Source organism: Cricetulus griseus, chromosome 5 (assembly GCF_003668045.3).
Source record: "Cricetulus griseus strain 17A/GY chromosome 5, alternate assembly CriGri-PICRH-1.0, whole genome shotgun sequence".
Lineage (NCBI taxonomy): Eukaryota > Metazoa > Chordata > Mammalia > Rodentia > Cricetidae > Cricetulus > Cricetulus griseus.
The window spans coordinates 175,916,125-176,060,303 of NC_048598.1; the positions used below are offsets into that span (position 1 = coordinate 175,916,125).

Genomic DNA, 144,179 nt, shown 5'->3' on the forward strand with positions numbered 1-144,179 from the left:
AACAAAACTCCCAGAAATGTTTCATCCTGGTCTCAAATGTCATACTCGAACTCTTGCTGCTCAAAGTGCTTCAGACTATGGGTGGTAACAGTTTCTGTATTTCCCACTGTATATGGTCCATTCATTTATCTTCCAAACACTTGTTGAACAGTTGCTTTATGGTAGATACTGAGCTCGAAAGCAAGGAAGCGAGGCTGAACTTTGAGTCTGCCGGGATTGAAAGACCAGAAGTCCTGGGACTGTCATGGGTCTAGGCTTGGGCTTTTTGAAAAGGGTCCCAGGCTGGTGAGATAGTCTACCAGGTAAAAGCACTTGCTATGTAAGCCTGACAACCTGAGTTTGATCTCTGGGGCCCATGCCAAGGGGGAGGGAGAGAACTGACTCCATAAAGTTATCCTGTGGCCTCCACATGGCTTGTGTGTGTCACTTGCACACCTCTCTCTTTCTCTCTCTCTGTCTCTCGCTGTCTCTCTCTGTCTTTCTCTGTCTCTCTGTGTGTCTTTCTCTCTCTCTGTCTCTCTGTCTCTCTCTCTCTGTCTCTGTCTCACTCTCAATCTCTCTCTCACACACAAAATAAACAAACCAAAGATTGAAAATTATTATGATGACAAGATGACTCAGTAGGTAAAGACTTGGCTGCGTAAGCTTGGTAATATGAGTTCAATTCCTGGAATCCGTGTGGTGAAAGGAGAGAACTGAAGGCAGGGAATTAATGAGTTCACCAGACCCAAGATAAATGATAAATGGGTGTTTTTATTGGGGAACAACTTACACAGATAATAGTAAAGAACCGCCGTGGTGTTCCTGCTCCAGAAGATGCAGTCTCTGCCCTTCGGGTGATGCTATCTGAGGCCACCCAAGAGAGAGAGAGCCCGCACTGTGCTTCTCTACCTTCCATCAAGTCCAAGAGGAAGCCACGCCCAAAGGGGCGTGGCCACTAACACAAATTCACTGGCCAAGGTGAGATGCTACTACAGAGAACTGACTAACTCCACATACACACTGTGGTACAACTTCCCCTCCCTGCTGCCACCAGTAAATAAACAAATTCAAAAAGAAAAAAGTGTCCTGGAAAAACTGATCCTTGAGCAATGTAGACCAAGTGCCCAGCTGCTGGTTCCCACTACCCTCCCCTGAGACTGAGGCAAAGGTATCACCGTTGTAGATGTACCCAGGGCCCAGGAACTGTGCCTGTCTGATGCAGGTTTTCTCTGCCTGTCTCTGCCCCTTCATCACAGGTTGAGGCCCAGTGATTTCAGACTTGTTAAGAGCTAGTCTTACAGATTCAAGATCACTGCCTGGAGAGATTTGAGATTGAGAAAGCTCCCTCTTGGTGTTTCATATTGTAATAGGACTGGATTCAGAGCTAATCTAGTAGGGAGCCACTAAAATACTTTTATCTCTCCTTTGAAAAGTTTCCAATTGATAGACTTGATGGAGCCATGGCAAGTTAATGACCCATGCAGTCCCCTGACCTTCTCAGAGTACTAGAACCTCATCAAAGCTTTTCTGCTTGTTTTCCACACAACAAAGTGGCATGAACTCTTTTCAGGTTGGCAGTGGGTCTGGGAAGCCTGGCTCTGCTGCCCGCTGGCTGTGGTTGTAAGAAAATCCAGGAAACACTCTAGTTACTTTCTGTGGAGTGGAATGTGTGTGCTGGGTGCTGTCCTGAGAGGTCTGCTTTTGGGCATCCTGACCGGGTTCAGTGCTCAGCAAACACAGCTCCCTCTGGCACAGACTTTCTGGCATGCTCATGATGAGACTGTATATCTTATCACGGCCAAATAAGATATGTTTCCATTCTTTCCACACCACCTGCTTCATTTCTGAAAAGGCTGTGTTTCTGTTTTGGAACAGCGGGTGAGTGGGGAGAATGAGCACTTTAATGATGTGTTTTCAGGGGGTTGGCCTAGGCATGCATGATGGTGAGAGATGCCTGCCAGGAGAGCTGCTACATCCAGACTACGGTTTTCATGAGAGGGCCTGCCAGTGCCTATGCCCTCCCATTCCCTTGGTGTCTCTGTGCTTCATCAAGCTTTCTGACTTCCAAGTGGGTGTCGTCACAACTGCTTTTCCCAGGAAGCTTTGGGAAACGCTTGTGGACGTGACTGCCCAGTAGCTTTGTGGGGCTTAGACTATGTGTGCTGAGTCCTGGAGCCTTTTATTTGTCTACGTGCATTTAGGTGTGTGGAGCCTTTTATTTGTCTACGTGCATTTAGGTGTGTGATCTTACTTCTGACTTCATTGGTAGCCATGGCCGGTCGTTGTCCTCACAGCATCTTTTCCACTGTGTAGGGGCGGGGCGGGGGGAGCAGGGGCGGGGCAGGTTTGACTTTCAGAAAGACATTGGCTCACTCCTGGTTCAGACTTCTGAAGAGCAGGAAAATCTTCTGGCCGGAAAGCCCACTCCTGGGAACTTGTCATTTCCTTTATCCCATCATGGTTGGGAGGGAAATAAACAAAGGATTAACAATGATGTGGTGTTTAGTCAGAATTTCCCAAGGTACAAGGCCCATGATAACAAGGACGCTGTCTCTTTGATGATCCCCCATGGGATCCCTCACCCTCCCTGGGCGGGGGGATGGGAAGGTTGGTGGGGGACGGGGGAGGATGGGAGGGAGAGGGAAGTGGGATCAGTATGTAAAATAAGATTGTTTTTAATTTAAATAAAAAAAAACAAGGATGCTGTCTGAATCTGTATCTAATCACACATCTCTGGGTAGACAGCCACCAGTGAGTGGCAGGAAGGTTAGAAAGTGTCTTAATTAGAGTTTCTATTGCTGTGAAGAGACACCATGACCACAGAAACTCTTATAAGGAAAGCATCTAATTGAGGCTTGCTTACAGGTTCAGAGGTTTAGTCCATTATCATCACAGCAGGCTGGCAGGTGTGGTGCTGGAGAAGGAGCCAAGAGTTCTTTAACTGGATCAGTGGGCAGAAGGAAGAAAGAGACTCTGGGCCTGGCTTGAGTACTCAAAACCTCAAAGCCCATCCCCAGTGACACACTTCCTCCAACAAGGCCACCCCTCCCCATCCCTGTCAAGTAGTGCCTCATGACCCAGCATTCGAATCTATGAGCTAAGGGGCCATTCCTATTCAAAACATCACAGAAAGCTGTTTCATCAACCACACGGAGAGAGTCCCCGAGACACCTGATCCTCTGGGCTGACCACACTCAGTTTCAGAGCCTATGCTGTCTGGCTTTGACTGTCTCTTCCATGAGGGAGACTCTCTTCATGAGGAGGCCCACTTCCTCTGCTGGACTCTTTCTCCGCAGGTCCTGACTGGCAGCCGCTGCCTAGCAACCGTTTTGTGTTTTCTGTTCATTTCACTTCTTTCTAGAGAGGCCCTTTGTTTCCTCACCAAACTGTGGTCATTAGTACCACGGTTGCTGGCTCCTGTCCTACTAGGTCTTGGCTGTCTCTGGGTGTTCTCTGAGGGTGTGAATGGTGTCACAGTATACAGTGACACACTCGGAAAGCCGAGAGGACAAAGTGGCAAATGTTGTGCCTCCTCTTCATCCTTCCTCAGAGTCCCAGCTTATGTTTTACTGCTTACAGAAAAACTCAGTCTTCTCAACCTGGTTAAGTGATAAAGCTTCCTCTCAGGGTCAGCAAAGAGAAGCACTGAGGCAGAATTCAGGTGAAATTTTCTATTTACTTCCTGATCCTCACCATGCCCTCCTTTCTCCAGTAAATTGCTACATAACACTCTTGTCTTCAGCTCTTAGATTCATTTTGGTCTATCTGGTGCTGTACCTTGAACCTTAGCGTGTATGTTGGGGGCGTCAGACAGGTAATCTGGTTATTTCCTTCCATTTATGCACAAACGTAGGGCCACCATGCCACAGCACCAATCTTAGTCTTAGGAGCTTAACAAAACAACAGTCATGGCCTGTCCACTGCATCCTATAACCTCACTAGCCGTGGGCTTTTACCCTGGCTTATATATAGTACCAGACGTGAGTTCCCTCCTGTTGAGCCAGCCTTCAATTCGGTTGGAAAGCAGTTGGTTGTACCAATTGTACTCATGGCACTATTATTTCAGTGGGCACATATCGTGTGCAACGTTAGTACTGTAGCCTTTAAGGTTCATGGCTAGCAGAGCTTCCAGCAGCACGGAAAGCAAGGATAGCAGGGAGAAAGGTCTCACAGCTGTCAATTAGGAGTCAAATTCCACCCTCCATCTTAGCTTATTTAAAGGAAAATAACCATGAAAAATGGTGCTTACAGCAAAGACATCATTAACATTTTGATTTAAGATGATTTAGCCATGCTCTAACAATCTTTAACTACTGCCTCAGCATCTCAGGAGAAAAATGAGTCCTAAAATGTCACATCAGCGGGAGCTCCTGGGAGTGCTATTGAATTTGAAGAGTCACAGCCTGTGTCCCAAGCCAGGTTCAGCCACTGGCCCCCTTCCCCCCAAAGCCAATTTTATAGTCAAGTTAAGTGGAAAGTAGAAAAGATTCATTCAGTGTGGTCACATTTTGGGAGAGGGGCAAAGAGACACATTGAACCCCTCAACCCATCTTCAGGAACCCAGTAGAGGGCCTGGAGATACGCGCATGTAAGCGGTCCTAATCAAGGAGGGGTTCCTCCCACCACCGGCCCACCATTGTTAGGGTTGTGTGGAATATCTTTCCCGGAGACAGTTTCATGAGGACTTCTCTTATCAGTGAGCTGCAGCCATCTGGAATGAGTTGGTTCACTTCCACGGATGTACATCACCAACAGGTGTTCCTGCCGCTTCCCCACCATGAGCTGTGAGTGGCAGAGTCACCGCTGTTGGTCTCCTGCTGAAACTAGCCAATTGTTTTATTTCTGGATGCTCGCTTTTCCTCCTCCCCTCCCTCTTTCCCTCCCTCCCCCCTCTCTATTTTGATACAGAATATTGCTCTGTAGTCCAGGCAGACTTGGACTCATCACAACCCTCATGCCTCGGCCTCTTGGGAGTATTCTTACACCACACACATACACCACACATACCAAAAGCCAGCCAACCAGTAACAACAACTGAAAAGCCAAGACAGGAAGGGAGTCCAGCAAACTGGGCTTCACAGAACCTCCATGACTAGCCAGTTCTCTGTTTTTCCAATACGAGCAGGAATAGAGAGAAGCAGGGAAAGGCTTCTTCTGCTGGGCCCCTTTCTGCTGTCATGCACTGGAGCATCTTTGGAGACCCTTAGCACTCTGTAGTTTCCTAGTACAGTGGGATTCATGACTTCATTCCTGTGACATTTTAAATCTCTATCATTTTCTAAAGGTGGCTGTGAGGCTGGCCGAGATCCGGCACCTTGCCAATTCCCGGCACCGTGTCTTTCCTTGCCTCTTTCTGCCAGGAACACTAACTGTAGTCTTCTTGTATTCTATGAATAGCAAGTCATGCTTCTCTTCCCTTCTGCATGTTTGGTATGTTTGGGAGTGTGATCTCTGAGATCTGCCTTCCTTTCAGCAAAGTCCTTGGTCAACGATAGATTCATGGATAGGAGGCATGAGCACCAGACAAGGGCCGGTCTGAAGCTGGCTGGCTGAATATGGTAGATGGTGGTGGTGGTAGTGTGTGTGTGTGTGTGTGTGTGTGTGTGTGTGTGTGTGTGTGTGTGTGTGTGTTTCATATCTCAAGAGGCTACAGTTTACAGGGAGAGTCATAGTATCCTGAAGACCAACCTATCTGGGTACAGGTGGTCTGGACTGGTATATTTATATGTTATCATTTTTTCTTTTTTGGTCCATGATGCAGCTAAAATATTATGAAGATATTTTTTAAATTTTATTTTAATTGATTTTGCATTTTAAAAATTTGGCACAGAGTTTCCAGTTTCCAGACACTTTCAGTGAATGAACAATTGACTTTCTGATGTAATTATAGATGCCTCCCATTTTTGAAAATCAGGGGAACAAAATTTTGGCTCGATAGTGTCTGAGGTGGTGCCTGGCTGCTGCCATGAGGAGAGCCAAGGGAACCAGGAGGAGCTGCTATGGCACCACCCGAAAAGGGAGTCAGGAACACCTGGGCTGATTACAGCCTTGGAAGAGAGAAGCATTCTTTACATATTTCCTTTCTCTTGAGATGTTTCAGAAAGTAACTCCTTCCAGTTACTACCCTTCAGGTTTGGACTTCTGCCTGAAGACTGGGTGGTGATGGTGCTGGGAGTCACAGCAGGGACTGTGAACCAAGCAGGGGAGCAGGTGCTGGGATAAAGACAAGGTTTGCCTTGGACACTCGTACTTTAGATGTGTTCAGATGCCAGCCTGGAAAGCATCAGCATCTGCACCATCTGTTGGTGTCCTCCAAGATGGGGAAGCCTCTGGCTTTCCAGAGCTGGGTTGTTATTTTCAGAAGGATCCTCGAGTCTGCTGTGACTCAGGTGACTGCAGTGACAGCCTGAGTACAGAGTGTCACCATCCAGTCTCCCTCTCTGAGTTCCTGACAATCAGAGTCTTCTGAGTCTCAGCTGCTAAATGGTGAGACCTTATCATCGGCCTTCCTAGGTTGAAGCTCTTCAGGGCAAAGACTACATTTCACTGGAGCCCTGAATATAGAGCTGGGCAAGATGCACTGTTCTCTGGGTACATGTTGTTGATGAGAAGGTCATGGAAGATGAATCCCTGGGTCTCAGAGAGTGGGAAGCCACCTTCTTGGGAAGGCTTGTTGATCCCAGTGCCAGGGCCAGTATGTTTACCTCACACCCGGCTGTCAAGGGAAATGAAGGTAACAGAACACGTAGCTTTTGTGAACTTACTGATCATTCAATAAATTCTGACTTCGTCGAAAGACACGCAAGTATTCACGTGTTTCTAATATACTGTGCTCAAGACAGCAGGGTTTCATAGATCTTCTTTCAGTCAAGCCCTCCAGCTGGAGTGAGCACTGAACCACTTTGGTCTGGGGGTGAGTTGTGATGTGTTGAAGACAAGACGGGGCTATTGCTTCAATAGAAAAAATGGCACATTTGAGTTCCTTACAGTTGTTTGTGGTTGGACTTTATTGCATACTTACCTTCCTTCCTTCCTTCCTTCCTGCTGTTCCCTCATGACTCCCCAAACCCTCAAAAGTCTCTGTCACACAGGAAAGGCCACACACACACTGCTGCTCCCCACTTACTGAGAATTTCTGTCCTCTGTGGCCAGCTGAGTGCTAGAGTGTAAGAAAACAGGACAAACAGTGGGCAGAGGGGATGAGTTTAGGGTGAAAAGTCCTGGAAAGAACCTTGGGTTTACACCCAAGTATGAGAAGCTGATATTTTGAAGACGTCTAGACCAACTCCACAAAAGCATTCTTCTCTGAACACAAATGTCACCAGAGAATTAGAAGGATGTTTTTATGGAGGCCGTCTTGGTCCTGCCCAACTCTGTAAGACTACCTACTTCTCTGAGTTTGTAAGGAGCTCAAACTTTCAGATAAAAAAATGTGAACACTGCAGCATTGAAAATTGTCCCAAACCTTTTCTCCATCCTCATTTAGGAGGCTTGCTCTTTAGGAGTTGTTGCCAGCATAGGAATTCATGTAATTTTATGTAATAAGACTTTGGTGCCTATGCCTTTTGGTATAGAACACTCATTCTCAGGCATCTGGCTGCTGACAGGAGAGTGGGAGACTCTACATGGAAAGTCAAGTTTAGAGGGAGACATCTGTGTGGTGGACATTAGTATAACATTATGTAGGCTTTTGTTGTTGCTGTTTTGTTTTGTTGAGACAGGATCTCACTTTGTAGCTCTGGAATGCAATATGTAGAGCAGGCTGGCCTTGAACTAACAGAGATGCGCCTACCTTTGCCCCCAGAGTGCTGAGATTAACGGTGTGTGCCACCATACTCAGCTTTTGGCAGCAAACATGTAGAAGAAAGCCCCTGACATGAGAGAGTCAAACATACCAGTGCAAACGTGATACCAAGGAAGCCAAGAGGAAACAGGAGGGTTAGTTTGAGAGATTGGTGCACGAACAATGTGAGATCAAGTTCCCACAAAGAACCAGTGGGGAATGGAAAGGGCTCTGGGGAAAAATAAAAAACAAATCATAATCTACATAGTGAAAATTCAGTATTAAATTGGGAAACAACACCAGGAAACACCCTGAAAAGCAGAACTAAGAGACAAATGGACAGTAATGATGACCTGGCAGGACTGGGGCAAGCTCCTTTCTACCAAGACCACGGCATTTTGCTGTGGCCTAAATAAGTTAGAGGCTCTCAGCCAAGGAGAAATTGGGACTTAGCAATGCCATGCTTCCCAGGTTTGGCCAGTTCCTTCTATTTTCTCTTGTTCTTGGGCTTTTTAAGCTGCTTTCTGATTCATATAGCGAGAAACACAGACACAGGAGAGATCCAAATGGGAGTGTCTGAATGGACCAAGACTGCAGCCAATAATCCAACGCCAAGCATCTCTCATCCCTGAGAGCAGGAGGCCTTGCTGAGGACTCAAAGCCTTCGTGTGTTCCCTACAAAGCCTTTGCCCTTGTAGGAAAGAACCTGCAAACACAGGCCCTCGAGTTCTGAGCTGTGAGAGCAAAGCTGCAGAGCGGGTTAATTTTTGTCCTGTGTGTGTCACAGGGAGGGTAGGTTTGCTTTGGGGTCACATGGCTGGTGTACAGGCACGTTCCTCAGAACAGCATCTAGATGGTGCTGTGAAGGCATTTTGTGGATGTGATGTGTTCTGCAGGTTGACTTTAACAAATTATACAGTCTCAGTAAACACAGGGCCTTGATCACTGGCCAGCCTCAGAATGGCAACTGCCGAAGCCAGTTAGTTAATCTGAAGCCAGTCTTGAGTGGCTGTCTCTGTACCTGACGATTCACAGCAGATTATGGAAATGAATTAATATGAAATTATCTTGCAGGTAGTGTCTTGCAGGAAGGATTATGTATGCTTGCTGGCTTGAGTTCTGTGGCTGATGCTAAAGGATCACACGCATCTTGTTGCTTTGCCTTGCTTTATACAGCCAAGACTCAGAGATCTCTGTACATTTTTTTGAGGCCTGTCGCTCTGGAAACTGCTTTTGGGGGTGGGGATCTGAAATCTGTGTTTGGGCCTAGCTTGCTCTCTGCTCAGCGTTTTGCTTCTGACTGCCATTGCCCCAACCTTGAGCATTGGCCTCCACTAGCCTGGTCCCAGTCCAGAGTTATTCTGCAGACATGCCTTAGATAAACTTGATCTGTGGGAGTGAGCCAGCCTCATCATGTTGGCAAACATATGCTCTGCAGACACAAAGAAAGCAGTTGTGGGGAGGGGCCACAGGTCTCATTAGCTGGGCCTCTGGTGTTGGCTTTATAGAGATGTCTGTGTTGAGTGATTTTCCAGCTGTTATTGTGGGCTGAGTTCCACTTTAGTAAATTATTTTATAAACAGCTTATGTATGTTCAAAAGTGATTTACAAGCCTCAAAATAGGACATACTAATCCAAAAACCCACACCACAGAACTCTGGGAAAGTATTCAAATAATATTTGAACAGAGTAGAGAACATTTGCTAAGGCCAGGGTGCTGCCATACGATGAAAAAAGTGGGCTTTGCTTCGATGGACTAGGAACTGCCCTTTCCCCAAGCCTCCTATTAATATTATTATCCCCCTATTACCTGATTTGTAGAACTTCTCTCATGGTGGTCTCTGTGTTCCAGCTGCGCACTCAACAGGCTGAACCACAGCTATGGTACATGTGTGGCCACTGAGCTTTTGGATGCTGGTGACTTTTTGACTCAGCTTTCCCCTGGGTAAAATGAAGGTTTAGAGGATGTGCCCCAGGACCCATCTTTTGAGGTCAAGACAAATTCTTCTGTATTCTCAGCTCCGAGGAGGTATGGCTGATATTACAGATACATCAGAGAGAGTTGACAAACTGTTCTTGGGCTGTGAGCCTGGCGATTAAAAGCCGAAGAGCTAAGTGAGAGAAAGAGATTGACTGTAGGTGATGGAGTTGGAAGCATCTTCTCCACAGGTCCTGTGAAACATTACATCCACATTCTGCTTAGGAAATTGTAACGTGTTCTGTGTGAAGGGTGAGGAGTTTGGACCTGGAGGCTGGTCCTATAGGCCATACCACAGCTCCCTGGAGCCAGATTAACCTTCCTATGCCACCCCCCCATTTTTTTTGGTTTTTCGAGACAGGGTTTCTCTGTGTAGCTTTGGAGCCTATCCTGACATTCGCTCTGGAGACCAGGCTGACCTCGAGCTCACAGAGATCTGCCTGTCTCTGCCTCCCGAGTGCTGGGTTTAAAGGCGTGCGCCACTAATGCCCGGCCCCTATACCCCCTTTTATGGCCTTCCCTCTACCAGCCACAAGTCTCTCAAGACTGCAAGATGAGCTAGGCAAGGGTGCCAGGGCCAGGCAGCCATGGCAGAGCTGCATGGTGCCTAGTGTAGTTTCTGCAGGGCCAGAGGCAGACGTCATTTCAGGGACCTCTGGATTTCTACTTGTCTGCATGCCCGCTGGGGCGGGGAACCCCTTGGTCCAGTGGTTGGTTCGAGGAATCAATGGTTTTCTTGAGGCCAAGTTCCCTGGGTTCCACTTGTGGATTCTGTCATGGAAACGGCACACAAGGCATGTCCAGCGGCTTCCATGCTTTAGAGTTGTAGAAAACCTCATTGCCTTTCATGGTAGAGCGATCACCCCCAAGCACAGAGTAAAGGGCAGTCCTTTTTGAGCTGGATCCAGGTTAGGAGCCTGGAGAGCTGATTCCCAGCAGAACAGATGTACGGGGAGGTTGCCCTTATCTTCCTCTATGCCCAACACTTCCTTTCAAAGCTGGCCACGCTTGGTTGCTATTTTCACTAAAATATTCTGGGCCTCAGATCTTTAAATATATAGTTAAACAAATACCAGGGGTGCTCGGGGGCGATGGATGTCTACCATCTGCCAGATACTCATAAAACCAAGACAGCTATAGTCCAGCTCTCAGAACTCACACGGTGGTGGGCACAGGGGCACCAAGAGAGCCTCATCTAACATCCTGAGCAGGGTTGCTTTAAACTAAACCACGTTTCCTTTCCCCAACCCTCTCCTCTTCTCCGTTTTTTGTCCTTCTGTTGCTGACCGATTCAACTCTTATCAACTCAGCCTTCAGAGAGGCTCCTCCGTTACTTAGTCCTGTAAAGGAGTGTGAACACATCACCTAACTTTATTTCAAGGCAACCTGTGGTACTTGCACCCTTTGGAAGTTTTGTTTTGTTTTGTTTTGTTTTGTTTTCTAGGGCCTTTTGCTACCTTGAGAGCACTGGTTTTCTGATGTATGAGGTTTTCGTCCTTAAGGGATGGCTTACTGAAATTCTCCTTTCTGGAACCATTCCAAGGGAGCCACATTCATATGGATGGGCTTGCTTTGTTTTAAAGGAGTCTTTAGAGGAAGAGTGGGACCCCTCCCCCAAGGAGGGGGAACCTGTAGTGCAGTGACCCTACACAGTCATTGGGATTAATCTCCCTGTGCTTGCTAGAGCAGTCACACTGCTATTCACAGTGATTTGCATACCAGACACTTGGATTAAACCGAATGTTGTTCTTTTTATCCCACCCCACTGGCTCCGATGGCCTTTGTGTTCTTTCTTCTGCCTCCTCAGAGACACTTGGAATCGTCCCATGGGGGAAGTCAACATCCCTCGACTGATGACTGCTCACTTTTCAAACTTCCCACTGCTCTCAACTTGGACAAAGTCCTTGGCCCTCCAGCTGTAAGAGAAGCTGGAATGTATATATTTCCAACGAAGATTAATAATTCATTAGACGCTTAAGTGGAAAAAGCAAAGTACCGATTAATCAGGCCTCCAGTCGGACACACCTCCCAACCACCGGTCTGTGGGGATTGGCCACGTGCTTTTACACTGTCATCCCAGGAAGTAGGTCAGCACCGTAGGAACATAGCCTCTCATGGACTAGCATCTGTTCTCTCTAATCGCCGTATGGATGCAGCTCTGGGTCTTACTATCGTCTTTATTAGTTGTCCCAGATGGGATTTACATTGCTGGAAATAAAGGACCAAGAGTGGGAGTTATCCACGAAAGATCCAGGTCATGCACTTCAGGACACGGGATCTGGTTGACACAACCTCCTTGCCCGTAGAGCCTCAGGGTACCAGATCTTAGGAAGGAGTCTTAAGGAGTGCATGACTTAGAACTCTCTCCAGGGCTTGTTGCCTAGGAACTGTACCCCCCATTCATGACTCCCTTGATGCCAGGTATAGCCCAACACCAAGAGTCTGAACCAGGGGAGCTCATAGCTCAGACCAGGTCCTATGTGACAAGGTCCTTGTATTTGGGTGAGGACAGGTTTAATTCTGGGAATGGAAAGATAGTTGGGCTAGGCAGGACCTGCCCAGGACTTGTAAATCAAGGCTCTTCTACTCAGTCTTGACTTTCAGAAAGGGACCACCAAATGCTCACCCACTTTCTCCAAAGAGAGATTTCTTTCTTTCCTTCCTTCCTCCCTCCCTCCCTCCCTTCCTCCCTCCTCCCTCCCTCCCTCCTCCCTCCCTCCCTCCCTCCTCCCTCTCTCTCTCTCTTTCTTTCTTTCTTTCTTTCTTTCTGGGTTTTTGAGACAGGGTTTCTCTCTGGCTGATCTTGAACTCACAGGGATCCACCTGCCTCTGCCTCCTGAATGCTGGGATTAAAGGCATGCGCCACCACCACGCAGCCGAGAGATTTGTTTCTTATTAGACCCACTAGGTGAAGGTGGAGACTCTGATGTCTACTAAGGACATCACTTTGTGATGACTGGTTAGAAGACAGGACTAGCCCAGCCGCAGTATCCCAACTCCTATGGCTGTTATAAACCTTGTGCTCCTGAAGCCTGAACTGGTTACTCTCTGCCTATTCGCAGTTTGCTGACCCCTGGTGACAGGGTGCCAACTGATGCTGATGTGTCACATGACAATGGTGGCATGTATCTGGGGGCGTGTGTCCTGTCTCAGAGATGCCATATGACCAAGGCGCTACAGAACACAGGGATTTCCCGACTTGTTTCTGTTTCTCGCAGGACCTGCTGGCTACACTCCCAATGCCTTGCGTTTCCCTTTCTGCATTTCCCACCTGGGGTTTGCTGGGTCCTTCACTTGCATGCTTGCTGGCCTCGCTTTGCTTGACTGAGTGAGGGGTCACTTTGCTCTCTCATTCGGTCCTGGATGCTTCGGTCTGGTCTGACTTTTCCCATGTAGGGTAGGGACACCTGGGCATAGGAGTCCCACTGGAAAGACCTGGTGGCTCTGCTCTAGTGATTTCATATCGTCACATGTTCTCCTGAAAGAGGAGCTAAAAGACACTCAAAGGTGCCTGGGAAACAACCAAGTGAGCCCTCATGTTACTTCCCTGCCCCAGATACCTCTCTAGGCCAGACATCTTCCCCCAGGAGCTTCCTTGGTATTGCACTTTGCTAATCAGATTCCTGCAAAGTGAGGATTGGGACTCCATGGCAGGTAGCCTAAACCCTAACCCTAATCCTAACCCTAACCCTAATCCTAACCCTAATCCTAACCCTAACCTTGAGAACTCAGGCCAGGCAGGGGTGGCCTGGAGCAACTCACTTTGTTGTTGTTTGCTCTCAGAGCTTGCAGAAAGTCCACTTTTCTGAGTGGTGGCAACCCATTTCACACCCATTCACACCACGTCTGAACAGTTACACTAAAAATCAGCCTTGGTCCCTGCCTTCCTTGGTGTCCCATTTGACTCTGCTGGGAAAAGTTAAGGAACTATCTGTCAATCACTGTTGGTGGGAATGAAAACTGGTGCAGCACTCTGGAAATCAGTACTGGGAATCCTCAAAAAGCTAAAAATAAACCTATCATGTGCTCCAACTGTATCACTCCTAGGCATGTGCACAAAGGACTCAACATCGTACTCTACAGATAGTTGCTTAGCCATGTTCACTGCTGCTTTATTCATAATAGCCAGAAAATGGAAACAACTTCAATGTTCATCAGCAGATGAATAGAAAGTGAAAATGTGGTCATACTATTAATCACCAAACTAACAAAAAAATGAAATCATGAAATTTGCCCAACTGTGACACCTAAGAACCACAAAAGTGGTGGGTGGTGGCGGCACACGCCTTTAATCCCAGCTCTCGGGAGGCAGAGGCAGGCAGATTTCTGTGAGTTCAAGGCCAGCCTGGTCTCCAGAAGGAGTTTCCAGGACAACCAAGGCTACACAGAGAAAAAGAAATCTATGATCTAACTACAGGCTGTTTAGAGGATACTTGCTTTAGGTCAAGAGACACAAATGGGTCCAAAAGAAAAAGTATAGTAGAGATGTGCTATACCAATTGAAAGCCAAGGACATTATATGAATGAAGCATGATAGACTTTAAATCAGAAAAATATACAGAGACAAAATATAAACTCATTATGGGCTGGAGAGATGACTCAGCCATTAAAGGATAGGCTCACAACCATAAATATAAATGTATATAAAACATGTAAATACAAAAATATAAACCAATCACATACATTTATGACTCAATGGCATACCATAAAAGTAAGGGAAAATCTTCACAAAATTAAAGGCATAGACAGCCAGACAGTAATAATTGGAGATCTCAATGCCTCACTCAAACTTGTTCTAAAATTCATGCGGCATACCAAGGGACCCTGGTGAAACAGAGCAATCTTGAAAAAGAAAGAAGCTGAGCTTCAAACCTATCTCAAGAACCAATAACCAACAGCGCAGTTCTGACAGATGGACAGACACAAGGACCAGTGTCAGAACGGAACCCTGCAGACATGGCTAGTGATGAGATGCTCTTCAGACAGGATGCCGAGACCATCCCATGAGAGATGGTGCAGGGACAACTGGGTGTCCACATGCAAAAGAATGATGCTGGACCCTACTGAGATTATTGTACCCAGTGACTTCTGAAAGATCCTGCTCTAGACACAGCCTCATTCTGCATCCTGGGCCAAAGGCTCATGGAACAAGTTCTTGATGGACAAGATGGCCAAAGCAACTATTGGCTCTTAGTTTAAATGCAGGTTCATAAAGACCTGAAATGTGCAAACATTTATTCTCAGAGGTAAACAAAGAGCATGCTCTTCCCCAACCACTGTTCCCTTAGGGTGTAGCTCCCTTGATGCTAAAGGGATTCATGTTACTCTGAGGAAAGTGAGAGGTAGACAGACCATAACCTGGGTCATGTACATGTAAGCTCTGTGAGCACACTTAGCATTATGTTATCTCTCTGAAAGGGAGAAGATGCCAAGCCCAGGAATGGCTGCCAGTGCCAGGAAGGTGTTTATATTGCAGAGAGATGCCATACTGGTTAGTGGCATGGTCTCTGGGCACGAAGATGACAACCCTCTGTGCAGAATACACCGTGCTCTCCCTTTCTGCAGTTTATTTGATCACGAGTGTCTGTCCTCCATTGAGTTACATAATATCATTACTAGGTGAGTAACTGGATCATGTAATTGGTGCTGATTATTCACGGTTTTCTTGGCAGAGTTAATTACTGTGAGGAATGCAGTGGTGGAAGTCTCAGGCTTCGGGCTGAGCGAGCAGTTTCCATGCTGGTAGATGATCCCAGGTGACACACGTATAGCAAGCTGGTACTTCTGTATGGATGGCTCGTCCTGTGGTTCTGACCTCATTTCTGAGGGTGCGGCGGTGTACACTGCTGAGGGCATGTGGTCGTCAGTGGTGGCGCATAGGACACAGTGCTTGGAATCACCTTCGAGTGGGCTCCAATGCCAGAGTCTTTATTCTATGTTCTCAATAACTATCTATTCATTCTTCAATGATTGGAGTTTTTCAGTTCTTACGTATCATTGCAATGGCTATGTTTAAACTGGAATATTAAATTAGGAAAGATTTGTAGAAATAAAATTACTGGGTTGTGTAACGTACGCTTTGAAGTTTGTTTTAAGAATTCAAAATAAATAAACTTGGGAACTAATATGTTGTGTGATACAATGGATATTATTATTATTATTATGTTGTATTATATTATGATAATTCATTATACTAAAACCACCATGGTTTTTTCATCATAGAGTACATAGCTTGAACTTAATCTCACTGCCACTGTGTACATGTTATTTTTATAGGTCAACAGAGCATCCAGGCTTAATTTTCTTTTACTTTTTTGGAGTGTGCATCCTTTTCCTCATCCTTCCTGCCCTTTTCCAGTTTTTGGTAAAGTGCCTGATGGGGAATGTACTGTGTATGTTTATCTTATTGATTGTTAAATAAAATACTGTTTGGCCAATGAGACAGGAAGTTAGACAGGACTAGGAGTCAAAGAGGATTCTGGGAAATGTAGTAGAGAAGTGCTGATCCAGGCAGGAAGTGACATAGCAAGGAGACTCATATTTAAGTGAAGGAGAAACAGGAAGGGCTCTCTTTTTTCCCCTTCCTCCTTCAGCAGCAGGATGTGAGCCACCGGCAAGGAGGGACGCCAATAAGGCGTCTGATAAGATAAGTCTTATAAAAGACTGAGCTAACAGATGAGGAATCCTAGTCATTGGCCAAGCAGCTTTGTACCTAATACAAGTTTCTGTGTATTCATTTGGGCCTAACTTGGGCTGGTGTAAAGCTCACACGTGGCAGTGGGGCTCAGGCGGCTTTTGGCAGAAAGATTTATAGTAGCAAGTGCCCATCAACAACTCCACTCTAGGGCACATGGTGGCTCTAGAGCTGCAAGGCAGGTCCTCATGGTGACTAAGTACAGGGCACATTTGCAAGATGCCTGGGTGAAGGTTTCTCATCTGCTCTGGAACGCAAGTCACTTTTGCCTCTGTACCGGAGTTATCAGAATGAGCTCCTGTAGGGAGGCCAGGGAGCACAGCTTGGTTCACCGCACGCAGAGTCTTGCAGAGGAGTCTGGGTCATCCCTGGTGATCATCCCTGGCGCCAATGACTTGATCCAGCTGCCATACTGCCCTGGAAGTGCAGCCGTGACTCGCTTGTGGCTTGCACATTCAAGTGCAGCTGCTTTGCCCTGGAGTACTGGCAGTCACAAGGGTCACATGCGCTGAAACTGGATGGGGCCTCTGAGAAGCCAGGGCTGGTTTGGGATTGAACTCCTGACACACACACACCACCCCATGCTTGGTGCTGCTCTGTAGAGGTCCTGCTTACTGTTTGTGATTGTGCTTTCTCTTCTGCCTTAGGGCCCAGTATCTTGGGCTCTGCTTTGTGCTACTGAGCTTGTGTGGCAATGACTCTTAACCTTTTGGGGGCCCCATGTGACCCCTCACCTCTAACCATTCAGTGTCACCTGAACTGCTCAGCCCTCCAGCCTTGCCCGTTGCTGCTGCCTTTGCTCCCTCCCCAAGACTCTCAGTCTCACAGCTCATCCACCTCACTGACAAAGCAGAGCCCCAGAGAGAGGGAGGAGGCAGAAGCGGGGACTGAGGGCCAAGGGATAATGAACTGGAGGCTCTAGGGTGAGCAGGCCTCACCAGGAGTCAGGTACCTGTGTTCAGAATCCACTGGACCTCAGCGAACCTTCCACTCCTGCAGATGCAGGAGCACTTACTCTCGTGTCACAAAAAGACCGGCCTTATAAGCTAAAAAAAATTAAAAATTAAAAAAAAAAGACCGGCCTGCTCTTGCAATACAGAAGTCAGCAGATAACAAGCACAACACGGGGGCTTTATCGTGCTGAAAGGAGGGTAATAATTTATTTTATGATTAAAAAAATCCACAGTTTACATATTTTACTTACAACTACATTATTTGAGCCACAATTGCTAGGGTTTTGCAGGGGTGTTTTTATTTCTGTGCCTTGTTGAAATTTTTACATAAAACTTCACACGTGAGGATATGAAAACCCTGGCTTTTAAAAAGGAGAGCTGTCTCTGTCTCTGCTTTGTAATTACCCTCCAGTGTGTTATCTTCAGCTCCAGCTGTTCAATAAAGCTTTTGAAAAGGTCCTGAACAGCCTTGGGGAGCAAAGTGTCCTCCCCACAGGGTCCAGTAGAGATATTGTCTCCGGCAGCCAGGTGACCAGGGCTGACGTGGCCACCGCTCTACTTCCCCTGTTTAATTCTCCGAAGAACACAAAGGAAGGGTGTGTCCCCGTTCTTTTCATCTAAAAAGAACACATTTCTATATAAAAGATGCCCCAAATCCTTTGTGTGGTCCAAGTTCCCGCATAGCATACTCTGAGGTGCCTGCTGGCAGTGATGGTGACTGTGTGAAGAGCTGTGACCTCAACTGAGCTGCCTCTCCCATCCTTGTCCCCATTTCCCAGTAGTAGAGGGAGGCTGTCCACTCACCCAGGCTAAGGTTCTACCTGAAACCAGAATTAGAGGAGAAATCTGTAGAGATAATGTCCAGTGTCCCTCTCAATTAGAGGTATGGATGTTCTGGTGACATTATCCAAGCAGCCCTAGGGAAAAATGACTTTTTTCCAACAGGGCTGACTTTTCCAAACTCCTCTAAGTGTGGCAGGGGGCAGTCTTCTGCCAACCCAGGCCCCAGGCCCCAGGCCCCAGGCCCCAGGCCCAGGCCCCAGGCTCCAGGCCCCAGACCCCAGGCCCGGACCCCAGCCCCAGGCCCCAGGCCCCAGGCCCAGGCCCCAGGCCCCAGACCCCAGGCCCTAGCCCCAGCCCCACCCCAGGCCCTAGCCCCAGGCCCCAGACTCCAGGCCCTAGCCCCAGGCCCCAGGACCCAGACCTCAGACCCAAGCCCAGGCCCCAGGTCCCAGACCCCAGGCCCAGCCCCAGGCCCCAGACCCCAGGCCCTAGCCCCAGGCCCTAGCCCCAGGCCCAGATCCCAGGCCCCAGGCCCCAGGCCCTAGACCCCAGACCCCAGGGACCCCAGACCCAGACTGTAGACTCTACCCCAGACCCCAGACCCCAGACCCCAGGCCCAGACCCCAGCCCCAGACCCCAGGCTCCAGACCCGAGGCCCCAGACTCAGACCCCAGGCCCCGGGCCCAGGCCCCAGGCCCCAGGCCCCAGACCCCAGACCCCAGACCCCAGGTCCTAGACCCCAGGTCCCAGACCCCAGGTCCCAGACCCCAGGTCCCAGACTCCAGGCTTCAGGCCCTGGGCCCAAGTTTGCCCAAGGATGAGTGCCCTCTGTTGTATGTTCCACGTGTAGCTCACTGTGGGCAAATACTCAGGTAAACTTAAACACAGTTGTTGAGAACATTGTAGCTCTGAGCCAGGCAGTGGAGGGCACACCTCTGATCCCAGATACTCTGGAGGCTGAGGCAGGAGAATGGACACTTGAAAACCAACCTGGTGTACATGATGAGACTTGGACCTGAAAAAGTAAAACTAAAAGTTCCCTATGTTCACAAGGGGAAGGCCTTCACTCTAGCTTGCCTGGACAACGCTGGCTGGCTAAGAACCTGTATGCAGCTTGACTTGATTTCCCTTAGTGAAGAGGGGGAAGGAGGGAGGAATTGTCTTGAGACATAGAAAGGCTGGGACCAGCGTCTAGTTCCCAGTGGCTACCTCTGGGGTCAGAGGCCAGTCTCAGAGCGTATCAGTTTTTGCATGGCCATTGCCCACGAATCTGAAGCTCCTCATCTCTCTTGTAAAGTTCCTATTGTCTGAAGCAGCTGATTACAAATGGCCGGTATCCAGCGAGAAAGGAAAGTGTGTGTATTCTCACAGATGGCAAAGCTTCTTCTGGCTGTGGTTCCCAGCTGTCCCAGTGGGCTGACTCCCTTGGGCCTATCCACAGAGCTGCCCTGCTGTGAGCACCTCATCCCAAGCATCCTTAATCGGACAGGACAGCTGTGATCCTAGAGGGCCTCACAGAGCACTCTGCCCTCTTCCTGCGCTTCCTCTGAGCAAATTCCCCCAGAAGCTGCCTGGATCACTTCTATGTTCATGCTCTTGAGGATTTGATAGCAGCGAACAATGTTCGTGACTACACAGCCACAGTGCAGTGAGTGTGCCACTGAAACATTTCATCTGCGTAGTGGGCTAAGGGACAGATTACATAAACACACACGTGCACAGACATATACATACACGCACAAGCACACATATGTGACCCCTACATATGTTCATGAACAACCACCTACAAGTGAGCATGCACACTTGTGCAGACAACATGTGCTTTAAGTACACTAAGCACACATATAACTGTGTGCACAACTAACACACACACCAAACACACACACACACACCATACACTCACACACACACTCTCACACACTCACACACTCTCTCTCACACACTCTCTCTCACACACACAAACTCTCACACTCACACACACACTCACACACTCAAACACACACACCACACACACACCACACACACACACTCTCACACACTCACACACACTCACACACACAACACACATTCACACACACACTCACACACACACACACTCACACATACACACTCACACACACTCACACATATACTCTCACACACACACTACACACACTCTCACACACTCACACACACACACACAACACACTCACACACACTCACACACACAACACACATTCACACACACACTCACACACACTCACACACACTCACACATATACTCTCACACGCACACACTACACACATTCACACACACACCACACACTCTCTCACACACACACACTCACACACACACTCACACACACACCACACACATATACACCACACACACTCTCTCTCACACACACACACACACTCTCACACACTCAAACACACACACCACACATTCACACACACACACACACACTCATACACACACACATATACACTCACACGCACACACTACACACACTCACACACACACCACACACTCTCGAACACACACACACACACACACACACACACACACACACACACACACAGCCTGATCTGTTGACAGGGCTCAGGTTCTATAGCGCTGAGGGAGGAGATTAGGACTAGGAATAGCCAGGCATGCTGGGAACATCCTCATGGCTGCCACTTTGGCATCCTGGCGACCTCAGAGCCACCTCTTACACGAGCGATTGTAGGCACGATGGTCTGGAGAGTCAGGGTGTACACTCAAGGAGTGTAGCAGCACACACAGCTGTGTTCTAGGCCCTCACCATCGTTCATAGCAAACCCTCATGCAGAATGGAATTAGGTTTATTGCAGTCTATATACAGATCAGTTCCACCCTGCGGTGCCCTTGGTAGACATTCCACAGATAACACGGAAGATCACGTGCTGGGCCTTGTGGTTACTACACCTCTGCTACTGGTCAGTTCCAGCTGTGGCCAGTCTCTGACCAGCTGCCCATCTCTTCACCAGGGAGAAGACCTAGGCCCCAGTCCTGCCTAGTGTTAGCACGTGCTGGGCTGAGGTGATGGTGTCGCTGCGTCAGAATACTCCATGTGCGACCAGTGACTGTTGATTGGATGACAGCTGCTTGTGTTCTCACAGGTCCTACGTGTCTCTTCGGGGTCATGGCAGGGTGACCATACCTGGTTGTTGTTAGGACACTTTCAGATATGAAAAAAACCCAACAACTTTGTTTTCCTTAGAACTGCTGTATTAAGCGGTGATGACTCTGGATGAAGAGAAGCAAGGCTCACACCAGGGCTGGTAACACCCACCCACTGCCACTGCCAGGGGTCCTTTTTGGGGTGCCTGACCTGCTCTCTACCTTATAGCTCTGGGAGGTAGCAGGTGAGTGGCGTTTTCCACATTATCTCAGCTGTCCATCCAAGCACAGCATCAGTCAAAGTGGGGGCTTGCTAAGAGCCGATGGAATCAAAACTCCAGGGGCAGTCCTGTGGGACAGACATTCAGGCCAGAAAGTCTGTCCACTGAGCCTCTGCCACTCTCTAGATACTCACTTCTCTGCTGTCCTGAAGTCACCAAGTATTGGTTTTATTTCTAGAGAACCGGGAGCTGGGGCCATACTTTTGTGGTTTCCTGACCCTGAGACCTCTGGCTCTGACACAGCTGTTGAGATCATTGGCATTCATGTTGGCTGGGGTCTACATGCCACAGAAATCACAGGAAAAACACTTTGCAGCTCTTGTCCTTGGTGCGTGTGTGTGTGTGTGTGTGTGTGTGTGTGTGTGTGTGTGTGTGTGTGTGTGTGTGTGGGGGGGCAGGTTACATAGACTGTGCCAGAACACCAGGTCCGAAACTATAGCCCTTGCACTGGGCTAGGGCATGGTCCCAGGGTTTCTGGGCACAGCAGGGACAGACATTCTCACTCTCCAGCTGCTTCTTCATCATGTCATGTCCCCAGGCCCTGCCTGTCCACAGCTGCAAATAATAGGAACAGTAAGGATTATTTTTTGGCAAATACTTGGTAGGAGTACTTGATGCCATCTTATATTTTGATAAAATATGTCTCTCTTTAAACAATTTTAAGGGGATGTCCCCCCCCCAAAAAAAAAGAGTACATTTTTCTGTTGCCCAGAGAACACCCCTGGGCTGTATGGGCAAGTCACCAGGGCCTTCATCTTGATGGGCCAGCCTGGAACCCAGAGCTGCTCTCCACTCCTAGGAAGCGGCAGATGCTAAGCGACCAGGAGGATGTGAGCTCCTGGCTTGGCCACTGAACCATGAACATTGTCCTTGACTTGTCTTTGGTCACTACCAAATGGTCCAGGGAGTGGCAAGGCTGTGGCTGTCCAGATGCAGAGGCTCATCCCACAGGACAGGACTCAAGACCATGGGGACCAGGAAGCTTCTAAGATGAGATGGCTGCTGTCAGCTGTTTTCCCTGGTCTGTCATAGATTGAGGAGGAATTTCACAGACATCCACAGGTGTGCAATGATGCTCAGCTGGTCCTGGACCTGGTTCCCCCTGACAGGAGGCAGGGAGCCAGAAACGTCCTCCTTGTCTTCTTCAGAGGTACCACACTCCAGTTTTGATGTCCAGGGCCACCTGGCTTTCTTGCTGTCTTGGAAAGTAGACCTACCTATGTGGCCAAGCCATGTTATGAAGAGGACACCTTAAAGGCTGGAGTTTGACCATAATAATCAGTGTTCCGATCAGGTTACACGCGAGGATCAGAGTAAGGACCAGGGCTGACCCAAATGACGCGGTATCAGACGCTGGGGCAGCTGAGGAAGCCAGCAAACACATGTGTCAAACCCAGCAGCGCAGTCGGTTCCATTGCGAGGCAGGCACCCTGCTAAATGACCGAGGTCTCTGTCTGCAGGAAGGACTGGGTGCGGGAGCCGCGGTGTATCTGTAGGGCACTTTCTGAGCCATTCCGGGACATGGACCAGCTATGTAACCGGTAGTCCCGGCTCCCAGGTTGGGTCAGGCACAGGCCTCGCCACCTTCTCTTCAGTTCACACTGTACCTGGGGACGAGGGTGTTAATGAAGGATGGGTCAGCTTGGGGTGCAGGAAGGCAAGTATCCTCTCAAGAGACAAGCAGCACGGATTCACCCACTAGACAGCAAACCGCTGGTTTGGTGTTTGAACGCTTCTCTAGTAGGCATATGATGGGTGCCCTGCTCCCTCCCCACTCAGGAAGGCGTTGGGTGAGCGAGGAGGGGCAGGCGGAAGAGAGAGCTGTAGGAGGCGGGCCCAGCTTCGGTGAGTATGGATAGCAGGAGGCTATACTGATACAGCATGGGACCGGAAGTGTGGGGGCGGGGGTGCACAGAGAAGAAGGGTATAGACTTAGGGGCGCTGGGGAGTCTGATGTAGCATGGCCCCATGGCTCCGATAGGACCTTCATCAACGTCTTTCCCCTTTTAAGGACTCTGAAGAAAGTGCTAGAAGGATGGATGCCGGCTCTGTAAAACCTTCCTTAGTGAGTAGACTTAGTGAGTAGAAGAAGGGCTGATTGGTCATAAGTGAGGTCACACACAGGAACAGTCAGCAATACCCAGGGTGGGTGGATTCTGGGGACCAGAGGGTGAATGGCAGGGAGCGGTCACATAAGAAGCGCCGGGCCACTTTGTCTTGGGACAAAGTGATGCATCTCTCGATGAGGCCCAGCCCTTCCCCCCAACACCACGACTTCTGGGACTCAGTTGTGGGTTGAAGAATAAGATGCTGATTATGGAAGGGGACATTGGTGGAAGGCAGAGGCTAAGTTTTGCGGGGAGGGGTGGAAGCCTTCCCAAGTGGGGCTTTGGGGACAGCAGGCTGGGCCTTGGTTGTGCGGGGGCACAGCTGGGCAGAGGTAGGCGATGGGGCCAGTTCCCCAGCCGATGTCAGCTCTCAGTTCCAATTGAGGAAGGACTCACCTCATTGTTCAGGAAGCAGTACAGCACCGCCACCACCAGGCCCTGCAAAGAGACAGAGCATCAGGACCGCCCCACGGTTTGCAGTGCCCACAGTGCCTCCCACACTTACCTGGAAGGAACCGACGCACAGCTCAAACAGGATCTGGTATGTGGAGGAGATACCAATGGGGAAGGCGGCAAACACCATGTAGTGGACACCAAACAGTGGGATCAGCAGCAGTGTGGACTTGGCGAGCCTCCTGGTAGAAGGAGAAGAACGTGATGCTTTGTGTTCTCCACTTCTCTCACTCTGGACCGTGGGAGCCCCCAGAGGCTGAATCGGGCAGGGAACACTCGGATGCTTCCTCTTCTAGTACCCAGTGAACCCTCCTCTTTGCACATTTGGGCAGAATCTACAGATTCTGTGGCCATGTGATTTCACTCATGAAGACACGGTTCTTACAGGGCATGTTTACGGCTCACCAGCTTTTAGGGGACTCACTATCTTTTATCACCAGTGCCAACCAGCAGGGCACACTAGTCTTGAACAGGTAAATTCTGATAGGGCTGGACTACTGTTCAGTGACATGTGAGGGACCAGGTTTCTAGCTTAACACCCCCAGGGGCCTCGAAGTGCTCAGGAGTGAGTACTCAATGGTGTAGCAGCCTGGAGGGTACGAAGCCCATCTCCTCTTGATTCAGGGAGGGGAGGCAGGAGAGTCCTCCTGCTTCCTGTCCCCCTCGATCCTTCCACCCCTTCCTAACACAGGGGAGGAAATCTGTAATGGGAGCTTTCTGTCCCCACTGGTCCCACTTCCCTTAAGCCCCCAAATAAACACATAAAGACTTAATTACAAAATTGTTGGCCAATGACTAAGGCTTCTTATTGGCTAACTCTGTCTTAATTATTAATCCGTTTCTATTAATCTAAGTGTTTCTACGTGGTCTTATCTTACCTGAGAAGGGTTTGGCTTGTCCTACCTTCCTGGTCTCACACAGCGTCTGCTTTCTGCCTACACTTCCCAGAATTCTCCTCTTCTCTTAGTCCCACCTATCTTTCTGCTTCTATTGGCCACAGTGTTTTATTCATCAACCAATAAGAGAAACATATACACAGAACAACAACTCCCATCAGAAATCAATTTCCTCTAACTGATTTTAAAGGTATCCTCTTCAAGTCTGACTAAATCGAACATCACCTCCACACAAAGCTAGGATCATCTGGAAGGATGTAGCCCCCCTTGAGAAGATGTCTCCATAAGATCCTGCTGTGCAGCATTTTGTTAATTAGTGACTGATGGGGAGGGCCCAGCTGGGCTCCTGGTTCTGGGTTCTATAAGAAAGCAGGCAGAACAAACCATGAGAGCAAGCCAGGAAGCAGCTCCCTTCTATGGCTTCTGCCTCAGCTCCTGCCTCCAGGGTCTTGCCCTGTCTGAGTTCCTGTCCTGACTTCTTTCAGTGATGAACAAGTGCAAGTAGAATAAACTCTTTCCTACTCAACTTGCTTTTGGTCATGATGTTTCCTTTTAGCAATAGTAACTTTAAATAGGATGTGCAAGTTCTAGAATTGTGTGCCTGCTTTTCTCCACATATTGTGTCTAAGGGCAGGATTCACCCCTCCCCCCATTTTATAACCTGCACAGAAGCCTGGTCCTTTCTGTGGTGGTCATGGATGCAAGTGGCAGGTACCTCTACTAACAGGATGTCACTGCAGCTGCCCCAGCCTTGCAAATGTACACCCTCAAGACTCTGTGCCCAAGTCCTCCAGCACCGGCATGGCTCCTGCAACCCATTCCTTTAGCTGAGGATATAAGGGAGCTGCTGGGTCCTGACATTTGCATGGCCCATCTACCCATCCGTCACCAGGGAAGTGCTGTGGGAGCAGAAGGCCTTTAGTCCTTTGCTACAGCCCAAGGGGTGGAGCACAGCCCTCTGCCCTTCTCGTCACCCTGGAAGGCACAGACTTCATTACCCCCTATAATTCCGTTCCCAAAATAAAAGCATCCATCTCAAGACCTTCTTAACAAACACTCCCCAGAAACCCAGAGAAAAGGTCAGCACAGACACGAAACAAGGTTTGCCAAGAGACCAAATTCAATTGAAGGGCAACTAAGAATGCCCACCCTGCTTTTCAGGGCTTCAGAGCAGGGCTGGCGGGGTGGGGGAGAGAGCGATGCATGAGGACCAGTGTCTCTTATCAGGCACCCCGGGGGCAGCCTACACCTGGTGTTATGTGTAGACCGTTTCTTCCACAAGTAGAAACGTAGTCCTCGTATTCTGCTCACGGCATGGCACAACTAAGACTTAAATGCCCACCACACCCCTTCTTGCTTATCCTCTGCTAGGCACTGAATGTCTTTCAAGGATTAATGTAATTGTCTCTCGAACCAAACAGCCAAATGTCCATTCTGTTTTGCAGGGGAGGAGACAGAATATAGGGACTGTCCCTTGCTGCTCAGCCATACTGCTGGCTCAGCATCCATGTGGATGTTGCATTTTTTTTTTTTTTTTGGTGGGTGAGGTGGGGATAGGAAGGAACCTGGATGCAGTAGGTCACTTCCAACTGCCTGGGACATGGCCAGGGAGATGCAGCTCTTAGCCAGTACAACCTCATATAAGCCGAGGCTCCTGAGCTGCACCAAATACATCGGCACTGAACTTATCAAGTTCACATCATACCTGAGCTGGGGTGGGGGTGAGGTGGGGTGGGGTGGGGATTCTATGTTTTCTTTGTGCATTACAAATGATTAATGGATTCTTTTGATACTCATAAATTAGCTGGGGACATTCCTGACCTCTGCCCTTCACACGGCACACAGCTTGTTAGATAATTACTAAGGCACAAGGTGCCAGCCATGGTTGTGCAGCTCAGCCCCAGGGTCTGGTAGGGAAGACAGACAATAAGAAGATTAATGTGTGGTCAAAGGGAGATGACAAGCTGTGATATCAGAGCCAGGATACACATTGAAGGGACACCCTCTTTACAAGGCTCTAGATTGCTGTCACACTTCAGAGAAGGTTCCCATTTTTTTATTTTTTATTTTTATTTTCTAGCACCATCATCACACCAGTGTGGCTTCTTGGCCTCTCTGAGTGCTGGGCTGCCAGATTCTAGTGTCAGTGTAAGCTGTGCCTCACACCACCTAGGCACCCCATGGACCTTCTGCAGCCCAGCACTGGGTTCTCCTCTCCGTGTACTTCGGTGTTATGTTTTCCATTCTGGACTGGCAGATACTCACTTGTACTGTGACTGATCGTTGCCACCGACATCTGGGGAGGTTAGCTTCTGAAGTAAGATCCTTATAATGCTGATGAAGAGGGCAAAGTTGACCTGCGAAGAGACAACAAAGGATGCCTTCAATCTTATCCCTGACAACCTATGTACAGGATTAGGTTGGGCCACTGTACCAAAGAAGAGCTCATACGGGCATTAAGGACACTACTGCATAAAGTTGTGGTTATCTGAGCAGCTGGAGACATGCAACATACTGTTACACTCTCCTTCGTGTCTAGATTCTGGTCTTCACCACACAGACTCCACCCCCCCACCCCACCCCACCCCACCCCACCCCACCCCACCCCACAACTGCCCTGGAGGTGATGGAGCCCTTTTCAGGAAAGTGGTAGCCATTTGTACACAGTGAAGTATGGCGGCTGTGCTCTGCACGGAGCAGGTGTAAGCAAGAAGAGCAGAGCATTGGTTCCCCACAGGGGGCTACTTACTACGATGGAAATTAGAATAGGCATCCGAATGACCCACCACGGGATGCTCTGGTCATTTGTGTCCCAACAACTGTTAGAGAGAAAGAAACTGGTGTCACACTGGATGAAGCTACCAACCAGGCTCTGTGCAGAACTGTTTAGCTGAGGGCCGACCTCTCACAAGGAGCTTGCAGAACCAACCTTGCCCCTTCCTGGGCCTCTCATTCCATCTATCAATCAGACTCAGATTGCCCAGTCACCAAGAACTAGATCTAACTGTTCTGTGCAAAGAGCAGAGCAACCCTCCCCAGTGAGTCAACATGACAGTCTGCTAATGGAGTGGTGGGGCGTCGTGCAGCTCCAGGGTTGTTAAGCTGCGATTTTAATTCAAGGCATGGGCTCTTGCTTCACCTGATGTCATGAAGGATTTCTCTATGCTGCAAACGTGTTCTCTCTGGTTGTTTGTATCTGTGTCTTAAAGAAGGAACTAGAAATATGCCTTGAGAGTGGTTGAGGGGGGCCTGATTTTCATCAAGGTTTATCTGCAGCAGAAACGTGGTTATGTAAGGCTTCCGGCTTTGGTGTCTACAGCCCACAGTGGATGGTAACTGTTCCAGCAAGGGCAGAGTTCCACGGCCTTGGGCCCCAGTTTGGCAATGTGATGTGAGCCATTGAACTGGCTCTGAGAACTCAAACTCACGTTCATCCTCTCAGGAACCCACAGAGCATGGAGAGCCTTCTACCTGACACTGTCTCAGCTGTCGGTCCCATTTACCCAAGGGTGACTGGGCCAGCTAACCCAGCTGAGGAAAAACCGCTGGGGTGGGGCAAAGTCACAGGTTCAAGAAGTGGATTGGGTTAGACTGTCCACTCACAGAGCACTATGTTCTTCAGTGGACAGCTGATACCCCGGGGTCTTTTGGGGGAATACATCTAGACTAGGAATGCACATGTCACTACCCCTGGCCTCAAAGTTCTCAAAAGAGATGGTGCTCACAGAGGCCATCCAGGCAGCCATGTAGCCTGATCTCAATGTTTTAATTGTTGTTGTTTGTTTTGCTTTTTTTCCAGCAAACCTGCTCATACCTGCTTGGCTCTTTTGGTGACACCAAGGAGTTATGTAAACTGTCAATCATTCTGCCTGGTTTGTCCCCAGTTTTAGCTAAATTGCAGGCCTGACTTGAGCCCCACCACTCACAAGGACCATCTTCTGAGTACTGAAATGTGTGGTGAGTCTTGCCCACGACTGTTCATGGATGTTCTAACTGCAGGGTGGTAAATGCTGCTTAGAAATGCAAGCGTTTCCCCGTTTCTAATCATGCAAGCTTCTTTAGTTCCTAGATATTCAACCAGCACTGGCGGGCCTTGTTTCGGGTGTGGATGCACACACAGCACTCACCCTGTGTCTTCTAAAGAGAGGCGGGTTGCTGTCCAGGCGCCTATGCACACACTGGGGATGCCTGTGGAGAGACCCCCATCAGATCGGCCCAAACGAATTAAGGGAGAGCAGTATTCCCATAGAGCTGGTACTCAAGAGCCCAGAACTTCCAAAGGAGAATTTGCAACCAAAGGGCCACTTGGAAAGCTCTTGCATCTTGTCTTCATCAACACGTGAAGGTTTTGTACCTTATTAGGCAGCAAAGATGAATGTGTCTGAACGTTGAGGATCTCAAGAGGGCTGACACCTGTCTACTGAAGACAGGGAGCTCACAGGCTCCATGATGCCCAAGTGGCTGAGCATTTGCCCCTGCAAGCCATGCAAGCTTCCACCCCTCCCCCCAATGCTGTTCCGGGAGGGAAGGGCTGGACCCCTGCCAGCAGGTAGATGTGTTCATCAGCCTGTTCCTCCCCAGATTTCATTGTCTGTAAGAGCTGACTGGGAAATGGACAGCTCCTTGTCAGCAGCTCAGTTTCATTGAAGGTAAAGGGGGTGGGTGGGTGCAAATGGAGACGGAATGCTACAGCAGTTTAAGCCGGGTCCTCGGCTGACACCAGTGGAACCCTCAGTGCAGCACACTACTCCCCCAAGAGTAGAGTTCTGAGCCGAGGCGAAGCCTGCACAGTTTGGCCGAAATGAGACAGGAATCAAGATGGGGAGTATGAAGCCCTTACCCCATCCAATCAGAAGGTAGGCCAGGAAGCACCTGCTGGGAGGAAGGACAGCCACCAGGAGGGTGTGCAGGTAGAGACCCTCCACCAGGAGCCAGTAGAAGTTCGCCATGATACAGTACTGGAAGAACACCAGGCTGAGCTTGCAGCCGACCTGGAACCAGGGACAGCGAGAGAATGTGCCAGTCGGGTAAAAATAGTTATGGTAGGTGGAGCTGCTCTCTGTTTGGATAACTTGTAAAGCAAACCCAGAGTGCTGACTTGTAGGGACGTTGTGAATTTCTCATCCTGGCAGAGGCCAAAAATGTGTTATACGGAGGAGGCAGAGCCCGCTGTGTACACAATGCCAGGGACCATCTGCAGGGAGCCTCTGATTGTCAGAGAAGTACAGGCAGAGTTCCTGGGAACCAGCGGCTGGACACCAGGCTCAGACATACCTCCTCCAACTCCACCTCCTTCCTGCTGCCTTACTCTGTCCCCTTACCTTAGTGCTCCCTCCACTGCCCATTCAAGAGGCTCAGCCTCTCCAGGACATGCTGGCTGAAGTGATGGGTGGGATGCTTGTCTTAGGGTTTCTATTGCTGTGATAAAACACCATGACCAAAAGCAACCCCACGGAAGGAGGCAATGGTTTATTTTATCTTACAACTCTCAAGAGGTACTTCGTTGCTGAGACAAGCCAGGGAAGGAACTCAAGGCAGGGGCCTGGAGGCAGGAACTAAAGCAGAAGCCAGGAGGAGTGCCCGCTTACGGGCTTGCTCCTCACGGTTTGCTCAGCCAGTGAGCTGGAGCGGTTCACACCAATCATCAATCAAGGGAATGTCCACAGGCCAATCCGGTGGAGGTATGCTACGTGCTAAAAGACTCCAGCTTGTTGTCAAGTTGACATAAAACTACTGAGAACAATGCTGTGCACGCTTGAGGTATGTACAGGGGGAAGGGCCAGGACACTTGAGGCTGACAGTGGCTGGATGCTGGGGAAAGGGTAGCCTCTGGGCCAGTGAACATGCAGCCCCTTGGCCTCAGCCCCACATCTGAACAAAGGACCAACACTGAGAAAGGCTGACAGACTGTGCTCATGTCCTTAATAGATAATAGAAGTTTGGGAGGAGAAAACAATGGGCCGTGGTTAGGTTCCTAGACTTAAAAAAATGTGACAACCTTTAATTTGATATGTTGCCCCCTCACCTCAAGTGAAGAACAACCATTTTAAAACTCCTAGGAAAAATAGTCCATTTGCTATATATTTGTCTTACAGGTTATTTCCAACTCTAATTAATTTCTCAAGATTTAAGTACCAACTCTTTCACAATCCTTTTCATGTACATGTGTGTGTTGTAGCCATACCCACCCTGCACACAGATACAAATTTGTGCTTACCCATACGTGAGCACAGCATATCACATATATGAAAATATATCCTGTGCATTTGAATATATACCACTCTACACATAGAATACACCCATCCTGCATATACCTACCCATAATACAAGAGTGTCTACATATAGGTATTTCTACTTGTGTATATCTGCTGATATATATCTTTTTAAAAATTTTTTATTTATTATGTATACAACATTCTGCTTCCATGTATATCTGCACACCAGAAGAGGGCACCAGATCTCATTACAGATGGTTGTGAGCCACCATGTGGTTGCTGGGAATTGAACTCAGGACCTCTGGAAGATCAGTCAGTGCTCTTAACCTCTGAGCCATCTCTCCAGCCCACTGATATATATCTTTACAGATAGAAGAGAATGGAGTTGAAAGTGATATTCTTTTTCCTATAGAAGCAGCAATTTCCCATTTTTTTTAACAAAGTTGAAATCCCTGGTTCATGAAATTGCTGCTTATATGAAGGGAGTGCAAAGGTTGAAATATACTGATTATATATAATTAATACATAAGTGTATATTATTAAATATACTGAGGGCCTTGACCTCAACAAGGTGAACCCTACTCATGCTCTACCCTGTTACACATTGCTATAATAGCCTATACTTCACTACCTCTCTTTTCTTCAAATGAAAGTAAGGCACAGAAAAACTCCTCTGGATACCAGACACCAGAGACTTCTTACTGTCCGTCTTCACCACCAGGGAAGATTCCAGCAGCTTCTGGTCCCAACTTGGGATCCTGAGCACAAATGTCACAACCACCCAGCCATGAAAATTAAAAACAAAGACCCATAGTTTTGTATCTTGTTATCATTCACTAGGTAGTGGGTGAAACAAATTAAAATCTTTTGAGTGAGGAATCTGGTAGGTGATGACCTGTTTACCTGTATCTTGCTTTTCTTGACATTTGATAAAACCTACCCCACCTTTAAAACACAAAATGAGCAAATTACAAGTGTATTAAAAACATTAAATGGACAAAATTGAAAACAAATAGCTCTAAATCAAGATAGGAAATCCAAAACCCACCCATAAACATAATGCTAAAAGGCTAGTAGTCAATTTTGAACTTACAAAAGCACTGAAAACTTCTAGGAGTCAAAATACCATTAAAATGCAACTGACAAATGGTGAGCCTGGAAAACCTTTTGCAACAGGAACATAAAAGGGCTCATTTCAGTAAACAATGATAATGAAGGGACCAGCTCCCCATTTCGGCAGCCATAACAGCCAAACACCTGCTTGCCTGACCTTGCCTTGGTCACTAGGAGGTCAGATACCTGCCTCATGGCAAGGAACCAATCAAAAGTTAGCTGGTAGTGCTATGCTTTACGGCTCTGGGTGTGCTTTACGGACAAGTGCACAGCAATGACGTGCTGAGCATAGCAACCACCCTGGGAGGGCGTATGGGCCATAACAACCAGTTGACCAATCAACACGGGGCAAACCCTCCAAGCTTGGAGGCACACCAACCCTGAGCCTGTGAGTACCCCTAGACACTCCCCTTACGCTGCCCTATAAGATCTCTATGCAGTGGCTTCGAAGCATCTTTCCTAGCCATCAGCCATGGTGGATGGATGAAAGGCCCGAGCTAACATGGGGTTAGCTCGTTAAACAACTTCAATAAAGCCTCTTGCGTGTTGCATCAACTGGACTGGACATTGAGTTCTTGGGTGACCGTGCAGGTTGGAGATTCCTCAATCTGAGGATCTTTCAATAATAGGCAAACTTGTCATGGAAAGAAAGCACCAGCCTACAACCCACAGACTAGAGAGGCTAGAAAGCAAGGAGGGCCCAAGGAGATGCATAGATTTCCCTGGGAAGGGGAAATAGAAGGGATCTCCTGGGTAAACTGGAGGCCGGGTAGAGGGGATGGGGGATGGGAACTTGAGGGATCGGGTTGGGGAGACTGGGTGAGGGAGTAATGTTGGAGGAGGGATGGAGGGGTAGAGTAAGGAAAGAGATATCTTGATGGGGGTTAGAGAGAAACCTGGAGCCAGGGAAACCCCCAGGAATTCACAAGAAAAACAGACTCGTAGCAATAGTGGAGAGGGTGCCTGAACTGGCCATCTCCTGCAATCTGATTGGTGACTACCCTAATGTCTGAGATCCTCTATCCAGTAAATGATGGAAGCAGCTACAGAGATCCACAGAAAACACTGGGCTGAGCTCTGAGGTGGCGGCGGGGGGGGGGGGGGAGTCTTGCTGAAGAAAGGGAGGGGGGATTCTATGAGCTGGGGTGGTCATGATGGGAGAACCCACAGGGAGAGGTGGCCTGAGCTTGAGGGAGCTCATGGACTCTGGACCAACAGTTAGGGAGTCTCCACAGAGTCTCCTAGTCTCTGACCTAGGCCCTGCATGTATGTGACAGTCCTGTCGCTTGGTCTCTTTGTGAGGCTCCTAGCAGTGAGGTCAGGACCTGTCCCTGGCACTTAGCTGACTTTTGGAAACCTGTTCCCCATGCTGGATGCAGGGGGAGGAGCTCGTCTTGCCTCAGCTTGACGTTCCATGCTGTGTTCAGTCCGTGGGAGGCCTGCCCCTTTCTGAATGGAGATGGAGGGGGAGTGGAAGGGGAGGGGAGGGAGGACTGAGAGTAGAAGAGGGAGGGGAAATTGTAGTCGGTATGTAAAATAAATGAAAAATGTTATGTAAATAAAATAAAGAAAGCACCGTGTTTGGTTCGGGCAAGGGGTGGGGAGTTGGGGGTAGAGCTGAGAGAGAACCAGAAGGATGGCTGCTCTCCGCAGTGTCTTTGAAAGGAACACCGGGCACCAAGGAGGGAACATCATGTTATAGTTCTCCTGGTGCATTTCAAAAAAGCCATCAATTAATTTGCTTACAATTTAGGACGCATCCATCTTTTGCAAGTGTGGTGGTTTGAAAGAAAATGGCCCCCACAGGGAGTGACACACTACCAGGAGGTGTGATTCTGTTGAAGTGTGTCACAGTGGGGGTGGGGTGGGCTTTGTCACAGTTCACTCCTGTTGCCTTCTGATCAACATGTAGCCAGCACCATGTCTGCCTGCACACCACCCACCATACTTCCACCTGCCATGTTGTCCGCCACGGTGATAATGGACTAAACCTCTGAAACTGTGAGCTGCCACCTCGAAGAAATGTTTTCACTTATAAGAGTCGCCGAGGTCATGGTGTCTCTTCACAGCAATAGAGAAACTAAGACAGCCAGGTACTAGCCCCCAGGTGATGGCATGAACAGGTGCTCTGGTTGGTGGTAAGGATGTGGTTGAGAAGTGGCTTTGTTATCTGTGACCCTTATGAGATACCAAATTGGCAATGCTTTGGTGCTGGACCTTTGCTTCCCAGAACAGTAAGAGACGATTGTCTGCTCTGTCATGTGACTGCCCAGGCTGCTGAGATACTCCACTCTGAGCTGACTGCTCCACTCCACCTGTGAGCTGCACCTCACCGAAACACTAACACATCGATGTGTGTGTGCAAAAGCATGCCTGGAGACACCACAGAAGAAACATGCAAAACCAAGACTGTGTCCACGCTGGGGAACCAATCAGATGAATTATGCCACACCATGTGATGGCCGTGACGTGACCTAGATGGCAGAGAACAGGGCACAGCTGACTTGAGGGCGTCTGTATAGGAGAAGGCGCAGGGGTATGCTTGCAGTGATCCCATGTTCTTGCTAAATGTGTCAGGAACAGTGCTTCTCATCTCCTTCCCTTTGCTCATCGCTAACAAGTGTGATCTGTGAAGACGAGATGCCTGAGGGCCGTGGAATCCTCTTGCTGGAGTTAATGGGGGGTCTGCTGCGGCCCTGCTAGGTCAGTACAAGGACAGCAGGGAAGAATTAAAGGGTCAGGCAAATCAGTAGCAGGCTCCTGAGAGAACAAAGCTTTGTCTGGGAGCTCCTGTTTGTGTGTGCATGTGCATATTGCACACAGACATACTTGTGTTGCACGTAGGCATGCATTTGAACAATATCTTGAATGTGTAATCAATTTACAATACCTTTTGTAAATGTGTTCATGCACAGGCTTTTGTATGTGCTCTGCACATGTATGGGTGATATCGCTCACTGATTTCTTCCCATTTCCTGCCTTCTCAACCCCTTTTCATTCTGACATTAGTTGTGTGGGGTGAGGATCCCCAGCCAAGCTTCCAGCCTTTCTGTCCAGATGGCTGTCTTGGAGTTCTTGCTGTAGTGTTTAGGGCTGTGACCTATCCACTCCCGTCATCCAGGCAGGCAGGACTCAGGCTGGACTTGGGCTTCTTAGGATCTGCAGACCCCAAGAGAAACCTGTTCTGATTCCCAGCGTTAACCGGTTCTGCCTCGTGCAAGCTGCCCAGAGGTTGTGGGACCTGTGTAGCCTCCAGCCACAGGGAAGAGCTACTCTGCCAGCCTGCCCTGGCCAGGAAGAGGCCTCTTCATGCGTGGACTTGTTCTGCTGCCTGGAAAAAGCAATTTGTCACATTGTGGGGAGCATTCCTGGTGGGTTGCTTGGGAGAATTACGTTGGTTTAGTGAAATACAGCCAGGAATAAAATGGGAAAAAAAGGGATTGGAAGGAAAACTGTTCCCTACTGCTCATTCTGCAATCTGACTCTATTTTGCTAATGTGTTCAGTACTTTATCATTCTTCAGACAGCCCTGTCCATTTCCTCTGTTCTCCCCTTCCATGCTGTATTTTGCCTTCTTTCCTTGGCTCCCTCTTTGCTCCTTTGTCCCTACTCCCTCTCATCCCCAGCTCTTGGCACTGGCCTGGGTATGCTAAGTGTCTGACCTTGGGTGACTAGCAGGTTCTCAGGTTGGATCCTCAACACCTGTGGAAAACTGCAGGATTACCTCAGCCCACTCTCCTCTTTTGTGATGCAGGCAAATCCTGGTTTAGCAAGCACTTACAAACAGTGCAGGGAAACAGACCAGCTAGAAGAGAAACTCCCCTGTAGGAGCTGGCCATGTGAGGAAGGCAGAGCAGGGTGGTGGCACTGGGCTGCCCAACTCTACTGCAGGGGTGCTGCCACCTTCTCTCAGCCACATGAAGGACTCAGGTTTTGGGGGGTAAAGTTGAGCATGGCTGCTTCAGACAGAGGTGGGTATTGGGTTGTCTCTGAGGATCAATTTCTTTTTATTTTGTTTTATAACATTTTTAAAATTTATTTTCCATACCGACCAGAGTTTGCCCTCCCTCCTCTCCTCCAGTTGCCTCCCCCCACCTCCAACCTACCTCCATCTCCCCCTCCCCCTCCCTCCCCCTTCTCCCCTCCCCATCCACTCCCTCTCAGCTCCATTAAGAGGGGGCTAAAGAATGAACGCAGCACAGAGCAGCTCTGGGCACTGCAGTGAATGGATTTGCAGCTACCTGGTCTTCACTACCGGTTCGCATGTGGCAAGACCCCCATCTCAGGACACAACCTTTAGAGAGGCAAGGCATGCCTGGGGACAGACCTTTCCTGTTTTTGATTTGCTATTCTCACAGATTCCTTTGCAGCCTGTCTCTGGAGAATGAATGCCCTTCCCTTCAGGAAGATGGTCATGGCTAGACACAGCTGAAGAGCTATGCAGCTACAAGGCACTTCACTGCTGGGTCAAAACCAAACTAATTAATGGCTGCTCAGGACCCAAAGAGTGTTAGCCGATGTGTCTACTCACATGCAGAGGCGGGAGGCAGTTCAGTGTCCTGGCTTTTTAAGTTACGGGGGCCATAGATCAGGAACGACACACCCGATTCCCAAACGTGGAACATTACATGCTAGCAGAGAAAAACGTGGGAGACTTGCACGCAGGGGGCTCTCAGATACCTATCCAATCGATTTGAGTAGGTTGCATGTTATCACTACTACCCCACAGGCAGAGCCAAGACAGAATGGCCAGGCATGAGAGAGAAGCCCCGCCGAATTGCAGAAACTGTCATCAGCATTGTCTGGCCTTGTATCAAAGATGTAGACAGAGTGTGTTTCCCATTGGCACTGGCCAGGGTTTACACATGCCACGTGATCTGAGCTGATCCAGAAAATGAGTGCAAGTTTTTATCTCTTGGAATCTGGGTGATTTGGGCAAACGTTCGCTAATCTGCAAGAGGACTTGTTACCTAACACTGCTTCACACATCTGAGAATTGGTGACCAGGGCCTGGTGTCTTTTAATTTCCCAGCCCCACGGTGGCTAGACACCACCCACCCAGTGTTCTCGTGAACCCTTCTGGTCTTGGCTCCGCAGCAAGCACGGGCTTGAAACCACCCCTCCTTCCAATGCTCAGGTCTGAGAAGGCCCATGCCACTGCCATGCTTTTGAGAGGAAAGGCTTTGGTAGGCGCTAGAGTCTGACCCATACTCGTGGATCTTGCCCTTTACGAAAGTCTTACCCAGGAGGCCGGCTGGTCGTGACAGCGCAGTGTACCTGAGCTGGAGTAGAGTACACTGTCCTTAACCAGCACTGAGATGGCTCTTAGCATGAACGAGAGGAACAGATTCAGGTGGATGTAGTTCCTGGTGCAGTGCAGCTTCCTGAAGAGGGAGAAGACAGAAACTGATGTTCAAATGATCATCTACGGCCCTCCCCCTTTTCATGGAGTTGGTTAACCATTTACAAAACTTTAATTGTCATGATATATATATATATATATATATATATATATATATATATTCCCAGTTTTGCATCATGATAAGTATTTTTTTTTTTGCATATGAACTCTCCATTTATTTCAGATTATTTCCTTAGGTTGGAGTTCAGTATGAATACATAATGCAAAAGCCACGCAGGAGCTGCCTTAAGTCTGCAGCCAAGTGTGCTCTGTCTGATACATGGTTCGGGTCACAGGATGGGTAGCTAAGTGTGGCTGTCTCATTATCTCTCCTCTCCTTGTGGTATTAATGTCTGATGCTCCCACTTTGAGACAGAGGCGCAGCTGTGACTTTACCCACTCCTCAGGTGATACTTGGCCTCCAGGCTTCAACTCTGATGCATAACTTTTTGTGTTAGGTGGAAACTGACCTCTGTAAGAATTGGCTTTCTGGCACTAGGAAAATGTTCAAGGATCCACAGGATGACCCCCAACTAAGAATCTAAGCAACAGTAGAGAGGCTACTTTAAATGTCCTTCCCCTCCCATGAGATGGATGACTGCCTTAAATGCCATCCTAGTGTCCTCATTTAGTAGCTGATGGAAGCAGAAGCAGACACCCACAGCTAAACACTGAACTGAACTCCTGGAATCCAGTTGCAGAGAGGGAGGAGTGATGAGCAAAGGGGTCAAACCAGGCTGGAGAAACCCACAGAAATAGCTTACCTGAACAAGGGGGGGCTCAGGGGCCCCAGACTGATATCTGAGAAACCGGCAGAGGACCCACCCAGATCCCCTGAACGTGGGGGTCAGTTAGGAGGCCTGGACAATTTACGGGGCCTCTAGTAGTGGAACCAGCATTTATCCCTAGTGCACGAATGGACTTTGGGAGCCCATTCCCTATGGAGGGTTACTGTCTCAGCCTAGACACCTGGGGAGGGACCTAGGCCCTGCTCCAAATGATATGACAGATTTTGATGATCCCTCATGGGAGGCCTCACCATCCTTGGGGAGTGGGATAGGGGGTTGGGGGGCTGGGAGGAAAGAAAAATAAAATAAATAAAAATTGACTTTCTCCTCTTTATATTGACACTAAAGATGGTCCACCCAACGCCTGGGGAGTTCCAGCTTGGGTTAGGAGCTGCAGTTGGTCTCCTTGTTACACAGCAGCCTGTCCTCTCCCTCATTCCCTTCCTGAGTGTCCCTTGACAGAAGCTCACTGTCAGCTGAAGGCACAGGCCTTCCCATTGACCCCTTTTCCTGGTTGCACAGGCATTGACTTCCATTTGTCTCCCTCATGGCCCTGGACACGCTCTGACTGATCAGCCATGAGCTACCAGAACAAATGAGACTGAAATATGGCCAACAGGGGCCAATTTTAAATTTTATGTAGTTTTAAGTAATCTAGAATTAAAAACCAGAAGGATCATGACCTGACTTTTATTTGTACACAGTGTCCTTGTCATGGCAGGGCTGCGCTTCACTTAAAAGATGCATCATGTATGTATCTACTGGTGTGTGTGTGTGTGTGTGTGTGTGTGTATGTGTGTGTGTGTGTGTGTGTGTGCACGCACGCATGTACACTATGGCAGTGTCAGGTGTGTGTACCCGCTAGTATTACACACAAGTGAGACACCGATGTAGCCGAGGTTAATAGATTAATTCAGTTGGAGTTATTTTCTTTTCTATGTACAAATGGGACAATGGGATATGTGTTTTTTTCTGGAGGGGAGGCAGAATCAGCTTATAGTAATAACCATGAAAACTCCTATGCAATTATTTGTGAAAATATGTTATTTTCGTTGCAATTTTGTTTTACTTTATAAAACCAGCATAGACAAACCATAGAATTTAAAGCCAAGGCATGATGCTGACACAGGAGCACATGAGGACAATAACATTTGGATGAGGATATGTCATGAACTTCATGAACAGCAGATGCTGTTTTATGTGGTCAAAGAAGATGAAAAAAACATTCCTCGGGTTGAAAACGTGGAGTTAATAGGGTAGAGGGATACTTTGAGGTGATTTATTGAATTTAACAAGAATTTTCCAAAAGTTAGTCACCTGAAATCAGAATTTAAGTTCCAACAGAGGAGTCCAGTGAAAACAGTGAGAGAGGGGCCTCTGTCCAGCCCTTCCAAGAAACTCTGAAACCTTGGCAAAATGACTCACATTAATCCTGTTGAACTCTGGAAAATACTCAAGAGTTGATAGCAATGTGATCCCCCACCCCGGCTGAGCACACTGTAGTCAGCCTTGCCTTGTCCTATGGCACATGTTTCTCTTAGTGCTACCCTGAAGACCATAGCCAATGGTATCTGTGTGGTCTCAGGAATTACACACAAGTGGAAGATGCTGGCCTAATAACTGGTGCAACTTCCAGAACCCACTCAGACAGAACAGCAGCTATAATGAAAGTCAAATAGATTCTGGTAGCCGCCTAAGGCCAACATTAACAGTTGAGGCAAATGACAGACATTTTGGAGCCTGAGAAGAAAGGTTGGGGAGTGAGGTTCTTGGGGAAACTAGAATTTCTGAAAGGCTGTCGTATATGCAGAGGGATTTTGAAACCTGCATATGTGCTCTGGACAGGTCATATGCTCCCAAAAAGCGTTCACTTAAGGTAATCTTTAGTCTTAGCTTAAGCAAAAAGTGAAGTTAAGGCAGAGTTGTAAACAACCTGGCCAAGTATTAAAGGAGTGCTTCCAACACAGCCAAAACTCCCAGATGGGGAATTTTCTTTTCTTCCTATTTCCCCCACCCCTTGACTGTGGATGTCTAAAAAACCCTCTATCAGTAAGTAATTGACTGATAACTAACAGTATATAGGCTTCAGAGACTAACAGGGCCAATATAAACTCTACAAAATAGAAATGTTTAGAAAAGTCACTAAATAAATCATTATGAGCCTGGCCTGGTGGCACAGAGCTGTAGTACCAGCTAACAGAGGCATGAGACACGAGGCTTCCAAGACTTGTCTGGGACCACGGGGGACTTCAAGGATGGTCTGAGCATTTCATAGAGACTGTCTCAAAATAAAAAGTAAACAAAAGCGTTGGTTTATACCTCTGTGGTAGACTGTGTGTCCAGCATTTGAAAGGACCCAAGTTCAATCTCAAGTACCACAAAAATGATAAAATAGAATAAGTAATATAGAAACACCTACAACTTATAACAAAGGACAAAAAATGAGAGACAAAATTTGATTTCCTGAGTTATCACATCATTTTATTAAAAACGTCCAGTTTCAACAAAAAGATTATAAAGCATTAAAAGAAGCAAGAAAGCTGGATTACTGCTAGGAAAAAGAAAATAAATAAAACCTTTCTTTTAAAAAATCACATGAAACAGCCTTACTAGACAGAATCTTAAAGCCAAATGCTTGAATGTGTTCAAAGAACAGAATGAAATAAAAGAGAACCATCCTTCAACAAACACAGAATTTCAATAAAGAAATGAAATTTGAAGAAGTAACTAAATAAAAAAAATTTGGGTTTGAAATTTGCAACTGGCATTACAAATCCCCTAGAGACAGCCAAGGAAAATCTAGGCAGGGAAAAGAGAGATTCGCTAAATTTAAAGATCAAAGAAAATTACCCAGTCTTAGAAGTTGTTGTGTAGCAATTTGCTCAAAATGGAATAGTTTCATCTTGGAGGAGGCTCTTTAAAACCATACAAGTAGACAAAACTTACTGGGCTCAGACAATAAGCGCCTGACAAGTCTTAGGAAGTTCCTGAAACCTATAATATTCACAAGGACCTGCCCTCAAGCAGTAACAATTTCTGTGCAGGGAAGATGCTCCAACCTGATTATCAGTCTGCACATTGAGGAAGGGAACTCTAGGGACACAGCTCTTGTGAGTTACCATTTGTTCTTGAGTGGGCTTCCCAGTGAAGCAGTTGCTTTTGAGTCATCTATGTTACTGTGGTAACCTGTTGTCCAAACTGCTGTAATTAGCCCCAATAAACTCCCAGGTTCACTAAACTCAAGTGGAATTGTTAACTTGGTCAGTTGTAGGTTCATATATGTGGTAAATAGATGTTTGTTCATGTCTCCACAGAAAAGTTGGACATCAGAAGCAGAAGAAGCAGAAGCAGAAGGAGGAGGAGGAGCAAAAGGAGGAGGAGAAAGAAGACGAGGAGGAGGAGGAGGAGGAGGAGGAGGAGGAGGAGGAGAAGAGAGAAGAAGAAGAAGAAGAAGAAGAAGAAGAAGAAGAAGAAGAAGAAGAAGAAGAAGCCAAAAAGATGTGGAATACTACCCATTGCCTTCTCAGGTTCTTATGTAAAAGAAACATGGTATTACAAAGGACCTCAAATGCCTGGAACAACCTCCCCCCCAAAAAAAAACCAAAGTGGGATGACTCACTTCTGGATCCCACACTTTCTGGAGACTGTGGTGATCTCACTTTATTGGCTCTGCAAAAGGCCCGATGCATTAGACCTAGACCGAGAGGCTTAAAACATACATCATGAAGCCAAGAACATTTAACTGTATTTTCAACTGTTGGTGTTGAGCTGCAGGGTTCGGACTTGAGAAAGGATAAAGCTAGACTCCCATTTCTCAGCATATCAAAAACTAACTGAAAATGAATCTGTGACCAAAATACAAGAGCCAGAAGTATAAAACTATTTTGGGCTGGAAAAACTTGATCTTGGATATGGCAAAGGTCTCTTAAATAGTACACCAGAAAAGTGCAAAAAAAAAAAAAATAGACAAAGTCGACTTCATCAAAACTTAAGACTTTAACATATTAAGTATACACTATCATGCTTAAAGAAAACCTAAATGAAGGTAGAAAACATGTGTAGACTACTAGACTTACAAAAAAGCTAGAGTCTATGAAATATAAAAATTGTAATGAGAAACCAAAAAAACTTGACTTAGAGATTGGGCAAACATGGGACTAGAGAAGACATGGTTAAAAAGCACCATGGACTCTGGGCTGACAGCTGGGGAGCCTGCACGAGACTGAACTAAGCTCTCTGAATGTGGGTGACAGTTATGTGGCTTGATCTGCTGTGTGTGGGGTGCTGGCAGTGGGACCGGACCTATGCTGGGTGCATGAACTGGCTTTTTGGAGCCCATTCTCTATGGTGGGATACCTTGCTCAGCCTTGACACAGCAGAAAGCGGTTTGGTCCTGCCTAAACTTGGTATACCAGACTTTGTTGACTCCCCAAGGAAGGCCTTACCCCCTCTGAGGAGTGGATGGGAGTGAGAAGAGGAGAAGATGGGGAGAGAAAGGGAGGGAGGGGAACTAGGGTTGGTTTGTAATAATAAAAAATAAAAAAAAAAAAAGCCCATGAGGAGGCTGGAACAATGGCTTATTTGGTGAAGCGTTTTCTGCAATCAGTGTTAGGACCCAAGTTAGATCTAGGCCTATGTGAAAATGCCAGGTGCAACACCTGGGAGGTAGAGGCTAGCAGATCCTTGGGACTTGGGGCTTGCTGGCTAGCCAGTCTGGCCAAATCAGTAAGCTCCAGGTTCAGTAAGAGACCGTCTCAAAATGGAGTGGAGAATGATCAAAGAAAACACCAGACACTGACTTCTGGCCTCCACACGCACAAGCTCTTAAGGACTTGCGCCCCCCCCCCCCATGTAGGTGCACACCCCATGCACACGAAATGCATGAGGCCATCAGACGCCACTTCACACTCCGTTGGAGGTCACTCTCTCTCCGCACCCTGCACAGTGGCGGAGTTCCTGTGTTAACCCAGATCCACTGCAAAAAGCAGCTTTTCTGGTAAGGGGCTGAGAACTTTGCTGATCTCTATGAGGACAAAGTCAAGATCTTGCTTGACAAGTGTCCATTTAGCCAAGTAAGAAGCAGTAGGTTCAACCCCCACCCCCCCTCCCTGGGGGCCATGGAAGCTCGGCAACTGTAAGTTCTTGGCCAGGCTCACTGTACCAGGCACGAGTTCCATCTTGTCAAGTGTGTGGTCGTGAGTCTGAGAGGGGTTGGAGGTGGGGAGGGTACTGGATATAATCAAAATGTGTTTTATTTATGAATGAAGTTCTCATAGAATACACTAAAACCATCTTAGAAAAGAAAACTGCCTGAAATACCTCCTCCCACAAGTCCCTCTGACCTTCAGAATGAAAGAGATATCCAACAGTAGATCAAACTCTGCAAAAGAAAGTGCCAAGTGCCATATGAACTGGGTCTGTAGAGCATGTCTAGGTGAAAGTGGGAGGCATGAAATCACGGAAAAGACAGAAGAATGGCAAGGAAACCTATGAGAACAGGCCAAGACAGCAAATACAAGGGAGGGTGGTGCTCCAGGAGAAGAGATTGGTATGGAAGCAAATTTTTCAGGAAGCACTAGCCAGGAATTCCTGAAACTTATCAAAGAGAGTAGCAGATTAGACACTTCACAACCATGAGACAGAAGGCTACAAAAGTAATGACACTACAGGTGTCACAGGAAGAGATGTTTGAGGGGAAAAAAAGACCAGGTTTTTAGGAGCAAGATTGAGCCACAGGCAACTTCTCAAGAGACACAACCTTATCTTCAGTATTCAGAAATAGCCTCCTAAAAAGCAAAGCAAAATTTTTCATTTTAGGCAATCAAAGGGCTTGAGAATTTACTGGCATGAGAATGTGACCAGCGGCAGCTAGGGAGGAAGCAGGGGGATGGCAGGAAAGAAAGTGTGGGGGGAAACGGCGAGCAATATGTAGGCATGCTAAATAAATGCCAACCTAAGATAATAACGTCCGTGGGATCTCAGAATTAAAATTTACAAAACCAAGAGGGCATGAATGGTACATGTAGTTAACCCTTGAATTGATTGGTAAGTGGTAAAAAGCACTTAAGAGCTTAATTGCTATAAATAAGTGATGCATTGTGAGTGGTGGTGAGAGAGGGAGAAAGAGACAGAGAAAATGTGTTCTAAATGTCAGATTATAATTGAATGAAAATAGAATCTATAATTAAAAGTATAAAAGAGGGGGAACCGGCATAAAGAACATTGAGTGACAGACAAAAAGAAAATAAAGAAAAAGATTAAAACTCAAAGTTGGCAATAAATATGCTAAGGGTGAGCTTGACAAAGCTGCCCAAAGTTTGTCACTGTGAGAAACGTCAGTCTAGTTTCAGTCTTCTACATGTTGGTAGCCAGTGCGTATCAGTGCCATTGGATGAAGAAGCTGTCTTTGCTCCGATGCATGCTTTGGTAACTTTGTCAGAAATTAGGCGGTATAGCTGTGTGGATCTACCATTGTCCTATTCACTTCAACTATGCGTCTGTTTTTGTGCCAATACCGTTAGTATTCGTGTTATTGTGTTTATATGTGCAGGGGGTTGGGGGGGTAATCAATCAGTGTGGGGCTTTCTCGGAAATGAAAATTAGCATAACTAGGTGATCCAGCAATACCATTCCTAGGTAAATACCTCTCTGGGTTAGCTTTAGTTGTCAACTTGACACAAGCTAGACTTTCTTAAGGAGAAACCTCGCCTGAGGAATTACCTAGATCAGACTGGCATGTGGGCGTGGCTGTAAAGAATTGCCCTGACTGATGATCCACAGGTTGGCATGTGGGCGTGGCTGTGAAGGACTGCTCTGCCTGATGATTGATGTGGAATGGCCCCAACCACAGTTATTTCAGAGCATGACCCAGGGAGCAAGGCCCCAAATGTGTTCTTCCATGGTTTCTGCTTCAGGGTACTGGTTGAGTTCATGCCCTGGCTTCCCTCAATGCTGGGTTGTGTGTAAGCCACACAACCCTCTTCTTCCCTAGCATGATTTGGGTTATGGCTTTTACTACAGTAACAGAAGTCAAACTAGGACAACTTTGCAACTGGAGAGGTGAGGATGTTGGGACAACCTGATGCTTTTTTGGGAGTGTGGGGGGTGGGGAGCAGACAGGGAGGGTTTAACTTTTGAGCTAGAGGAGCTGTTGAGTGTTCAGAGATTTTGGGGCCATTCTGTGAGAGCTTGAGGATGCCGAGTGAAACATAGACAACGGGAGGGGACCTGCAGGGCTTCTGAGGTTTCAGAAGGAAGTAAAGACTTCTTTGGGGCCATTTTTGTGATATTTTACACCACGACTCTATATATAGTTTCTGGTTCAGCTGTGGCTGAAGGATCAGCTGTGATCAACAAGAGACGAGCACCACCGAGGTGACCTCTTCTGTGCTTCCTCGTGTCAATAGGAAGGTATTTCCTCAGGGTTAGCACGTGGAATCTGTAGGTGCTATGGAAGGTGGCTGGGGCTACGTCTCAACTTGACTGTCAAAACAGGCAGCGTGTAAGAAGTTTCTCATATAGAGCTGCTTCTCAAGGTATGAAAGAAGTAAGATGGAGGGGACCATGAGAGCGTCTGAGGCCTGATGCTCCACAGAGGCCATTGGTGAAGGTGTAGTGTCACTTGTATTGGGCGCACAGGGGTTTTGGAGATGCCAGGGCTGTGGTATGTTCATCAAGGTCGGTGGCAGGTATTAAGTGGAGCTGGCTTGAGCTCACCAGAAAAACTGTGTGTGTTGCCAATGGCACCATTGGAGAGTTGGCTGCCCAAACCCCGTAGAGGCCACGAGTGAGTCCCAGATATTGAACACTGAACAACAGACTTTGGATAAACCTTGCTAGACTTTGGATTTTTCTGTGGTACCATTGTTCCTGTTTCCTGGTTCTTCCCATTAAGAACTAGAAGAGAGTCAACTTGCTTTTGGTTTACAGGAGACTCCAGTTGAGGGACTTTGGATTTTTAAAGAGAATTTGGGCTTTCAGATATCACAGAACAATGTAAAGATGAGATTGTTTTTTAGGTTGGACTTTGTTTTATATTGGGATGTTAACATGGGATACTGGTGGGAAGAAAGGAAAAGATGGATTAACAGGCATGTGTGTGAGCTTCAAGTTGACAAGCAGCAGATTCTTCTGGTTAGCCTTAACTGTCAAGTTGACACAGCTTGAAGCCAGCCAACTTAGAGAAGAGGTCTTTACTGAGGACTTACCTAGATCAGACTGGCCTGTTGTTGGAGGGCCCAACTCCCTACTGGGTAGTATTGTCCTTAGGCAAGGGGACCTGGGCTTTGTGAGACAGTTAGCTAAGGTGTGGGCCAGTGCTGTTCCTCCATGCCCTGATTCAGGTTTCTGCTTAAGTTCTTAACTTTCCTCAGTGACAGACAGTAACCTGGAAGTTCAAACCAAACAAACGGTTTCCTCCCCTAACTTTCTTTTGCTCGGTGCTTTGCCTTGTTTTCCACAGTAACAGAGGTAAACTGGGGCAGTATTTGAAGGACTGTAAGTAAGCATGACACAAGATTACTTGCGCATCTGTGTTTACTGTGACTAGTCACATAGTCACAAGGATGAATCGGTGTAGGTGTCCACCAGCAGGTAGATGGATGAAGAAAATGTGGTTTATGTGTAATGAACCATGCTCACCTTTGGGGAAAAGGGAGCTGGGGGAAAGATGGTGATGGGGAGGGCTTCTGGTTCAGGCAGTGCCCTGAGTCTCCAGCCAGGTATTATGTTTACCCCTGTTCCAAGTCGAGCGAGGATGTATCCTCCTTACAGGATGTCCCTGTTACGGAGTAGTGTTTGCCTCAGCACATGCGATACACGGCTGGTCTACAGTATTGCCTGTGGTATCCTAGTAAGCTGTCGGGTTTCAGGGACCTCTGTGCAACAGCACAGTGATTCCTGACTGCCTGGTCAGGTGTATGAACACAGCAGGATCTCTTCAGCATTGCCTCCTCCTGTGATGCTATTCTGTGCCCACCCCTGGCCCATGGCTTCTCATGTCTCCAAATCCTCATTCCCTTCCTTATTATTTTCTGTTCCTTGCTCCTTGTTCACTCCAGTTTCCATAGAGTGGGGCTGCAGGGTGATGGGGGATGACCTTCTGTATGCTGTGAATTTATGTTTCTCTTACTGGTTGATGAATAAACGCTGATTGGCCAGTGGCCAGGCAGGAAGTAAAGGCAGGACTACCAGACTAGGAGAATTCTGGGAGTAGGAACTCAGAGAGCGAGGCTCGAGGAAGATGCCGTGTAGCTGCTGAGGGAGCAAGAGGGTTTCAGGCATCACCGGCAAGCCGAACCCACATGGATATACATAGATTAATAGAAATGGGTTAATATTTAAGAGAGAGCTAGCCAATGAGAAGCCCAAACCATCAGCCAAACAGTTTATAATTAATAGAAGCCTCTGTGTCTTTATTTGGGACTAAATAGCTACAGGACTGCCAGAAACTTCTGCCAAGAGCAGGGTTGGACCATCACTGAGAGATCATTGTCAAATGTTACTCCAAGTGTAGACCTGATAGATAGCAACCAGTGTGTGGCTTCTGACTAAGCAGGGCTGTGGGGGCCAGAGTAGACGTGGTGCACATTGGCAATGCAGATAACATGTCTGCGCAGGCTCTGCCATCACCAGCTCTGTGGGGCTTAGGTGTCTAGTAACTGATGGCCTTTGTTCTGCTGGATAAAACTCAGGACGGTAAAACTCACTCATTGGATGAAGGCGTGGGATGGAACGAAATGCCCACGAGACACAGTGTAGCAATTTCTGTTGGTAGGATCTGTCTGTTGTGTTTTTAGATCACAGCTACCCTTCTGTGGTGATTCTAAAACCCATTGAGGCCCCTGAATGTGCGGTGAGAGTCTAGGCTGCAGTTTTGGAACCGATCTAGGACATGAGCTGCTCTATTTCTCTGTGTCAGTTAAGAATTTGCTTGCCCAGTGTTTCTGTTTTGTTTTTTCTAAAGGTATATGAGGGAGAATAAATGTTTGGCAACTACAAATAATCTCATTTCCTCTGGGGTAAATTAGGACAGTGGAACATGCTGTTTTCATACTACAAATCTTAGAATCGACCTATCCTCAGTTTTCCATGGAAGTGCCCTGAGAATCACTTCTGACAGACAAGAGGTTGCAGGAGCCAAAGGTGTGGGATAAAGTAAAATCCCCCAAAAGTGACTGGGCTCTAGATTCTGTACCTGGCATATAGCACTAGGCGCCACCAGCAAGATGATGTCCAGGGAAAATGGTTCTTTCCAACCACAGAGTTCTGAAACGGGCAGGGATTGTGTTCACATCTAAAAGATGGTATGGCCACCCAGGAAACAAACTATTGCAGATTCTCTGGAAGGTCAAGATCACCCGCGCCAAGTTCCAAAGGCCTTTGGCTTGGCTGTCTGTACCACACCGTAAAATGTGAAGGGACTGAGGTTTGAGAGCGGCTTGTCCAATATGGGGAAATAAACAGAAACCCTCCAGTCCATCCCACAGCACCTTGTTTCTCTCGGTTTCCTTTCTTTACACTTTTCTCTTTTAAAAAATGTAAAAACGCAGAGGTAATTTAACAAATAGTAATATGCCGGTCATGTTAACACCCCTGAAGGAGGAAAAGTGTAACTCGTCTATGGTTGCTGAGCTTCTAGGCTGTATCTTTCACCATGCCCGACTCCTTCACTGATTGTGGACAGAAATGTCCCCTTTGCCGTCAGTGATTCTATCTCATATAGTGGCAACACTTGAGCTTGTCCTCAGCAGAGAGAAGAAGACAGTGGTGACAGGAGCTCACCCCAAATGCTCGCAATGCTCAGTGTGATCATCCTATAGGGCTATCTGTGTTTCCCATCCAGGGATTCCCCTGTGGACTGAGGTTCTCAGCTCTCACCCTGAACAACCACTGGTCACGGCAGAGACCTGAGGAGGGCTCAGGTGGGGACGGGGCAGCATCTGACCTCACTACCAGAAAAAAGGCAGGCAGGCAGTTTGCAAGGCTCCTATCTTAGGCTTGTGTCACCCAGGCCCTTCCAGTCTACGGCACTCCAACTTCAGGGGCCCCTCTGGAGTGCTTCTGTTCATGTCCACATACTATAGATGCTTGTAGGGGTTGTACGATTTGTTCAAGGTCACACTGCTACAAAGAGGCTACACAGGATTTGAACCCATTCAGTGCGATTTCTGTCTTCAAGCGCTTAGATTCAATACATCTTCATGGAGCACCCAGCGGCTTCTGAGGGGCAAGGACAACGACATCCTGTATTCATAGTACCATGGCTTTGCATAACACCTCATTGTTTAACAGGTTGTAGCTGAGCTAAAAGGGTAGCACTACCTGCTTACATAAGAAATGCCAAGTGTGTTCACAAAAAGTAAATGTCACTTCAAGGGTGCTCTATTTATTATCTGTCTGTCTGTCCGTATGTATGTACGACTGTCTTTCTGTTTATCCTCATCTATCTATCTGTCTGTCTGCCTGTCTTTCAATCTTCATCGATCTATCTATGTATCCATCTATATAAGTATGTATCTATCAATTTTTTGTGCATATGTGTAACTGAGTGACTTTATGTGTACCATGCATGTATGGGAGTCCTCAGAGGCCAGAAGAAGGCAACAGATTCCTTGTAACTGGAGTTACAGATGGTTGTGTGACACAATACAGGTGCTGGGAACTGAATCCCAGCCCTTTGCAAGAGCAAGTGCTTTTAACTGCTGACCCGCCTCTCTAGGCCCTGAAGGTGCTCTATCACTTGGCACATGGAAGGGCTCCAGATCAGGAGCCTAACCCTCTGAGGTACCAAAAAAGTGTACAGGTAAAATGTTTGCTGGTCTCTTATTGTTTGCAGAGTTGTTCAGTTTTGCTCCTTACCTGAAGAGGCAGATAATTATGCTTCCTGTTGTAAGAGACATCAGGGAAACACTGTAGCCCAAGGTATAAATGGCCTTCACCAGAATATAAAACGTGATCTACAAAGAGATAAAAAAAAAACACACCTGTAAGCTGCTAGTCACATTCATGGTGCAACAGGACATTCTGAGGTCCTCTCTCTCATGCATGCCAAGTGGTGGAAGACAGGAGGCAGGGTCATTTGTATGATCCTACCTCCATCTGGAGTCCAGAAGGATCTCCAGTTTTTTATCATCTATCTTTTCTTACAAATCATTATGAAGATGGTTTTTGTAAAGCAATGTTTCAAAGGGAAATTTATTGGCTACCATTCAGGCCAAGAAAAAGGAGGGTCAATAAGAGTGGGACTTGTAGGGATCCTTCAGTGGTGCAGGAATATAACAGTCTTCTGGGAATGCATTTCCAAACAAGACCAGGTGGACACAAGCATTGGAACTCATGGAAATTAACATGGTGTCAAAGGTACATGACTGGTTACACAGAGGGTCTCTCATTACAGAGTTCCTGCATCTTGCAATTTTTATTTCTGACACTTAGGTTAGTAGGCTTCATGGTTGGAATCTAACATCCGTGCAATCATCAGACATTGGACAGAAGGCTCATAGTTACTGCTAGAGAACCAGTGGGGGCACTATAAAAACAGGGTGTGTGTGTGTGTGTGTGTGTGTGTGTGTGTGTGTGTGTGTGTGTGTGTGTCATCAGAGAGAAAACCAGGCACTCATAGGACAACCTAATAGGCTATACCACCCTACATGCTGGAGTCCACACCTGCTTTGCATTTTCTGCTAAAACTAATTCTTGTATGAAAATGGAGAATATACCTGTTCTTACAGGGTGAATTTTATTTTTGTCAAAAAGTCCTAAAATAGACATAGCTACTGCTACCAAACCTCAGGCTGCTACCAAACCTCATAGTTATGGTACAATGAAGACTTCCATCAGGTACGGTGGCGCGTGCCTGCAATCCCAGGACTTAGGAGGTAGAAGCTAGATGACCAGGAGTTCAAGGCAGTCTTCACTGCACAGAGTCCGAAGCAAGCTTGGACTACATGAGGCCCCAATTAAAAGTCTTTATAGCAAAACATAAAAAGTTTGCATCTTGCTACAATACCAATCTGCTAGGCAAGATGTATCCACTAATACAACAGCAGCACGGCCATTATAGGGGAACCAACTACTTTCTTACTGGATTTGAGGTCTTCTCCACTGGAGGGAATTTGGACTGGTACTTTGGACTTTGTCAAGAGCCTATGACTGGGGGGACCATAAGCCATATAGTGAGGAACCTACTGGTGTTTCACTAAATGGTCATGTTGTCAAACTGCCTTCTACATACGCGTATTGCCATAGGTTACTGCTGCTGTCAAGATTTTTCGGAGATGCTTCTTTTTGCAGTGGGTAGTGTGGTCAGTGCAGAGACTCCTAAGTGTCAGAGCACTTGGAATAAGGAAATACGAGCATTCAGCTGTAGATGGGTCATCTCTACCTATTGCCATCCATCCCAGGCTCAGGGGACATTGAAAAAAATGACAGGTCAGAAAGAATGTAATAGCCAGAGGATGAGTAGGAAAGTTGTGAAATACTGACTTCTGGAAATGGCGTAGCCATTGAACACATCAACTCACAGCAGCTGTGGTGGCTTGCACAAGTCTTCGAAAAAAATTGAACCAGCCAAAATTCCTGCACGGATTGGAGAGGGCTCCTAAGGCCCCACCCTAGTAGTGAAGTTATTGGTAGCTGATGGCTGAGGACAGAGGGAGTCACTTTTCTTTGGGAATATGGATGCTGTCCATGCCCAGTGCAAGGTAACACACCCATTCACATGCGGTCAGTGGTAATTTGACCCAGGGACTGATGATGATGACAATGATGGTGGTGATGATGATGATGATGAACAGAAAACATGAATTTGTAGGGGAGATGTGCCAGGGTATCCTGGAAAAGCTGGGGAGAGGTTAGCAGTATTTTATCATGTGGGAAATTCGTAAAGAATAAAAACACAGTGTAGAAAGCTATACCAGGGTCTGTTAGATTTGCTCATGGCAATGCTACAGTCTAATCACGTTTGAAAGCATCGCCCTATTAACGCTGAGCTGCAGGGATTCTCCTCGTGGGTACTAGGGCATACCTAGTATGCAGAGAAAAAGGGGGTCCGTGTTACCCTCCTCCATCGGCAGGGTGGCCATCACTGCCTCCTCTCTTCCGTCTTCCTCCTCACAACCCCCTCATGCTTGCTTCATTTTCCCGCCTCATCTTCACCCTCATCTTCCCTTCTGTTACATCACAGAGGTCTCCTCACTTTATCCTCCCCGCTCCCCCGTCTCCCTATGTTATCGCACCCCCATTCCTCATAATCCTCATCTCACCCCTTCTCCTTACGTCCCCACTCATCTCCTTATTTCACCCTGTTACCCCCTCCCTGTCCCCTCGTTCCCACCTCTTTTTGTCTTCTTAGTTACTTCTCTATTGCTATGAAGGGACCATGACCAAAACAATTTGTAACAGAAAGCATTTAATTGGGAGCTTGCCTACAATTTCAGAGGGGTGCGTTATAACCACTGTAGACAGTAGCATGGGGCAGGCAGGCAGGCAGGCAGGCAGGCATAGTGTTGGAGCAGTAGATGGGAGCTTATATCTTATCTACAAGCAGTAGACAGAGAGAGGGGGCTGGCATGGCCTTTTGAAATCTCAAAGGCCACCCCTAGTGACATACTTCCTCCAACAAGGCCGTACCTCCTAATCCTTCCTCAATCACCTGGGACCCAAACATTCAAATATCTGAGCCTATCGGGGCTTTTTGAACTCAAACCACCACCTATATGTTTCATGGTCATCTCCCTGTAGCACCCCGTTTTGCTCAGTGTATTACTACCTTGAATTGTTGTGATGAAACATCATGACCAAGCAATTTCTAGAAGGAAGAGTTTATTTGGGCTTATGGCTTCAGAGGGATATGAGTCCATCCATGATGGAGAATTATGGAAGCAAGCATCAGACATGGTAGATGGAACAGAAGCTCACATCTTTAATGGCAAGCACGAGGCAGAGAGAGCAAACCGGGAATGGCGCATGGCTTTTGAAACCTCAAAGCCAGCTCCCAGGGACATTCTTCTTCCAGTAAGGCCATGCCTACAGAATAGTGCCCCCTGTATAGTGCCATCAACCGGGGACAATGGGGCTACCTCAATCAAAGCACCATGGTCAGGTTCCCTCCAGTCTGTGAATTCTTTTGGCGCCAGCATACTTGATTGTATTTGTAGTGTCTCTAGAAAGCCAGCTCTGATTAAGCAGCCTTTACCTCACCTGTGCCTCCTTACCCTCGTCTGGCCCATGGTAGTTGGCAAAGCAGGACTCTGGAGTGCTGTTACCAGTGTGGCCTCTTAGCCTCTCATGGTGTCCTGTCCGGGAGATCTGGAGAGGCCATCAGGTCAGCTTAGTGTGGGCTTGGGAGGGTTGAGCTTGGAGCCCTGTTATCAGGCAAACACTACAACACTGGTGTTGTACAGCCTCCCACAGCACTTCGGTCTTCCCTGTTGGTGTGGGAATGCACGGATGTCTTACTAACTGAAGGAGCTGATGCGATAGCAAGGCCTCCGTCTAGAGAAGCATGACAATGGCAAGGAAAACAAATGTACAAATGTACAAGTTTCTTCTGCCTAGCCAGTAAAAACAACCCATTTTGGTGACGAGGGCATTTCAGCATAGCACACATATCACAAACATGATGTCAGCAAGCCAGAAACCTGTGAACGTTGTCATCACTTCTGTACTGAGCTTCCAAAATCCACTCCAGGGTAACAAATGAACACCATTTCAAGAAATCAAGCCATTTATTCAGGATGTAAAGGTGGAATCACACACACACACACACACACACACACACACACACACACACACACACACACACGGCTAATCGACTATGGCTTTAAAACCAATATATCCATTCCTTGTATTCACCTAACTCATATCACCAAGAGCCCGCTAGATCACGGATGTCAGTGATGCAAGCAGACAGGAACCACAGCTTTCAAGGGACCTGTGCTTGGGAAAGAGACCAAATCCAACATCCAGAGTGGCTAGAGGAGCTGCATGGTGTGTTACAGGCTATTATGGAAAGCGAGAGTGTAGGACAGGCCTCTACATACCAGCTGCACTGGCTGAGGCTGGTTACAGTCATGACACTGGTTGGGGTCAGCCTTGGGAAAGAGGGGAGGAGTCTGGTAGAAGCAATGGCCAGTGCAAAGGCACCTTGGCAGGAGGGTGCAGGTGACACAGGCCGTGAGGTCATGAGGCTGCAGGAACAATAATCTCACTGCATCCCTGTGGAGTGGGGCAGACACACATGGAGGGCAGACGTGCTGGGGCATGCTCCACTAAAACACCCTGGGCAGTTTCAGGCTGCGATGGTAACACGAAGGCAAGGCCAACAAGACTTCCCAACAGAGAGTGAGAGACGGAGGAATCCAAGAGATTTGGTGGAACAGTTAGACCACCAAAGGCATGGGCCAAGAGGGGGAGGGCCATGGCTATGTTTTCTTTCCTCGTGTAGTCATCAGGTCTCTGTAGCATCTGTGGAGGTGTCTAGAGTCAGAGAGAGACCTGGATCGGAGGATTGTGAGGAGTTCTCAGCCGGAGATGGAACTAAAAGCTCTGAGTCTGCATGTTTATTTACACCCAGAAATGCAATGAGAAATAGCAGTACTGGTGATGAGATGGTGGAGTAGAGAGTCAGTGAGCCCATCCCCTGGTGAGTGAGTTTGCAAACATACAGACAGGATCCTGCAGAGGGTGGGAGACTCTCTTCAGCCTGATATGGGTAAGAGGTGGCTTCTATCTCACTGGTGGGTAGCATCTCCATGGGTGTAGATCTGGGCCACTGGCTAGGCTGAGAGTTCTCTCTGACCTTACATAATGAGTTCACAGAGGACTGTTTGAGCCAGAACAGATGCAGGTTACTAGGGGCTGAGGGTCAGGATCCCTGCTCTGTCCCTAGAGTGTAATGGATAGGAAAGATGGATGCTGTAGAGCTCTCTTCAGAGCTCTGTCTATGCCTACTTGAGTTCATCCTGTGTGCACAGGAATTGACAGCAGTCCTTGTGCATACAGTGTGATTTCTGATGAACTGAAATCCACACAGAAAGGACACCAGATGAGAAACTTCCATGGTGAGACGCTAACAGCAGAGCCCTTGCTCAGTATGATTAAGTCCCCGTGTTCCATACTCAACACTGTCAACACCACACACACACATACACAGACACACACACCAAATAAAACAAAGCAAACAAGTAAAATAACTCCACTAATTAGAGGACACAGGGCAGCACAGAAAGAAGCACCGAGTATTCCCGATGACCCTGTGACACCTGCATCTAGAAGCGATCTCTTCTGCTGAGGCCCCCAAAGCCTTGGCTGAAGTCCCATTTGCCCTGCTGGTCCATTGGAACTTTTGGCTCTGGTTACCTGGGTTTCTCTGGAGCCTCATCCCTTCTGTTATTCTCATCACAGCCACATTGTCCCTACAGAGTTGCTAAGGCCCTGGGTGCTCAGTGGGTCCCTGGACATGTTGTTTAGCCAGTGAATGAAACATGAACCATGGATTTGGGAGCTGTGAGGTTCAGACAATTAGTGCTGCAATCATTTGGCCCAAGGAGCTGAGATGGAACAGCTGTGTAGGCAAGCAGGCTCTCTTTCAAGGCTTTGGCTCTTGTCTGGGCTCAGTCTGGAGGCCACAGGAATGGACAGCCTTGCCTGACAATGCCATGGACCAGGCTGACTTGCTGGTGTTTTGTCTACCTCATCTCTCTCTCTAAAACCCGACTGAGACCTTGGTCTCCAAAGGAATTTTCTCATGTACACGTGGAAGGACTCAGGTCAGGGCTGGAAGGATCATTCTGGTTAATGATTTGTGAGAAAATTAAGTAGGCTAGCCCAACTCTGACTTAGCTTAGGTGGTCAAGGTGGACATACATTTTGGTGTGGCAAATCAGGGCATTAGGTGAGATATTAGAATAATTTTTTTATTTCTGCCTTATTAAATCTTAACAGTAAATCTTGATTCCACGGCAAGAAACATTCGACGCTTTCAGCCTGCCTTTTGCTGGGTGAGGCCATTTAAATGAAATTAATTAAAGTTAAATGAAGTTTAAACTTCAGTTACTTGGTTACACTGGCCACATTTCAAGGCTCCAAGCTACAGTTGCCAGTGGCCTAAACCCTGGACCAACATGGGAAGGGCTTTCCCATTCTGGCAGAAGGCCGGAGGCACAGCACCCCGGACAGTGCATGCTGGATACCCATCCTAAGTTGTTACTGGGTTCTCACCAAAGTGCCACACCTGCACCTCAATGGCATTAGACCACCTGAGGCGGCTGACTCTCTGTCTTGTGTGTCTTCATGTTCCTTCCTGATCTGTCATCTTAGAAGTCACACCGGTTGCAGAGCCATCCCTTCTCAGATACAGTCATAATGCCACAACAGGACACTGGTCTCATTGCTTCCTCCCCTTCCTCCACAGGTCCTTCCAGTGAGGAAGTGTGAGCCAGTGTGAGTGTCGACATCTCCAGAGAAGACAATAACCCCGGAAGGGTTGGCCCTTGGTAGGAATTGTGGAAAAGGGCCACACAAGTTGCTCCCAAATGTACAAGTGAGAGCAGTATTGGGAATTAAAAAGAAGGCTCAAGGTTAAGGCATTAAGACTTGGACCACTGAGAAAAGTAAGAGGACTTGGACCCTCGTGTGAGATAAGAAAGCTAGACAGATATGAGGATGGCAGTGCAGGCAAGCTACCCGGACCCCTGAGGCCCTTGAAGGACATATGAAAGGCACCATTGTTCCTTCTTACAGTCTGGTTTCTGGTGCGGCTAATTGTTACAGGCTAAACTGTCAGTAAAGCTGGCTTCTAACAAGGGGCCTCCCACCTAGTTTAGGAAAGACAACTCAGACTGTCCCACAGACAAGGGGTTAACTAAACAAATGCAGACACTTCCTAGTGGCTGTGAAAATAAAGGGATTTAATTCAATAATATTTTAGACGTCTGCCAGTTCTTGGGGTGGGGGTGGGAAGTGGGGGGGGTTAGGTACCAATACCAGTTAGTGACTTACAGCTAGCAGACAGCAGTCAAGGTCAACAGCTAACAAAGCACAAGTCAGAAATGGACGAGCAGGTGTGCCTGAACCCTAACTGGGTGGCGGGACATGAGCAGAGCGTGATCCTCTCTTGGCTGGATCAAGAGAACACGCGTGGGGTATGGGTCCCCCCACTGCTGATCCATGATAACCCAGATAACGTTTTGCCCGACCCCATAAAAAAATACACAAAGAAGTTCTAAACCTTTTCCCTCTCTTGGAAACGAAACCTCCCTAACATGGGAGTGTCTCTCAATTTTCCTTAATTTATCACTTTTCTGTAATTTTCATTGATAAAGCTTGCTTCAGCTTTGAATATTCCCAGCAGCACCCAAAATTTAAATTTTCATTGGCGTGAGACCATAAACTCAGAACCACTGTATCAGGTTGACCTTTGGTGACTGTTGCCTGTCTGGTACCTTAGGACCCTGGATCAGGCACAACTAACAGGGCTGGGGAAGTCCCACTGTACTAAAAAAACCATGTGTCATGGTTACAGCCATGGAGGTCTGAAAATGCCCGATTTCCTGCTAGATTTCCTTCTAGAACCTGGCAGGACAAATGGCGAGATCAAGCTGGGAGAGCGCATGAACAGCAGCTAAGCCCCTGGAGCAAATTCTGGCCTAGACTTTGGGAGGCAACAATTTTCAGAGCCCTGGAGTTAGGTCTTTTTGTAGCTCTGAAATCCTGAAGCAGCAAAAAAAAAAAAAAAAAAATGGCTTTGGGAGTTTAACATTATATTTGACCTTCTTAAGAAGAGGCAAGCGTTCTGATGGTGCCACGAGGCAGTCAGTGGCTTTTGGCTAAGTAGAGTGTTGTGATGGGGATGTCCTCTGTACATATGTTTCTCTTATTGGTTGATGAATAAAGCACTGTGGCCAATGAGGCAGGAAGATAGGCGGGACTAGGAGACAAGGAGGTTTCTGGGAAATGTAGGCAGAGTCAGTTCACATATAGAGGAGTAACACCATGCCAGGCATTACTGGGTAAGCCACAGCCTCATGGCAATACATAGATTGATAGAAACGGGTTAGTAATTAAGGCAGAGCTAGCCAGTAAGGAGCCCAAGCCAACGGCCAACAGTATTATAACTAACACAGCGTCTGTGTGCTTCTTTGGGGCTGATACAGCACTGGGACCAGGCTGGTGGGAAGAATCCTCCTAACAAAACGGCAGCTGGCAGCGTGGTTGGCACCAGTGTTGTCAGACACAGGTAAGGAAGTGGCTTCCTCTTTCAGAGGCTTGACTCAGAAGGCCCAGGGTGACACTTTACACAGGATAGGTGACCATCTATGGGCTCCCAAGCAGAGACCTCTGTGAGAGATCCAGTATGTCTGTATCTGACTTGAGAATGTGTCGATATCCCATCCATGGTTATGAACAGTACTAAGTATGCCACAGTCACTGAAGTGAAGGTTGAACCCAGGTTCTGTAAAAACACAGTTACTCTCTTTCATATGATTTGTTTTTACTGCAGGGAACTAAACCCGATTAAAAAAAAATTAACGTCTATGCTAACAGAACCACTGGTCTGGGACCCAAATTCTTTCTTTGAGATCTCCAGCCCTTCCAAACAGTGGACTTCTGATACATGTTCTTGCAGCAAGAGAGACTCGCCGTGTCCAGTGGCTAGTGTTTTTTTGAGATTCCTCCCAGGAGCGACAAGGCATTGAATAACAGCCAGAAGAAGGGAACAATGATAAAAACAGGAATGGGAGGACCAGAAAGTCAGCTCTTTCCTGGAAGCTACATCCAGCAGGCTTTTGTTTTCATTTATTGACATGTGGAAATATCTACAACAGGGCTGGTGCAGAGCAATACTCAACAGATGCTCCCAAAAGGCCAGAAAGCAGTCACATTTGTAAGCAGTCTACAGCAGCATCATTTCTGTATAGGGCAACGCAGTGGAAGTATTCATGGGTACTCAGACAAGAAAACTAATGAGAAATGAATACCCCATGTGGCCTGCACATGTTCACACATCCTAATTAGAGATTTTGTCATGTATAGCTCTGTGCTAATAACACCAACACCTCAAAGAACTGGGTGAGACACCCCCAGGTTAGGTTTGAATTAAGCTCCAAATACCAACAACCACAGCCTATCTAAAACCTGGTGAAACAATCTATAAAAATGTGACTGAGTCTGACTGTTTCCACAGACGGTTCCTGTACTATGTCCCAAGGAGCATATCACTCCTGGTATGCAGAAGTTACTCCAGCACAAGCCAACTAGTAGAGGAAGCACATGGCATTTCATTCACGGTGCTATCCAAGCCTGACAGAAAAGACACTAAGCACAGAAACAGGCAAGAAGGGCAAAATAAGCATAACCGAAAAACCAAGGCTAATTCCATTCCTAAATACAGAAGGACAAAAATCTCAAAATGCCTGGTTGGATGTTTAGACAAGTAAAATGGCAGACATGTATGACTCAGTCAATGACTTTCCCCCAGTGCACAGGGTCACGGCACACAGGACACTCCTTGTGACATGGCAAAAAGACAGTGCCCGCCCCAGAAGCTAACCCGTGCTTGTATAGCTGGACAAAGTTCCGATTCGTTAGAGCCCCACAGTCAAGGAGATGAATCCTAGGCACAGGCAGAAAGAACTCCCAGGTGACAAGGACAGCACTCAGAGCCTCGTTCGTCACGGAGGGCTGTCTGATCGTCTTAGGAAAAGGTTGGTGTTTTCCCATGAGCCCCTCTTTTAGAATCCCCCATCAGAGTTAGGGTTGTGCCCTGCTGCTTCTAAGAAAATGTGTCTCAGTTTTTACCCATAAAATAAGATATAAAGAATATCAGCTCTTCACTCACTGGAAAGAGAGCAGCTCAACCGCTGCTTGGGGTGGCTGAGTACACAACCAGAAAGCCCCAAAGCAACAGCAGAAATAATAAAACCATCAGCTACACGTGTGGCAAAATGTCTATAAATAAATTTTCAAAAAATGCCTCAAAGGAAGGAACTGGCAGAGTACAAGGTGGATATCATGTCAGTATGAGGATTCTGCTGTAGGACGATGACACTACTCCTCATCCCAGGTAAGGCTTGTATTACAACCAACAAGTCCCACTTGGGGCAGAAAATCCTGGGTTTCTAGGGAACAGACACTAAGACATGGAGAAAGTCCAGTTGAGGGTGGGACTCTGCTGTGATGGCTTAGAGCAAGGATGACCTTCCAGATCCCAGGGTGGGCTTCCACGGGATGGGAAGAGCAGGGAAATGGACACAATTCTGTGAGAACGATGGATTTCTCACTGAGAAATCATATCTGATTTATCAGAGTTTCCATAAATACTTTCCAAGTATTTGAAACATCGCTAAGAGGAAACACAGTGTGTGGACGGCCAATGGACAGAGGGCAGGAGGAATCCATAAGGTAAAAGGCAATCAGAGTGTGATTTGTACTGCCAAATTTATCTTATACAGACTACGGAGACCCGTGTGGGGAAGTATGTTGAGGAAAATATGACAAGGTTCCTAGTGAATGAAGTACTGAGTGAGTGAGAAGGGAAAAAAAAAAACTGCCTACAGGAAACCTGACAAAGGAAAGAAACTAACTCCAAGTAAGAAAGCAAATGAAGAGTAATGGAGGAACATCTTCCAGCCCCACCAGTGATCAGCAAAATGTAATCAGACTTAGTATCTTTTTTCTCATAAATGGAAATAAATGGAATTCTGTGTTGGTGGGCACTTTGGCCTCAGTACCTGTGTCTCCTACCCCCAAATCCACAGGCTGGGTCCTAAGGGATGAGCTCATGAGGGAGGGATGGGTCCTTTGTTAGAGCAACCCCAAAGGGATCTCATCACACCTGATACAGTACCAAATTAGCTCTCTGGAGGGGGGGTTCCCATCAGACCCAGCATCTGCCAGTGCCCTGACCTTGGACTTGAGCTTCTAGAACAGTGTCTGCCGATGACAAGACACTCCAGCTGCAATGTTTTATTATAGTAGCCTAGACCAAAACAAAGTCCTCTTAAGTCAGAATCATACAGGAACTTGTCTTATTCAAACCAACAAAAAGGAGGTCAAAAGATAAAGGAAAAACTACTGCTCAAATTTCTGCCCATTTTAAATAGCATTTATGGAGACTGTGGCTGAAATACTGGAAGGCAGGTGATGGCAGAGGTCACAGCACAAAGCTAACTCCAGGGATGCATCAATTAGCTGACTCCTAGTAGCTTGAATTTTGGAGCAAAATGGGCTACAATCCAACCGGGGCCATACTAACAAATGGCTTATTTCATGTTAGCCTGATTTCTGGTTTCCACACATGGCCTTTGCAGATCCCTATTAAAGTACTATGGTTAGCCTGTTAAATAGCAGTCTGCACCAACAGTCCAACAGAAGTAGGGAAAGTATCTAATTCCCTTAGCTTTTGATCAGGGGCTGGGCTAGGGTGTCTCAGAGCTTTAAGGCACTGATGGTTCTCTCTTGGCCCTGAGCCTACAATACACCAGAGTTTTGTGTCTTCTTGGAAAAATGGGTGAATTCTGAACCTGGACATGTCCTGGCTCTGAGGACTGTCAGCTTAAGCCTGTAACTGGGAAGGCTTGAAAGAGGGTCCCAGTTTCATGGGGACAGAGCTCCTAAAAAATAAAGTCTATGAAAGAATCCCTGTGATGCAGAAATGAAAAAAATCCATGGTGAAGGGTGTTGCTCATCTGAGTGATTTGTATATTTCAGCTTTCAGAAGCACAGCCTGGATCCAGCTACTCTGGATGAACCACTGAATTCTTCGTTATAGTACTCTCACACGCCAGATATTTCAAATGGAAAGCTACGAGATCTCTGTTTCTGTCTATATGTCTATATGTAAGGTTCTTTTTACCCTTAGAAGACAGGGGTGAAATTAATTTTCAAAAGAGTTCTATTCAGTTAGCTTAAAGAAAATACTTATTTAAATAAGTATTTTAAAAAGTAGAAATTAGAAATGAAAAATTATAAATTAGCTCAGAAATCTTTAAGTCTCTCTGATTTGGATAATCTTGAGTAAATAAGAATACTGGTTTTCAGTTTTAAAAACACATATTCACAATAATCAGTATCACATGTTGCAGGCTCACAACTTTTTTCAACTAGTCAAACTGAGTTTGTGTTGCAAAATTTCTAAGCAGTAAAATGAAAAACAAACTGATTAAGTCAGTGTAATCCCAGACAACAGGAAGTGTGGATACATTAGTTGTCAAGCTTATGTTTATCTACTTTTTTTTGACAGAGAACGGAAGAGAATTGAATTGCTAGTCAACAGTCCCATGTCACATGAATCAGACAAACAACCAAACAACCTGAAACCCAAAGCTGTGTTCACAGGCCAGACTATCCAGAGTGAGTGCTTGTGTGACAATTGACCAGCCCCTGTGTACAGCTGGAGGGAAAGATGGGAGCAGGAACAGAAGAGGGCAGGAGGACCTTCTGTGGTAAGGCTGCAAAGGAGCTATTAGTGTTTTTAAAAATGAGCATTAGTATAAAATACATTGGTGTAAAATCTGTAATTTGTTCATTGAAAAGGTATAATACAGATCAGTCTTTCCCTCTTCTCCTCCCTCTCCTCCTGTTCTTGAGTTTCTTGAGACAGTGACTTCCTACATAGCCCAAGGTGGCCTTGAACTCAGAATCCTCCTGCTGTCCAGTCCTGGCATTGTTAACGTGCTATACCATTTCTGAATCCTAGTTATTTTTGTGTTCAAGTGTTGATGGAATCCATGATCTTGAGTACATAGGTTTATGTGGCCAGCACTACACCAGGGAGGATCATCTCCAGGGGAGACATCAACTCGTGAGGGGAGATTCTGAAGGCTTTTCTTTACCTTTTGAATATTCTGATTAGGAAAGATTCTTTTTCTTTAAAATGATTTCTTATGGTTCACTATTAAAGGGTTACATTTTGTTTTTTAATGTAATTTTCTGTTTTGAAATCTGTCACTGTTTTAGGCAGATGACTGCCCTTGATCCTATTTAAACAATGCTTTTACATTTTTGATGTTGTTTTTGACCAACCTATCAAAATTGAATCTTATATAAAGCCTTTTGATTTCAAATTAACTTGGGTTTTCCCAGAGGGATCTTAGCAAGCTCAAAAGAATTTGTTCTTTCTGTTTAGAAACACACAGAAAGATTGAATTAATTAGTTTTTTTTTTTTTTTTTTTGCATGGGAAGTATATGATATCCAACTTTCTTCACCTTATGTCTGTGTGGATGGATGTCATTAGCTTAGGCCTGCCAAAAAGTGTATGAGACTTGGAAGCCCAGTGTGTCCTGAGACCACGATGTCAGGCCAGTTCTAGTTACACACTGTTTATACTGAGCCCCCACCAGTCCTTACGACAGCCCTTCTACAGCTGTTCTCTTTGTGTTTCCAAAAGGTTCTGCAAGGAGCTACCATACACATTTCAAGAGGCTCCATGGGAGATGGGGAGGAGCAATGTTTGGGCAGCTACAAGGCCATGAATTCAGTTGGACGGGGATTTTCAGAGCAGTGAAACTGACCAATCAGGGAAATAACTTTTAGGATTTTTTTGTTTGAAACTGCTTCTTTGATGTCCCGTTTCCTAGATTGGAAGAACGCATGTTGTCTTTTCACTGGAGCGCTCCGAAACTTTAGCCAAGTGTGCTTTTGTAAACAAAATGAACCGAGAGGCCTTTACTGCATATTGTAACTTTTGTGGAATGCTGTGACTTGTGCAAGTTGATGGTGATTCTGTTCTCCACTAATGGGACACATTCGGGTGGGTCCTTGGCCCAGATGAGCTTTTAAAAGTCTAATGTGAGGTTCCTTGTTTCCAGACAGTTCTAATACACTACAGCTGACCTTCCAGAGCCAGTGAGCCTCTTTGGATGTCACTGATGCTGACTTGAAGTTCCTTTGTGGGAATGGGCAAAGGCTTTGGCTGTGTGAACCATGAGCCCAAGTTCAATGAGATTTGCTCTCAAACTGCTTAGTCATCGTGACTGTCTCTGGCAGGAGCAGGTGATTTCAGAAAGACAACTGCCCTTAGAGAACTCCAACATTCCCCCAACAGTGACTCCCAATGTTTTCCTTTTTATCTCTAAACCAGTTTTTATTTCAACATCGTACTATGACTTTTCAAGCTAATGTTTCCATTTTTATCCCACTCTTCTTATTTGCAATCGCTGAGAACTGGGGCTGCCCCTTTACTTGAGGGCCTCAAGTTGCATTTAGAAAAGCTACTACAAACTTTAGTGAAATCACCACACCCTCATTAGCTGACAATTGTCACACGGTGCTGCAGCACAGCCACTGTCCTGGGACACTTGAAGATACCACCAAGGATATTCTAGCTGAAAGTTCAAGAGGCTGAGGCTAATATTGCCTCCACAACGTAGAGGTGGCAGGAGCTGGAAGCCAAAAGCCTTTTCCGTGGTCCTTCCCGGTATGCCATTTGTTCCGACTATTGACTTTTGTTTTTCTTTTGTTTCCATAGAAACATTTGTTAAGTCTCTGTTTGCACTATGCAGAAGTCTAACTTGGGTGCAAATCCAGCAGTTAGGGCTGCCTCTTGAAATGACACCTGTACCAAGTGAATGTGGCTTCCTTGTTAGTATTCAGGCATCTGTGCTGGCCTGTCCTTGGAGTCTGACAGGATACACCCTCAGCTGCAGCCACTAAGAGCACCACCTGTGCACATTCACTACATTTCCTTTTAAAGTGGCCCTGCCCACCTCCCATCCCTCTCCCTCCCCCCTCTCTTTCTTTCTCTTTCTCCCTCCCTCTCTTTCTCTCTTTCTCTCCCTCTCTCTCTCTCTTCCTTCCTGCTCCTGTCTCCAGAGGTCCGTCTCCCCGATTCCCTTTTCCCTCTTTATGATCCCTTTCCCTAATAAAAAAACCCTCTGCCTGAACCCTGTTGCATGGCATCTTTTTCTCTTGCGCAGCTTTTCTTAAGTTACAACATTCCTCAACTAAGGCAATGTGCACGGTCTGTTTCTACTGATACCAATATTTTCTGGAAGAAAGTGGTGTTGCCCAAATATCAAAACTTATTGAAGGAGACAGCAACAAGATAACCCACTTGTGCCTGGTAGGAAGAGACCTTATGTACTCTAACAGCTAGATAGGTTTGACACAACCATTGGGCCACAGGCTGATTCCTGGACAAATGGGAGGGAGTGTGTCCCACTGCCCAACACTCGTGCAGTCTGGGGAAAATCGGAACCCCAACTACATTCTGGGAAGATGAAGCCTGGCTGGAGAAGCATGTCCTGGCCCAGTGGTATTCCTTTTAATGACATTTAGGCAGTAGACACTCAGAACAGCAGCAATCCTGTGATGCTGTCTGGTTAATTCCTTAATTAATATTCACTGGATTACTTAATGACCTTGGGAACCAGACAACCAAACCACATGACCACAGTCACTCTGAGAATCTTCTGGGATCCTGGTTTTTGACGTGCCGGGTACATAGGAAAGGAATGTGATGTGACCATCGGTAATACTAACAGCTGGAGCATTCTTAATTCACTGAGAGAATGGCCAGAGGAGAGTGATGACTGTTAAATGAAAATAAAGTTAAATATTGAGGCCAGGACTGACCTATGCCTGAGTTGGCAGCTGCATCAGCCGAGACACTCACAGAGGCTGTTTTCATAGCAGCTGTGGCAGCTCTAGCCTCAAGACATGGATGACAGCTTGGTATACTGTAGCCAGTGAGCAACAGCTATGTAGACAACCGTCCTAACCAGGGAGAAAAGCATCTCCATCGACGTGCCCAGCATTGTGGAAGCCTACTGACTGCTCTTGTGAGATTGTGTCGTCTTTGTCTCCTTGTTCAGCAACAGATGGCTTTCCACTTAACAAAATTTTCACATCAAGAATATCTCTCTGGATTTCTTTTGACATTGCTGGCCTATTTCCTCATGTGCTGTTACTAGTTACTGTTATGGGTTGGTTCTATTTTCTCCTGAAGCCTTGTAATTTGTCTATTGCTTTTGACAGAAAGCTGACATTTATACCTCTATATCCACCATGCCCAGTGTGCTCCTTAGCCTTGTCAATTTAGCACAAACTTGAGTCACTAAAAAAAAGAGAACCTCGGCAGGGCAGCGATGGTGGTGCACGCCTTTAATTCCAGCACTTGGGAGGCAGAGGCAAGTGGGTCTCTGTAGTTTGAGGCCAGCCTGGTCTACAGAGCGAGTTCAAGGACAGCCAGAACTATTACACAAAGAAATCCTGTCTTGACCCCCACACACACAAAAAAAAGAAAGAAAAAAAAAAGAAAAGAGTATCTCAACTGAGGAATTATCTCTACCAGACTGTCCTTTGGGCATATCTGTGGGGGCATTTTGATTATTGATCAGTGTAGGAAGGCTTAGCTCACTGTGAGCAGTACCACCTCTGGGCAAGTCCTAGGTGGTATAAGAAAGTAATATGAGCAAGCCAGTAAGCTGCATCCATCCATGGTCTCTGCTTCAGTTTCTGCCTATGGGCTTTAAAAATAGCACTATGTTTTATATTGTGATAGTAACAATATCATGGGGATAAACGAAAAAGGGAAGGTTATGGTTTAATAGCAATGTGTTTGTATGTCGTGTTGATGAGTCATATGCTGGTTAGGTTTTGTTGACACAAATGAGAGTCATTTGGAAAATGGAACTTCAGCTGAAGAATTGGTTCCATTTGGCTTTTGGGCATGTCTGTGGGGCATTTTCTTGAATAATTATTGATGTGGAAGGGGTAACATCCCTGGGTTGTGTATGAAAGGAAGCTGATCATATAGGTTACTTCACTCAACATAATCTTTCTAGTTTCATCTACTTAACTGCAAATTTCATTTTTCTTTATAGATAAATAGTATTCCATTGTGTATACATACCACATTTTCCTTACTCATTTATCAGTTGAAAGACATTTAGGTTGTTTATGATTCCTGGATAGTGTGAGTAGAGTAGCAATGAACGTGGCTGAGCAACCCCTCCTCCCACATACACACACACTGTGGCGTAGGCTGTTGAGTCCTTGAGGCTCACACACCAAGAAGTGATATATCTGGGTCATATGGAAGATTTATTTTATTTTTTTGAGAATTCTCCATATTGATTTCAGAGTGGCTGCACCAACTTGCATTCTTACCCTTTCTCCACAACCTCACTAGCATTTGTTGTCAGTTATTTTGTTGACCTTAGTCATTTTGAGTGGGTCGAGATGAAATCTCAATCATTTTAATTCATATTTCCCTAATTCTGAGGATTATGAACAATTTTGGGATGTTTATTTGCCACTTTAATTTATTCTGCTGAGAACTCTTTGTTTGGATCCCTAGTCCATTTTTAATTGGGTTATTTATTTCCTTGACTCTTTGTATTTTTTTTGTATATTCTGGATATTAACTCTCTGTCAGATGTCTAGCTGGCAAAGATTCTCTTCCATTCTGTGGGGGTTCTTCATGAAACTGATTGTTTCCTTGGCTGTACAGATGTTGCTTTTAGTTTTATGAGGCTCCTGTTGTAAGTTACTGGTCTTAGTTCCTTGGCAAATAAAGTCCTATTCAGGAAATCTTGCCCTATACCTGTATCTTACAGGGTACTGTCTGTGTGTTACAGTAGATTTAGTGTTTCAGGTTTCAAGGTGAAGTCTTTGGTTCACTTGGATCTAATTTTTGGGCAGGGTGATAGATAAGATCTAATTTCATTCTTCTGCATGTGGAAATACAGTTTTCCTAGCACCATTTTTGAGGATGCTATCTTTTCTCATATATATATATATATATATATATATATATATATATATATATATTATGTCAGGTGGCTGTAGTTATGAGTACTGATTTTTGGGTCTTCTATTTTATTCCATTGGTTTACACATCTGTTTTTTGGGCCAACATCATATTGTCTTTATTACTATAGCTCTATAATCTATCTTGTAGTCTAAAAGGGCAATTCATCCAGCCTTCTTAGCTTTTGCTAAGATTGATTTGGCTATCCAAGTCTTTTCTGGTTTCATGTGAATCTTAGATTTTTTTCTTTCTGTTTTTGTGAAGTATGTTTTGGGTATTTTGATTGGGATTGTGTTGAACCTGTAAATTGCTTTTGGTGGGATGGTCATGTAGCTCTTGTTTGTCTTTCAGGGTTGAGGTTTGGACCTTACTGCTGGAGACACCACACACTTAGGACAAATGGCTTGGATGACTCAAGTTGGACCTGACCTGAAAGCCTACTTCCTGTGGTTCTGCTTCCATGGCTTTGGAAAATACCCTACAAACTTCCAACGGAGGGAAGAAACTAAACTGTTCGACTCAGCTGCAACACCTGTGAACCACAGCAATTACCAGCATGGCGAGATACGCATAAAGGTGCAAGGGTGGCAACCAACAGCTGTATAATTGGACTTATAGCCCACTCAGACAGAGGGAAACCATGCCTGGTGCTGGAATCCTGCCAGCATTAGTGAGGTCATGGCCTTTAGAAAAGAGTCCACTACCACCACTTTGCTAGGTCACCATAATTCCTTATACCCACAGATATGTGCAGCTGCTACCCCTCAATTAAAGAACTTATCTTTACAGCAAATGGAGATCACAGAAAACTCACAACTGGACACAATGCAAGAGGCCAAGAGATACTGGGAGAGTCCAGCTCCACCAGATATATCTACATTACAGCTCCTGCATCTATGACTCAGAAAATACTGTAGAAGAAGGGATAGGAAGGAAGGTTGTAAGAGCCAGAATGCCAGGAAGTCTACAAGAAATGGCTGCACAAATAAGACTGGCACATTAGCAATATCAATGCACACATTCTGGAAGACTCTGTGGTTGTCATCCCTCCACAAAGAACTAAAGTCAACTATTCACTGCTTGGAGAAGGAGAATTGGTCTTTCTTGGTTGTTCAGTGCAGTGGATCAGTCTGGAAACCATATCCACACAAACAACTCAACAGACTCAGTAGGTTGTACTCATTTATATCTGTGCAATAAGCAAGGAAAAAGAGGCCATCAACTTGAGTGCAGAGCGGGCCATGGGAGGGGTTTAAGAGAGGCTTCCTGGGAGGATCTGGAAGAAGAAAAGGGAGATGGAGAAGTGATGCAATTCTATTTCAATTAAAACAACTTAAGAAGAAAAGGAAAGAAAGCTAGCAAGCCGTGAAGAGCAAATCAGAAGGCAGTGTCCCTCCACGGTCTCTGCTCAGTTCCTGCCTCTAGATTCCTGCCTCAAGCTCTTGCCCTGGCTTTCCTAGATGATTGACCCCCCCCCAAGCTATCAGGTGAGATGGACCCTTTATATCCCAAGTTGCTTTTGGTTGGTGTTTTATCGTATCAACAGAAATCAAACAAATAATTTAATTTCCACTTAGCAAGATATCATATTAAGAACAATCTCTCTACATTTCTTTTTGACATCATTAGTTTATTTCCTGCATGCACTGGTTACTGGTTACTGGTTACTGTTGATGCTTACATCTATCATGGGGTTCATGTTTTGCATTTCTCCTGCTGCCCACGTAAACTGTCTGCTGTTTACCCTATTTTCACTATGCCCAGGTTTATAGAATTTCACTTCAGGTATAGTATACCCCTTCCTGAAATAGGGACTCACCTTGTTCTGATGATTTCAGGAACTGCCTTACCCACTTAGGACGTAGTGTTAGAAAGTATCACATAACTTAATTTGAACAATGACTGTCACATGTGAGCATGTGTCTGTGAAAGAAACTACCGATGCATCCTTACCTGACCTGGTCACCCATCTCCTTTGAATTTCAAATAAAAGAGCAGGCTGCCGTGTTAAACACAGAACTGGCAGGCAATAGACATGCAGATAGGGGGACAGACAGAAAGACAAACAGACAGATGGAAAGGCATGTAGGCCTGCAGACAGAATACGGCCTGCCATTAGCATGGGCCAGGCAGACCCTGTGTGGCTTTAGGAGTCACAGACCCTGAGATGGAAGATGACTGAGTGCTTCTTAACCCAGTTGAGGTAAGGCCAACCACCAGCCTCCGGAGCCCCATGGTGCTACACACTGTGCTCTCTGTTTATATAATATGTAATTATATAATAACTAAAGTGTAGATGGTTTAGAAGAGAACAGAGGCAGAGACACAGTGTTGAAAGGCCCTGATTGTCACACTCCCAGCTCACCATCACACACTCATGCCTTATCTATCCTGGATGAGCTCTGCTTCTGGCTCTTACTGTGTCCCAAGTCTCTCCTCTTTGGCTAAGGCCCTGCTCCTCTCTGGTTCTGAGTAAAGAGCCTCTCTTCTTTCTAAACCTGCAGGGAATGCCTCCTTCCTGTCCTACCTGCAGAGGGTCCTCCTCCTCTGACAGTCTTTCTGCCTGCTGGTCTGACTTCTTCCCTGGTCCCACGCCTACTTTCCCAGAATCATCCTCCTTCAAGCAGTACTTGGGGCCAGGAATGTTCACCCAGGACCCTGCTGCTGTCTTTCTTCTGCCCTGCCTTTTACACATCATTCAATGTCTCCACACTGTCCCTTCCCTAATGCACTGCCCTATGCAGGGAATGTTCCACCAAGGGCATGCCATCCCCCAGCCATGGACCATCCCCTTCCTGTTCCCCAGGCATCAGATGTCCCAAACTGGTGTCAGCACCATCCCAATGTTGACTGAAGCATGGGAGCCAGCTGGGAATGCAAGTAGCCGAAAGAATGGGAAGATGGAGGCAATGTACGAAAACCCCCACGCATTTAGTGCTCTGTGGTTCTGTAGATACAAAACGCCATTCGAAATCAACCTACCAACTTGAGAAAGCACAGGAATCAGCACTAGTCTTGTGGGTGTTGCTGGGGATACCACGGCGCTAGAGTCTGTGTGTGGATTCTAAGCGATAGCCTTTACTGTGCAAAGCTGTGTGTGTGTGTGGGGGGGGGGGATAAAACCACCGTGCCATAGTTAGCCAGCGGGATGTAGTCTCAGCACTTGAAGCATCCTGGCCCCTCCAAGTCCAGCCCACAATGTTGGCTTTGCTCACACAACCTCAGGCAAGGCCCAGAGAAGCCCAGCACCACTGTGCCAACATGATGCAAAACACGATACAAAACTCATTTCCAGAGACCCTGTCCCTCTCTCCAATGGCCATTCAGACATGGCCCCAGCTCTCCACTAACAGTAGGTCTAGTGTAGGCCATAAACTCCAGCCACGTCCTCCTAGAAAGTCTGAGAACTCTGAGTGGGTGCCTCCTCTCTGGCTTCTTCAGATCTCTATCCATGGCTCGGTACCATGTTAGGCAGAGTACAGACACAAGACTAGATATCGATTAAGTTCTAGATGATCGTATTAATGAGTGCGAGAGTGTGAGTTTATCTTCAATGATAAGTAAGTTTGGGTATGAGTTACGATGCGGAAGCTGGTCCTCAGATTGTGTCGTAGACACAATCCTAAGAACATGCTCACGTCTCTTTATAGGGATAAACAACTGCATCACAAGTTGCAGAGCAAGGGCATGGATTCTACAGCAAATGAAAAGAAACAAACCTAAAGCCCCATGCACTGTCTCCTGTCTGCTGTGCCTTAGTCCAGACTGCCAGAAGCCACAGAGAAGCACTGGGCAGGGCTCAGCAGCATCAAGAGTGGCATGGTGCCCACCCGCTCCTGCAAACATGACGCCTGGGAAATGGGTTTTCACAGACAGTGGCTCCTTGCCATACTCAAGGAGCCGTGGGTTTTCCCATGAGCTGAGTGAGTGGCTCTTGCTCTGTGTGTTATTGGCTGTTACCCTTCTGTTCTGGACTGTGGTTCTACCCCAACAAGCTACAGGGGAGAGCTGTAGGACAACAGTGACACCCATGGTCCCTCCAGTCTCTTTCTATGTCCTCTCCATGTAATCCCTTGCTCCCAACAAGGACACCTATGAGTCACAACATCTACCTGTGGAGTGTGCTATACTCTTAGGAAAACAGCCCCAGACATACCACAGAATGCAGTCTGCTGATGGGGGATCCTTCTGTATGCTGTGAATATATGTTTCTCTTACTGGCTGATAAATAAATGCTGATGGGCTATTAGCCAGTTAGAAAGTATAGGTGGGGCTACCAGACTAGGAGAATTCTGGGAAGAGGAAAGGCAGAGAGAAGCCACCAGGGAGACGCCATGTAGCTACTGGGAAGGGAGCATGCCCTTCTCTGGTAAGAAAAGCCATGTGGAATTACGTAGATTAGTAGTGATAGGTCAATAATTAAGAGATAGATAGCCAGTAAGAAGCCTAAGCCATTGGGCAAACACTTTATAATTAATGTAAGCCTCTGTGTGTTTATTTGGGACTAAAGGGCTGCGGGACCCGGCGGGACAGATACTCCATCTTCAGTCTGCCAACAGCAATCAGAAGTGAGATCTAGGGTCCCAGTTAAACTGAAGAAGGATATCTGTTGACTTTTTTGTTTTCTAGATGGAGAAACAAACAGTTGCCTACTTTACCTCAGCTTTCCAAACTGAGAAACATAATCTGCACCTAGGATGCACTAGACACCCATCAGGGTAGCAACCATTCTCACAGCTTATTCTGGTGCCTCATATCTTACATTGGTGGTCCAAATTCTCAGTAACTGAGGAGTTTGTGACTCATGCAACTATTGTCTGCTGTCTCCCCCCCCCCCGTCCTCCCCCACACAAACGATAAAATGGAGGTGAGAGCACTTTATCTCCTGGGCTGAGGTTCAAAGGAGATAAGCCACAGGCAGAGCTGGCCATGGTGCTGATGCTTGATACAACAGGATGAAGTCCACCACTGGGTTCATAGCCACTGTTTCAGGTTTAATGAAGCTCCTCAGGGGCTGGTGATTCTCTTCCCCACTGTCTCTGGGGACTGCAGCAGGAAGGGGTGATCAGCCAGGCAGGCACAAACATTGACCTGGAGAAACAGGCTCTATGTCACCCCTTGGTACCCGTGGGGACAACTTCTAGGATCAGCAGGTGATCAAGTGCTTTATGTGAGTGTTGTAGTATTTGTATCATCCTCTCCAGGTGGCTTGCTACCCGGTACCATGGAAGCCCCACATGACAGCTGTTAGGGGGTATGGTTTAGAGGGAAATGGCAAAAAACCATCTGTCTGTGTTCAGCACAGCAGCCACGGGACACTGCTTTGCACTTAGTCTATCTGGATGCAAGGGAAATGAACTCGTGGCTACGAGGACAGAATGTATGTACACCCAGGATGATTAAATCACTCACAGATTAAGGACTCCAGTTACCTTACTCAGGAAAACCTTACTTTCCACAAAAAAAAAACCCAAACCAAAACCAAAAACGACGGCATCTCTCAGCTGAAGGCTCAGCTGACACGTTTTCTAGCACTGGGTGGCTCCAGATGCAGAACCCTGAGACTGAAATGAAATTCTGTTCCTCTACAGATTGCAGGAGACTGAAGTCGGATAGGTGGATCCCAAGCAGCTCTTTCTGGGAGGGTGGAGTGTCATAGCTGCACTGCTTTAGCTTCCTGCAACAGTCCTGATCTCCACTCCATAACGCCTCTTTAGGGTCTTGGTTAAATCTGTCTGGGTGTCTTAGGGTCAGAGGTTGGGGATTCCCTGTGCTTGGGCTTCTATCTGTCAATGAAAGACATTTCCAAAATCTTGGAGAAGTAAGAGGCAGACCATGTGTGGTAGTTTGAATATAATTGGCACCCATAATCCCAAAGGATGTGGTCTTGCTGAAGTAGGTGTGGCCTTGTTGGAGGAAGTATGTTGCTGTAGAGACAAGTTTTGAGGTTTCTTTTGCTCAAGCATAACTCAGTGTGACACACAGACTACTTCCTGTTGCCTTCTGATCAAGATGTAGCTAGCACCATGTCTGCCTGCATGCCGCCATGCTTCCTGCCATGATGCTAGTGACCTGAACCTCTGAAATGGTAAGCAAGCCACGTCAATTAAATGTTTTTGTTATAAGAGTTGTTGTGGTCACTGTGTCTCTTCACAGCAATAGAAATCCTAAGATACCATCTATCCCTAGTCTTTCTTGGAGGAAGCTCTTCCCTGCATAGTGTCTTCAGATTAGGGCTGAATTCATTTCCCTTGCTCTCAGAGTATCAGTGGCTTCTCCTTTTGACTCAGCACAGGAATAAATATATAAGGTGTTTTATATATATAAATAAATAATATAAGGTGTTTTCCTCTAATCATTTACCTATTCATCAGAGGAAGTGGGGCTGCTGGACCCATTTGGGACAGGCTCCAGGCTACATTCAGGTAATGAATGCCAGTAGTCTGATACACAGAAGCAGACCTGTGAATGTTGGCTGCTGCTTGCTGAAGGTTTATAAGGCAAATCCCAGCTCAGCTGCTGCAGGAGCCAAACCTCTCCAAGGGAATCTAACCTTTCACGGGGACATTCTGACTTCCGGTGACTCATTTTCTCATGGGGTCATAGTTTTTCCTGAGGACTAAACATTTCTTGATGACATGGCCTCTCCAGAGGACACAGACCCTCCTGGGGATATACATTATTTTTCTTGAGGATTGCAGAGATACCCAGGGAAAGGAAGAAGCCATGCACCCACCCGAGGGGAAAGCTGATGTCCAGTGGTGAGTCTGTGTTCTCACTGTCCCCATGCCCAGATCAAGGGCAAGTGCAGAATGAACTTCAGCCTGTGTGTACCTCAGAGGGGTTGCTGGGTATACTCAGGAGCTATTGGGAGCAGCTTACAGCCACTGTGGCATCCTTTCTCCTAACTTGTTCATCCTATTTTTAAAAGAAGAACTGAGTGTCTCCTACTGATGGTTGGATGAACAGGGAGAGAATTTTGTTTTAAAAGCCAATATAGACTTTCTGGGGTGCGGAAATAATCACAGCTAGAACTACTAATAATCATATTATCCCACTCTACACATGGGTAGGGTTTGTGATTTCTCAACAGAAAGGACGCTGACACAGAACTGGCAGTCTTTGCTTCATTACAAAATGTTCTGACTTTTGCCTTTAAACTCGTGCCTGACAGACCATCCAGATCTAATTGCTAGAAGACCCTACCAAGTCCTACAGAAACCAATCTATGCAGGGGGTATCTGGTGTCTCCAGACATTGGTGTTCTGACAGGAAAACAGATGAATTTTTTTCAGGATTAGAGCCTGAAGGGCTGCTTGACCTGGCATGACCTAAGGTCTTCTGAGTAGAAGTCTTTTGAACTCTAGGGATATGGGAAAGAGCTGAGAACTTAGCTCACTGGAGGTGCTTGACTGTTTGTTCTCATGAACATGAAGGGTTTGCGACCTTTCTGTGGAGGACCTGCACCCACCACAGAGAGCTGCTGCAGGTGGGGAGGACCAAGAAGGTTAGCAAATGCTGATATCTAGAAGACTGTGTCTACTCTGTGTGGGGCTCTTGCCCTATCTTGGCAAGTAGTTTATCTTAAGATAGATTTTTATTTTTAAAGAAAAATTTATTTCGACTTAAGGGTCCAGAGGGATCAAGATAGGCTCTTAAAAAGGAAAGAGGGGATTCGGAGGCTGAGGCAGAAAGATGAGGTGTTTAGGGTCCTGGACTGCAGAGTGAGGCTCTGTCTCAAACAGATACAAATAAACAAGACAGTGGGGACATAGGGTGCCAATAATTCCCCCGCTGTCCCAACGCAGTACAAGGTTAAAAGACACATGGTACAAATGTTAAGTATTATCTTCCAAGGACCTGAAATTTGATTTTGTTTAAGCACAAAAAATGATTCTTACAACTTGTTTGCCTGGAACCTATCCTGAGGTCACTGGAGTCCCTCATCACAGAACGCTCTAGAGAGCAGCTTTTGTTTTCCAGGGCTTTAATAAAAACCTGGGTCCCATGAGGGAAACCTATTTGCAGACTTGCTTCATTCCTTCTTAGGACCTTGCTAGTCCTGGAATCTGTGCTGTGCATCCCTGAGTAGTGAAAGGGACCCGCGGTTCTCAAATGAGAACCACGATGAGTTCTGACTTTCTCTTTCCTCCTGGCAGCTCACAGTCCACATCTGAGCCCATCATCACCTGCTATCCCCAAAGCCAGAGTTCTGGTTACATTACTCCCATACAGGGCTGCTCACGTACAGAGAAGGGTGTCTTGAGGTCAGACACCCCCAATGGTTCCCAGATAGGACACCTACACAACGAGTTTTGTCACCAGCTGGACCACACAGGCTAATCCAGACTCTGGCATGATCCCAAGGAATCCCCACATTTTAATGGCAAATGTGTTAACCCTTGTAAGTACGTGTGTGTGTGTGTGTGTATGTGTGTGTGTGTGCTTGTGAGTGTGTGTCAGTATGTTTGTGAGTACGAGTGAGTGTGTTTATGTGTGTGTATGAGTGTGCGAGTATGTGTGTGTGTTTGTGAGTGTGTCAGTGTGTTTGTGTAAGTGTGTGTATCAGTGTGTGAGTACATGTATGAGAGTGTTTGTATGTGTGTGCAGGTGTGTTTGTGTGTGTACGTGTGTATGTGTGAGTGTGAGTATATGTGTGAGCTTGCGTTTGTTCTAGTGTGTGTGTATGTCAGTGTGTGTGTGTGTGTGTGTGTGTGTGTGTGTGTGTGTGTGTGTGTGTGTGTCCTTTTGAGCCATGGTGGTTTGCTTGTGCTTTTGCTGGGTGGCTATCTTCATGGGCTCCTCCTCTGTCCTCTCATTTTCTGGTTTGCACTGACTGCCAGCTTTAGGATGGTATTTCCCAAAGAAAGGGCTTTGAGAATCCAGAGAAACACAGCCTGTTCTCGGGCAGCCTTTCCCTGTCTTGTTTCCCCTTTGACCTTGAAGCCCATGTGTGGAGCTTCTGTTGAAATGGGAATGAGCATGACTGACAATTGAGTCTGTCTTCACAAGGCAACTTCAGCTATAGGTCCCGGTGGGCAACTGTAATCCCAGCTCTCTGCCACACCACTGGTGGGGGCAGCTCCTAGCCTAGCCTTTCCAAGTTGCCCTCTTGGCCACACCTAACTTCACCCTACCTTCCCCAAACCTTTTCTCCTCACTACTGGATGGCATTAAGCTTGGCACACAGCGTGCCTTAAACACTACAAAGTGCAAGCCTTCTGATGCAAGCTGAAACAAAGACACTGAAACTTGGAGTGGATATAACCTAGCACGAAACGAGCAAATGTCTATGTCTGCGTGAGCTCCTGCTGGAATCTGTCACCGGGCAAGCGCTGGAACAGATGTCCATCCTGACACATCCCTGGGGGTGGCAATCCTGGGCAGGTCTCATGGAAGGTCTCTGTAGGTTCTTCCTTCCACTCCCAAGACAACAGCGGGACACCAATAGGCCGTTATGGGTCAAGAGCGTTCAGGGGCTGCTGGTGATGGGGCATAAGTCTGAGGAACCCTATCAGGAAGAGTGGCTACTGTGGAGGATGCTGGGAGGAGAGAGGCTATAAGTATTTTTAGGAATATCAAATAATATGGAAGAAATGTGTCTACTTGACAAGAGTGCCAAAAGCTTTCTTCTAAATTTAGCCAAAGTGTTCCTTTATTTGAGAGCCAGGTGGGAAAGGCTTAACAGAGACGGCTCCTTGTTCTCAAATGAGCTATGACCCTAGAGACAGCTCTGGGCGCTAGGCCGAAGCCGCCAGGGCCTCAACATCACCCCTCAAAGAGATTCCCGGCCCTGTAAGTTTATCTTTTGACTCTACCATATGTAGCCAAGCCTGTGGTTTTGGTAAAGTCTATGTATTTTTCTTGAACTTAATGTATTTTGAAATGGGTAATGATCACCCACATAGCCCCCATGGGAGAATCTGACTACACGTTAGTGGGATGCCCCCTGAAACACAAATCTGAAGAAACAAAGCTCAAACTGTGGCAGCCAACAAGAGCTGGGTTTTCCCCAGTCCATGGGTTTTCTTGTTTTAGCTTCTTGGCCACCTGAGCAGTGTCAGGTGTGGGTTCCAGCTTGTGGAGTAGGTCCTAACTCCAATTAGAGAGTGATAAACTCAGTGGCGGTTCTGTAGATTTTTTTTTTTTTGTCTCATATTGCTTTGTTAGGGTTCTATCTTACTGGCCTTTTGCATGTATGTTGTGCTTTCTCTTTCTTCCTTCCTTCCTTTCATTCTTTCTCTCTCTCTTTCTCTCTGTCTTTTCCTTTTCAAGACAGGGTTTCTCTGTGTAGCCTTGGCTGTCCTGGAACTCCCTCTGTAGACCAGGTGGCCTTGAACTCACAGAGATCAACCTGCCTCTGCCTCCGGAGTGCTGCAGTTAAAGGCGTGTGCCACCAACACCTGGCTTTGTATATTGTGGTTTCTCACGTTGTGTTTTTGTGGAGTGTGTGTGTGTGTGTGTGCGTGTGTGTATGTTTCCTGTTCTTTTCCAGTTTTTTATTAAAAAAAAAAACCTCTGGTTCGTTTGCTTTTTTAATTTGCCTGTTTATTTTCTAAAAAGAGAGAGAGGAGGAAGCCGTGGAGTTGGATAGGTGGCAGTGAGGAGAGGTTCTGAGAAGAGACGTGATGGGGAGGAGAACCACTATCAGAATATACCATATGAGTTTTCAATTAAAAAAAAAGACAAAAAAACCCAGCTAGCCTTGACAAGGCTCAGCTTGGACAGTGTGTGCCCTGAGCCCAGCTGGAGTCTGTCCTAGCGTGCAGGGCATCTGTGGGGGCACAACATTTGCCATAGTTTCACATTTCAACAGGTCTGTGAAACAGCCCAGTATCTGAAGTATGTAAAGGGTGGGAACTGCAATTTGGAAGAATTACTCATTTTGACTTTGGTCCATCACCTCCATTGCCTTTGGCATTAAAATATTTTGACATTTTAATCCATTATTATAAATTTATGCTATTTGAAGAATCTCTGAAATGTTTAATTAAGAGCAAAAATAGTTCTTCAAGATAGAACACACGAGGGATCAGGAACGGTGCCTCACACAGGCAGGGTTTAATTATAGCCCCTTCGGAGGCACCAGATGGGGCTGAGGAGTTTCCAGTGTCTCTAGATTCACTTCCTGTGTGTGACCTAGGAGAGATCAAAGCAAAGGAAGGTCTTGTTCTGCCAGGACACACTGGGGCCTCTTGTGTCCCCATCAGTCTCCATAACTGGGGAGAGCTCAGAATGCAGACTCCCAGAGATCTCTGCCCACAGAAGACTTGAGTGAGTGTCTGGTCCATGCCTCCCCCAGGGACCTGCACAGGGGGCTAGGAAGACAGTGCTGACAGGTTTAGGACACAGCTCAGCACCTGCACACCTGGCTGCGTTGAGATATGAAGCAAAGCCCATTCGCCGCAGGCTCACAGGGCAGACAGTCCCACCTAGATGTCGGAATCCTCCCAACTCTCCACCCTCACAGAAGCCTGGAGATGCACGGCTGTTTGACCTGCCCACCCGGCCCCTAAGCAGGTGATGGGACTGTGTTCACCAGCTTCACGAGGATGGAGTCAAAGCCCCCTTCTCCACAACCATCATCCCTGGTCTGGATCAGAACTCGGGACACTCAGGACAGAACCAGCACTTGAGGTGAGAGGAGGCCTCACTCCCAGAAGGCCACAGGGCAGCTTCTTAGAGACAACCCACCAAACTGCTTCAGAACAGCTTGGGACTATCTCAGGAGCCCTAAATGCATTCGTGTCTTCTGTAAAAGACATGTTTCAGATCTTACTCCGCATGTTTGAGTTCTCAGATGGGTTTTTTGCCCATCTCCTTATCCAGACGAGAAAGGGGCTCCTAGTAATATAGAACTCAGGGGTACAGGCCAGGCCACTCAGCTTTGGCTTTTGTGCTCCCTACCAAAGCCTCTTGTGGGATTGGGGTGGGGGAGGCATATTTCTGGGATCCAACTTATAAAAGGGTGAAACACGAAACGCCATTTGGCAGCAAGGTGGCCTCAAGGATGTTGCCACTAGCAAAAGGAGCAGAAACAGCCATTTCAGGGAGTTGGTAAATGGGGAGGAAGCAGGGAAGTCTGAGGATTTGGGCCTCTCGTCACATGAAGGATGCAGGTGACCTAGGTGACGACGCATCTGCTTTAGTAGTCTGTCTGCACCTGCACGTCAACTGCATCCAAAGTAGCTAACATTGTTCTGCCTTCTCTGGGCTCATGAGCCTGACTCAGGTTAGCGAACCCCCACTTGAGGTTGGTCTCCAGGATATGTGGGTGGGGTTCGGTGACACGAAATTCAGAACACTCTGTAATCACCGAGTCCGGATCACACGATTGTCCTGTGTGCTCGGCACCATGTCTTAGTTCTAGCGCACGTGCAGGGGATGGGGTGGGGTACCACCCACAGCTTCTTCAGTAATCATAGCCACAGAGAACATGGGATGCCCTTGTCACAGAGAAGCTAAAGGCAGTGATTACAATAGAATAGGCAGGCAGCGCCACGGTGTCACTGTCCAGAGAAGAAACCCGCTTTCTTAGGGAGTGGCACCAAGGCATGCAGCACAACAGAATCAGGTCAGCAGCCGTGTGCAGCATGGGGGACACGGATTTCCTCTGCCCATATCTGACCAGGGGTTTGTGCATAGGCTTCTGGGTGGGTGGGATAACGGGTCAGAAATGAGCTGGCGTCTGTTCAAATGAGAGGAACCCCGGCCCCCAACACTCTGCTGGTTCTTTCGTCAGCTTTGTTTCACTATGCAGGGTGCAATGTGGAACCCCCTCCCTGGCGTTCTGAGTGCGCTAAATGGCCGGCGTCCCAGCCAGCATGCCACCTCAGAGCCGAGACTTCCAATAACACAGCTGAAGAGGGTAGGAGTCCGGTGGTCCCCTGTCTAGTGGAAACGCTACTAACTATGGCTGGTGTGTAGGGATGCTGCCTTCCCTCCACCAGTGCAGCGTTCACAAAGACATGGCATTTCCTTTCCTTGACTCTCACAGTCTGCTGGTTTTAAATTATAAATCTTAATGAAACAATTACTCTGGGGAAAGGAGCAAGTGGGCCAACTATCCGAAGCCTCACTGCTCACATGGATGGTGGGAGCGCATTCGTGACAGGCATCAGGGACCGTGCTGAGTCTCTATAGCCCCCCTCTATATTCAGTACCTTACTGAGCAGTCAGCATGTCTGTACATACCTGACTGTGGGTTTGCAAGGAGCTGAAGTCCTCCTAGCAGTGAGAAAATGACCCAGGCTAAGGAGGAGACAATGATAAACACACGATGGACAGCGTTGCAGAGATGCCCTAGGCTGCCAGAGTTGAGATGGAGCCAGACAGAGGCTCAGGCCTGAGTGTGGGTACACTCTCATCAACAACAATTACATTCTTACAGAAGATCTAGCCGTGAATGTGGTTCTCTTCATCTCAGAAACAGTTGGGTGAGTGCTGTAAGCTATGACTGGAGAGACTCTCAGTGCTTGGCATACATGACCTGAAATGAGACACCAGCAGCTGCAGACAGACACAGCCTCTGAGCTTATGAAGATGTCTGGCACTGTACTTCTATCTATGAGGTCAGAGTAAGCACTATTGAACCAGCTTCCCAGGAGCCCAGATGGTGGCAAAACTGTAAATGGGATGAAGAGATGCAGATAGCAAGGAGGATGTATTGCTCAGGAGGCCGCAGAAGAGCTCATCTGTGGCAGGTATGGCTCACTTACATGAGCCTTTACCATCCAGACATGCTGACAGGTAAGGAAAGAGACCTTCCTGGGCCTCCAAAATCATGCAGAGCCAGCAAATCCCAAAGGCCACACTGTATCAGAAGCCAAGAGGGAGAGAGAAGCTGCATTACTATAGAAGGAAGGAGGCCTGTGGAGGACATTGTCTGTTTGCAGTGTCAGCGAGTGGAGCTTGTGTGGCCGGCCGGGCACCTACCTTACTCTCATCCTCAGGATCGTTGTAGCCACATGCATCTATGAAATCTGGAAATGTCTCCGACCACCCATCACTAGTGCAGTTTTTGCTTATGTTTCCTGGAAAGTAAATTTCAGATGTTTGGTCCTTGCAAAGCAGCCTCATGATGAAGGGTGATGGGACAGGATGAAGGTGAAGCCCTAATCAGCCAGTGACTGAGACCACCCAGAAGTCCTTCCTCAGTTGCCCTGCATAGCTTCCTCCCTGAGACGTGCCTGCTAGGGCCCCCGAGGAGACAAAGTGGACACAGTGTATCGCAAAACAGTAAAGCCAAAAGCGAGCACTAACTACAATTGTATCACAATAATTATAATCAGCACAGAACTTTTTCTGGAGCTTAACCTAAGGCCCTTAGCAGATTCTGACTTCCGATTCTATTAGAGTGGTGGTGGCCAGGCCCAGGTGCGGTGGAGCTAGCTAGCTCTCTTCTTTAGCTTTCAATCCTTGCGTCCCTTTCCATTTGGCCTGCCCATCCCCTCACCCTTCAATGCCTAAGAAGCAGTGTGGGGTGGTTTTCACTTGGCTATCAGTTGGAGGAAAATATGTGATTAAGGTTTAAATAGCAAGAAAGAGCAATTTTGTTCCTAAATATTCTCAGATTTATGGTAAATTCAGCAACGAAGCATTCACTCTATTTACAAAGAATGCGGCAGGTGACCACTGAAAACAGAAAGAGTTCTGGACAGACCTGGTGGGAAAGGGACAGACAAGGACAACAATGATTTGAACTGACCAGGCCAGATTCTTATTTCAGGCCCCCAGGGTAGGACACATGTCCTCCTCCTCTGTGGAGCTCTTGTCCCTTGCCCAGGCCACTCACAGGACCCACAGGGTCTAGGACATTTCAGTTTAACAAGGATGTTCCTTCACATACCTCTTTATTTTCAGAGAGGACTTGTGAGGCAGGTGTGGTTAACATTGCTGTTCCCATTGTACAGATGGGAGACTAAGGTCCTGGATGATGATTGAGCATGAGCAGGAAATGGGGTTTCTGGCTCCAGGACCCTGCAGTTTTTTCTACATGGTGGTGTCACCCATGCACCGTACTGAGCAGTCGGCAGCCAGTGAGAGCTCATCCCTTATCTAACAATGTGTGCTAGCGGCTCCTTCCAGGCTGGTGAGAGAGGTGCTGGGGGCAGACTCAATTCCACAGTCTCTGGAGGACTCTAGGTCCCAGTCCCCTATCACCTTCCATGGGGTCCCTACTGGTATCCTTCCTACGGACTCTGACTCAGGCCATACCTGACCCACCGATATTCAGGGTAGACTGTCTTTTGTCCCTCATGGCCAAGCCCCTCAGGGAGACGCTGATGTCTGGACTGGGTGAGGGCTTGTAGAGGACAGAATCTTGTGAGTGGCTGATCTCCACTAACCTGATCGTGAATAGCCGAGGAGGTAGGTTAGAGACACAGATTCCCAGAAGGAGAGCAAGTCTCTCCTCTCACTGCCTTTCTCCATTTCAGTCTGTGCTTACTACTCTAAACTTTAACATTATCATTCCTTAAAGGTTTTTTTTCTGCCTCTTAGTATCTGATCAGGTGAAACAAAATTTCCAGTTTTCCAAAACACTGCAATTTACTTTTTTTTCTAGTTGTGTATTCTAATCTGTGTTTTTTTTTCTAGACAGATTCCTCCATGTTGTAAAAACCTGGATCCTGAGCCACTGATGAAAATGACACAATGAAAACCTGGACCTTGAGACATGTGTAAAGAACAATATAACACAGAGGGGCTGGGGTGGCTCCAAATTCTCTGAACCCCAGTAAACAGCAATCTGCTCAGCAGGAACATATGCTGTGCAGTGGCCCAAATTTGCTTTCTACCCCTACAACCTTGTGGGAATCTCTCTCAGGCTAACAGTAACCCCCCTCCCCTAATCTCCTTTATCGTGCATGCACAGTTCCCTGCTTTGACTCCTGAGAGTTTGTCACCCAGCCTTTTCCACCACATCTGCCCTGCTTGCCCATTGAGGCTGCAGTGGGTGAGCTACTCCTGCTTCCTTAAAAGAGAACTCAATCGGCATGGGCCAGACATTCTCCGGCTCCCTTAGGACCAGGGAACACAAAGCTACCAACAAAGCAAGACCCAGCTTTGTGTTACCATAATGGAAAACCTGACCCTCAGACACAAACATCTCTGAGCCCAGGAAGCAATGCAAACGCCATACCTGGTCTGCTGTAGAAGTTGCTGAACACCTTGGGGCAGGGCACTGTGACAGTTTCTCCAATGTCTGCAGGGCGCCAGCAGGTGATGTTGTCCCAGACACCACTGCAGCCTGGAATGAGATGCAAAGGATTAGATGCAGATCACGGACCCTGAGAACACACTGCTTAGAAGGATGGCAGGAGAATGAATGACTCTATGTAAACATTCTGCGAGAAGAAAACTTCCCGTATAGCTGCCAAAGCCATTCTCCATGAGACACGCACATGACACCCTTGAGACAGGAGTATCTTGTGTGTTCATTTTAATACCGCCAAAGAAAGCCACTGGCCTGTGGTAGAAAGCAGATGAATAATTCGGTGTGTACTGTGTAGGTTTGTTTATTTTTTTAAACTGATGACTAATAACTGTATATGCTTATGGGGTAGATGAGAGATGTTTTGATACAATGTGTATTTTGAAGGGATGGATAGATTAGTGTACCTACTGTCTCGTGTCGTTTCTTTGTGGCAAGAACATTGAAAATTAGTCCTCTTATCATTCTGGTTTAAATTAACTATAGTCACCCCTATATGCAACAGATCACTGGAACATGCTTTTATCGTCCAGCTGAAACTTCATGCCATCCAAACAGCACCCAAAGCTGGCCTTTGGTAACACCATTCTTCATTTGCCCCATGAGACAGACTTGGATTCCATGCAAGTGAGTTGTGTGGTGCTTGTCCTTCTGTGTCTTGCTTATTCTCCCATGCATTAAGTCCTCTGGACCCATCTTATTGTGCAAATGACACATGTTTCCCCCTTTACAATGGTGAATAAAGAAGTCATTGTATTTCTTTTTTCTTTTCTTTTTTCTTTTTTTGCTTTTTCGAGACAGGGTTTCTCTGTGGCTTTGGAGACTATCCGGGAACTCACTCTGGAGACCAGGCTGGCCTTGAACTCATAGAGATCCTCCTGCCTCTGCCTCCCGAGTGCTGGGATTAAAGGCGTGCACCACCAACACCAGCTTTCCATTGTATTTCTATACCACATTTTTTTTTTAACAAAAGAGACTGGTTACATTTTTTTCTTGTTGCTTCATACCTTCAACATGGTACACTGGGCTCCTCATGGCATTATGTCTGTGGAGACCTAGGTCTGGGACTACTCCAGGGTAGAGCCAATGGTCTAGTGAGCTGAGCCTTGTAAGAGCAGGGGTCATCGTTCACACACCTTAAGTATTTTCAGTTACTTAAGATATGTAGTGATAGTCTTCTTTGGGTTTGAGCTGGCTGTTGGGTTTGGTGGAGCTGATTCCTCCTGTGTCATCTTCCTGGACATCCACTCGGGAGTTCTACTGTCCCCACGGTTGAGGGGGCCTACAGAGCTGGGGGTGCTAAGTCTCTAGGTCTCCTGTCATTCTCTTAGCTCCCTTTACATCTTTCCAAAGGGATTTTTTAAAAATCACTTTTATAGAGGCTTGTACTTCAGCTTCACTCCCTTCTGCCTATTTTCCTGCTCAGCGAGGTTAGGGGCAGGTTCTGCAAACTCAGCAGGTTACTGTGGGCTCTGTCCATGACAACCTGGAGCTTGTACACACACACACACACACACACACACACACACACACACACACACACACACACAAGCTGGGCTGTGAGCATGGCCTGATGTGCCTGGGCATTATTCCCCTTAGAGTAGATGGCTCTGGAAGGGCTGGGCTCACTAGCATGCAGGAACCCCAGGGAGTTACGTGAGAGCTGTATGGCTGAGAGAGGTTCCTTGGTCCTTTCGTCCTTGGTGTGTCCGCTGTGTGCAGCCAAGAATGACACTAGCCAATGTGAGCAGTGCCACCGGTAGGACAGCAACACTGAGGGACATCTTCCATTCCACATTCTAAAAAAACCCCTAAGTTTAAAAATCATAGAAGCAGAACTTCTTGCAGAAATGAGGCAGGGCAGGCTGGCCTAGACAGTGCTTATGGCAAATTCAAGCTGCACAGCCTTCCCAGTGTCTTATCATCCCACAACTAATGCCGGGGCTGAGGAGTGAATGCTCCCATTCCAACATTGTCCAAAGACCTTCTGACCAGTGACTGGCATGGGATATTTAAACACCTTCCATTCCTGTGCCCTGAGTCTTCAGGGCCCCACAAAGCTGTCCACACAAGCAGCCAGATGTGCCCCCCGCCCCTCACTGAAGATGATGTCTAAAGGATTCTCTACTGCTTAGCATCAACAGAAACACCCCTGGATGTCGTTTTCCTGCCTTGAGGAGGCTAATGTGAAGCCTAGCAGCTGGCTAGGAATGATGCTGATGTAGCAGACAGAGGGCCCCCACACACGTTACTTCAGCGTTCCTGTTGCGAGTGCAGGGGTGCTTTAAAGTGAGAGAATGAGAAGGGTGCAGAAGAGAGGAAGTAAGAAGTCACTGCAACTCACTAATAGGAAGAAACGTGTTGAGGGTTTCAGCTGTGACAGCTCAGCTCAACTGGCTCTTGATGGAGACACAAGATAAGGTCAGTTTTTTTTTTTATTATAGAAAGTGTTTTCTTTTTATTTTCTTGCCTCAGGAGGGACCAGACAAAGTACTTCTTGTACCCTGGCCATCCCTTGCTCAGAATTTTCTCTGGCCAGAACAGTCATCTGGCAGGACACAGAATCAGAGTTCCTCTTGGAGTCTGTGGTTGTGCCAGGCTTCCTAGGGCATGATCCAAGGAGGACAGCCAGGAGCAGAGAAGGTCCTCTGAGAGGACCCCATAAGTCCTATTCGGGTATACCTGTTCTATGGTTCACCTTCCTGGAGCTCAACTGTGTGTCACATACTGATTTAGGGCTCCTCTGTGCAGAGTGCACCTATGCAGAGTGATCCAGTTTGAGGCACACCTGCCTAGGACACACCTTCCCAGGATGACACCTGCTCAGGACACACCTGCCCAGGACACACCTGCCCAGGATGACACCTGCCCAGGACACACACGCTCAGCATGACACCAGTCCAGGACACATCTGCCCAGGATGACACCTGCCCAGGATGACACCAGTCCAGGACACACTGCCCAGGATGACACCTGCCCAGGATGACACCAGTCCAGGACACACATGCCCAGGATGACACCAGTCCAGGACACATCTGCCCAGGACACACCTGCTCAGGACACACCTGCTCAGGACACACCTGCCCAGGATGACACCTGCCCAAGACACACCTGCTCCGGACACACCTGCCCAGGATGACACCTGCCCAGGACACACCTGCTCAGGACACACCTGCCCAGGACACACCTGCCCAGGACACACCTGCTCAGGACACACCTGCTCAGGACACACCTGCTCAGGACACACCTGCCCAGGATGACACCTGCCCAGGATGACACCAGCCCAGGACACACCTGCCCAAGATGCACCTGCCCAGGACACACCTGCTAACCTTCTTGGTAGCTCACTTGTGCAGGGTGTTTACTGGGGGAGAGAGGGTCTCATGCAGGCACACCTGTCCAACGTTCACATGTGTTAGGAGTATCTGCAAAGGACACCTTCCTGGAGCTCACATGTGCAGGATGTGCTTGTGCAGCTCTTGGTCTTTTCTCTGGTAAAGTCCCTGTTGAACAAGGAGGTCCTTGAGATTCCCCTAAGGGCTACAATTTTAAAGCAGCAGAGTTTTGGAAAAACTAATCAACATTTTTGCCATCAGACGTGCCAGTCCTCTATGCCTGTCATCCACTTAAGAGACACAGAGCTGGATGGAATTGGAAATTGAATTGGGAAAGATAATTTTTACAAGTGTTTTTACCTCCTCTGAACTATGCCAATCTATTCTGACCTGAATTGCCTCAGACTTCCTGACTGTTGGCCTCACAAAGATACTACCTTGTCTTGATAAGAGAGGGTGTTGGCTTCTCTGCGTTGTGCTCATGAAACAGTGATACTCAGTGGTCTTCTGAAGGGTCAGGATGGCTTCTTCCGCACTCAACTGCTAGGCCCAAAGACCGTAGGGAAGGCTGCTCACAGTCTAGAGGCCATATTCTAACTGTGTAGAATATTTACCTACAGCCAGCCACAGAGTAAGAGTGAAAGTAAGATATACAGAAGTAAGAAAAGGAAAAAGCCCAGAAAACAAAAGGTATATGGGATAATTTAAGAAAAGCTGGCTAGAAACAAGCCAAGCTAAAGCCGGGCATTTATACGTTTTTTTTTTTTTTTTTGTTTTTGTTTTTGTTTTTTGTTTTGTTTTGTTTTTAAGCCTCCTTATGTGTTTACTTGGGAGCTGGGTAGTGGGTCCCCCAAAGAGTAAAGAGTAAAAAGAGTAAACCAACAACAGCTACCTGTGTTGCCGCCTCGGTCATGCTCCCATAATTAATCCTAATAAACTTAATGGTTCATCCAAGCTAGATTGCAGTGGAATAGCTTTTGGTGCCCTATGCATCAGGGTGGATATGCGTGTTCATCTCCCCTAGCAAAGGTCACAAGAGTCATACAAGACAGTTTGCAGCCAAGGCTTTCTGTCTTAGTGCTCACTGTACAGAAAGCCCCAGAGCAATAAATGAATAGAAACGTGCACAGGAAGCAGGATGTGGACCACCTGGGTCCAGGTTTCACAGCTCCCAGGAATGTGAATTGATGTGCTGGCTTTCTTGCCTGTGGAGGCCTGTGGATGCTGGTTGCTCCAATGGCTACCCAATAATCCTTGCTATCTTGAGTGCTCTAGGGTCCCAGTTAGACACTCTGAGGGTAGAGCGTGCTTATCGGAGTTCTGCAAGCGAGAAGCTCCATCCTTTCCTTTTGTTCTAAGGGCTCTTCGTTTGTTCTTAAAATATTGCCAGTGAGGTCAGACCTCCTTCCGTGCATTAGCTCATCTAGGTATGTTGCCAAATGCCATTTTAGGAAAGCCGCAATTAAGAATAATGACAGTAACTGAACTGGGAGAAGCAGAGCAAAGAAACCCTTTGAGGGAAATACCCAAAGCGATAGCCTGTCAAGGCTAATGAATGGAGCACTCTTCGGAAAGCATGAAGCTTCTCTCAGGAGACAGCTAACGTGGGTATAGGTGATCACATACTGGGGGCTATAAGACATTCAAAAGATGATTAATGGGACAGACTTAGGGTCTGTCAGGACCCTAACCATCCACAGAGACAGATGCTAACCAGCGTACCACTCCTCCCTATTGACCGTGCAGCTTTTTAAATGACTTGTGGCCAGGCTGCTTATATACAGGGAACTATTGAGCTTTCAAAAGAGTGTCTCGGAATAGCTACTGCACTTGGAGACACACTGCAAATGGGGTGACACTGTCTCCCAGGAACTTCTTGACAAAGTTCTTCCTGCCAGAAAGGGTAGCAGAGGCTTAGCGTGTGTGTGCTAGTAAATGAGACCACTCTTGGTATAAGAGACACAGCTAAATCAGGTCAGGCTTGAAGGCCCTACGAGCATCGCATGGCATTGTGCAGGAACCAGGTAAAATGCTCATATCCTAACTAGGGTGTAGCTAGAATCTCATCTGTCTCTAGGGCGGAGGATTGGCTACCAACTGAGGCCTGGGAACATCATTTCCAGGACACTGGTGCCGGATTGCACCAGGAAGTCAGCTCATATCAGGCAGCAGCTCTATTCTGGGGTTCAGATGGGTCCCAAAGGTGGGAACCAGGTTCTGGAACTTGAGCTGATTGGCCAGACAGGAAGTGACATAGCTGGGCAGAATCAGGATATAAGCTGGGACAAACAGGAAATCATTCTCTTCTCTGTGGAGACGCTGAGCAGTCATCGTGTAGAAGGCAAAGGAGTTGCAGGTCTGGCATTCCCTGGGAAGCCAAGGCCACGTGGAAATACTTAGATTAACAGAAATGGGTTGCTAATTAAGACAGAGCTAGTCAATAAGAAACCTTAGCCAATGGCCAACAGCTTTATAACTAACATAGTGTCCATGCATTTATTTGGGGCTCAAGGGCCAGAAACATTGGCATTACACTGTGGCCAGAACATTTCCCTCTCCAGCTAACTCTGAGTGAGCGCTCCTCCCCCACACAGAGGAGTTGTCTCCCACCTCTTCCCACCCCCTGCTGGGCATGGCTCCTGCCAGATCTCCTGCTGTGTAGGAAGAGGCTTAGACATCCCTGCAGAAGGCAGTTTCCCTGAACTTTGAGCAGCCGTCTTCCATGGGACATCGTAGGGTGGCGGTGCACATTCCAGCCGCTGGGCCTCTCTGTTCTTGTCTCCTTGCAGTTTGGCCTCTTGCTTCCTGATCTGTAGAAACGGCTTCTGGGAGCTGCTTTCCCCTACCACTTTCCACAAGGATTATTTTTCATCTCTTCCCTGGAAAGCTATTTGCTTGTCATGTTTCTTCATTTCCAAGGATGCCCAGACCTTCCTAAAACATAGCTCACCCTGAGATCCTGTCTCTCCAAAGCCCTCGGTGTATGTACCCCCACCCTCGCGGCTACACATATCTATCCTTTCCTCTTTTCCCATCTGTGTGTTCTGCTCCTAGCCTGGCACTGCCACCTCCCCCCTCTCCCTCCCTCCATCTGAGATCAGCCTGACACAAGTCTCTCATGGCCAGTACCTAAGCCCCAGGCAGAAATTCCCTCTCTCCTTCCTTGGAACTCCCAGTAGGGTCTTTTGTTTTTTTTTTTTTTTTTTTTTTTTTTTTTTTTGTGTGTGTGTGTGTGCAAGGAAACCATGAGTGCATACTTTTATGTTTCCAGCATGCTTTAAACCACGGATTAACCCCCTGTAGGCTGCCCATGGGGTACAGTGCAACTTCATGGCAGGCATGTATCTCATTCTTATCTTATGTGGCCCACTGCTACTCTCAGGTATTCTCCAAGCAGCTCCTATCCTCCAGAAAGCAGGGCACTCTAGTAAGGCTGGGCCTTTAATCCCAGCACTCGGGAGGCAGAGGCAGGCAGATCTCTGTGAGCCTGGTCTACAAGAACTAGTTCTAGGACAACCTCCAAAACCACAGAGAAACCGTGTCTCTCAAAAAAAAAGGGGGGGGCTGGGCAACACACCATCCCATATCTGAGTGGCACAGACTCTGGCGATCATCGGTACCACCTCACATGGTGTTCCTCCGGTGAGTTGTCTCGCCTATAAAAGCCACAGCTGCTCCCTGAACCCAGGAGCCTTAACTTATACCCAGAGAAGATATCTGGGGCATAACGTGAGAAGCCACATGGAAGAGTGAGCCAGAGACAGGCCTCAGAGAAAAGAAGAACACAGCAAGCTGCCTGGAACCCCAGAAGCCAACATAGGTCTAAGAAAAGGAAACACTAACTTCGTCAGGCAGGTGGCTTGTCCGTCCACGAGGCAGCTTTGACTTAATACACAGATGAAGGTAATAAACAGGACTTCGAATCTGTGAGTGATTAAGCAGTCAAGTGGTGTTCCTGTGTTTAGGCAGACACTGAAGCATGAGGCAACGTCCTTCTAGAAAATGCTGCTCTGTCTCTAACAACCAGTGCATGTGTGCAGAACCAGCAGATGTAGAGGGTCTAGGGCCTAGAAAGCCCTCCTACCTGGATTTATTGTCCTTAATCCAGAGATGCTGGGTTTCTGGTAGCAAGCCCAGGACCCCTCCACTATGACCAATCAGAGATAGTCTCGGGTACCCTGGGAGTGGGCACTCCCATTGTTCTGAACAACAGCATTGCCACCCTGTGGTGCCTATTCATGACACACCCTTCCTGGACCTCAGCACCTAGTGGAATCACACAGGTAGGTTTTCCTTCTAGTTGAAGTTTCTCCTCATGGTTCAATCCTCCCTGACCCAGGAGAGCTACACCATACCAGCCTTGATATTTGCTGGGTCCCGAGATGCTGACTTAATTCATGATTAGTGACTTGAGTTTGCTCACATGCTGGTGAGATACTTTATTACCAAGAACATTAGGGCACCGTTTCTACTAGCAAGAATTGTCACATTCAATAGGTGGAAGGGACCAAAGGAAAGTTATAACATGAAGTTACAGGTTAAGATATCTTTATTCAAGTAATACCGGCCAAGCACAAGCCAGAGCGAGCCCAGAGGCAGCAAGCTAGGGAGGCCAGAGAGAAGGGGCTCCCCATGTGTCTGCTGCCCCTTAAGAATTCTCCACTGCGCGTCATCCTGAACCTCCCCTGACCACGCCCTCATGGGCGTAGCCAGGCACACCTGCAGCGGCTCCTAGGAGGCAGGGCTACAGTGTCTCTCTACAGAAAGTACTAGATATTACATAAATTTGGAAGAGAATGTGGAGTGGACACAGCCTCCAGACGAAAAGAGAGGCAGGAGATCAAGACAGGGACCAGGGCAAAGCACATACATGGTTGGCTCTCAAGGGCACTGTGCAAGGCACTGCCAGTCTCACAGGGCAAGGGAGGACGGGCATGGGCACGCTTCTCATGCCTCCTTAACAATATTACTCTGTGTGCAGAGTGACTAATTGCTAACACTCATTTCTAATGTAAAAATGTTCACCCATTCCTTCAGCAAAAGCTAGTTGAAATATGTTTAAAAGCACGGAGTAAGTTTTTGGAGATACAACAAGACACATATGTTCTCTTTCTCTCTCACTCTCAAGAACAACCAATGAAGCTGGGCGTTGGTGGCGCACAGCTTTAATTCCAGCACTTGGGAGGCAGAGGCAGGCGGATCTCTGTGAGTTTGAGGCCAGCTAGTTCCAGAATAGACTGCATAGCTATACAGAGAAACCCTGTCTCAAAAAACCAAAAACCAACCAAACAACAAGAAACAAACAAACAAGTAATGATCAGTGTGCCGAGGCCACTGGTGACCACGCACTGTGCCTGGATAATAAAAAGAAGATGTCTCAATTTGCCAAGAGTTCCTCAGTGTGGGCTGCTTAGCCAGCCCTGCTACGGTCATCTTCGGAAGAGACGCTGCCTGTTCACATCCCCGTCTTTCCTGAGGATGTCAGATACAAACAGCACTGGGCACTGCAGACTGTGTTCCTCCAGGCAGTCTGGCAATTAAAGCGCAGTCCCTTTGACTCCTCAACTGGCTGTCAGGATTCTAACGACCCACTGTGGACACCGGGGATTCCTAGGGTGAGGTTGTGACCCAGAGACACAGGCCTCGGCTCTGAGGGGCTTCAGAGGCATACAGGAACCCTCGAAAATGTGAAGCTGTGCACTGTTTGACAAGCAGGGATATCTGTGCCTGGCCTGGCATTTCCCATCTTCTGCTCTTACCACGAAGCAGGGAATAACCTCAAGCTCGCCTCCCCCCACCTCCAGTTCCTCCCACGAGTGTAATACTCTTCATTTAAAGCAAACCAAGGCCCACTGTTCAGCACCTTGCTTGACCTGGTTCTAAGCTGACTGTAAACATCACAATTCCTTTGGCAAGTACCACTAATTTTGCAGGAAGGGGGTCACCAAGGCATGCCACTCTTGGCCCTAGAGTGGCCACGGATGAGGACATAAGGCTATATGAAGCCATAGGAAGATTCCTCTACTGACTTCCTGGAGGACATGCCTCAACCCTCACACCCTTAGGCCCCTGTGCACATACTGTCAAATATAAATGTGTCTCAGCGGTGAACTGAAACTAAATTACAGAACTCCAAATACCTCCACAGCTTCCAGAGTCCTGAGTGCAATCCTTTTGAGAACTGACATTGGTTTTGGATGGATTTATCTCATCCTTTTGTTCTGTTTTCTTGATACATCATATGGTAACATGGAAGTGCTCCGTGTCGGGGCTGTGGAAAAAATGTCTCGCTAGTGTTGGAGCTGTTTTATTTCTGATTGTTGATGTTCTTTTACACCAATTCTGCACTGCTACGGAATATGGAAGCAGCTCTCATAGAAGACAGGAACTCAGCGGTGGTGTCACTTCTGACTCCATGAGGCTACGTCCTGTGGGGCCTTGTCCCACCAGAAGTCCTCCCTCAATGCTGGCTCTGTGCAGCCTCTGGCGGCCATTGCCCGCAGCATCTTCATCCTGGTAACCTACCGCTATTTATATTCTTGGCATTGGAACCCTGAATATTTCAGAAAGCAGACACAGAGCTGGGGACACAGGCTGTCTCTTCTGAGAGCTGCACAGTGGCTAAGTCCGATGGTCAGCTCTGCTCTCCTGAGGGTGGCTGGCCAGTGACCAAGAAGGTCTTACAAAATAGAGAGGTGGATGAATCAGACACACACATATTTTTTTTTTCCTGTCAGCTAATACTGAAAATAGAAACCCTCAGCATAAAATGTCCAAGTAGGTATCCGTCCTTGCAAGAAAACCAGTGATTTTTTTTTTCTACACACCAAACAAGGGAGAAATCCTACAGACTTGATCTACCTGACCATGCCAGCCAAGCACCAAGGAAAGACAAGCAGTTTTCACAGACTCCACCTAGGCTGCTCATACAGGTTGCTCTCTGGAAACAACCCAGGAAGCTGTCTCAGGTGTTGTCTTAGAGAGAGCCACCCAGCAGGCGTCTTCAGCCTCGGAGATCAGCCGCCACCAGCATCTCTAGCCATCACTAGCTGCAGAGGTCTGCCCAGCTTCCATTAAAGTCTTACTTTAATTTTATTCTTTAAAAAAGATTTGTTTCTGTTTTTTGTGTATGAGCATTTGCCTGTATATATGTATGTGGAAGCCTATGAATCCTGAAGAGGGCACTGGATCCTTCGGAGATGTAGTTACCAGTGTTGCGATGCCATAGGTGCTGGAAACCCCAAAAGTGCTTTTAACTTGTTGTTATTGCTGTTTAGTGTGGGGGGGGGTGGGAGGGGGCTTTGCCACAGGATGGCTTTCCTGAATTCTGAATTTTTACTGGACAGAGCCAACCTCAGTGGCCACCAAGCTGACTGTTTCGTCTCAGCCGAAGTCAGTTTTCTGGTGCTAGCCCTTCATGGGGGTGGTGGAAAACCATGGACTACATTTGCATCGATGGACTGAGGTTGACCAGACAGACAATCTGGGGGATGTGGCCTTCAGAACCACACGTGCGCTGTAAAATAACAGATCTTCAAGGGAAGCCTGGAGCCAGAGTCTTCACTTTCAAGCGAGGAAACAGTGATCCAAGGCAGGCCGGGGAAAGGTAGCTATTTGCAGACTTTCTGACTAGTGTGGGGGCAACTGGCGGCTTGTGATTCTGGAGGCTTGAGAAGTATCCCAAAAGGCCAGGTGCTAATAACATTAAAAAATGTACTGTGTTATAAGACTTAACACAAATAAAGAGTGAAGAGCCAATCATTTCTCATTGTTTATGAGACAAAATGATAATTAGATAATTTGGGTTAATATAAAGTACACTATGAGAATTAATCTCACTTTTTTTTGCTTGTTTTAATGTGGCTACTAGAAATTTTGCATTAGTGATGTAGTTATAACTGTGTTTTGTTAGGTAAGAGGTTCAGAGTGGAGTCTATAACCTGAGGCTTGCCAGCATACAACACACTATTGTAACAATCACACCTTGAGTTTAATTTCTTTCATGAAGAGGTTGTACACATGACTATGGAGCAGAGACCCAGGACTTTGATGTTGATACCTGAGGATGGGGGGGGGGCATACATCACAGGCCTGGTGTCTCAGAAGACTCTCTCTTCACTCAGAAGCCAAACTTGACAAACACACAGGATTTACAACAGGCTTGTCTTCAGAAAACTGACATCCCATTGACCCGTTGACCCGTTTGCTTCTGACAAGTCTCTATCACCCTTTGTTGAGCCAACATCAAGGGTAGCTAATATCTTAAAACCAAGAATTCTGATGTGGGCTGTGATTCCCTGGGAACCAGAGCTGCCTTTGCAGAGCATGACAAAACCATGACATTACGTTAGTAACAGCTGCCTCGTCAAGCCAGGGAAACTGTTGGTGTTAAGAACTGAGGTTTTCCTTCAAAAGGTTTGGTGGAGTCGCCACTGACACAATGCTACAAGAGCTTTGCTTGTGGCTCACCAGAACTGTGACAAGTGGACCTGTCTTTAAGGTGAAGGTAACCTCCGACCTCCCGGGTAGTGAGGATGCTGAGAAGTGCAGACAGCTTGACCATCCACCCGCAGCCCAGACTTATTCCCCAAACCCACCTCTCTGCTTTTCTGTCTGGCTGCTCAGCAGCTCTTCACATTTTGTCTCCTCTTCCTGTATTTCCAGATGAAAGCGACATTCTGGATGGATGCTGCTCACCTGTCCAAGTTAAAGAAATAGAATAACTAAAAATTACACAAGAGGAGTTAAGCAAAAAAAAAAAAAAAAAATCTTCAAGGAGACCCAAAGCCTCACAGCTCTACACTTGCTTTCAAGATGACATTTGTTTTAAAGTAGCCATCTTCATTTTCCTAGTGTGGCTATTGAAAAAAGAAAGAGAAAAGAAAAACTTGACTATGTATTTTGTGAAACGAACATAAGATCCAGTAGAATGCTATTCCTGAGCAGGGAAGTAAACTGGCAATCTATATTGTATGTTGCTATTACCAACTTAAGAGCAATTGGGCTGTAGAAATTCATACTCTCAGAATTGAAGAGCTCCCATTTCACAGCCTGGGGTTTGCTGAAGTTCAGCAAGTTAACTCTTAGTGTCTGTGGGCTGAGCACAGTTGCTCTGTGATCACCCTAGAGTCACAACAGCCTAAGTGAAGTTTCACAAGCTTCGGGACACATTAGAAACGTAACCCTCTGAGTGCAGAAGACATTGCGAAGTTTGGGAAGCACCTTCTTTTAAAAGTAAGAGGGATTAGAAGGGAGAGGTGAAGCAGAGAGAAACGTATTCATCCCAAGGAGCAATGGGAGGTTTCTGGGAAATCTTTCCTAGGGTCCTTAGACCCTGTAGAAGCGAACCCTGAGGTGGCACACCAAGAAATAGAGAATCGTGAGTTCTCAGCCCCAAAGACAAACTTCTCTGATCTGTGTCCTCCTAGGCTGGGCTGCTTATAGAGCACTTGTTCTCATGACTTGTCCTTTAGTTTCCCCCTTTACGTCTCAGCTCCTGCCTGTCTTCACCAAAACTTGCTTTTATAAGACAGTATTGCATAGGAACCTTGCTCAGTGAGGTGTAGCAGTTACCCTACGTTGATATAGGCTAGGTAGCATCCCAACAAGGAGTACAATTTCCTGATGGAATCAAAGGACAGTACTCAACGTCAGATTTTCCTGCCACATTCATTCACGTAAAGACCACCTGGGATGCCTTAGCTTTGCCACCTCATCACTACAAAAACCACCCCAATGTAGCGATCCCTAATGCCAAGCAACAGCAACTCATGGACCTAAATTTCAGAACTGGTTGATGAAATGATCAATAAAGGTAATAAAAGCAATGAGACCTCTGACATTGCTGGGACAGAGGCAACAAGGAGAAACCTGGGACATTTTTGAGGTTAGAGTGGATGGGAGTCCCAAGGCTTGCTCCGCTCAGCTGCCCGTGGGGGCGGAGAAGATGCGACCCAGAAAACTGAAATTACATCAACAATGATGGATGGATTTCCTTGAACAATCCCTCCCCTCTTTGCTACAAACGCTTCGCTTCGTTGGCTTCCTCACCCCGGAGGCCTACGTGTGGAAACCTTGCACAGGAACACAGTTCTCGGTGCAGGGAAGGAAAAGCAAGAAACGAGGCTCACGCCCGTCTTTTCTTCCTTAAAAAAAAAAAAAAAAAACAAAAAAAAAAAGAGAGAAGGTTCCAAATAAAGGGTAGCGTTCCGAAGAACTGCATAAAACCAATGGAACCCATGTAGCAAACTTCAGGGTTTCCTTCGTCTCTCTTAGGAAAAAAAAAAAAAAAAAAGGAGTATTTCCAAAAGGAAACTTTCTTAGTCACACCACGTTCCCTCTGTCACATACTAAACAAACACAAGGACCAGGAGATGGAAAGAGAAATATTTAACCACACAGCAACTGCAGTTTCCCTCAGGAGCGAAGCCAGAGCAGGTGGCTCCGGCAGCGGCCACTCTTCTTGCAGGGGTGTCCCCAACTCCAAGCGCACTGTCAGACCAGGACCCGGATAGTCCCCCTACCCGCCCGGGAGGAGTCGAGGAGAACCTGGGCCCCACTTGTGGCGAACCCGCGACGGCGGCGGGAGTAGGAAAAGCGCCAACGAGTCCAGCAAGCCAAGGGTTAGGTAAGGCTTCAGTAGGACGCCTGGGGTCCGGTGCATTCTGCTCTGGATCCTCCCCGCTGGCTCCACTCTCCACCCGCTCGCCCGCTCGCTCGCTCGCTCGTGCTGGGACTCGGGAGGTGAGTCCAGCTGTCCACTGCAGGACGCACCTCCTCGGGAAGGGGGCGCGGGTTCACTCACCGGCACCAGCAGCCAGCAGCAGCAGGTCAGCAGCACCGACGCCCTCATCTTGGGCTCAGCGCGCCCGCCTCGGTCCTAAGCGCCCTCAGCAGCACCGGCCCGGCTCGGGGCCTCCGAGCGAGCGAGCGAGCGAGCGAGCGAGCGCAGATTTCCTCCTTCTCGCGCCTAACGCCCTCTCCGCCTTCCAGGCTGCAAGTCCCGGCCCCGCCCCTCGGCCCAGTCCCCGCCTCGCGTCCCCTCTCCTTTCCGCAGAGCCTCTCCCTGACACTCGGGTCCACCAGGTCTCCGTCCAAGCATTCCTCCCTCCACCCTGCAGAGCTGGGCCCTGAGCCTCACCCCAAGCCCCTCTTGGCTGGGTTACTTCCCTTGTCAACCCTGCTCTCTCGCGCCCCTTCCTGCCGGGCTCCCTTTGCTAACTCTGCTGCACCGCCTCCCTCCTCTGCGACCCCACTGTGGGCTGCCTTGCCCACGCCTTCGGAGGGCTGGAGGCTCAGGTAAGCACATGCCCGCGGCATGAAGGGCCTTGCCCAACCTCAGATAAGGGAACGTGAGCGCTGAGGCCGCACTGGGCACTAACTTCCAACGAAAAAAGCGAAGTCTGCATGCAGCTCGAGGAAGAACTCCAGAAAGCAGCTGGACGCCCATTGTAGGGGCCGCACTGGTGTGAGAGAAGAGAAAGAAGAGAACACTTGTATGGTTTCCCCCGGAGCTCAAGGCCGGGTTGAACAAAAAGCAGGAACTTCACCACGACAAAAGTGAGTCTGTGCATTGGTGCCGGAACAGAATTGTCTCCCCAGGCCTTCACGCGCCACGTGGTGCGGTCCACTGGACACCAGGCCTATGGTGACACTGCCACTTGCTCAGCTGCGGTTTGGCTCTCCACGGGCCAGTTCTAGGGAAGAGTAGAAAGTTACCAGCAGACAACAGCACTAGATGAAGTAGAGCAGGCATTTTTAAACTTCTTGTTCTCGTGTTGTTTTAAATCCAAAGCTAGAAGACGCAAAGTAGTAGGAAATGCACCCTTCGAACTTTGGGTGTCTGTCTGGCCACTGGCTTTCTCCTCTTGGAGTTTGTCATGCGCTCTATGACGGCAAAGTCCCATGTACCTGAGGACCTAGGTTTCTATCTGTTGTGTGTCATTCTTCCACCGTCTGTGCGTCTGTCAGTGAATCGGAATGGTCTGGGCACTAGTTTTGCAGGCTGAGGTCTGGAAGCTTGGGCTCCGGTTCAGTCCACAAACATTCGTTATTGCAGCCAGTGAACCTGATAAGTCACAACAATGACCCCTGCCCTTCTCCCCAGAGAGTCACAATAAGAACTAGGAGAACTGATTCACACAAATTGTGAGGGCCTGCACTCCAAAATCACCACTGGATATTCTCAGTCAAAAGTCGGTGAGATGCCAGGGTACTTCCCCACAGTGCTCCACCCACAGCAACAGAGCATGTGACATGTGAAGTGATAGTTCTGACAAAGACTAGATACAGGCAGGGGGAAACAAGAGGGCCCTGTCCTTCCTGGGGAAACCCTGGAAGAGTGAAAGTCCCAAAGAGACTGGTCACCAGTGGCGGTGAAGAAGAGTCCTGTGAAACATGACATCCAGAGGTCAGCACTGCGGCAGTTCAGAACATCAAGACACACAGGGATTAGGTCACTGCTGTCTAGAACCGTTGGCTCGCCCTCAGAAAGGACACTTACAGAGGCACACTAGCCGGCTCTCCTGGCTTTGTCTGAAGTCCTACTATAAATTAGAAACAGGGCTGGGTTGGTCAGTGAGACTTCACTCTGTATTTTAAGGTCTCTCCTTTCCAAGCCATCCCTGTTGGAGTGACGAGAGAGAGAGAGAGAGAGAGAGACAGAGAGAGAGAGAGAGAGAGAGAGAGAGAGAGAGAGAGAGAGAGAGAGAGAGAGGAGAGAGAGAGAGGCGATGTGTTACATTTGTTTTATGCTGCAGAATGTTACTTTAACTGTGTCAAGGCATGTTGCTTTTGTTTATGCTGCATTTGTTAAAATAACGATGTAAGGATGTGTGTTTAATTATGTAAAAATGTGTCGCATCTGTTTCACCTTGCCTGCCTAAGGAACCTGATTGGTCTAATATAGAGCTGAATGTCCAATAGCTAGACAGAGAAAGGATAGTCAAGGCTGTCTGGCAGAGAGAATAAGTAGGAGGAGAAATCTAGGCTTAAGGAAGAAGAAAAGAAGGCAGAAAATAACAGAGAAGAAGGAGAGGATGAGGCAGACACCCAGGGCAAGAAGCCAGGCAGCCACCAGACAGACAGACACAGAGAAGCAGAAGAAACATGATATTCCTGGTGGCAAAAGGTAAATAAAGAGAAACAGGTTAATTTAGAAGAACTGGCCAGAAACATGCCTACGCTAGGCCAAGAATTCAGAACTAAGTCTCTGTGTCATGATTTGGAGCTGGGCGGTCACCCCAAAGAAAAAGCCTGGAACAGAGGTCCCCTTGTGCCTATGGGCGAGTCTGCTTGGATCTATGATGGAACCTCACGCTATTCAGAGCCAGGATCTGAACCTGAGTATCAGACTTGGGCTGTGCCCCTAGCATCCCTCCGAATCCACTCTGACCCCTCCCCTCAGCATCTCCACCTTCTGATGTTTGGCACCTTATCCGTCCCACACTGGCATCCTCTTGAATGCTGGACCATTTCCTGGTCCCTCCTGGTCCCTCAGTGGCTGCTCTGGTTTCCAGACCAATATGCCACAGGCTTTCAGTCCTAATTATCACAGAGGTTTCTTATACCCCAAAGCAGCATTTGGGGCTTTGGGACAGTGCTTTTCATATATCATTTTAATTAATTAATCCCTTTGGTCTCTTAGGATGTGGTCACTGATTTCTTTTCCTTTTTTTTTTTTTTTTTTTTTTTTTTTTTTTTTTTTTTTTTTTGCCTGTGAAGTTTAGCCTCAACTACAAAGGCCAAAGCTGAGGGCTCAGATCTGTAGGGTCAGCTGGCACTCTCCAAGTGCTTCACTACCTGGAGCTGATTCAGTGAGACTTAACAGAAACGTTAGAAGCCTATATGAACACATTAAAAAGCAGATACGCAGGAAATGACAGACGACACCCACTAACATCCGCTGACTCTTGCTCTGTTTTCTTATCTACCTGGGGTTTGTGCTCAACTACGATCTTCAACAACAAGAATGAAAGTGATTGTTTTCGGTGCTATTTGTCTTACTTCTACAAAACGAAACTCTTTCTCCGGTGCTTCTTTCTGACACCACCCTGTAATGAGGGGAGCAATTTCAGGGGAGTACATAAACTGAACCTGTTTGCTGTGCCTGGAGGAATGGTTTTGAGAGACACACGGCCCATTAGGAGATGCAACCTCAGCCGTCTCCAGGTTCTGCACAGCTCAGATGCAGAGAAGGAAAACAACACACTACTGAGTTTTGTAAAGTGCAAACCTCCTCCTTTGCAAAATGTATTATTAGGTGATGGGTTGTCGGCTCATCCCGGCTCCCTTAATATCCTGCAAAGCAAACTAAACTCTTGCTTAAAAATGTCAGATTTATATGATTACATATTAGTTATGGGTCTTGAAATGTAAAATGGGAATGTAAGAGAGTTCTACCTACTCTTCCGTCAGAGCTGGGGGCAAAAAACCACCCTTGTAATTTATTTTATTGCACAAACTTGAAAGGCAAGACTTCACGCCTGTTCTTACGGTGAAAGTCTGTAAACGGAGCGTGTTTTCATGGTCGTCCCACATCACTGTGAGGTTTGATCCACTCAGGGTCAGTTCTAGGAGGGGAGCAGCTCACAGCACTTTCAGAAATGTGTTTTCTTTCATTTTATTTTTTCTTATAATTTCTTTTTATATTAAACTTAATATCAGTCCGTTAATACATCTGTGTTGAGGATAGATGCCGTTCCAGATTCTGCTACCCGCCCTCCCTTTGTGGTCAGAGTTCTTGCGTGGGCGGGGGCAGAATCGAGAAGAGAGAGAAAGAAATTCTCTAGGGTTCACCTCACCGGAGTGTGAAGGCTGTGCAGCCTCACAACCAAGCTGTCTGCATGCTGGAGAAGGGGGAACATCGGTAGCAGAAGGCCTCAGACCCAGAGAAGCCTATGGAGCAAAGGATGAGAGCTGGTGCACCCCAGTGTCTAAATTCTCAAGAACCTGGAGCTCTGATGTCCAAGGCAGGGGCTGCTGCTCCTGAAGAGAAAGCAAGAATTCATCTTTTCTTTGCATTTTTGGCTCATTTGGGCTCCAGTTAACTAACAGTGGGTCTTCCCACTTAGCCCCAGGCTCAAACTCTTATCCCGAACAGCCAATGACAAATCCAGGTGTGATGCTTGTCTGCCAGCCGCCTGTCTTTCCCTTAACCCAACCCAAGTAGTCAGTCTGACTACTGACATTCACCATCACACACGCCCTACACTGAATTAAAATGGGAGAAAGATTTATTCTCTGTCTTTCTACAGCCGTATTTATTAAGACTTGGGGAGGGGGCATTCCATTTTCATTGACATGGAGCACTTCCTGTACACAGAACAAGGAACTCAGAGCACTTCCTGAATAAGGGACTCGGATGCCTCCGTGGAAGAGAGTTAAAATGAGTGTGTGAGGGAACACTAGAAGGAAAAACTCAGTTTTTTTTTTAACTTTCCTGAGCCATTCAGCTCTTACTCATGATGCTTAAAAAAATCAAAAGTACAAATTAATTATTATTGAAGACTAGGATGTACTAACCTAAAATAATTTTCATAGTGTAAGCACATTTGGAGTGAAACTTCTATTTTGACAATTGAAGAACATTTAAATGTAAATTCCCTGATGACTCTAATTTCATCAATTGTGATTTTGCTGTAATCTGTCAATATTTTATCCAAATAAATGAAACTAATTAGTCCTATTGAAAGAAAATAAAAGCAATGAAAACAAACAATATAACTCAGTCATAAGCACAAAAAGCACCTATTATAAGGGGGGTGAGAATTTTCTTTTTCTGAGACAGGGTTTCTTTGTGTATTTTTGGAACATATCCTGGCAGATTCTCCTGCCTCTGCCTCCCGAGCGCTGGGAATAAAGGTGTGCACCACCAACACCTGGCCTGGAAAGAATTTAATACCTGTTATTCACTCTGCAAAACTCAGTTTTTAAGTTCATATAATCCACCAGTGAGAAGTTTTTATTGAAAAAAATATCATGTGGTAAGTTCTCTTCTCAAATCAGTAGAGGGGAAGGCAGCTGGAACTCCAAGAATCGGGGTAGGGGTGGAAGTGTGCCTTGGCCTCGTTCTTCTACAGCCACCTCTTGGAGCCAGATCTGAGCTCATGGGCTTTGGTTCAGGTTCAACTCAATTGTGTAATTGTCTGTACTAAAAAAATAGCATTGCTCTTCAAATCTTGAAGCCGAAGCATACATTATGCAGAATAAATAGCCCAGTTCTTAGTGCTAAGTTTTTCCTACACACACGCCAGAGGAGGCAAATTCTACAGGAAGATTCAGGGCCTTGCAGAATTCAGGGGCTCTTCCTCCTGTCTCTGAGCCATGGCACAATCCCTCCCGTACATCTGTGGGTTATTTTGTTATTGTTAGAGTTGCTTGTTTGTTTTTTTTTTTTTTAAGTGATCTCATGTAGCCTAGTTGGCCTCAAGCTCCATCATTGGCTAAGACAGACCATGAATTTTTCATCTGTCTTCTTCCCCCATCTCCTGAGCACTGGGATTACAAATGTGTGGTGCTATGACTAACCATATAGTTATGTTTTTACACTTGAAAAATCACTGCACCCCAGCATATCAAGAGGCCAGTATGAGTGAAGTTAGCAGAGGACTGTGGTGTTCCGTCTTCTGTCATTTAACATGTGCTGATTTGCAGAGAGCTCTTGTGCTGTTTCAGGTTCACAGGCCACCATGAGTTTGCAAACTTACTGAGAGCCTGTGACCTACCTGCATTTATTCCCTGTCCCCTGAGGTGCCTGATTAGAGCTTGGGTCTGGTGATAAGGTCTGGAGTGTTAACTAGCAGCATTGTCTTTGTTCCCTGGCCTATTCTTAGAAGCCAGAATGTCCTCTAGATCATTCCATCAAAAGCAAGCATGTATGCAGTGCCAAGTGTGTTCTGGGTGCTGTGTTAGGCCATGGAAACAGGTTCTTTAGGAAGCGTGGTGTCTGTCCAGGAAACCAGTGTCTACACATGAGTCACAGGGCAAGCAAACATGCTTTCTAGCTAAGCTAGCTACACAGATGGGCAGATAGTAAAATAACATTGACCTTTAACACATAAGCCATCTGAGTGGATGTCACAGCTGAGTGATCCACTTCGATGCTGTGTAACCCACGAGCAGGAAGGGTGGCTAGCCCATGGGGCTGCCCACATTTCTGCTGATAAGTCCCCTTTACTATCACCAAGGATGCTTGGCTGATGGCTTTGACCTGTCTTCCTCCCCACAGCAGTAACATTCTGCTGTTCGACTCCACACAGTGCCCTCTGTGAAAACAAAAGTGGCTTAGCAAGCCAGGTAAAGGAAGAATGGGAAGAAAACAAGAAGAGGGAGCTAAAAAGCAAAACTCGAACACTATGATCCAATCACGTTTGTTTGTTTTCTTTTCTCTGCTGTTACAGGTATCAGGGAGTTTATCAGAAAGACAGTTTGTTGCACCATCTAAGAGAAAGTGTGTGTGGTAGCCATAGATTTATCTGAGTTTGGTTGACTTCATGATGTATTTCTTGTCCAGGGCTTTTGGCCTCTGGAGCCCCATAGTTCATCGAGTTTAGAGCTCACGGGGACCACCTGACATCTGAGTGTCCCTCAGCATATGGGGAAGAGCACTTGAGGACTGGTGACAGCAGAAGCAGGCTCCTGCTTTTGCCAAAGAGTGTGTCTTGTTCTAGTGTAAATACTGATGACTTTAAATGATTCCAGTGAACAGATGGCTTTTTGTCACAGCATGGTGATCGTCTCCAGGTGACTGATGTTTTCTTCTTCAAGAAGTCATGATTTAAATCTGGAACCAGAGTCCAGCGATGCTAAGTTCTCTCTCCACTCCAGGACAGATGAGAGTACCAGGGTTAGCCAGCTCAGTGGAGGTGGTCCCTAAGGGGACCTCCACGCACATCAGCCTGTACCTTGTCCACCAGACACTGCCCACCTCGTTTTTCTGGTGGAAGAAAAAGATCTTGTTTTAGCCATAATTTATTTCATTATCAAAGTGTATAAAACACCAAAGAATGAATCAACCTGTAGCAGGCCATGAATGGAGTTCAGTTAGTGAAATTATGGAGCTCCAAGGCCAATGTGGCCTTTAGTTTTGTGATGCTGTGTCAGTTTCTCTTTGAATGAGGAAATATTCAGGGCCAGGAGTCAATGGTGAGTGCCTGTCTGGAGTTCATGAAGCCCCTGGCTCCATCCCTGGTGCGCAGAATGGGAGCAAAATCAACAGTTAGTGTTCTTACATGTCTCACAAAATGCTCTTTTAAAAGGAATAGCTTAATGTGGTCGTTTAGAAATGATTTTTTTTTTACTTTTTAAATTTAAATTAAAAGCAATCTTATTTTACATACCAATCCCACTCCCCTCTCCCTCCTGTTCTCCCATTCTCCCCATCAACTCTCCATCCCATCCCCCTTCCACTCCCCAGGGAGGGTGAGGCCTCCCTTGGGGGATCATCAAAGTCTGTCACATCATTTGGGGGAGGGCCTAGGCTCTCTTCCATGTGTCTAGGCTGAGAGAGCATCCCTCCATAGGGAATGGGCTCCCAAAGCCCATTTGTGCACTAGGGATAAATATTGGCTCCACTGCCAGAGGCCCCATAGACTCCCCAGGCCTCCTAACTGATGCCCACATTCAGGGGTCCTGGTTTGGTCCGATGCTGGTTCCCCAGCTGTCAGACTGGGGTCCGTGTGCTCCCACTTGCTCAGGTCAGCTGTTAGAAATTAAATTCTTAAGAAAATGTAGAAATGAAGTCTTGTAAGCCATTGGCCAGGACAGCCTGGGGGACCAGGTTAGAGGGAGGTTTTGGGTTGCTGTGCAGGACATGAGCCTCACTTGTTTCCCTCTTCAGCAAGGGAGAGCAGCCTCTGAGAGACCTGTAGGCATGCTGCATTGCAGCTTCATCACCCATATCCAAGCTCCGGGCTGGGAACACTGGCTGTGGCAAAAGATACCCGTCTCATCCCTGGTGACATTGCTCCTAAGCTTAAAATATACGGGGTCGATGCCTCTCTCCCCAGCCCAGGAAGCGCTCCTAACTTCACTTATGCACAGCAGACACTCAGGCTCCCACCCTTGCATAGAAGGCACTCAGGCTGGAGTCCCTGAGCGACAATCACTGTGTGTACTTGGGTGGCACCTATCTACACTCGTGTCCTTGTCCACCAGGTGTTCACAATCAGGACCGTGTGGTTGTGTCCCGCCCCTCAGTGTGTGAAATCTTCCCATCTGGCTTCTCTCATGGGTGCTTACTTCCTGAGGCTGTGGTGTCCTGGCCAGGGGAGCACTGCCCCTCAGTGGACAATGTCTGCCTCGCGCCATCTTCCAAGCCAGCAGCTGCCCAAAGTAGAGGTGAAACAAAGGGTACCTGCGTGTGGGGAAGGGCACTGAAGGTTCTGCCTTCCTGATAACGGGGTCAAAGGAACATCACTGTCCTTCATAAGATCTGAGAAGCCAGGACCTGTGCCAGCCACTGCTAGTGTCACTCAGGAGGAACCCGCCTTTCTCCCAACAACGGGGCAGTATGGTATGTGTGACGTAAGCACCGGGTCCTGGGTTCCGGCCTCTCTGTTGTGAGCTCCAGGGAGCATTTTCCGGGAAGGATGTCAGCCAGATGTGAAAGAGGGCAGCGCAGAGACCTAGCTCCACTGAAAGTTGGCTGTATATCTTGGGGCTGTGACACCGTCAAGGAGGAGCTCCGCCAGATCATCTGTGTTCCCCTAGAGGAGCTGCTGCACCAAGAGCAGTGGCATGTAATAAGAGAGGATACATAATCTGTGAGGTTAAGGTAACTTTAATAGATAACAGCCAGCCAGACGCAAGCCAGAGTGTGCCAGGGGCAGCAAGGCGAGGGAGGCCAAAGAGAAGGGGTCCCATGTACCTTGTCTGTCCCTTTAAGCCCTATCTGGCGGCACCCTGACATCACCTTGACCACGCCCTGATGGCGGGTAACCAGCTTCTAGCAGGCATGGCTTACACTGTCCCCTACAGTCATGCAGGTCAATGATCATTCAGAGAAACTGACTAGTGGTTGTAGACTCAAATGCCGTGGATCAACATAGTTAAGTATGACACATGCCCTTATAATTCAAGCTCTCAGGACAGGACATTAACTTATGACTGTTTGCGCACATGTGTTTGCAACTGGAATGGTGCAAATCTGTGTGTGCATGGTAATGTGTACACATAGGCATGTGTAGCTGGTGTGGTGCTGTGTCTGTATGTAGTGGGGTATGAATATATGTGTGCAGCTGGTGTGCGTGCGTGCGTGCGTGCGTGCGTGCGTGTGTGTGTGTGTGTGTGTGTGTGTGAAGTTGGTTGGTGCAAGCATTTCTGGGTTGTGTTGTGTGTAGCTGGTATGGTGGGTATGTCTGTAGGGGTGGTGTAGAATGTGTGTATACATTGACAGCTGGTGTGAGTATGTGTCTGTGTGTGATGAGGTATGTGTATAAGCATTGTCTGGGGGTGATATTATATCTATATGTGCTGTGGCATGTATAGCTGGACGCTCGTGCGTGTGTGTATCTGGTGAAATTTTGCCTGTGCCATGGTGTGTGTGTGTGTGTATTTATGCATGTACTGTGATGTTTGTATTGTGGTGTATGCCTGTATGCTGTGGTGTGTCTGTTTGTGTTGTGGTATAGGTAGCTGGCAGCCTGTGTGTGTGTATGTGTGTGTGTGTGTATATGTGTGTGTGAGTGTCTGTGCGTGCGTGTGTGTGTGTGTGTGTGTGTGTGTATGTGTATGTGTGTGTATGTGTGTGTCTGTCTGGTGTGGGGTGTGTGCTGTGGTGCATGTGTCTGTACTTAGTGTGTGTGCACATTTATTTATGCATGTGTAAAAATAAACCACTTAGCATCAGGCTTCAGAAGTTTTCACCAGCACTGGCTAAGCTCTGCTGACCTGACCTCACCGGATCATTTCACTGCCGGCCACGATGCTTGCAGGGACCCCCCCACAGTTGTTCCCTCTGAAGCCCCCTTATGAGCCTCACAGTCCACGATGCTGTCGGTGCTGCTGTCTCCCAAGTTCCTACTAGGATGGCCCGTTAAGCCTTGCTTACCGTGATCACACACTTTCCTAGTAAAAAGTCTCAAACTCTTCTATGTTCCTCCAAAACCCATTACAGTCAGGCCAGTCATAGCAACTCTGGTATCAACTTCTTTCTTGTCTATTACTGTGATTAAACACCGCAACAAAGGCAATTGATAGAAGAGTTTATTTGGAGCTTATGGTTTCAGAGGTTTGGAACTCATGGACATCATGGCAGGGGGAACATGTCGGCAGTCAAGGAGGCATGATACCGGTGGAGAACTCACATAACGAGGCACAGCCAGAAGGCAGAGAGAGGCAACTGAGAACGGCATGAGCATTTGAAACGTCAAAATCTGCCCCTATGACAAACCTCCCACAAGGCCACACATTCACACACAGTTCCACAAACCTGGGGCCAGGTATTCCTATATATTAGTGCATGGGTTATTTTCTCCTCATGCAAACTACCACAGTGGCATTAAAAAACAATCCTGCATTTGTACTTGTTGATGCCTGCACCTATTTTTTTTTTTGTGACAATTAACATCACACTTGGTCACTGAATATTTTTACCAGGAAGCTCTTTGGATCTGCTTGAAATAAATGAGTTTTTCATTTTTAAATGTATTCACTTTTCCCGACAAGATATGGAAAGAGGCTTTCTTCATTGAAGAAGGTGGAGCGAGACATTTTGACAAGGAAGGCTGAGGTTCCCGCAGCCGTTTCGCCCCCAAATAAACACAGAGACTTATATTAATTATGAAACTGTTGGCTGATGACTAGGGCTTCTTATTGGCTAGCTCTGTCTTAATTATTAACCCATTTCCATTAATCTAAATATCTCCATGTGGTCTTATCTTACCGGAGAAGGGTCTGGTGCATCCTACCTTCCCGGTCTCACATGGTGTCTGCTCTCTGCCTACACTTCCCAGAGTTCTCATCTTCTAGTCACGCCTATTTTCCTGCCTCTATTGGCCACAGTGTTTTATTCATCAACCAATAAGAGAAACATACACAGAAGGACATCCCCCATCAGACGGTCATGGAGTGAACAGGTCTCAGATCTTAGTTATAAACCACTGATGGGTTCAGAGTGTGTTCATAGGTTCTTCCATACGCAGATTAGTTGTTTGCTTTCTGTTGCTGTGAGAAACGCCATGGCCGAAGGCTACTTGAGGCAGAAAGTGCTTATTTAATTTTAACCTCCAGCTCCATGTTAAGGGATGTTAGGGAGGAACTCTAGGCAGGATCCTAGAGGCAGTAACCAGGAAGGAATACTGGTTACTGTCTTGCTCGCTAGCTAACTTTTGAAGAACTTTCTCATACAGTCCAGGACCACCTGTGCAGGACCCACAGTGTGCCGTGTCCCTCAGCCCCAAGATCAATCAACAGTCAAGATACTTTCTTGAAAACATAACCACAGAACCAATCTAATGTAGGCAATTCAATTAGGGGTCTCTCTTCCCAGGTGAGTCTAGGTTGCATCAAATTCATGGTAAAACTCACAGGGCAATGCTGGAGTCCCTGACAGGTGTTAAGTAGGTACTGAACCAGACAGTGTTTTCCAAGAGTGTTCTCAAGTAAAACAGTTTCACTGATTCTCTGATATCTGTCTAGGTGTATGACAGGCCTGGATGCCTACACAGCCTAATTACCCCTTGTTTGGGAGTCAGCAAGTGTTTGGTGTCTTGTTCATGTGGGTTCCATGCTTGACTTCAGCCTGAGCTCAGCCAAACAGAACTTATAGGAACCTTCCTCCATGATGTTGAAAAGAGGCCTACAGTCCTATTCTGGTCTTGTCATGTTAGTTTGATACTTATTTTCTTGGATAGAAATTGTTTCTAACTTACAGCTGTGATCACTGAATCGTCTTAACTCTCAAGCAGAAAACTTTGATTTTCTCCCCAATTGATAGTAATGCCTCGTGTTTTAAGACTACCAATAAATACTATATTTTTTTTGTTGTTGTTGGTATAGCTATTTCCCTTAGGTTCAGTAGGGATTTGTTCTTGAACTATGTTGTATACAGCTCAGTGGAAGAGTAGGTACTAACACTCATAAGTTCATTGCTTTGATCCAAAGTGCAATGGGAAAACCAAATACGCTGTTGGATGAGGTGATTATATTGTGGACTCTTGAACTGGAACGCCTCAGATCAGACATCCCCCAGTATTAATGAGCACCCACTGAATGGCTGGTCACCTTGTCTGTGTTATTACTCTGATAGGACCCTTGTACTATCAGTAAGTAGAGGGTGGTTCATTTTCTGACAGCCTTAATGCTTTGAGACAATTTGGGGAACTCAGAAAGAGGGTAACCACCCCCTGAACTGCAGATGAAGTTGATGATATATTATTGTCTTGTTTTCCTAGCCTCAAGATGCTTTTGAGGGTTCAATCTGAAGTTGTTTTATTTTAAATCCAAATGAACAAAAATAAACAAACAACAACCCAGCCCTCTCTGAAGCTCAGATGTGATTGGGTGGTAGCTCATTGTCCTGCATCACCCAAACTCACATTTTAAAAGCCTACATGGTTATTCTTGCTGTAGCTAAATAAATAATCAAGCTGTAGGGCTTTAAATGAGAATGTTCCTCCATAGGCTTCCATATTTGAACACTTGTCTCCCAGTTGGTGGTGCTGTTTGGGAAGGTTTCACAGGGGCAGCCTTGCTGGAAGAAATACTTCACCAGGGACAGGCTCTCAGATCCAAAATCCATCACATCCAATTTGCTGTGTCTGTTTGTTTTGTGCTTGGAATTCAAGATGTGAGTTTCTAGTTTCTTGCCCCCACTACCATACTATTCCCACCATTATCAGCTCCAAACCTCTGGACCAATAAGCCAAACAAAACACCCAACTCTTCTATAAGTTGTCTTGGTCTTGGCGTTTTATCACAACAAAAGTAACCAGTGTATAAGTTGGTACCAGAGAGTGGGCTGCTGTTGTAAAGAACCTGGACATGTGGGGTTTTAAAGGAATGTGAAAGACTTTGGACCTTTGGACTAGAAAAGCAGTTGAATGTTGTAAGCAAAGTTTAAAATAGACATTTTAGTGGGAGCCTGGAAGACAGTAGTCCTGAGAGCAATGCAGAATTGTCAAGAGGCTTGTCAAGAGGTTTCAGAGGGAAGAAAGGATCTTAAGAACTGGGCTAGAGGCCATTTATATGATTGTTTTGGCAAAGAATCTGGTCACTCTCTTTCTCCTAAGAACTTGCCAGAGGGTAAATTAAAGTTATGGACTGATTTCTTGGATGTACTCTCAAGGAAGCATCCTATTGAATCTGTGGCATGGCTATTATGAATGGCTGTTATGCCGGTCTGAAATGTAGAAAAAAAATGGGGCTCAAAAAAAAGAAAATATAGTTTGAAGAGAAAAAGTGCACCAGGAAACTTAATGTTGCAGCCAAAGCATGTGCTGGAGGAGGTAAGATTAGTACCTTTCTGGAGAGGCCTCTCTGCATGTCAATAAAGGAAAAGGTGTTCTCAGGTCAAGAGCCCACCCTGCCAAGTGAGTAAAACCGTTTCAGCTAAGGGGATTCAAGACGGGAAAGATTCATCCCAAGCAGCAAGCATGGCTGGGCAGTATTTTCTACATAGTACTACCTTTAAAGGCATGAAGGATGCAGGAGAGAAGGGTTCATGTATTCTTCCTCCATTACTTCTGACAGCCAATGAGGCCCAGCAAAATGTGATAGAGAAGACACCATGTGAAGTCTTTGGGAGGTCAAGAGGCTGTGAGATGCCATTGTGAAGGCTGTAGAAGTGAAGCCTGGGCGGTAGTGGAGACCATGGACACGGCAGAGCCATGAGATATCCGTCAAAAACAGCTGCATATAGAGTGAAAACATCCCAAGAGGGAGATCTATGTTGTGGGCAGCCAGGCTGGAGGGCTGGAGCCATCGAAAGTCTTTGAAGTTAAGAGTCTCAGGCACTGGGTATGGAGCTGTAGAATTTGGTGTTTGGTCTGTTGGGCTTCAATCTTGCTTTGGTCTGTCATTTCCTCACTGTGCCCCACTTCTTCCCTCTTGGAATGGTCATTTCTATTCTGTATTATATGTTAGAAGTATGTAAATTTTGAGGGTTTTTTGTTTGACAGCACATTTACAATTAATGTTATCTTGGAAGAGACTTTTAAACTTTTAGTGTTGGATCTGTGAGACTCTGGGGACCGTTAGAAGTTGGGGTATTGCATTTCACATTATGACATGGTGAGCAGCCCACAGGAGTTGGGGAGCAGAATGTAAATGTCTGAATAAAAACATTCCCAAAAGGCTCCAATATTTGAATAATTGGTCCCCAGTTGGTGGCATTGTTTGAGGGAGGTTTAGGGGTACAACTTGTGTGTGGAAACCTGTCACTTGGGGTTGGCTTTCAGAGCCAAAATCCGCTCCTCAGTCTCAGCTTTGTGCTCACTGTTCAAGATGTGTGCTCCCAGCTTCCAGTGTCTGCCACCTGCGACTATGCTATCCCAGCCATTACAGAATCCACCCCTATGAACCTATAAGTCCAAAGAAACTTTTATTAGCTGTGTAATTATGGTGTTTTAGCACAGCAACAGAAAAAATAAGTAATACATAAATTAGGTCTAGAACTTATTGTTCCAACAATTTGGTTTTACTCTGATTTCCTTATTATTTTTAGATGTTTTATTACTAACCTTCCATGTGAGACTTCTGTACCAACTTTTCTACCATTCTCCAAAAAAAACTTTCAAATTTCTCCAACTACTCTGACTTGGTATCAAAAAAACAAACAGTTGAATCCTAGGAAATGAAGCTGACAACTGACACAAACTAAAAACAAGACACTATAATAGCTTACCCATAAAAACCTCTTTTGCATGTTTTTGTGTGAGCTACCCAGAGAGTTCATTGGCAAGCGTGATTCAAATTTAATATAGAAAAATCATTCAGATTGCTATCATTGGCTTCCACTCCAAATACTAGAGCCCAAGTCTAGGAATGTTCTTAGTCGACAACCTATCAGTTTCAAATCAACCTCTTAGACTATGCCAAAAATTAATTTTGCCTTTCTCTAGCTTCCAGGAAAATAATGACTTACCTATAAATCTGCTTGGGTCATAGAGGGGCCAACTTCTAATACCCCTCATTTGCAGTTCCACAGCCATGAATCAGACTCCACTTTCTGATCTGGACTGATCTTTTCCCCCATGATGGCAGATCACAGGTATAGTGGTACAACTCCATTTTAATGTTGGAGACCCCAAGCTTGGAGGTGTGGGTACCTCATCCTGAGTGTGTTTCTTTCATATATTTTGAGTGGGCTGGATATTATACACTGCATGCATGTGAGCAACCAACTCTGACCCTCATTTATGTGTCCAATGACACGTTAGTCCAAAATAAGCACAAAATTCATATAAATTCTGCCCATGTGAAAAGTTTCTATAATTGATGATTTTATTTTTCTCCCAATTTAGTTTCTTCCTTTCTGATTAATTGAACAGGTGAATATCTAGACTGAAATAACTGCTTCAAATAAACTATATTGACGAATATAAAAACGAGGCTGGAGAGATGGCTCAGTGGTTAAGAGCACTGGCTGCTCTTCCAAAGGTCCTGAGTTCAATTCCCAGCAACCACATGGTGGCTCATGACCATCTGTAATGAGATTTTGTGCCCTCTTCTGGCCTGCAGGCATACATGCAGGCTGGACACTACACATAATAAATAAATAAATCTTAAAAAAAAACCCAAAAACATTGTGCTCACACTTTCTACAGAGTTAAGAAATAGTCCAAGGCGCTAATTGTTACTTCACATTTTAACTATTCTTTTTTTTTTTTTTTTTTGATTTAATGTGTTGAATACCAAGAAAACCTCTATGACAGGAAACTGTGCTCCCCCCAATAATGTTATCAGGTACAAATACACAGGCAATATTTTATTTAAAAAATAGGAGTTGGGGAGATAGTGCAGTGTTTAAGAGCATTTGTTGCTCTTTCAGAGGTCCTGGGTTCGATTCCCAGCACCCACATGGTGTTGCAAAACCATCAGTAACTCCAGTTCCAAGGGATGCAATACTCCCTTCAACTTCTGTGGGTACCAGACACACAACTGATGGAATACATACATACATGCAACCCTCATACACAAAGTAAAAATAAATTCAAAGAAAGAAAAACCAGCCAGCTTCACAGGCTAAAGGTAACAGGTTCCGAATTTTACACCATCCTACTCCACCCCTTATAGTGGGTTTCTGCATTGGTTTTATTGCTACTGATGCTAGAAAGAGTAGTAGAAAACACCTACCAGGCACACGTGTGCTCACCCATGTCAGATCTTATGGGCCCAGATGCTAGTGGATTCATTTATGAGTCTCACTTAAATACTGTTTAACAGGAGCCACAGGCAGCTGGCGTGAACCTGCGATCCTACGCAAGGAAGTTTCTCAAGCTTTGTAACTTTAAGGGCCTGAGCACACCTACTCTTCATTCGTCATGAGTGTTATTCATAATTATGAATAATGAAAAAGAACCATTGTTTCTGTGGCTCTTGTAAAAGGCCAAATGTCTTTGAACTCTGTTGTTTGTTTTGGATGCTTGATTGACCCGAGGACCCTGTATCTGTTTCTTTTGTGTTGCTGTGATTAAAAACAACATAAAGGGAAGGCCCCGGCAGCAGGGACACAGAGCTGCCCCAACACTCAGGAGGCAGAGGGAGGGAGTTCTAAATTGTCCTTCAAAGCCTAGAGGACACTTGTCACTCCCAACCTACAGTCCTTTCCCATGTCACACCAGACCTCTTGCCAGCCAGATTCTACACTCTTCACCAGGACAAGTCTGGCTGACTGCCTGATATTCTCTTCCACCCTGACCTAGACTCTGTCTCACATACAGTGTCCCCAAATAGACAGGGCACCTCTTGGGATGCCCCAAACTTGAGGATCAGGTCAGGACCCTTTTAGTATTACCCCAACCTAGAGGCATATTTAATACCACATCAAATCTCTCCACTTAACCAGATTCTACATATTGTCAGGGTTTAGCTAGGTGAGTCTCTCTGATCCTCCCCTCCATGTACCCTGGTCTCCAGTGCCTTTCTAGATGCTGCATGGCTGTGAGAAAAGGCCAGTTGAAGTTTCAAGAAGGTGGCCATTTACACTTCAAAACTACCCCCACCTCTCACCTATCCCAAACTACCTGGGTTTGTAGAGTCAAGTCTCAGGTGCTTGGCATCCTTTCTTTGTGGGCACTGTGGAGTGCGTGGTCCTTCCTGGTTTCCCAGTTAGGTCAGTGGCATCATAGCACATTGGTAAATCTTGCAGGTGGCACTAACCTTGCAGTGGACTGAGAATCTGTTTATTCACCAGGGCGATTAACTTCGGATGGTAGCAGCAGTAACTATTTTATATTGAGCTGCCATGTGGGTACCACCTTTTGGTCTGTCCAAGGGACACAAAGCCCTCAGAGTTGCTCTCATCCTTGGCTTGTGGCCTTCACTATGTCTAAGAAGGATTGGATGCTTAGCAAGGGGATGTATTGGACCTGCTCACAGTCGGAGGCTGGGACTGCAAGAGAACCTCAGGAATCTTTTTCTCCCTCCTATCCTTGGCAGACAGTGGGTTCAGCCTGCAATACTCTGAAACCTCTAAGCCTGCCACATTTTGCCCATTTAGGAAAAGAAAAATCACCTGACAATCGTGGGGGAAATGAACAATAGAGGCCATTCCATTGTATATTAGTAATATTTGCCACCTAGAACTTTATCCTGAGTAAGGAAAATGTGTTGTATGGTTTTCGGAGAACCACTCAGTACAAACAAACGCTCAGAGGAGTCTTGTTCTTCTGACATGTATTTGAAAATGGTGCTCTTCCAGTTTTCATGAGTGAGCGCATTGAGACTTTTAATATGTAATACAATTACATCCTTTGAGAAGTGAGTAGTGAGTTGTTGGTACTTGAGAGCATGAGGTTTTTTTTTTTTTCTACCAGATTAATTAACAGCTTCTACTACTACTTCGTTGTTTGAAGCAACAACAAAGGGTTTTACAACATTATTTGCATTTGTGGACCTCTAGTATCAATTACAGTGAGAGCCCATATATAAAGAAAGGTTCTGTTTCACTTTTTACACATGCACAGAATATAAGTATTTTACTTTTTTTTTTGAGTTGTGCATTTGGGACAAGGGTAAAAACTACCATGCTCTCTGATGTCAAAAAGCTTTGTACCTTGATTTAAAGGCTTTGACACATTTGGTATATTTATAGTTTTTATTCTAATATAAACTCTGGTGTTAGGGTGTGCAAAATGGCGACCGTCTTTGGCACGTTTTTCTACACTTGCAGGGTTTGTCTCAGGTGTGAATTCAATGTTCAGTAAGGGATGAGCAGCAATTTAATTTTTTTCCCACATTAAAAAAACATCATTTGTGTTTCTTTCTAAAGTGACGGTGGTGCCTAGCAGAGGATTGTAAACATTTAAGGATTTGGTATTGTTTGTATTGGTAGGGTTTCTCTGCAGGAAGAACTAATTCTCTGACAGTGAGAAACTTGTGAATGAGTCACAGACTTTGCTACGTTATGTTCACTGCTTCTGCAGGGCACACTCCCGGTTTGAATCATGACATCAAACACGCTTTTAATTGTGGGTACAGGTTTACTACATTGTTCACATTTTGCTGGTTTTACTTATGTGTGAAGTCTCTGGTGTTTTCTGAGGTTTGAACACTGACTAAAGCATTTCCCACACTCGTCACATTTGTAGGGTTTCTCTCCCGTATGGATTCTCTGGTGTTGCGTAAGGTTTGTGCAATGGATGAAAGCTTTGCCACACTCTTTACACTTGTAAGGTTTCTCTCCGGTGTGGATCCTCAGGTGTTTAGTAAAAGACGAACGGCAGTTAAAGGCCTTGCCGCAGTTTTCACATTTGTAGGGCTTCTCTCCAGTGTGAATTCTCTGGTGTTTTCTGAGGCTTGAGCACTGGGTGAAGGACTTCCCACACTGTTCACATTTGTAAGGTTTCTCTCCGGTATGGATCCTCTGGTGTTCACTAAGTGTTGAGCTTTGGGTAAAGGCTTTGCCACATTCTGCACACCTGTAGGGCTTCTCTCCAGTGTGGATTACCTCGTGTTTTCTAAGGCTTGCACACTGAGTGAAGGATTTCCCACACTGTTTGCACTTGTAGGGCTTCTCTCCTGTATGAATTCTCTGGTGCTGACTAAGAATTGAGCAGTGGTTAAAGCTTCTGCCACACTCTTCACATTTGTAGGGTTTCTCTCCCGTGTGGATTCTCTGATGTTTTTTAAGGCTTGTACACTGGGTAAAGGATTTTCCACATAATTTACATTTGTAGGGTTTCTCTCCCGTGTGAACTATGCTGTGTTTAGTGTAACTTGAGCAATACTTAAAGGCTTTGCCACATTCTTTACATTTGTAGGATTTCTGGGCATACTGAGTTTTATGTGTAGTAAGGTTTGAGGTTTGATTGAACGTTGAGTCACAATCTATATGCTTGTAATGATTATCTTGAATATAGTTACACTGATGGGCAGTAAGCTTTGAGTCCTGGGAAAAGAAATTTTCACAACTGAAAAGGTTCTTTGGAAACAGAGTAAACTGATGTTTGTTGGGACCTGAGCCACGGTTAAAGTTATTATGCACTTTGTTACACTGACCAGATTTCTTTACAGTAATCATATCCTTGCAATTATTTAGTGTAGAGCCATTCCTGAAAGCTTCACTAGTTTCTTCACACATGTTTGTGGTTTTCCAAATATCTGCATCTGGATTTTGGGTATGCAATAATGGATCCAGGGCAAGTAGCCCACAGTCATTAGAACCGTGCATTCGGCCACAGGAGAGATCTACTTGCTGACTGAAGAGTAAGGATCTTTCAGGGTTGGAAGTCTCTACCTGATTAGTTCTAGAGATCGGTTCTCTGTTTCTCGCTTTGTTGTCTGTGGAAATGTTTGAGTGCAAGATTAATCCCCCTTTCAGGTCTTCCAAACTTCTTTTCAAAGTTGAGTTATGCTGAAAAGTTTCCTGTGGAATTTTTTGTTTATAGATACGTGTCTCACCGAAAGTACCTGTCCTAGTGTGAGTTCTTGTCATAGCTGTTTTCTGTTTCCCGTCTCCATTGTCAGTGACAGCTTTGCTATTGCTAGTGAGCACACGCCGGTTATGTCCACCGCGGCAGGCTGTTTGACCTCGGTTCTCATCCGAATCTGCCCAATTTCTTAAACTCTTAAGGCTGTGACTTCCAAGTCTTCCATTAGTCACTCTTTTAAAGGAATGTTTTAGGATCTGTTCTGGTGGAAAGTTCTGGGAACAATGATGAGAAAGAGCTGAAATAAATGAAAACAAATGAGTTAATTTAATAGACTCTGGTGATTACAGTTAATAAATATATGCGAAGCTATACCAGATTGGAACATCAGTGGGAAACCACAGGACCAAAGGGCTCATTACTCTCTTTTGCACGTTAACTTCAGAAAAAAAATAAATTCAATCCTCCATCTCCATCAGGAGAAAAAAAAAGAGGTTTTTTTGGGGGGTGGTGGTGGTGGTGGTAGTAGGGACTGTCTGAAATCTGGCTACCTAAAATGACAGACTGTAGGTGATATCAGGTGCATATTTATTTTGTATGTATGTATGTATGTATGTATGTATGTATGTATGTATGTATGTATGTATATTTACTTATTTTTTGAGTCAGTGTTTCTCTATGTAGTTTTATAGCTTATCTCACAGAGATAAGCCTGCCTCTGCCTCCTGAGTGCTGGGGTTAAAGGTGTGTGCTACCATCGCCTGGGTGATATCAGGTATAATTTACATGACAATTTTATACAACTGAGACCAAAGACAAATACTGTTTTGGTACTCCAAACTGTCACCAGGGGTGGAGAGCCCAGGGTAGCTAATGAAATCTGTATTAAAGACATAACTCCATATAAGAGCTGTCCTAAAACAGGTTTCAGAGTCTGTAATAATCAAAAGCATGATGAAGATATCCTGTGGATGGAAAAAAAGTAACTTTCTGAATGTAAAACACATTACTGGTGTTTATCCATTTCACCGAAAAGTAAATTTAATCTACTCATCACATACAGCATGCTATTTTTTAAGTATATATTTATGTTGGAATGACTCTGTGGGAAGAGCATGAACAATACTGCTAACTCATCATCCAAAAACTGATCTATGAATCATATAAACAAAACAACCATGTGAAAGATAATGGATAAAACACAGAAAACATTAACATCAAAAAAGTGAGAATACAAAGAAATAGACACCATAAGCAAACAATGTAGGTGGTGAACTGTAGGGGAAATGTTAGCCATGCCCTCTTGGGGGCTGGCACAGGTGAGGCAGACCATGCACACTAGGGCGTGGTAAGAGTGACATAGCAAGACCTTAACTATGAGGGTCGCATGCAGGCGGCTCTCTCAGTTCCATAGTTTGCCTGGTTGTATGGGACTGACTCCATTACGTGAGAACTCTCCTATTAAAACATCTGTTCATCAAACTTGCTCTGACTCCTTAGCAATCACTTTAGTGAACTTAGTAAGAAATAATGATGGAAAAACTAAAAATGGAGAGACACATCAGAACTCAAGCAGCTTAATTAGTGAAAATGACACAAGCTTTGGAGTCTCATGCCATAAAGATTATCTTGAGAGCAGTGACAGTGATGTGTTCTCTCTAAGAGGCCCTATGTGACCTCAGAGGAGCTTTTAAAGGAAGTACTGCAATGCAGACATAAGATGCAAACACTGTGAACAGGCTGAAAGGATGAAGACACACTCTACCCGTCCACCCATTCCTCAAAGCGAAAGGAAAATTCTAAACACCCTAAGTGGCCATCACCGCTAGATTGCCCTACTGTTACAAGGCAACACAAGTAATAATATGTCAAAGCTCTGTGGGAAATCTAATACAGACCAACGGGATTCCAGCAATGTAATTACAAAGCAAATTCATATGGACTGGAAATTACACTGTCATTAGTGCAAACAAAAAAAAAAAAAAAAGGGAAAATTATGTTGTGTCACTGGAGGCTCTCAGATGTAAGGATTCAGGTATGCTAAAAGTCATGAAGTAAGGGGACAAAGAGAGTTGGCACGGCCATAATTATGTTATAAAAATTACACTTTCAGTCAATAACAGTTATATGATAATGAGATACAATTTAAGTCAGAAACTATGATGAAAGAAAATAACCATGCCGGCAAGTTTTGTTTTTTTAATCAACTAGACTGAAGCTGGAGTCTCCCAAGAGGAGGCAACCTCAATTGAAAAAAATGGCTCTGTGACTTTGGCTTGTGGACAAGCCTTGGGTGGGGCAGTATTTTCACATCTCATGACTTATGTAGGAGAGCCCAGCCCATTGTGGTTGGTGCCATCCCCGTCAGGTGGTTCGAGGGTATACATGAAAGCAGGCTGAGCAGGCAATGGGGAGCAGCCTGGTAAGCTGGACCACACCACAGGCCTTTCCTGCCTCCAAGTCCCTGCCCTGTTCCTGCCCCTCCGGCCCTCAGTGATGGACTGTGATGTGGAACGGCTGCTTTTGGTCATGGTGTTCTATCAAAGCCACAGAAACTCTAATGAAGACAAACACAATGACCATTTTACTAGGAGAGTACAGATGTAACACTCATACAGCTGCACACAACTCATACACACTGGTACAACTCATACAACTCATACAAGTGCACACAACACATACACACTGGTACAACTCATACAACTCATACACATTCATACATCTGCACACAACTCATACACCTTCATACAACTCATACAACTGCACACAACTCATACAACTGCACACCACTCATACACACTGGTACAACTCATATAACTACTACAACTCATACAACTGCACACAACACATACACACTGGTACAACTCATATAACTACTACTACTCATACAACTGCACACAACACATACACACTGGTACAACTCATACAACTGCACACAACTCATACACACTCGTACAACTCATACAACTGCATACGACTGCACACAAAACATACACAACACATACACACTCATACAACTCATATAACACATACACATTCATAAAACTGCACACAACTCATACACACTCATACAACACATACACACTCATACAACTCATACACATTCATACAACTGCACACAACACATACATACTTCCTGCTTCTCAAACACAGGATGTAAACACTGCAAATTGAGGATGTTGAAAGCGCCACAATAATCCCGAGTTCATATCCCTGCTTTTCATACTGTAAAATAAAGCTATACCGAGGACTAATTAGGAAACAAATCCTGAAAAATACTATAAATATTAGACCTACAGACACAAACACATATTAAGTTGGATTACCTGGTAGGATATAACACAGTCCTAATACATAGGAGAGTACTAAGTTCATTTCTAACTATCATAAAATAATAGACAATGACTGGAAGAGAGATAAAGAGAACCTAAAACTGTGTGTCCTATGAATGACACATTCTTGACTATGGTATTATCACAGAATGAGAAGTTAAAAATAATATGACTGTCATATCCAACATAATCTAGAGAATCTGTTTAATCTGTATCAAAACCTGAAAACTACTTTTAGCAGAAATGCCTATAGCAATTCAAAAAAATCAGATGATTCTCTTATGTTAATGAAGAGTTAGATACTCTTAAGAAATTGGGAAACATCAGGTTTCCCGAGCACAAAGCCTATTAACCACAACAGTAATCAAAACGACTTATACTGACACAAAGCTAAACAAGTAGACTCATGAAAATCAGGATTGCCATAATACCCAAGTGATGGCCAAATGAAGAGGTATTTTCACTTCAACGTTAACTGCAGTATTACTTAAAACAGAAAATAGGTGACAGCAACCCAGTGCCACTTGACAGTAGCGGATAAACGTGATTTGGAATGTGCAAAAACAGTGCAATATCACACCACCCTGTAGTGTGCTCCTTGATCTCTGCACTGGTACCTGCGTCCTCTGCATCACTCGTTCCTACCTACCTACCTACCTACCTACCTACCTACCTACCTACCTACCAGGAACACTGCCATTGTTCTTAGTCATTTTACATCGCAGGGCTCTTCTGTTTGTCTCCAGAGAGGTAACCAGGTTTGACCTGGAGACAGTAAGACCTGATTATCAGAAAAGAGAACACGGCATATACCAGGACTGCACCTGTAGCAAGCAAGGTCCTGGTCTCAGCAGTGTGCTCAACAGAGAAGATTCAGTAGAGGATTCAAGAACAACACTGGTCCAGATGTGGTTTCCCAAAAGACATATGAGACCACATTTTCAGTTGGCAAACACTGGGCGCCACTTCTGACTATGATCAGATCAGAGCCGGAGAGGAGAAACTAGACTTGAAGCTGTAGACCAGAATGTTACATGCCACAGAACCGATGCAATTACCTCTGATCTAAAGGTAGGATGCATATTGACTACGGGAAGAGGAAAGGGACAGTGACAAGAAGAAGTGGGAACACTCTCTGAGTGCCAAGGGCCCCACAGCTGCTCTTTAAGGCACAGATCTGTATTGGTCATGCAAAGCACAGGCTATGACAGACACGTATGAAAGGAAAGACGTTAAATGCCGGCACTGCATCTGACGCTCTGCAGGGCTGCTGTCCTCACCCACAGACACCAGGTTCCTGTAGTTCTCTAACATCACGTCCCTGTACAGACTCTGCTGCGGAGGGTCCAGGCATTCCCACTCGTCCGGAGAGAAATCAACGGCCACATCGCTGAAAGTCAACTGGTCCTGAAATAATAAAAATGATCAGAGTTTTAGTGTCGCCCAAGAGAGTTAGAACCGGTGCTGATGCAGGCAGTTGAAACTGTTCAGTAAGGTGCTTTTTATACCACACTAACATTCTACAACATCTTACCTTGCTGAGTTTAGGTACGACACAGCACCTGCTAAGCCAGTGTAAACATTCCATCGTTATGACATTTAATGTCAGCGTGTCAGAGTAAAGCACCGCTGCCAAGATATATACTATGTACACTAATATACAACACTGTGAGTATTTCTTAGACGAGAAAGGCAGAGTGAATTACATGGGTATTCTTTCTGATTCAGGAGGAGTTCTGGACTGCAGTCGGGCTTTCTGAGGACAACGCAGTAGTAATGCCGATGCCAGTGTTCAACGGTTGTTCATTAGCAGCCATGAGGCAGAACGCTAGTGGAAGAATTCACTGGTAACTTTGACTTTTAAAGTAATTATGAATTTGTTACGAGAGGTTCTTTGTCCCGGCTGGTATTGCCACCCTTTAGCCCCAAATGACCACACGAATGCTATGTTAGTTATAAAACTGTTGGCCAGTGGCTTGGGCTTCTTATTGCCTAGCTCTGTCTTAATTATTAACCCATTTCTATTAATCTATGTATTTCCATGTGGTCTTGGCTTACTGGATGCCTGGCACAGTGTCCTCTCTTCCCTGGGCTCACATGGCGACTCCTTCTTGACTACATTTCCCAGAATTCTCCTCCTCTCCTAGTCCCGCCTATCTTCCTGCCTCTATTGGCCACAATGTTTTATTCATCAACCAATAAGAGAAACATATACACTGAAAAGGACAACTCCCATCATGCATTGTATTATAATGGGAAGTATAGTAAGAATAATCCTTTTGGTTATTTAAAACTACTATCTTCGATCGGAATGATTTCATGTTTCTTTTTTTCTATATCATTTTGTCAAAAACACAGCAACTGGTCAAGCCTAGGTCCAGAAATCAGATGGAAACATAAAATAACTAAAGTAGCCTTCAAGCAGTTTTCACGTGAGATTGGGAATGGGAATGTGTTAAGAAGGCAGCAAAGCAAAACTGATCAAATTCTATTTTATTTCTACATATCAAAATGGTAGGTATAAATTCAAAGCAATACACTATGGCTGTGTATATTTCCTAGTGACAGAGTGCTTGCCTAGTAGACAGGCCCTGAACTCCTCCTGAGGACAGATTAAAATACACGCATACACACAAACATCCCACACATAGACAAATAGACATACACACAGAGATATATAGACACACACACAGAAACAAACACACACAGACACACACATACACACAGACACACACACACCACATACAGATACACTCACACAGAGACACAGACACAGACACACAGACACACAGACACAGACACACACAGACACACACAGACACACACACACACAGACACACACACACACACACACACACACACACACACACACCCCATACAGACATACACAGACAGGCAGATAGACAGACAGAAACACACATCACACAGACAAACATAGACAGACAGACATACACATGCACACACACAGAAACACAGACACAGACATACAGGAACACATACACAAACACACCACACACAGACAGATACACACACACACACAGAGACACAGACACACACACACACACCACAGACACAGACAGACAGACAGACAGACACACACACACACACACACATCACACAGACATACATAGACAGACAGACCTAGACACACGCACATACACAGAAACACAGACACAGACACACAGGCACACATACACACACACACAACACACACCACAGACATAGACAGACACACACACACACACACATATCACACAGACATACATAGACAGACAGACAGATACACTCACATACACAGAAACACAGACACAGACATAGACAGACAGACAGACAGACAGACATACACACACACACACACACACACACACACACACACCCCATACAGACATACACAGACAGGCAGATAGACAGACAGAAACACACATCACACAGACATACATAGACAGACAGACAGACATACGCACACACACAGAAACACAGACACAGACATACAGGAACACATACACAAACACACCACACACAGACAGATACACACACACACACAGACACAGACACACCACACAGACACAGACAGACAGACAGACACACACACACACACACACATCACACAGACATACATAGACAGACAGACCTAGACACACGCACATACACAGAAACACAGACACAGACACACAGGCACATATACACACACACACACACACACACACACACACCACACAGACAGATACACACACACAGAGACACAGACATACACACAAACACAACACACACCACAGACATAGACAGACAGACACACACACACACATCACACAGACATACATAGACAGCAGACAGACACACGCACATACACAGAAACACAGACAGACAGACAGACACACACACACATCACACAGACATACATAGACAGACAGACATGCACACGCACACACACAGAAACACAGACACAGACATACAGGCACACATACATACACATACCACACACATACACACACACACACACACACACACACACACACAGAGAGAGATGTCAGAACAAAGAAGTAGAAATATTCAGGTCAAACATGAGAAATACAGGTCTGGAGACATAGTTCAGTCTGCAGAGTGTACCAGCATGCACACAGCTTTGGGCTGACTTTCCAGTACTGCTTAATCCAGGTGTGTGTGTGTGTGTGAGTGTGTGTGTGTGTGTGTGTGTGTGTGTGTGTGTGTGTGTGAGAGAGAGAGAGAGACAGACAGACAGACAGACAGACAGACACATCTTTAACCTCAGCATAAATGTGTGTGTGTATAGGAACACACACCCTTAACCCCAGCATTTGGGAGGTGGAGGCAGGAGAATGTAAATTCAAGGCCACCTCTAACTCCACGATGTTAGAGGCAATGAGTGCAAACCTGAATTACATTCTACTTAGAGATTTCTTTAATACAGTACCACTGAGAACATATTTAAGGATATAAAGCTACAACTGGAGCTATAGCTTTTTAGTCATTTATTGTTTTGTATTACAAGCTCTAATTTGAACACACCTGGAAATATATTGTGGTTTCTTTGGCTAAAAACAGTGACAAAGAAGTGTGTGTGTGTGTGTGTGTGTGTGTGTGTGTGTGTGTGTGTGTGTGTGATATTAAGGTGGAATGAATGAAAGCCTACTACACTATGTCTGTCTGTTTCATATTTTAAAACATGCTCTAACCCTAGAAGAAAACTAAGTAGCTTAAGATAACAACAAACAAACCCACAGTAACCAGAAGTCAGAAAGGTGGAGAAGCAAAGGTTTGCAGGTCATGATTGCAGGGTTCCACAGCCCCCTATCCAGAGAAGCACTGCCCTAGGAATTTCTGTTCTTCTTCCCTGAGATGCTTTAGTGGCCAGTCCTGGACCTCAGACTTGTGCTTCCTCAGTATATCCAGAGCTTTAAGTGACAGAATATTCAGAGTTGCAACAAACCATTCAAAATACTCAAGTGTTCACACAACCTTTTGAAGCACTTAAAATTTCATACTCCAAAATATTATGCTATTCTACTCTTTCCGGGGAATATAACATTCTTTGTTTATGTGATACTGGATAAATAATTCAATAAGCAATCCGTCATATGTGAAATTTATAGGATCAGATACAGGCAGTAGTCCAGTAACCACACCATACATAGGGAAGATACAGGGAGAGAAAGAAATTCAAATTGGGGTTTGCTCCTGGTGAGGCATCCTAAGAAGAAATCTCTTTGTCATTACTAATGTGACATTGATGCACCCACTAGCAACGGCTTGGGGACAGCGTGCCCAGGTGTCCAAGTCACAGCTCTAGTGACCAAAGCAACTCACAAAAACACATTTAATTGAGGGCTTGCTGGCTGTTACAGAGGGTTAACCCATTATCAGCAAGGTAGGGAGCATGATGGTAGGCAGGCAGACAGACAGACAGACAGACAGACAGGCAGTCAGGGTACTGGAGAAGTAGCTGAGAGCTACATCCTGATCTGCAGGCAGAACTGAAGCAGGCATGGGCTTCTGAAACCTTAAAGCCCACCCCGGGCAACACACTTCCTCCTAATCTTCCCAAATAGTTCAACAACTGGGATTAAGCATGTAAACATCTGAGCCGGTGGGGGGGACTTCATCATTCAAACCACTACCTCAAGCACCCCAGCTATTGTTCCAGCCCCCCAAACACATTACAGAGGAGTCCCAGGTTGAGCTTCACCCACAGTGGTTCAGACCCCCTTAGTCTGGAAATAACTACGCAATGATCCACTCCCTCCGCCACCGCCGTCATGTTAGCTTGGTCCAACAAACTTCACATGTCCTCACGGTGCTCAGTATTTTGGGTGACATGCTGTTGTCTCTGGGAATCTGGGCAACGGTCTGTCACAGGCCAACGTTTTCTCATTACAAGAGGACCTTTGCATTTTTGGCGGAACTTGGTTCCTAGCATCTGGCACAGTCATTGTTTCCCCTTTCAGCCAGGGACTCTCCATGCACCTTCCTTTTGAATACTGGGTCACAAATGTGTAGAGGAAATTACATACTCAGTGTCCATGTCCAGCCTCAGAAGAGGGAGCACCCAGGCCAGGCCCAGACATGTTAGAAACGAGGAAGTTAGGCACCAGCGATGCACCTCGAGGCTGATGGTGGTACGGTGAGATCTAACACAAATTATTTCTCGATGCCAATTATTTTAACCCATAAAAACTGAAACGTCCCACCACTCAAAAGGAACAGTTATTAAATTCATGGCAGTAACATTCAAAAGAGGAAGTGAGCGCACACAGGGAGGCTGCTTCATTAACGGTTCACAAATAAAGCTTTCAGGAGAACAACATCTCCACAATTCTGGGGACCCAGGATGACCCTGAAATGGAGTCCTGGATCCCAGGGTGACAACACAGACGTTAAATGTCTTGTACGACAGGGGCAAGAGAATGGTTTAACTGAACCGCACGGAAATTCAGAAGAGTCGGTGAAATTGTACAAAAGAAATATAAAACATAACCCTAGAGAAAAGATATGTAGTGGGCACAAAAGAAGGCAATTAATGTATGGGGTGATTTTTTTTTTTTTAAACAAAAGACGAAAGCAGCTTTCATGCAAACAAATTAACAGGAGAAAGCGACAGAAAAGTTTTGGGAAGGACGGACCAACACAGGGACACACCAGCACCACTCTTCACGAGATAAGGAACATGCATCCACGTGGGACGAGGGGAGACACTGCTGGCTGACACACGCTGGAGCCATCTGGGAAGGCTTAACTTGGACTGAGAATGCTGTCATACAAGTGGCCTGGAGGCAAGCGCGTGGAGGCATTTTTTTTTTTGTTAGTGACTGATGTGGGAGGGCTCAGCCCACTGTGACGTGTTACCACTTCTGGGCTGCTGGTTCAGAGTTATAAAAGAGAGCAAACTGAGCACGATGCATGTGATGGCAAAGGTACAGCGATGTCCGTAATGTATATATAATCAGGAGGTGGGCTGGTCCATGAGAACAGAACCCCCTGCTGTAAAGACCTGTTACCTTAGGAAGTAAGGCTCCCGAAGTCTAGAGAGGCAAGACACGGGCACCAAACTGCTCCAAGTCACTACATAATGTGTCAAATAAAGGCTTCCAAGCTGTGTCTTGTCCTGAGTGGCTCCATCTTGAGTGAAGACACAAAGGCAAAATGACTCTGCAGCTCACCTGTACACTAACCATGAAGCAAAGACTGGTACCTGTTCATATAAGTAAAAAAGGCTATCAACTATACATTTATTTTTGTTAGTTAAATTGTTTTACATCCCGACTGGTCCCCCTATCTCCCCTCTGCCCACACCCCCAACCCACTCCTCCTCTGTTTCTGTTCAGAAAGAGTCAGGCCTCTCATAAGTATCAATAAAACATAGCATATCAAGTTTCAATAGGATTAGACACCTACCCTTGTGTTAAGGTTGGACAAGACAACCCAGTATGAAGAATAGGTTCCCCAAAGCCAGCCAAAGCATTAGGGACAGCCAGGAGTTCTGCAAGTAGACCAAGCTGCACAACTGCCACACATGTACCGATGGCCTACCTTGGTCTCATGCAGGCTCTCTGGTTGTCCGTTCAGACTCTGTGAGCTCCCATGAGCCCAGGTTATCAACTATAAATTTAAAGAGGTGGATTATAAATTAGACTGCCTTATGAACATATTAATAGCATGTCAGAAAAACCAGGCCTGAGAACTAATCTAGAAGCCCAGATAAACCAGCACAATACAGCCGCACCAACCCACTGAAAGGACACTGTGATGGAAATGACACTAGGACCACTCAGGATGTGTCAGGGGACCACCAAAGACTCTCCGACGGTCCCCTGGGTTTCTGTTCTCTATGGCCCCCACTCCATGACACGGGCCACTCAAATCATCTTTCTCCCTTGTGCATAGTCCTGCTCCTTAGCAAACACAAGCCATGCCTCCATGGCTGGGCTCTCCTGCTTCTCTAGCAGCTGCACTACTGGGTTCACTGAGGGGGAAACAGAGGGAAACAAGGAGAGCCAAAGGAGCCTCTCATGGAGTCTGCTTGCTGTCTCTACTCAGATCAAAGCCACGCATGATGGCAGAACAAAATTTACTATGAAAGCTGCTTCTGTAGAGACACAATTCCTTTGATATACAGATACTCCAAATAAAATACCCAAAAAGTGGTGAACAATGCTTAAGACCCAAATATTGCCAACCTCCAAATAGGGCCTTAGACTTGCCCAGGTTATTTTCTGGGAATTTCACAAGACTATCGACTTTTATTCACATAAAAAAAAAAAAAAAGCACTAACTATTTAAGCAATCCTCATGCCTAAGGGTTCCACCTCTTAAGCTGTAAAGTCATCTACGGCATGGCAGGAACTAGCCCAAGATCTTCTTTAACATCTTCAGCAACCCTCTGAGACCACGTTCAGAATGCACTGAGGTCTTATAATTGTTTACTGTCCAGCAATTACTGGAGACCGTAAAGAATTCTGCATCCACGCATGGATCCATCTCGCCCCCCTTCTGAGAACCTGCTTCTATTAATCTCCATGCTCAAGTCTATGTGAAAACCTCTTCCTAACAAATCCCAAGTCTGCTTCGTACTGGCTTATCCAGAAATCCCTTTTTGTGATAAAGCATCCCAGCTTTATCAGGGCAGAGGTCTCTGAGAAGAATTCTTCCTCTGCCACGAGAATCAGCATGAACTGTGATTCATGCCTGCACCCCACTGCCAAATCTTCATGGCCTTTTTAATATGTACCAGCTTTTTGTCACAGGCTGCAAATAAGGCCCCTCTGAACTCTGGTCTTTAACCCTCCTGTAACCATTATGCAATCTCTATAAATACAGATACAATTATAATAGCAATTCATATTATAAAAGAGCCTGTAATTGCTAATGGCAGCTATCAAGGAATATCAGGCTGCCTGGCAGATGCTGCTAATAAGACTAGCTTATCTTGTAAATTTTGGCTTTGGAATGTGTCCATCCACGTTTCTGACAAACCACCCTCCCGACATAGGGAGAGAGGGCTGCATTTGTAGAGGTTCACTAACAAGCAGGGAGTTCTCTGGAAGCTTCCAGTTTACCCTGCTGGGTCCTACAGCACGTTATCCAGGCCATCTCCACATGGTAAGTTTGCAAGTGAACACATTTCACTAGCGTTTCTGCAGTTCTTCATAGACTAGGACGTAGGCTTAGATCAGAACATGGCTCAGAGGAGGCTATACTGACAATAAAATCCCTCTCCTATGTAAGATACACAACACACATACAGTTTGCATACAAAACTGACGGCTAAGACCCCTACTCGACAAAGATAGATGCACTCCAGAAAGGGAGTCCTCCAGACTTAGGAATCAAGGGGAAAAGCCTGCATTCTGCTTTACCCACGTCCCCCTTCCCTTGCTGGCTAGTTTCCTATTGCTGCCGCTAGGCAACTATCTACCCCAGGCCACAGAATGAACAGTAAGTAGAGCTGACTGTGACTATGAAGCTGAGGGAAGAATTCAAGAGGAGACTCAAGTCAGTAAGCTAACAGTGAAGCTTTCGGAGAGCTGCTGAGCAAGCCCCACAGTTCCAGGAGCCCAAGTGTCTTATATATTTATAAAAGCCACATGAGTGTTGAAGGCCAAGAGGGGAGGGTGTACCTAACCTTTTCCTCATGGCGAAAAACAATCAGCTCTTCCACTATCATGGCTCAGGACAGAGACAACCAAGACCAAGTCAACGGTGGCCAGGTAGGCATGACAGGAAAGAGCAACAAATACAGTGATCGCCAGGTCTGTGACAATGGCAATGTGGCAGTTCATACACCCTAAGAGACAGCATGAGGTGGGAGAGCCGCAGGACTCCATTTTAGGGTTCCACCTACTTCATCCTCTTGCCTCCTAGCTGCACAAGACCTGGGAAGATGCTAGAATAGATAGGGATGGGACAGTTAAACTGGGATTCCATGATGCAGCTTTTGTGTTTTGGACACACTTTCTGGGATAAGATTTGTCGGTGGACCAGCAGCAGCTTTGCAATTCATGTTCCTGGAAGTAAACTCAACGGGAACCCTTGTTTTACTGTGCTCATGGCGCCCCCTTTTGGTTAATCTCACTTTTGTTCACATCTGCCAACGAAAAGAAATGCAACAGAGTATGCAGGTTTTGATAGGAGAAGCTTTCAGGGTCGAAGTGAGAGAAGCATGCGCTCTTCTGTCACAGGACCCCTGATCTGAGCTTAGTCAGCGCTGTGCCAGACATCTGAACAAGCCTAGTTGCTACCACTTTCTCAGCTACCGGAGTCTACGGGGTCACTCACCTCACTATCAACTTTGTGAGGTTGTCTTTACTGCAGTGCGATGCAGCCTCACACGCGGGCCAGGCATGCCTTCAGCTCTAAATTTTCCCGTGTCTTACTCAATAATAGGCTTCCAGAAGACTGAGTATTATCTTCATATACCCAGGCCCTATCCTCAAGGTGGTCACACTACTGACCCCATCCAGGTCTACCGATTCTTCCTGGAAGCAGTTTGTCCATGCAATGAAGGATGCAAGTTAACACCTTCCATGGGGCTATATGCTGAGCCTCTGGGCTCTGGCAGAAAGAGGAACTAAGCACATGTCCATGTGGCTCACACTGATAGACAAATTTTCCATGGGCTACAACTCTAAAAAGCAGCGATTGCTGTTGACTCCAGGAAGAAGTTTACAGTGCATCCGGCCAGTGGCCACCAGGCAGTCTGGATTCTAGTCACTTGAATCAGTGACTCAATACACAGCCAACAGGTGACAGGCCAGCTTTAGGCGTAAGAGTTCCACAGCCCACAGAACCAACTGATCAGGGTTCATAGAGGCTCACAGAGACTGAAAGGGACAGTCAGGGAGCTTATCTGGACCTGACCTAGGGCCTCTGCTGCATATATGTTTTGGTGGTGTAGCTTGGTGTTCTTGTGGGACTCTTAGCAATGGGAGCAGGCCTGTCTCTGACTCTTTTGATGTGGCCCTTGCACCCAAAATGTCAGTCGATGTGATTAAATGAACAAGACCTGCACAAGATTGGACCTGTCGATAAATACCCTGTGGGGAAGGGCTCATGAGGCCTCGCCCCTCCCTGAGGGATTTGTGGCAGGTTACAGTTGATAAGGGGTGTTGAGATATTTTCTCTGCTAATGTTGGCACTAATTAGATGCCCGGCTCCGGAAACAAAAACAAAACAACAAACCTGTCAGTAAATAATCCTAATGAAGCTTACTGGTTCACCAAGATGGATTCAAATCGAACTACCAGGGAAGGAGTGGATTAGTGGGAGGGGAACGGGAGAGAGGTAATGGAGGATATATTTAAAATACACAAACAAGTATGAAAATGTCACAATGACATCCATTACTATGTACCACTATAAAAACTTTTTAGAACAGTAACAAAATGCCATTTATTACCTGGAGAAAAACAACGACAGAGGATGTCTGAAATACACACAACCGAAATACGTCAGTTGATAATAGTTTGGGAATGACACACACATTTGGGATTTAGGACTTCATTACCAGACCTAGGCCCTGTAGGCTGGGGAAAAGGGTTTTGGAGCTGAGCCCCTACTTCCTGTACATTCAGAAAGCTCAGGGGAAAACTTTGGGAGGAGGAACCTGGAGCCCAGCTGCTCTCGTGGGAGACTGCATTTTCTGATCCTCCTTCAGACCGTCTCAGCAGTCTGCGAAGCAGGCTGCACACACGGAGAGGCCGCCGCATGGGAAGGGATGGAAGTAAAAGCCGTGTCAGCCCAGCTCCGCCCTTCCGGGGCACCGGAGGACACTAGGTCCAGCATCCGCCCTAGGCCGAGGGGACCTGGCCCGGAGCCCCTGGGAGCGCAGCATCCCTCCTACCTAACCCATCGCTCACCGTCGCCATGGTCCACGCGCATCTCCAGCACCCGCAGCTCGCCCAGAATCAGCGATCTCATCAGGACCCCTGGGGCTTCCAGAGGCTGGGGACCACCCTAAGGCATTTTAAACACAAAGGCCGGAGACAGGTCATAGGCTCGCGAGAGCGGCAGGGCCCGCCCCTTCGCTCGCCCCGTGAGCTTGATTGACAGTTTCTCAACCAGCACCAATTCGACTACAGCGACCGCCCACAGGCTTTGATTGACATCAGGCAGCACCAATGGCATCGGACAGCACCCTGGGCTGAATGAGGTCCGAATGAATGACGAGTTACTCGCCGGACCAGTTTCAGAGGAGGATTTTCTTGAGGTCTAAGTTCCCCCGGGGACTGGCGGTTTTTTTCCTTCTGTGTGACGATGCCATCAGTTTGTTCATGCGTGCGCACACGATCCACACGGTGCAGCGAGCATAACGGCAGTTATTTTTCCATCCCCTAGAACTTGTTTGGATGGAGGCGGCCTCCTGGGTTTTGAGATGGGAAGCCATTCCCAAGTCAGACAAACGACAGGGGGCAGGGCCCATTTAAAATGTTCTAGTGCTTTTTTTCACTTTAAGAAACTAAAAGAACTACATATTGCTGAACCCTGCTGCTTATCCAACTGCTAAACAGGCATTAGCTTGCTCAGAGGCCAGTGAGGACGACGGGAAATAATCAGCTTAGGAGGAAACCCCCTCTTTCCCGAGTAACATCAGTTTTAAGAAAGGGAAGTTACCACGTGGGTGTTGCAAATATCCGGGGAGAGCAGGATCGCACCTAACATGATGCTAGCAGAAAAGGGAGTGTTTTGTGTTTCGCTTGCTTGAAGACGCTACATTTTATCTCCTATAGTACAGTCTCCTAATGGAAAATTTATAAAGGCCCTTCAAGATTAATGACACCCGCCAATATATTGGTAATTATCTATATATTATATAGTATATACTAGTGGTTTATTTATATATTGCCAATATATTTAGTAATTGGTGATAAATTTGTAGATCTAAAACCTCCTATGGCTAGGAGGACGGTTTAGAACATAGAAAGGGCTCATTCCCTTTGGTCCTAACATTCTCTCATAATTTTAATGGAAATATTAAATGCAGTAGACTGTTGCATTGTTTCTTAAGTTCATTGTTTCTTTAGCTCCTTGTATGAAGGAGCTAAAACAAAAGAAAAAAACCCCATTGAAACAATAATCAAGTAAGTGCCCACAGCATGTCAACATAACACTATTTTAGCTATCAGAACAGACTATCTGCTTGGTGATGAAGATAGTCAATGAATGCTGTTATCAGTTCTTTAAAAATTAAAACGAATCTAAAACCAAACCAGATGAGAATAAAGGAAAAAGAGGAGGGAACTGCAAGAAACAACAGATAAGAGACACTAAGGCCGTGTCTTCTGTAGCTTGTAGCTGGCCCTTCTGGTCTAGTCAGCACAGGGCTAAAAAGTTCTCCTCACCCTGTTCGTTCTATAAGTAAGTCCAATAAACTCATTGTTTCCCAAAACAGACTTTAGTGGAATAGTAGAATAGTCAGGCATTGTTTATGTTGACCCAGGGGAAGAGCTCCTGGAAATGTCTTTAGTGCCTGTAGAAAGGAATTATTTACCTTCTTTTATACCCATGTGCTGGGTAGAGTTTCATGCCTCACCCCCATCTTGTTTTTTGGCAATGGAGTTTCAGCACAGCAATAGTAACCCTAACTAAGATAGCCATGAATCTTTATTTGTATATTTATTTAATTTAGTTTTCCAAAAAGTTTTATGTTTTTAACTTTCTCCTTTGCCAAAAAACAAAAAACAAAACAAACAAACAAAAAGATTCTTTTCTAGTGCATTGTATCTCGATTGCTAAACCCCTGAACACCTGGGATGACTCCTCTTCCACGTGACATTTTCTGGCACTTCTCTACCCCCCAGGCAGCCTTGAGTCCCAAACCCTCCAATCTTCTGCCAGGTGCTAATAGCCAATGATCCCAACAGCTGTTTTCTGTCAACTCTATCCATTCCCTAGAAAAGGGACCCCCAAAACCATTAGGAGCTGCTCCATGAAACCCCAGCTTATGTCGAGGCAGTCCTCTGGCCAGTCCCATGTGCTCTTCTCAATACAGCTTGCTTTAATCAGACAGTTGTGGAAATGATTTTCCTGAGGTCTAACACCTCTACTTTTCCCAGTTCTTCCTCTCCCCCCATCTGGAACTGAATTCACTCCTTTACCGTCTCTTCTCAGAAAGGCGCAGGTTTCTAAGAGATAACCAGACATAGCAAAACAAAATAAGATAAAACATAACTCATCGTATTGGAATTGGACAAGGCAAACCAACAGAAGAAATAGAGCCCCAAGACAAGGTACAAGAATCAGAGACGTTCATACTCTCTGAAGTCCCATAAAAATACCAAGCTGAAAGCTGAAAAGGAACAGAATCGAACATGGGATATGGTTATTAAATGGTATATTTATTAAGAAGGAATACTCACATGAGATTCGATAACCAGATTGGTACTCCAGGAAGCCCAGTCTCAGATGCACTCCAAGAGTCAACCTGAACCCGGAAAAGAGGGTGAGAGCCTTCTCCTCAATCCCTTTATGCCATCCCTTCTGCGTACCTGTGACCACGCCCAAACAGGCGTGGTCATCACTACCGGTATGTGGGAATTCTCCCTACAGAAAGCTATAATAAATCATGCCGAGAAACTACCGCAGACCTGTATAGGTCCCCCGCTTGCTGCTGCAGTCTCTATGAGTTCATAAGAGCTTAGCTCAGTTGATTCAGAGGGCTTTGTTTTTCCTCCACCCGCTCTGGCTCCTACACTCTTTCCTCTTCCTCAGGGTTCCCTGAGCTTGGAGGGGAGAGATTTGATGGAGACCTCCTGTTTAGAGCTCTGTGTTCCAAGATCTCTCTCCATGTGTGATGTCTGACTGTGGGGTCTCTGTATTTGTTCCCATTGTCTTCAGGAGGGAGCTTCTTTGATGGTAGCTAAATAAGGCACTGATCTATGAATATAGCAGAATATTCTTAAGAGCAATTTTATTGTTAATTTTTTAGGCCAATAATGTTTGATTTTACCCTAGGTCTCTGGGCTATCTAGTCTCTGGTTCTTGGTCACCCAAGCAGTGTTAGGTGTGGGTTGCATCTTACAGAGGGGACCTTAAGTCAAGCTTTGTGCCACCATTGAGCTAGCCATATTTTGCAGGCAGCATAGGGGTGAAGTTTCTATGTAGACTCTAGCTCAATGTCTCCAAGTTCAATGAGTTTCATGGGTTTTGTCTTCAGCAATGGGGCCTTGCTGTCTTTGGAGAGCGATCTGTTGTCTTGGCCTAGGTTGTTTGGGGATTTCCATGAGACCTTTTTGCCAGTAACTCAATTGGATGTAACACAGTCCAGGTACTGGAAGGTTTGTTTGTTAACAAGAGATGACCAACTGGGATTCAGACTCTTTCATTATTTGGAGACTTCATCAGGATTGTGTTAATTTATTTTAGGAAGTTTACACCGCACCCCCCAGATGTCCTCCAATTTTAGCTGTCTGTCTTCTCCACATTCCCCCCCTCAAACCGGTCTCCCCTCCCACTTCCCATTTGATTCCCTATTCGCTTACTCCCTCTCCCCATCTACTGGTGAAATATGTTCTGTTTGCCCCTTCCAGGGAGATCCATGTATCCCTCCTAGTCCCTTCCTCTATACCAAACCTCTCTAAGTCTGCGGATTGTAGCTTGGTTATCATTTATTTAACAGCCAGTAGCAAATATAAGTGAATACATACTGTATTTATCTATCAGGGTCTGGGATATCTCACTCAGAAATGATTTTTTGTTTTTTGTAGTTCCATCCGTTTGCCTACACATTTCATGATGCCATGTTTTTGAACAGCAGAGTAATACTCCATGTGTAAAGATACCATATTAATTTTTAAATCCCATCTCTTGTTGAGGGGCATCTAGGTTGTTTCCATCTTCTGGGTATTATGAACAGAGCAGCAATGAACATGGCTGAGCAAGTGTTCTTTGTAGTAAGATGAAGCAACCTTTAGGTGAGTGCCCAAGAGTTACTGATGTGGCTGGATCTTGAAAAAGAAAGAAATCCATCTTTCCCAGGAACCACCATACTGATGATTTTTTCATAGTGGCTGTACAAGTTTGCACTCCCACTAGCAATGGAGGAATGTTCCCCTTGCTCAACAGCCTCAGCGGCATGAGAGTCACTTATGTTTTTGGCCATAGCCATTCTGATAGGTGTGATATGGAATCTCAGAGTCCTTTTTCTGTGGATTTCCCTGATGACTAAGCATCTCTCAGCTATTTGATTTTCCTATATTGAGAATTCTCTGTTTAGATTTGTACCCCATTTTAAAAATTGGATTATTTGGGTTTTTGATACCACTTTCTTGAGCTCTTTATATATTTTGGATATTAAACCTCTATCAGATGTGGAGTTGATAAAAATATTTTCCCATTGGGTAGGCGGCCCCTTTGTCCAAATGATGGTGCCCTTTGCCATGCAGAAGTGTTTCAGTTTCAGGGGGTCACATTTATTAATTGTTGATCTTAGTGTCTGTGCTACTGGTGTTTGGTTCAGAAAGTCTCTCATATGTCAATGAATCATCAAGGCTATTACACACACTTTCTCTTTTATCAGGGTTAGTACATCTGGTTTTATATGGAGGTCGTTGAGGAAGCTGAGAACAGACCTGTGTTGGAATTTTGATGGGGATTGCATTGTTGGTTGTATCAGTTAAAGGTCTAATACCAGTTCTCAAGAGGTTAGTAGTACCCTCTACAGCTACCATTAGCAAGTTGCACAGTTCCCATGTGTGTGTTGTGCAGTATTCGATAACAAAGCGTTGTACAAGCCACACAGCAGTCTGTCTGATAGACTGTTCTTTGAAAGACATCCATCTAATTTGTCTAGTTTGCGTATCATCTAAGTGTTTCAGATTTCGAAGCAGTTAAGCTGGTTTGAAAATTCTTAGAAAGTAAGTTAAAACTAAGTATTTGGTTATATTGAAATTGCTGTAAGTTAATAAGATGTCCTTGTGTCCCACTAATCTGGAAGCTTGTTGTGTGTTACTGGCTGGATTTGTGTGTTAACTTGACACAAGCTAGAGTCATCAGAGGAAGGAGCCTCAGCTGAGGAAATGCCTCCATGAGATCCAGCTGTAAGGCTTTTATTCTATTAGTTATCAATGGGGGAGGGCCCAGCCCATGGTGGGTGGTGCCATCCCTGGACTCCTGGTCCCAGATTCTATAAGAAGGTGGGTTGAACAAGCCAGAGGAAGTGAGCCAGTGAGCAGCTCCCTTCCATGGCCTCTGCGTCCGCTTCTGACTCCAGGTTCCAGCCCCGTTTGAGTTCCTGTTCTGACTTCCCCCAATGATGGACTATGATCTGGAAGTGAAAGGCAAATAAACCCTTTCCTCACAAACTTGCTTTTTGGTCACAGTGTTTCATTGCAGCAGTAGAAACCCTGACGAAGACAGTGTGTTTTGGAGATAGTTAAAGCTGTAAGTCCTATGGTAGCAGCAATATCAAACTGAAATAACTGTCTTTTCCAGTTTTGTTGAGTAGGGAAATTAGGAATTCTGTAAGACTGAGAAAACCTAGAACGTTTAGGGCAAATGCTCTGTATATCAAAATACATTTCAGAAAAATACATGTTGGAGCTGTAGAATATTACAATAGTCCTATGTTGTAAAACTATCACTATAGGGTTCTAAGATTTCAGGAGAATGTTGTCTGTGGGTGTATCCTGGTTTTCAATGTTTAGTGCATAATTTAACATCTGGTTGCATCTCCTGCTCATCATCCCACAGGATCCTGTAGCGATGACCACAGGTGAGTACAGGGTGTGTGGGATATAGGCCTCGGGAGAGAAAGCCTGGGTCTCTCTTGGGGTTCCCGTTGGGTCTCAGAGAGCAGCTGAGACTGGATGCTCCGAGTGTTGACCCTGGGTTATCACTTTCGAATGTAAGTGATTTCTCTTCAATAAAATTGACCTATGACCCCCCCTATCCCATGTATGGTAATTTTCCACTCCAGGGTCCAATCTGTGAAGGGTGTATATTTAAAAGACATTGGCATGTCAAAGATGTGGGAAGAGTGAAAACCTGTAGGTGGTACATGTGTTATCCAGGACATCTTAGTCAAATTACCCTTAAAAGGCTGGGTGGTATTAAATTTATAAGAACATGCAGTCATCAAGCTAGTAATTAAATCATCATAGTTAAGTCAAAAGGATTCCCACCAAGGAACTTTATTTTTATTGTGCACCCTAGGTCCTTGTTGGAGGTTACTATAGGGTCATCTGTAGCCATGGCAGTAAGGTAGCTTGAGTCCTAGTGAGATGACCTGTGGCAATTACTGTAGCTGAATATAGATGATGAATCTTCAGTTACATTAGCCAGTTCTCATAGCATTTGTGGCACAGAGTTGGAGTACCCTAAACTTGAATGTTTTAATTCCAAACTCACTAGGGAATGGGGCAAAGGCCACGTGGCTCCTTTGGATGTAGTTGGGGTATAATCTGAGTTTCCATGAATGAAGGATTCACCACATGATGATTTCATATGAAAATATGACAGCTGGCTCTTTGGGGTCTGCAACCATCAGATTACACACCTGCTACAATTGGCACTATCTGGGTTGTTTTGAACCCCAGCCTCAGGTTTCAGTTCAAATAAATTTGGTTTTATTAAGCACTGTAAGTTTGTCTATATCATAATGGATACACCTATGGCATTGGCATTGCCTGACTGAGAGTTTGAAATACTCTCATTGAAAGTACTGTACACTTTCCATACTGGATGTGTGACTTGTGTCCTACCCTTGACAAAAGCAGTGATGTTATGTCACTTGGAATGGATAGCAACATTGAAGTAAAATTCAGCAAGAGACATGTGTCGTTGTACTTCCACCATCTACCACTAGAGGGTAGCCATTCTCCAAATATGTTCAATCTATGTTAGATGATTATTTTAGAGTTGGGATATTCTGCTTAACTTGACCAGTCTCCCGTAGATTAATTGCCTCAAATACTAACAAATTGTCTCCAAAAATGTAGGGCGTTTTTCTTTTTCTTTTTGCTCTAAACACACCTAAATTAGTTCACAGTTGCACAGTATAGAGGTGTAGTTTTGGGCAGAAGTAAACTTTGAAGTATCCTCAAAAGCCTGATTTGCAATAATGTGAAATCATGTGGCAAGATTTTTAGAAAAGTGAGTTCCTAGGTTTGCTTTAGACTTCTTTGTTGTGAGTTCACTAGAGAGTGTCATATGGGTTGGTATTCAGGTTCAGGAACACAAGCAGGTATTGAGAAGTATCCCAATACATTCCCAAATCATTGAACTCCATAATTGGTGTGCACAGGAGTGTCTGGTTGGGAGGTATTAGAGATTAAACTCTCCAAGACTGGGACTTCTGAGCAATCCTTCATGTTATAGGTGAGAGAGAGAGAGAGAGAGAGAGAGAGAGAGAGAGAGAGAGAGAGAGAGAGAGAAAGTATGGGTTGTTGTAAAAGCCCGAGGAAGTGTGTGTAGTGTCATCATCAATTATTCTCTCTGTTAACTTCCTCTATTCCAAATGGGGAATGTACACTGTCATTAGGTAGACCAAAATATAGTCTTAGATTGAGTGGTTTAGTTATTGATGGAGTGACAGCTGAAAACTGGGTTTCTCATTCTCAGATACATGAAAATCTATACATTCACAGTCCTCAACTGGTCCCATGCCAAGCTGGTCCCCAAATTAGTATCATTAGGGTGTGAAACTGATTTCCATAGTTTCTGTACACATAAAGGTTCCATCCCAGCTAATGGTGTCGTGGACAATTAAAGGCTCATCTTGTAGGTGTGGGGGTGTTTCTATAGACGCAGTACAGTGTTCATCAACAATGGTCTGCATAAATTGCTTTAACATATATTATCTCTTTCTGCCATTCTCCAGATTTTTGCAACTATTATTTGAAGGCTTTAGGACGGTTATTGCATTTGTCTAGTCTGGTAAAACTCATAACTTATGGGTTATATAATGTTTAGCATTCTACATAATGTTTCCACTTTATGCTCCTCATGTGCGATCCAATAGACTTTATGTGCCCATTCTGTAGCATCCCAATAGATGGCAATTACATTGGTATTATTGGAGTACTTTCCATCCTTCTATTATATTGGGGAGTTCTGGGAAAAAGGATGTAGTGGGCCAAGTCCAGGTGTCTGCAGCGACAGCAGTGACATAGGTGTAATCCTAGGAACCATAGTTTCTACTATTACAGTAGTGTGGTGGTTTGAATAAAAATGGCTTTTATAGGTCCCTGGTGAGTGGCAGTATCAGGAGATGTGGCTTGTTGGAGTAGGTATGGCTTTGTTGGAGGAAGAGTGCCACTGGGGGGTGGGAGGGCCTTTGAGGTTTCAGAAGCTCAAGTCGGGCCTAGTGACACATTGTCTCTTTCTGCTGCCCAAGGATCCAGATGTAGAGCTCTCAGCTATCTCTCCAGCATCGTGTCTGCCCGTGTGCCTCCATGTTTCCCTCCATGATGATAATGTGTTAAACCTCTGAAAATGTAAGCCAGCCCCAACTAAATGTTTTCCTTATTAAGAGTTGCCCTGGCCATGGGTGTCTCTTTCACAGCAATAAAACCCTAACTAAGACAAGTAGCCCTAGAGAGGGACCATGTACTTAGAACCAGCATAAGGAGGGATTGATCTACTTTGTTGTCAGTCTTAGGGATTCCTGTGTAGTATCTCAGTAGGCATTGTGTTCACAGCATCTGATAATAGAGCCGATACAAAACAGAGGGTAGTCGGCCTACAGTTGTGATGACAGACTATGATGAGAGTAATTAGGTATATATCTGCCATTACATCCTAGGGTCTTGTCTAATGTTTGGTTTCCAGGGATGAAAGAAAGACTTAAGCCTAAAATGAACTTGTGTGCCACAAGTTTATTCGTCAAGTTTTAGAAAATTTGTCAGGTTTCCTAAGGTTGGTATACCTGGTGAGTTCTCCTAACTGGAATAAGTCCGATGCAAGGTTAAGTTGTATCACAGGGGCCAAATCTCAAATTAAAATTCTTTTACACACAAAATTCAAGACACAGATGAAGCTTAGTAAAGTCAGAGGTAGCTATAAGTTGCAGTAGACCATGTAGAGTCTGAAATTAGTCCCATGTCATGCTCTGGCAGATTTACAAGAACATCAGTTTGAGGGTGGGAATACCAGCATTCAACTTCCAGACCAAGGTGTCAGTGAAGCAAATATCACCACATGTCTCCAGGTGTCTTCTGAGGCTGGAATCCAGGCCGCAGAAGGAGTAGTGTTCAGTGACTGGGACAAGGAGGAGAGCAATGCATTGGACCTTCAAAAGTAGAGTGGTGCCACAGTGAGCGCATGCGTCTGTCTCCTGGTGTGTAGTCTTTGGTGGGTGTTGTCCAGAGGGAATTTCCATCTACGTTTGCCAGTACCATTTCCAAGTTAACAGCTTTGGTTCTGTCTGTACTCTGTGGAGAGCTTCTCTAGTCATTCTGATCCGAGGTAGCAGTGGTAGATGACATCATGTATTTATTTACTACTTTTGTAGCCGTGGGTTCAGATTTTTTTAATGTCTAAAACAAGGTCCAAATTCATTTCTAAAAATTTGAATATCTATTCTCAGAGTACAGGAATTTTTTTTTACATCAAAATCTGATCCCATTTTTTCTATACCATTCAATTATGATATAGTTTAGTATGAAGTATGTCTATAGTGTAAGGTAGAGTTGGGTCTGGGTATGTAAATGTTTCATAGTCTGTTAAGTATTCTAAAACACTGTCAAATTCCTGTTGTTGTGTGGTGCCCTATTCAAAGTCCTGTGGCTTTCTGGTGACCTTGTAGATGAGTTGGAGCATTAGTTGTAGATAAGGTATGAGCTACTTCAAATATCCTGTACATCTTTGTGACAATGTCTTATTCTATGGAGGGTTTAAGGTTTGCAATTGGTTTAGGATAGTATCTGGTACTTACCTATCTCCAGAGAACTATTCTAAGATTTTGCCTTCTTAGACAGACCTTTAGTTTTATATTCATCAATGTCCATTCCTAT

General features: G+C 46.1%; 2 protein-coding genes across 3 annotated transcripts; both read right to left on the bottom strand.

The window, feature by feature from the left end:
* Nucleotides 1-23,008: 23,008 nt before the first annotated feature.
* On the bottom strand, nucleotides 23,009-98,706 carry Vipr2 (vasoactive intestinal peptide receptor 2). Its single transcript, XM_027417031.2, has 13 exons — nucleotides 98,659-98,706; nucleotides 96,452-96,551; nucleotides 84,448-84,555; nucleotides 82,242-82,339; nucleotides 50,409-50,506; nucleotides 37,603-37,744; nucleotides 29,873-30,023; nucleotides 29,160-29,220; nucleotides 27,782-27,851; nucleotides 27,298-27,389; nucleotides 24,189-24,318; nucleotides 24,080-24,121; nucleotides 23,009-23,182 (listed from the first exon to the last, which is right to left on the bottom strand). The coding sequence occupies exons 1-13, from the start codon at nucleotides 98,704-98,706 to the stop codon at nucleotides 23,009-23,011; spliced, it is 1,314 nt and encodes a 437-aa protein (XP_027272832.1).
* A 16,061-nt stretch (nucleotides 98,707-114,767) lies between these two features.
* Nucleotides 114,768-134,263, bottom strand: LOC100761204 (zinc finger protein 141). 2 transcript variants are annotated; one of them, XM_035445360.1, is made up of 4 exons: nucleotides 134,088-134,263; nucleotides 123,498-123,624; nucleotides 119,783-119,850; nucleotides 119,050-119,183 (listed from the first exon to the last, which is right to left on the bottom strand). In XM_035445360.1, the coding sequence occupies exons 1-3, from the start codon at nucleotides 134,094-134,096 to the stop codon at nucleotides 119,813-119,815; spliced, it is 174 nt and encodes a 57-aa protein (XP_035301251.1). In that variant the 5' UTR covers nucleotides 134,097-134,263; the 3' UTR covers nucleotides 119,050-119,183; nucleotides 119,783-119,812. The 2 variants fall into 2 exon arrangements, with proteins under 2 accessions (XP_035301250.1, XP_035301251.1); XM_035445359.1 differs by lacking the exon at nucleotides 119,783-119,850 and having other exon boundaries at nucleotides 114,768-119,183; nucleotides 134,088-134,245.
* Between the last annotated feature and the right edge of the window lie 9,916 nt (nucleotides 134,264-144,179).

Coding starts and splice junctions, on each gene's coding strand:
- Vipr2 (XM_027417031.2), bottom strand. CDS start 98,706: ATGAGGGCGTCGGTGCTGCTGACCTGCTGCTGCTGGCTGCTGGTGCCG. Junction 50,507..82,241: donor ATCCTGAGGATGAGAGTAAG/GTAGGTGCCCGG, acceptor ATCTCTTTGTAG/ATCACGTTTTATATTCTGGT. Junction 29,221..29,872: donor CTACCTTCTGATTGGATGGG/GTAAGGGCTTCA, acceptor GTCTCTCCACAG/GCATCCCCAGTGTGTGCATA.
- LOC100761204 (XM_035445359.1), bottom strand. Junction 119,184..123,497: donor CAGGAACCTGGTGTCTGTGG/GTGAGGACAGCA, acceptor CATTTATTTCAG/CTCTTTCTCATCATTGTTCC.